We start from the raw sequence: 140,563 nt of genomic DNA, 5'->3' as shown, positions 1-140,563 counted from the left end.
TCCAACTGTTGTCTCAAGGACAACTCCAGAAGGCCCTGTGAAATATCTGTGTGCCTCCCAGAGGGAAAAGATGACGCCCTTAGCAGCATGCGAATCGGACAAGACACCTGTTCCTGAGCGAGACCTTGAGGGATGGGACAGGAGACACACATGTTTTGAATAGGGTGGAGATCGTTCTGAATAAGGGTGTTTACGTCTGGGCCTGTCCTTACGTTCCAGAAAACACCGAGTTTAATAGAGAGGGTCACCTCAGCGGAAAATGTTCTCTCGTGTGCATCTCTTTTCAACCTTTGGTGCTGGCCGTCACGTGCCTGCTACCTAGATTGTGGGTGGCTGACTAGAAACCACAATAATACACACAGTGGCCTGCGTCCGAGCCCCGGCTCTTGGAGGTCATGTGACTTCAGTTCCCTCACCTGAAAAGTGGAAGCTCACTCAATAGATGAGGTACAGACATTCAGGAGGGGCTCTATAAACAGACCCCTTTCTGGGTTTCTGTGTCCCAAGGAGTTAGGGGCATGCTGATTTGCAAAGGTGCAGGATGGTGTCGCCCACCCCTCCTTCCCCCCCCCCCCCCCCGCCCCGCAGGGATGGGACAGAAGACCTTGTGTCACCGAGGAGTGGAGGCAGCTTTATGAAAATAACAAAAGGGAAAACAGAGTCTATTATTTTCCCCAATAAAAGGAGTTTGAAGTGGCAGTCGAGCCTGGGATGACCATTCCTCAAAGTCATCAGGCACCCCAGCATGGTCACTCTTTTTTTTTTTTTTAATTTATTTTTTTTGGAGGGGAGGGGCAGAGAGAGAGGGAAACACAGAATCTGAAGCAGGCTCCAGGCTCTGAGCTGTCAGCACAGCGCCTGACATGGGGCTCGGTCGAACTCATGGACCTGGTCATGAGTTGAGATCATGACCTGAGCTGAGGTCGGGCACTCAACCAGCCAAGCCACCCGGGCACTCCTCACGGTCACTTTTTCTGACCCAGACGGTCCCCTCATCCAGCTGGCAGTTCATGCTCAACTGTCACGTTGGCATTCCAAGTGGCAGGAAGGAGGAAAGACAGAGGAGAGTTTCTTCATCTCTCTGCCCCATTCAAGGAGACTTTCTGGAAGTCCTAGTTAACCACTGCTCTTCAGCCTCATTGGCCAGCACTAGTCACCTGGCCACCTGGAGCTGCGGGGGACACTAGCTCCCATAACCCTGCCTCTTCTTCCCTATCAGAAGCTGTCCTTCCTCAGAAAAAAGGGTGTTGGGGCGCCCGAGTGGCTCAGTCGGTTAGGCGTCCGACTTCAGCTCAGGTCATGATCTCACAGGTCCGAGAGTTCAAGCCCCGCATCGGGCTCTGTGCTAATATCTCAGAGCCTGGAGCCTGCTTTGGATTGTGTCTCCCTCTCTCTCAGCCCTTCCTCCACTCACTCTGTCTCTGTCTCTGTCTCTGTCTCAAAAATAAATAAACATTAGAAAAAAAAAGTTTTAAAAGAAAAAGGCGTTAAGGAAGAACAGTTACATAAAATACAGGGCGCCCAGTTAAGTATGTTCCCTGCAACCCTGGGGACATCCTTAGGCTAAAAATTAGTTGCTGCTTATCTGAAATTCAAATTTAACTGGGCGTCCTTCCCGTGCCCCTTCTCCACCCCACCCAAACCTGGCAACCCTCCTCTAAGGCCAGACCCATCTTTGGGCTGGAGGAGGCTCTGGCCGCACCTTCTGAGCCAAGATATTTGCTCTTTGACAGAGGGCCCTGGAAGGAGCTCTACAGGGAGCATTGCAGGGGGAGGCGAGGCAGTCGGGTAGGTCTGCCTTTGACTGTGGCCATCTAGTTGCTGGAGGAGCCCAGGGCCCCCCTCCCCCCCCCCAAGGGTCTCCCTTGGAGGCCTTTTGAGTGAGACAAAGCAGAAGGGAGGAGGAAGGGCATCCAGGTGGAGGGAGTGAGGACGAAGGTGAGCGCCCCTGGGCAGGAAGTGCTGAAAGAGAGAAGGAGGGAGGCCTCTGCGCAGGGCAGGGCGCCAGCCCGGGAGACTCCAGAGCGGCCCGCGCTTCCCGGGACGCACTTTTCCAGCCCTTGCTTGCGAAGGCAGCAGTGCTGTTATTCGGGGGGGAAACCAGCTAACCAGATAGGACAGCAAACTGGGGATTTATGTGGTGTGGGAACAGCTCGGGTTTCCCTCACTGTTTATCCAGCAGTATTTTTTAAAACAGAAATCAGCGCGCGGGTAACCACAGCTGTGAGTTACTGGCTCTGGCTTCGAGGGCCGTGTGCGTGGGGGGGGGGGGGGGGGGTCCTCTCCGCAGCGCTTTGCTCTGCATGGGCTGGAAGTTGCTCAAGGAATGTGTCTCTCCCCGGCCAGGGTCCAGGTGGGAAGGTGGTTCTGGGTAGGTCCCTGATGGATTTCCCTTCCCTGGGATGAAGGCCAGCATCCCTGGGGCAGGTGGGATGGGTCAAGGCCCAAAGCCTTGCAGTTCACGCAGTCTCGGGGTCACGAACCCACTTGGGGCCAGGCAAGAAAACACAAGCCGGGGAAGCCAGCCGAGGGGAGGGGGGAGAGAAAGGGGTGCAGTAAGAAATAGAAGGGCCTCAACAGCTACTTGGCACTGACCATTTTGCCCTGCGAGAACGTTGCCCCGTGTTTACCATTTAAACAAAGAGCCATGACGCTAGGTTTGCACAGGCAATGTCTCCGTTTTTAAATGTTGCGAATGAATTTAAAACACTACTGGTCAATTAAGACAGGCCTCTGGGCATGATGTGTTTCTCGAACTACTGATTCCCAATCTCCGGTCTTCCCCAAGTCTGCTGGCTCCCCATTCTACAGATGATAAAGCTGAGGTCCAGGAGGCCTAGTGGGTCCCCCAAAGGCTGCACAGGTTGCTGTTGGGAAAACCGTGGAAACCTATCCAGTGATCTTTGCTCAAGCTCAAAGTTTCGCTGCCAAGCCCTCAGTCTTACGGAGCAGTTTTCAAGTGCTTTCTGAACATCTCTCATGTGTCCAGACATGCCATTGACAAACGCACCCATGACCTACCCGATCCTGGCAATGACCCTGGGGGAGCGGGACTGGCATTAATTCCATTTGTCACAGGTATGGAAACCGAGTTAGTCTTCAGAAGGGTCGGATCCAGGGCCTCCAATTACAGATCTACGATTTTCCACCCCCAAACTTTGTCGTCCTTGGGGGATACAGCCCGAGACAGATAACAAACTCCTCCTACCAGGGACAGAAAATGGATGGGGTACTTGGGTAAACTGAATATTCTTCGTAACTTAAAGTTAATTGAAAATCCATAGGTTATCAATTTTCCAAGCAAGAGAATAGGAGGTATTTCAAAGAGCAATTATACTAGGCACGGTTTAATCTTTCTTTGATGATTCTGACGGAATGTAATACCTCCGGGCATCATTATGAACACCAATAATTACTGCGTAGGCCTGGGAGACAAGCTCTCATCAATCCCCCCTGGCTGTTTGGGGCTGTTCGAGAAGACTGCAGTACAAGGGCCGAGAGCACATGTCTGTGTTCCACGCGGCTCCGCTCGCCCCGTCTTTGTTCCAGGGCCGTGTGGCGGCAACAACATTCCCCTTCTTCTCCTGTGAAATGGGGCTAAGGCCCCATTCTGTACTCACTGGACAAGCTTCTACTTAACAAACGGCCTCAGATCTCACAGCATCAGGGCAGGAAGGAGCTTCAGATCAAAGTAGGTAGTAGCTGTATCTTACCACGGAGGAGTCTGAGACCCAGAGAGGTTAGGGCCCTCGTCCAAGCTCACGCAGCCAGGGAAGGCTGCTAGAATCTGGGTTTTCTGCTTCTTAGACTTTCCTGAACACCACACTGAGGCCGAAGAGACTTAGGAGAACTGAAAGATTAACCTGGCGACAGCCGCACACACAGACGCCAGGGAGCTCTCTGGCCACAGAGAAGCAAAGGTCAGAGCTCCCCAGTGTCGGGAGAGGAGCTGCTCGAGTCCGGAGAGGAGGCGAACCCACCATGAGGTTTATGGTTTCATGAATGTCAGAGCACTTTAAAATGTGGTAATTTCGAGTGCACAGCCTCCCAGGGCCTTTCTTCTTTTAATTGAAGAAATAAACAATCTCCCCTAAGGCATGCTTGGCCGAGGAGAAAGGCAGGTGCAATGTTCACCAAGGAGAGCAGCAGCCTGGCAGGACTCTGTGTCACGGAGAAGTAAAATGTCCGAGGAAACAGAGCAAGCTAGCTCTGCCTGAGCCCCGGGAGAAGCGGGTCACAAGGGGTACACCACACACATAAGCGTGTGAACGTATGTGCACCCCTCCTGTCTGAGCCCTGTGAGGCCCTACACAGAGCCCAGATATTTGGGCCACGGGTCACACGAAGTCAAACACAGAGAGGCTCAGGGCACCAGCACCCACAGGTACGTCCATGACAGATGCTCTCAGAGATGCTACTACAGGTACTTACCTTAATGGCAGTGCCCACGTCATCTGGGCGGGAATACCAAAGCTGGGGCAGGCACAGCCACACGTGCCCGATCAAGGGACTCCCAACCACATGCACGCACAGCTAGACGCGCTAGGAGGCACCCCAGGACAGAAGTGTCCCCACATCCTTCTCTCTCTACGCAAGCGAACGTTTGCGTTCACCAGGCGCAGCGAGGTATCGTTTTATCAGTCCCAACGCTCAGATGGTGGGGCACAGAGATGAGCTCTGAAACTCTGCTGTGCGTGGGCTCTCCGGTTTCTCACACCCGCAGCCACACCCACGCATGCACACACCCACGCATGTCCTCAGCCTCGGCTTAGTTGGGGCGCCCAACGTGCGGTTACATTTTCCAGGAGCAACAAACAGTATTCCCCTCCCCTGGCCGCTTAACCCGCGTCGCAGCTCCCCACACTTGGTGTCCGCCGTCAATGTCCCAGTTCTTGGACCTTCAAAGCTTCTCACACCCTGGTCAAAGGGTCTTGCCTTACAGCCTCTGGGGGTGCTTTCACCTACACTGAGAGGATGACAGAAGAAAAACTCGTCCCAGGGTTTCAGGCTGGGACATTTTTGCACTAGAACAGAACAATGGGCCCCGGGGTGCCATCTGGTGGTCAGAAGCAGAATGGCAGCGCATTCTACAAAGACCTGGGGTCGGTCCACTCTTCCAGAGTGTCAGGACCTGCTTGACCCTAGAATGGTGAGGGAGGGATGGGAGGTGTCAAGCTTCTGTGACTCCTGTGGCCTCACAGCTGCATGAAGTCATGGATGGCGGGGAGAGAGCTGCAGGTTACTGAACCACTCTCCTCCAAGACAGCCCCAGACTTCGTCTGCCCCAACTTCTATTTTCTGAATTTTAAATGGAAGACAAGTGAAAGCCAGTGGACTGGACTGGCTGTCCTCACGCCAGTCCTGTGCTGTCCCCTGCCAGTGAGACTCAGTGGCACAGCTGGAAGGCAGATGTTATCAGTGCCTGCATTGCCTTGTTGGAGCCCACGTAAGCCCAAGAAATCACCTGCAACAGTACTTACCGTAAGTGGGCGACTCTAATACGGAAAAAGGAATTCCTGCCCCACTAAATTCAAGGACCGGGTTTGAGAATTAAACACAACGATGCATTTTTCTGTTGTAAAATGCTGCAATGTGACCCAAGGAGCTTGGGGGGTAATCTCTGCTTTCTTAGGTAGACCACGACGGGTGGCCACAGGTTCCTTCCCATCAGATCTCGCGGTGATAGTGGCAAGGGCAGACCCTTGGACTGGAAGAAGTCCTGGTCTTCGCTGGGCACAGGGTTGGCTTGGCCAACGAGCCCCCAGGCAATGAAGACAGTTTGATGCCTCAATCCTTGATTCCACAGCCGCTGACTGGGAGCCTTCTTCATGGCAGGCATGCAATGAATGAGGCATGCTGTGGCCTCATGGGGTGTGGAGGTGGGGATGGGGAAAAGGGCAGACAGGGCCTGGGCCGTAAGGAGCTCCTGGAGGGCCGTCAGGGTGGGAGTGGCGTGATCAGATCTCCGCGCTGGAAAAATCTAGTCGTATTGCCAAGAACGTTTCCATGCTAGCAAGTTGATAATGACCATCATGCTGCTGAGGGCCAGCAGGGTCCAACTCAACTCAGAGTCTGAAAGGCTCCAACAGCTGCTTTCCCTGGACAGGGCTGGCCTGGGAAGATCCAGAGAGGGTGGGGCTGGAGCAGGGAGGGGAAGGAGGGGTAGGACTCCGGAGGCCCAGAGGAGGGAGGAAAATATGTGAGCTCTACCTAGGTGGTAGTGACGAGGGAGCATAACGCAAGCTGAGACCAAAGTACAAGCTGGTACACAACCCCCCTCCCCAGGTGGGATGTGTGTGATAGCCCTCGGACTATCCTGGCTACCCAAGAACAAAGGAAAGAGGTTTAAGTGTTTGCTATGGTGACGCAGGAGACTAAGGCAAATGAAAAATTAAATTTTCTTACTGCCTACAGCCCCTGACGAGTCCTTGAAACAGGCAGAGAGACCTCCCTCTAGGAGCTCAGCTGCCTCAATGATGACGCTTTGCTGCGGGCAAAAGGGAATCTTGGCTTAACATCATCCTGACCCCCTAGGATCCTGTAATCTACTTTAACATATAAAAACTCCTTTGGAGGGGCACCCGGGTGGCTCTGTCGGTTGGGCGTCTGACTTCGGGTCAGGTCATGATCTCGCCCGTTCCTGAGTAACAGCCCCGAGCTGGGCTCCGTGCTGACGGCTCCGAGCCTGGAGCCTGTTTTGGATTCTGTTTCCCTCTCTCTGTCTGCCCCTCCCTCCCTCATGCTCGGTCTCTCTCTCTCTCTCAAAAATAAATAAACATTAAAAAAAATCCTTTGGAAATTTCCTTCCTCTCAACTCTCCCAAGATAGATGCTGGCAATCATACTCCAAGCTTATGGCGCTCTGATCTACGTCTGAAGGGTCTCATGACTGAGGTTTTACTGAACGGTAACAAATGGCATTTCCCTAACACAGCTAGCCCCTCAAGGTCCTGGAGACTTTGCTTCTAAAATTCCTTCGAGACTTAAGCTCTTCCTAACCCCACCCAACCTGAGGGTATAAAAACAGCCACGCCTCACAACCCCAGTGCAGCCCTTTCTGCCCTCGATTCTTTTCCCCGTGCTTTAATAAAATCACCTTTTTTGCACCAAAGACATCTGCAAGGATTCTTTCTTGGCTGTCGGCTCCAAATCCCACCATCACCCCAAGACCCCCATCAGTAGGGGTGTGCGTCAGGAGGGATGGAAAAGAACAAAGCAAGAATGCGCACACGGGGGAGCCTAATCGGCAGTGGAAAACAGGAAAAAACCGGAAGGGAAGGTTCAGGGTCCCCGAGAACCAGAGTGCAGAATGGAGAATGTGGATAAGGAGTCCAGAGGGCAACGGAAGGGGCTGAGGTTGTAGGGGGCAGGGGATGGGAGGGGAGTGTTTGTACAAGGGCGCTGGACGGTGGGCTAGGGGAGGCAGGGCTTGCAGGGGGCAGGGGAAGCGAGGCAGGAGGTCCGGTGGGGAATCAGGGAGAGAAATGGCCTGAGGTGAGCTGTTGCAGGTGGGGGCATGGAAGACAGTGGGGCTGCAAGGGGCTCAGACAGAAGGCTCTGAAGGGGGCTGGGAGCACTCGCCCTCTCTTCCTGCTCCCTGGGGAAGCAACCATGGGGTTTGACAGGTCTCTAGGATTTGGCACTGGAATGCCCCTGGGTTGGCAGAAAGCTCCTTGAATTACTACTGCCAGGTTCTCTGGGTCTGGGGGTCTCGTATACAGTCAAGGGTGGGGGGAGCACCTATATTTGGACCAGCCCAGCCCAGCCTGCCCTGAACAGAATCACTGAACAGGACCCTGAACTTGCAGAGCAATCAAATCCTGGGCAGAAGGAGGGGCTGGAGGACAGAGTCAACTCTCCACACCCCCCACGTGAAATGGAAGATTCTCAGCGGAGCAGCTCGGGCTGCTCTGGCCTCTGACACGTCTTGTTTTTCTTTTTTCACTGTCTCCCTCCCTCCCTCACTCTTTCTTTCTTTCTTTCTTTCTTGTTTATTTCTTTATTTTGAGATAGAGAAAGAGAGAGAGAGAATCCCAAGCAGGGACTCCGGGCTTGACCCAGTGACTGGGAGATCCCAGCAACACCCTGGGACCCCTAACTCCCGTGAGCCTTGCTGACTGGGGCTGGAAGAGGAAGCCGAATGAGCTGCACAAATCCCAGAGGGCTGTTTAAAAGCCTTTTCTCCTCTGACAGAGACCTTCATCCTCGTGCTTCTGTGCTTACTCTCACCTCGGAGGGGTCGGGCCACACGAAAGGTCAAGGTGAAAGGTCGTAACAGCCAAGCTGCCGCTGTTTCCCTGGGGTGAGCAAGATTCCCCAGGCAGCTCCCATGAAGCTGTGAAGCCCCTGGGCGGCCCCTGCAGAGGCTGTCCCAGGGTCTGGGGGAGGGGGTGGGGGGGGCGGCAGGCGCTTGGGGTGACCAGGGGTCTGCATCTTTCTTCTGCTAAAGGAGGGTATTCTGGTGACTGCTTCGGGGTCCCAGGCTGCATCAAGTCCCTCTAGTTCCCCACTTCTGCCCACGCGGCTGGAAGAGGCCTGGGTCATCTGTCCCTGCACTGGAGAAGAGTTTGCACTGTCAGTCCCTCAGCTGTCCCCGGGGAGGCTGGTGGAAGTCAGTGCCTGGGGGCCCCTCGCTGGCGCATCCCAAACATCCTGATTTTCCTCCAGTGGAGGCCAGATCTGAGCGACCTCACCCTCCAGCCCCATTTTGTTCTTCTTAGAACAAAGCCCTGTTTCCAGTAATAAGTTGTGATGGCTTAAGCAGTGGGGAGGACACAACACCCAGGCTGAGGAGACTCATGACAATTCCTCCTCAGGGAAGAGAGAAGACAGCTGGGACGAAAGACTGGCAGGGCTGGGGGAGCTGGAAAGGCTCATCACCTCAACTGACCACCAACCTCAACTCCCACGGACCCCGTGACTTGATATTCTTATTTTCCAAAGAAGCTGCATATACTTGCATTTAATTTCTTCACCCATATTGGTCACCTGGGACATTTCTTAGTTTTGGATCAGAGCCCGCCAGGGGGGTCTGCAGGCTGGTCAGCCTTTTGGCACCCGGTCCCTCCGGGCAGACTTCTAGAGGGTAGAGGTGCCCCTTCCCTTGGGTTTTCTGAAACGGCAAAGGATGACCCGTCCTTTTCTCCACACACACTGCCTTCAGGGACTCAGGGGTCTGGGGCACGCTAATCCTGCGATTTCGACAGAGGCACAGAGAAATCCTCGGCCTCTCCATCGCCAACCGGGACCAGAACCTGGGAGGCACCTCCGGTGTGCTGCAGCTGGCCTGAGTATGCCCAGGGGGTGCCTGCGGCACTGTCCAGGGCACTTTCAGTTTCTGGATGCCAGAGAAACGCCCTGGCAGTGTTTGGCCCCCACCTGCCCGCAGACTCCGAGAGAGGAGCCGCGGGCCCCAGCGATCGGGGCTCTGGGCGCTGAAAATCAAGGCCAAGGGGCGGACTGCCCACAGCGCCCCCCCCATCGCCCTCTGTCGGCCGAGCCCGGAACTACAGCCCTGCCGTGCCTCGGTCTGTGGGCAAACACCAGAAGCCCCTGCATCACGCAAGTGAGGATGCACCCGGATTCCTTCTCCATTTTAGCTGCATGACCTTGGGCAAGCGAATTGACCTCCCAGAGTCCTACCTGTGAAGTGGGAATAACAGTTTCACCTTTCAAGGGCAACATGAGGATTACGTAGAACACATGGAAAGCACAGTAGGTGATTTTTAACGGTAGCGATTACTAATAATGTCCATCTCACGTGTTGGCTGTGAAAGAGAGGAGGTTCCAGAAGCCTCCTTATAAAGGTAAAATAAGCAAATGTTGATATAAGGCAGCTGGTGTGTTACTGATACTTCCTGAGGCGGTGGGCCCTCTGGGGGCTGGAGGGAGACATCCTCTGTTTTATTATGGACACTGGCCTGTTCTTGTGTTCTTCCTTTTATTTACTGCTTGTTCTGGGGGTGGAGGGGGCGGGGAGGGTATGACTCCAACAGGATCAGATACAAATGCAGCTCACCTCCCGGGGAGGGTTTGAAGACCAGCCCTCCCAGCTTTCAGGGAAGAGCAACTGTCTTTCGCTAATGATTTGGATGTGGCTTTTGCTGGGCCATCGCCATACCGAGAAAGAATAGTGAAGGAGCTTGTTCTGTAGAGGGCCGAGAGGGTGTGGGGTGGGAACGCTGGGGGAGAATAAAGGGAGGATGAGTAAGCGAGGGGTTGCTGGTGAGATGCTGGGCTTAGAGACAGTTGTGGGGAGGTGGTTCGTGAGGCCCCTTCCTGTGTCAGGAAGGGCTAGTGAGCTGATGGTGAGGAGAGCCAATGAGGACACTTTCGCCAGAGTCATCACCAGCCAACGCCCACAGCTGAGACCGTCCCACGGTCTGTGCCCAGGACCCTGCATTGGACTGTCCAGTCTGCACCCAGGATGGGAAGTTTGCTCTAGCTCCGCCCAGTACCCGGACCCCTGGAGCCCTAAAGCAGGCTGCAGGTCTGGAGAGGAGTTCCCACACTTGTCCTTGGGACGAGGGCTCTGGGGAACACAGGGAACCCTCTTATACATGGCTCTTCTGGAGGGTCTTACTCAAGCACTGAGCCCCCTGGGAGGAAGGGTCACGCCTTCATCTGAACTGCTCCAAAAGCAGTCCCACCGCAGGGGAGGGCTAGAGGGTGATGGGGGGAGGGGGCAGCTGGGTGAGGCTGGGAGAGGGAGGAGGGAGGAGAGGGGGAGAAGAGAGGAGGGAGGTGATGAGAGAGAGAGGGAGGGTGTTTATGTTAATCCTCAGAGAGCGTGGGGAGAGGCCAGGCCAATTTGCTCGCCTTCACCATTTGCCCAGCTCTGTTGGGGTGGGCAGATGGTCCCAAGTTGGGCCACACGAGTGGCCTTCCTGCCCCTCCTGTGCGTTCCCGGGAGAACTGGCCCGGAGAGCCTTTCCTTCAGAGAAGAAAATGGCTGGCTTACGGGGAAAGACACTGCAGAGGGAAGGAAGCTCAAGCCTGCTGCCCTGATGATTAACGTGATTTAGGAGATACACAGGTCACCCTCTCATGACTGAGAGCCATCCTGAAATGAAGGTTTGCAGCTATTTCTAGGCAGAATGTATGATGAGATAAAATAGCTCAACTCCTGACCATTAAGTCACGAAGGCCATGGCCATCGTAAATCTCAGTCGCTGCAGCCCTCTCTGTCCCGTGTGGAAGTGCAGCCCGGCCAGTGCCAGCTCCTTCCCGGGGGGACCCTTATCCATCCTGGCGGCGCCTCTGAGGACCCGGCAGGCTTTCCGTGCCGAGGATTCGAAGGGCACTTGCGAGCCATCCTGCACATTGATTATTTTTTTCCCTGGGTGATCTAGAAGTCTTCCTCATCTGTACCAGCTCAAATCCTCCACAACTCACATGAGACAAGCTGGCCTTGCCACTTCAGTTATCTGATCACTTTGGGTAGGTAAGCCTATCTTCCCAAATCTTAATTTCTTCGTATTGGAGCATGAGCAGAAAAAGCACCCTGGCAAGGTTGTTTATGAGGATGGAATGAAATAACAATCCTAGAGAGCATCCTGGTACAAAATGTGCCGTGTGTCCCCCCCCCCCCTTTTTTTTTTTTGCAAAGCCTGGCTCAAATTCTGTCCCCTCTTCCTGTGTGTCCTCCCTCTATTGTCTCCCTGGCCAATTCCTGCCTGTCCACAAGGACCTCTTCCCCGGAGGGGGGTGGGGGAGGAGAGGGGGGAAGAGGTCTTCCTAATTCACCCAAGTACAGCTAATCTCCCGCTTCTTTCCGTGATGGCATTTAGGATCCTTTGATATGGTGGCTTCAAGATTTCGAGGCAAGGTGACGCTGAAGAATAGAAATGGCTGAGTTTGCTTTGTGTTTGAGGAGCTAAGAAAGGGAGATGGAGTTAGAGAAGTTAGGGGCAATTTCAGACTGAGAGATTTGGGATCAGGGGAAAATGGATTATTGGGATGGGGATATAGCTCCTCTTCCTGGTCCTGGCCAGGTGGGGGGAAGCTCCTGCCTGGCACCTCCTGGACACTAGGTCTGCAATTTCACCGATGGCCACTAGGTGTCAGTGGTGTCCCCAAGGCAGCTGCCCTGAGAGAGGAAGACGCCCAGGAAACAGAAATCATTGTTTAAAAAAAAAAAAAATCCGTGGTGATCCAATCCCATATTAATGAGGTTAGACCTGCAGTTCTTGCCTCTACTGCGCTGCCACACCTTGTGACGATATTCACTGGCACCCCACTGGGAGTAATAATAGTCCTATGTCATAGGGTCATTGGGAGGATTAAATGACTTAGTACAACGTTGCCTGGCACGTGGGGAGGGAGGGCTACAGGAGCATTAATTACTCTTATTGCTACCAGAAAAGGCCCCAATCTACCCACTTGTTCACTTGCATCAGATGCTAGGCTCAGAGTATTGTTAAGATCAGACATAAAGAGATGGGTGGGAAGGAGCTAGTCAAAATAGACCTCTCATCCAAGCAAACAGGGCTGGCTTCATGGGTGGGGACGTGTGCAGGCATACGAGGCCCGGTCTTAGAAGGGCCTCACACTTAGTTTTAGTGCTCTGCTGTTGCCATCTTGATATTGTTTTGTTTTTAAGTTTATTTATCTATTTTTGAGAGGGACAGAGCAGGGGAGGGGTCGGAGGGAGGGAGAGAGAGAGAATCCCAAGCAGGCTCTGCACGGTCATCGAGGAGCCGGATGCGGGGCTCGAACTCACGAACTGTGAGACGACCACCTGAGCTGAAATCAAGAGTCAGATGCTTAACCGACCGAGCCACCCAGGTGCCCCACCATCTTGATATTCTCAATAACGAAGAAGGAACCCTGCATCTTCATTTTGCGCTTGGGCCCGCAAACAATGCAGCCGTTCCTGCAAGCAGGTTCCTCTGGATGCGGAAGGCCCCTGGCCTTCCTCCTCCTCTGCTCATGCCAGTTCCTTGCCGCCATCACCGGCAGGCCCCCACGTGCGAGATTTGCCCCGGCCTTTTCCCCCCACGCCGGTATTTTAACTAAAAAGTTCAAACACGTGGCAACGTTGGAAGAATTTTCGACCGCACACCGCGTAACTCTGCCACCCGCCGTGAACCCACCGAGAACATCTCCTGGACTTGTTTCACTGCATAGCTAGGGTAAGGCTCTTGCCTTATCTGCGCTCACTCTGGACTGTCCTCAGGTACTGGACTCCTCTCTGGCTGGCAGCTGTAAAGCTTCTGACCCGGCTGTCTGGCCCAAGAAAGGCCTCCCGGGCTTCTGGGCCAGACGGTGGCCTGCAGGAAGGGGCGCTGTGGAGGCGGAGGGAAGCCTGCCGGAGGGTCTGGAGCACCTGCTGGGGAAAGGCTGGGACCAAAGTTCCCGCCAACCTTGTGGAGTGGAACAGATTAGGATAGCTCTAGAATAGCAAGGAAGGTGTCATTCCGGAGTCTGTGGACGGGGATTCCTGCTTGTGGCCATAGTTCCTGCGAGTTCCCTCTACAGTTTCTTCCAAGCATTTCTCACAAACGGGGTCTGGTGGGCAGACCCGGGCAGCCCTGTGAGGGGCGCAGGGAGGACATTCTTCTCCCCGCCTTGCAGCTAGGGAAGATTAACCTCAGAGGTTCCTTCATTGACCTGCCCAAGGTCACAGGGCTCAAAGGGACAGACCAAGGAACCACGCGGAGGTCCTCGGACCCCCCAAACAAGCCTCTTTCTTTTGATCTCGTGGGGGGAGGGCAACAGTGTCACATTCCCCTGGGTAATTTGAGAAAACCCGAACCAAATCGCCACCACCAACAAAAACCCCGTCTCTCTAGGAAAAGAGAGGGTATCTGCACTGTGATTTACGTCTGAGAGCGGCGTTGATCACATTTCAAAGGGCCGGAAGTCTACTTTTCCAGCTTGGGCCCAGAGCTCAGAACTGAGCTGGCTTCTCCCTGCCCCGCCCACTTCCCCGCCCCCTCCTGAGTGCGGCAGGCAGGTGACACCTGTAATATTGCTCAGGGTTAAAAAGCCCCCGAATCAATAAAACCCATTAATGAGTGTTGGTACCTCGAAGGCTACAGATAAACCCCTTCTCCTCAGTGAGTTCAATCCCATAAAACAGCTCTCCTTTTTCGATCCTGCCATTCATTTGATAGAAAATGTGGAGAAATTTTTAAAAGGTGACTTACTAATTGCCTGTAAAATAAAAGGCAGATGGAGGCTTTATTACAGTTGAAGGAAGTCGGGAATATTAAGGTAAAATGTCAAATAACAATTGATTTTCCTCAGACATAAAGGGGCGATTTATGGCTTCCTAGTTACTACAAATGAGAAATTATTTGAAGTTCTCAAAAGTATGAGGCGAAATAAAGATTAAATAGAAGATGAAATCATAGGGATTTCTCTGGGAGGTGACTTCAGCGCCCCTGGGGGTTTGAATTCATGTGGCTGAGGGCCCAGGCAGCTGGGGCTTGGTGGGGCACTCTCAAGATTTAGAGGCGAGGTGTCTCTACGGAGTGTTTGCTTTGTTGGAGGAAGTAGGGAGGGGAGACGGGGTGAGAGATGGTAACAGTCGGGGTGATTTCAGGCAGAGGGACTCAGGGGGAGGGCAAGATGGGCTTATTTGAGCTGGGATACAGCGCTGCCCACCTCGCTAGCAGGGACTGGGTATGTGGGAGAGGAAAGGGCCAGTTGGCTTCCCCGGGCCCATGATGGCCATCTTCCAGTCAGGTGGGGGCCCGGCCTTGCTGATCCCTGGCCAGCAGTGAGCGCACACTCCCCTCCAGGCGGCGGCACTAGCCAAGGCCCTGTGGTGACTTCCTGGTCTGGGCCAACCTGGTCTCCAGCCCGAGAATCAAAGAGGACTCACTTTCTGGTTGTCAGACCCTGTGTGAAGGCTTGTCTTAGCCTGGGGTGGGGGGGGGGGTCTCCCAGAAGCCTACCCAAGACCAGGATTTAAGGGCGAGCTGTTTATCCAAGAGGCGCTCACAGTAAACTCCAGGAGGAGGGCGGGAAGTGGGGCAGGGCAGAGAAGACGTCTTACGAAGAAGGCTTGGTATGAGGCTTCCTGTCCCCGTGGGTAACTCATTAGGGCTTCATCTTGCAAGGGGGCTCGGGGAGCCAGTGTGGGAGCCATGGCCCAGAGTTATCCCGCCTGAGGGCTGAAGGAGCTGGGGTATTTATACACCCGCTCCCCTCTGTCACTAGGTGAGCCTGTGGGGTGGGATGGGGGCCTTCATTCTCGGGCACTTCCAGGCCCTCAGGGGGTCAGACATTCGGTCTTCTGGGCTCCAACACGATGGGACCCGGGGGACAGAGCCTCTGCCTCTGTGCTTAAAGTATTTGTGTTAATCCTTACAATTCCCGGCCCGTGCACATCAAAGCCCCTGCTTTATGGGAGAGACTCTGGGGATTGGGGTGTTGAATAACTTCCCCACACTAGGAGGGCTCGGCCCAGCCAGGAGGGTGCTGACTCCAGGGCACTATCTGCTCCACGATATCTGTGGAGTGAGACGCACCTGGGGAGCGTGTCAAGCTGCACGTTCCCGGCCCCCCCCCCCCCCCCCCCCCAGTCTCCAGTCTGGCAAGGCATTTCTGGAGCAAGAGGGGCATCCAGGCATATGCACTTTAATGAGCTGCCAGCCAGGGTAGGCAGGCCACCTGCCAGACTTCCAGAATGACTATGCCACAGCCACTGCTGGCCTCTTTTTCACAAGTTTCCACCTTCCCTCCTCCCCTCCATTTGGGTCGTTCCCCAGACGCTCCCCCTGGACACTCACATGTCCGTCCCTGAGGCATCCAGACCCCCAAAGCTCAACTGAGGATGACTGGTCCCACTCTCTGGCTCCCGAGATCACGAGGGGCTGCGGGGACAGTGGTTGAGAAAAGGATGGGGGTGGGGTGGGGAAGTGCCCTTGGACAAGGTCACTGTTTCTGTAGTTTCTCAGAGGTAAGAGGGGCCTTGGGAAGAAGTAGGAGAACTGAGGGTGTCGTGATAACCTTTGGGGGTTGTGGCTTCCTCTCCCGAGACTGCGGTGGGTCAGGCTGCAGAAAAGCTGCAAAGAACCAAGGAAATGGGAGAAGAGTCCCATCGCAGCCCAGCATGAAAGGGGGGAGTCACAAACCAGGGGGCAGCAGGCGGCAGCCAATGGTCCCGTGCCCCCCCGACCCCTGCACGGGAGGTGCCACTCTCGCCAGGGATGACGTGGGGTGACCTTTGGGGTAGGGCGTCCCCCCCTCTAGCACTGTCTGCAGACGTGGCCAGGTGCCCTTTGCCGCGACAAACACAGAGTTAATACCTTGTGGTTCTGGGGGTAAGCAGTCCTAAAATCCAGGCGTCCGCCGCTGGGCTGCATTCCTTCTGGAGGCTCTAGGGGAGAATCTATTCCCTTGCCTCTTCCGGCAGCCAGAGGCCCTCGAAGTCCTGGGCTCGTGGCGCCTTATCATTCTGGCCTCTGTCCTAGTGTCCCTGCTCGGTTGCCTCGCTCTTTCCTCTGCAAGGATGCTTTTGATTATATCGGATGCATCCAGGATAGCCTCCCATCTTAATATCCTTAATTTAATCACCCCAGGAAAAGTCTCCTTTGCCACACAAGGGTAACATATTCGTACCAGGGAATTTAGGGGATCCGGATGTGGTCATCTTTGGGGGTGGGAATAAGGACCAAGGGCTCTTGTCTCACACTGGCCTCAATCCGGTGAGCATGAGTGAGGACATCCCTTTCCGGGGCCTTGGTTTCCCCACCTGTGCAGTGACGGTGGGCCCCTCTAGATCCTTCCATGGTTTTTCATGGAGGAGCGTTGGGGGGAGGGTGTATGGTCATTCCATTTCGGGGCCCGCCAAAATCTCACAGTGGTGTCTCACAGTGGGGCGTGTGTGTGTGTGTGTGTGTGTGTGTGTGTGTGTGTGTTTAATTCTCTACATTTGGATGTGGTCCTAATCCAATAAATGCTTAGGAGATTTCTCTAGAATAGATTAATTTTTACTAGAAAAAAATATAATTGGCTGATGTTAAGGCCACTGCCCTGACAAATCTGCCTGGGCCATATATCTGAGAAAGTAAAAGGCCCCATACACTCACACATAAATATGCCATCCTCCCCACAGGCCCTGGCGAAGCACTCCGGGGAGGGTTCCCTCTGTGATTTATTCTTCATTAATAAGCTCTATGCTATATTAGGATCAGATTTATGACTCTGCCTTTCCAATATTTCTGACATTTCATCTGCAAAGAATTACAAATGATATCTTGAAACTTTGCTGCCTCTCCCGGCTGGTGCCTGGGCATTGTATGACCAAGGGGGGACTGGCAGGATGGAGGGGCCCTGGAGAGCTGGGCACAGAGGCGCATTTCCAGGGGAAAGGAACATTCAGCTTGATTTTGGGTGGCCTTGGGGTTTTGAACAGCTCGGGAAGTGAATAGTTCAGGTCTGATGGCTGCGGAATACAACCGCGGTAGCTGTGATATCAGTAACGTTTCGTTCTTTCTTTCTTCTCCTTCTCCGTCTTCTTCTTCTTCGATGTTTATTTATTTTTGAGAGAGACGGAGAGAGAGCGCAAGTCGGGGAGAGAGGATCCCTAGTGTGCTCTGCGCTGACAGCAGCAAGCCCGACGCGGGGCTCGAACCCACCAGCCGTGAGATCATGACCTGAGTTGAAGTCAGACACTTAACCGACTTAACGCTCAACTAGTCAGGCGCCCCTCTATACTTTTTAAACGGAGCTCTGATAGCAACATTTCTTAGAGGCCTGCTGTGGTGCTAGGCGTGGTGATTCATTCACTCATTCGATTCATTCATTCGTTAGTTCAACAAATATTTATTGAGTACGTACTATGTGCCAATGGCTGTGCGTGTTGCTTGGTGATCCGGATACAGCAAAAAAACCCAAAATGAAGCAAAGACCAAGATCTTGGCCCTCACGTGGATGATGTTCTAGCAAGGGTAGGGGGGCTGCCAAGGAGGAAAGCATGAACATCACAAAAAAGGAAAATAATAGAGTATGTTTGCAGGCGAGAAGGGCCTTGGCAAAAGGGGCAGGGTAAAGGGAGCTGAAGCGCAGCAATGTTAATTAAGGAGGCACTTGAACTCAGCAACTCGAGGAAATGCAACCCTTCCCAGTTCACAGATGAGGGAAGAGGGTCAGGGCAGGTGAGAAGCTACACGGGGACACTGTGACAGGAAGGGATGGTTTGCAAAACGCTGTCTCAGCCCTCAGTGTGCTTTCTTCCCTGTGCTGCAAACCAGAATCTCCTGGGGACCTCGGAAATTCTGTCGCCTGGGTCCCCGTCCCCCCACAGAGGGTCCGGGTGCCGCCTGGGACTTGGGGTGTTTAAAGCTCTCCACCACCCTCCCCCCACCGTAAGTCTATTGTGTTGCCGGGGCTGAGAACCCCTGGCCTCAGGGCCAAGTTCAGGCATTAAAAGCAGGGAGAGCTGCCTGTAAATTTCAGCACTGCCTCCAGGTTCTCACCTGTAAGGTGTGGGTAAAAACTTTTGTCCCTTTTCTTTGAGAGGATGGCACGAGAGTGGCACGTGGTGACGCTCTGGGTTCCTCAGTCCCTCCCCCCCAGCCCCTCGCTCCCAGCTGGCCCCCCCTGACCCCAGGGCGGCTCTGATTATTTCACTCCCATGTCACCTCTTGGAGGCTGCTTGCTCGGAGACACAGAGCTCCCACATGGCAGGTGGGGACGCAGGTCGGAGGCCTCCAGTGCGACCAGAACTAGCTGTCTCTGGAGAACAGAGCTTTCAATTCGAGCTCGTGAATCACATCTAGTCCATGACCCCCGACATTGGACACAGTGGAGCCAGCCACCATCCCTGGTGTCTACCTGTGTGTGACACTGAGCTTGTGTGTGTCACACCGTGTGGGACCATGGGGCTGAGGGAGGATTCAAAGGGGGCATGATAGGGACCTGCTTGGAGATTCACAGTTTACCCAGGGAAACCGCTGGCCACAAGGAAGAGCCGGGAAGTGCTCTTGGGTCACTCTAGTGCTGACAAGTGCCCCTTGAGGTCCCAATAGCCAGCGGTGATTTCTGCCAATGCCCTGGCAGGTAGGGTGGCAGGAGGGTGGGACTCTGTCATTCACCCCCATCCCGTTCATGGACTCGCCTGGGGGGAGGGACGTGGGACTCTGTCTCCACCCACTCCCTTATTTCACAGACGGGAAAATTGAAATAACTCAAAAAAAATTAAGGTGCTGGGCAGAAAGGGCAAATGGCAGGTGTATGTGGGAGGTGTGCGTGTGGGGTGGGGGGCAGATAGAGGCCCAGAGAGGCTGTGGTTGCCCTGCTGAGCAGTGGATATTCAACCAAGGCAGGGAGGCTTCCCGGAGGAGGAGGGGTTAGTAGAGGCCGAAGAAGTGAGGCCTGACATGGAGGTTTGGAGGGTGTTATGAAGGGGACCCACAGCCGGTCCTCACCGCCTGCAGAGGACCGCCTCCATTCCTCCCCCGCATTATATCTTCTGTCCGGGGGATACTCTTCAGAGGAATACGAGCAGGGAAGATGAGATAGACGGAGAGGGGTGAGGGGAAAGGCCAGGACATACAGGTGGAGGGGGAAGGTGGTCCCAGACACCAGGCCTATGCACTTGGACTTGATCCCTGGGGAGCCAGAAGAGCTTCCTGAGCAAGGGAAGGGTGGGGTGAGGATCCAACTAGGGCTTGAGGGAGGAGCCAAGAGGCTGCAGGTCACGTGGGAAATCTGCCACAGGTGCTCCTGTTAACGCGCTCTGGGGTTTGGGACACTCACCACTGCCCCAAGCTCAGACTCGGGCTTATTGGTTTAAGGGGGATCACGGCGCTGCTGCTTCAGGACAATTGGGAAGAATCAGGTATAAGTCGGTGAAAAGTGGTTTGAAAGCTATAAACCACAGTGCGGGTTCTGTTGTTGCTGCCGTCCGAAGGACTCACCGAGGCACAGGGAGGAGAGTTGGGGAGGCCCGTGAGGAGGCCAGGGGGTGATAAATACACCCACCTGGGACCGGTGGGAGCTGAGAGAAAGGACGAATCCCAGGAAATGCTGGGACCAGGAGACAGGCCTTGTACGGAAGATAAAGGTGGAAATTGGCAAGAGTCAGAGCTAGAGAAGGGAGGGGCAGCGGCCAACTACTGAATCCTACTGGTGGCTACAAATAGTGCTGGGCCCTCACGGGGGGAAACTGAGGCGCAGAGAGGTGGAGTAACTTGCCCAAGATCACCCAGCCAGTAAGGAGCAGAGCCTGGATCGGAACCCAGGTAGCCTCATTCCAAAGTCTTTCGAAAGCCAGATTGCCCAAACGCGCCCAACCGTAAGAATCTCCTGGGAGTTTATTACAAATGTATATTCCCAGGCCCCTCCTGCAGAGGGTCTGAATCAGTGACCCGCATTTGTCAGCAATGCTGCGCTATTACTCATGTGGGTGATAGCTTGTCTCTGGCAGTGGCCACACACAACCAAGTCCAGACATGAGTAATAGTAACACCAATAATAGCTTAACCTTTAATGAGCCCTTACGGGGTCAGGCTCTGGGCTAAGGATTTTATGAAATGATGCCATTTAACCCTCACCACAACCTGTGAGGGGGGTGTGTTGGCCTTATTTTACAGAAGGCTAAGGCCCAGAGAAGTTGTGCGACTTGCCCAAGGTCACACAGCTTAGAGAACCTGAGATTAAACCCATTTTATCCCAGGTCAGAACTTTCCTTATCACCCCACTCTACCCCATTTCCCAGGTGATATTTGTGCGCCGCCCCTTGGGGAATGAGATTTTTTCAGCTTTAGGAAGCCTGTGTCATGTAGAAATGCACCCAGAATGGTCTGCACGTTAAGGAGGTTTGCAAATGTATCCACATCAAATACTTTTGCTCCCTGTGTACTGAGAGCCTGCCCCTTGCCAGGTCCTGGTGGGGAGGAGGAAGGAGTCAGAATCCCTACCCTCAGGGAAGCCCTTTGTGCTCACTAAAGAAAGACGCTGAGCCTCAGTAGAACTGACATTGTTTTGTTTTGTTTTGTTTTGTTTTGTCTTTTTAAGTAGGTCTCTTGCCCTCACAGAGCCCAATGCAGGGTTGGAACTCACAACCCTGAGATCAAGACCTGAGCTGAGATCAAGAGTCAGATGCTTAACTGACTGAGGCACCCCAGTGCCCCAATACTGACATTTTGGACCAGATAATTCTTTCTCGTGGGGGCTACCCTGTGCATTGTGAGATGTTCAACAGCGTCCCTCACCTCTGCTCACTAGACGTCAGTGGGATGCCCATGTTTTGACAAGCAAAAAATGCCTTCAGATATAGGCAAGTGTCCCCTGGGAGCAAAATCACACCCAGAAGTCGAGACTTCTGTATCTTCCACTCACGGACTAAACTTCATTGACATTGATCTCAAATGACCAATTCCATTTCCATATTGACATATTTTTTACAAGCTGCCACTTTATTTCCTAATAAAGCATCGATCAAACCGAAGGTGCAGCTAGATTTCCTTTTGTAAGTAATGCCCAAAGGATATACTTTTGTTGGTTGCCTAGGAAGTTCTGGTAGCTCGGACAGATGTGAAGCACCAGTCAGTGGCATTGCAGCCGATGCCAGCACTCTGGCACCCCCGTTAAAAGCCATCTGTATTTGGGATTCTCAGGCTGCCTATACCTGAAAAACAGATTCCTCCCTTCCTGTCTTTGAGGTTCTGTTTCTCTAGGTCAGGGATGAGGCCCTGTAACCTGTGTATTTTTGAAACTCTACAAATACTTTAGATGACCATCTGAGTCCATAGTATTTATAATAGAATATTCCTCCCCCATTTCTCATTGTCCTGAGTCAAGCTAGAGAGGAAGCCAGGCGTTCTGCTAGGTACAGTTCCGCCAACGGCCACGAGATGTCGCTTTCCAGCCATGATTCCTGCCAGATGGCCTACGGACTGGCAGGGAGACAGGTGCTTGGCCTTCCATGATAGACCTTGGCTGATGGGTCAACTCCGTGGCATCCTGGCTCCTTCTAGATGTAAGGCCTCTCCACGGTTGTGAACTGTCCCCGCTCCCTGCCTGCTTCTGTCTCAAACCAAGCCTCTCTGCAGACTTGAGCTGACAGCTACCAACTGGGCTAATAATTGTTCCTTTTGTGTTTGGAACCACCAAAGGCAGAATTACTAGAGTCGAAAGGGACCTCAGAACACCTGGTGCAGTGAGCTGCAAACTTTTAAAAGCATAGTGCGATCTTGGACAAGTGTTCTGTCCTCTGCCTCAATGTCTTTCATCTGTAAAATGGCATATGAATTTATCTTGTGCGGACGGTTGCTAGGAGGGCAGAGAACGAGTACATGCAAAGCACATGGTTATGTCCTCCCTCCATAAATGGCAGCTTTTGTTGTTATCATGGTTTCACATATGGGTAAACTGAGGCCCTGTGAAGGGAAGTGAGTTGCCCGAGTTCACCTCGTGAGATCCTGTTGGATCTGGGGATCCGTCTCAGAATTCCTCATTCCCAGTGTACTTCCATTTTCAATGTTCTGATTCTTCCTTTAGGCAAAAGGCAAAACCTCAGAAGACAGTGCGAAGAACAATAAAAGTTGGGTTTTGAGGCAGTGAGTTCCACTGGAAAGTCAGGAAAAGCTCCGATCCTGGCTTGGGGACAGAGTGGTGAGTTCCACTTTCTCTGGTGTGTGGGAGAGGATAAGTCTATCCCTGGGGCCATGAGGAGAACAATGGCTGAGCCTCTAGGGGCGCAGTGAGGCTCTGACAGACGACCTGACAGGTATCAGCGCTCGGTGTGATTGGAAACCCCGGGGACCCTTCCCCAGTCCCCAAGAGAGGTGGCCCTTACAGGGGGCTGTGGGTCCAGGACTTGGCACCATATTCAGAGCCCAGGGACCTAGGCCTAAATCTGGTTCTACTGCAATTTGCTGTTGGGCCTTTGTCAAATCACTTTCTCATTTGCAAACTCGGGGAGTTGGATGAAATTATTTGGCAGCTTCCTTCTGGCTCTCGTCATCCTTCCATGGTCACTCCAACCTCTTTGATTTGGCCAGCGTGGTCCCAGAAAGGGTTAAGCAACGCTCAGCCCCTTCCCAGAGGCGGCAGCCCCTCTCCTTCTTCAGACAGGAAGGTCAGGGGTGAGGCCAATATGGGACGTGGCCGCTGTCGGTGGAAACCATAATATTTACTTCCTCGACTACTTTCGTTCCCTCTCCCCGAAGCCTTGCCTGCAGTGCCTTCGTAAGGATGTTGGCATGGAGCAGGAGAGCGGCTCAGCCCCCCTCTGAAATGGATACGGTCACACCCCCTCAAGGCTGGTCTCATTTGCCTTCTTCATTTTTAGACACATTCCAAACTTTTCAGCAAATTACAGTGTTTGCCAACTGGCCGTCTGGGGCCCAGGAGAGACGCTATTTATAGCGAGGCTGGGACGCTGCCATCCCGGAGCAGCCTGTAAGAAACGGGTCCAGGGTGGCCAGGAGTGGCGTCCTGTGCCCTGGGGAGAGGCTGGTGCTCCTGGAGCAGGGTGGCGAAGCTGTGCAGCCCGCCGGCACACCCCCACACCTGGGCCCTGGGGTCTGCCCTCCATGCCCTGCACCCCGGGGGGCTCCTTGGAGATTCCCAAGAGCCCCGGGAGACACAGCTGTGCTCTGTGGCCACTGGGCAGAATCGAGGTGAAGACTCACCAGAGATTAGCTGTTGATCATGCTGACTGCCGCCCCATTTCATTTCATTTATTCCCTCATTCCTTGGGGTCTGAGTGCTAGCCCCATCACCAGCTGGGAGGGTCAAGTCACCTGAGCCTTGATTTTTCCCGTCCTGTAGAGGGCGGGTCTGAGCTCCAAGCTTCCTTTTAGCCTTAAGAGTGAGACACCCCCCCCCCCCCACCACCACCAACAGGGTCTCTAACATACAGTAGGTGCATAATAAATGTGTTTGTATTGCCACCCTGCCCAGTGCTGGGCACTAGAGTGCAGAAGGGAGAAATATGAATAAATGTGGTCCTTGTCCTCAAAGAGGCTCAGTCCCCAGGCCAAATGTGGGACACAGAGCGGGGCCTTGTACAGGAGAGCAGCACACTCTCCCATTTGTGCTGGGCTTTATAGTTTCCAAAGGGTTCTTGAGGTGGCTGCTGTTCCCTACGAAGTGTGGTGACGCCCATTCTCGTGGGGAAACATGGCAACTCGGTGAGGCCAAGAGACTTGCTCAGGCTCACGCAGTCCATAAGCGAAGAAAGAGCTGGGGCCTCCTGGGGCCTTTTCAGGGCTCTGCTCTTCATTTTAACCTGCTCTCTTGGACTTCCCGGACTCTGGGTCTCCTCTCCGTGGGACCCCCCCCCCACCACCACTTTCCATTAAGAACTCAATTCTCTTGTTTGTTCTTCCCTCCTCCCATCCCTAAAAACTCTTCCCACTCCAGAAAAAGCTTTGTCTCAGTCGTAGCCCACACCCAAACTACTGTGGGGTCCCTAATGCCAGCCTCATCTCCCACTGGAGAAATCAAGGCCGCTGTGCCCTCCTCTGCTAGGAAGGGGTATGGAGGGCCAGCGGCTGAAACGCCTTTTTTAAAGAGAAGCCATAAATGTTCTTAGTCAGATTATGCATGGTTTTTCTCTTCCTTTTTTGTATTTTCCATATTTCCACAATAAGCATGCATTACTTCTACAGTTAAAAAAAAAAAGTAAACCATCCTCTTAAAGAATAATCAGACACAAGGCAAGATATGCACAACTGCTAAATGGCGGGAGAGGCATTGGTCCCCGAGGCCCTGAGTGGCCCAGCCTTGAGGGAGGGGCAGGAAGGGGAAGAGCAGGGAGGGTAGTGGAGGCACCCTAGGGGGCTCTAGAGTCTGTAGATTCCGTGAGGACAGAGGTCTGCTGGGTGTCCCTCTGCTCCTCAGCACCCTGGACAGTGCCTTGCACACAGTAGGCCCTCGGTAGATACCTATTAATTTCAAGGCAAGGCAAAGACCTAGATGCAAAGTACCTTGCCGCCAGGGCAGGGCGGTGGGGGACCCAGCTAGGCTGGAGGAAAGGTTTACTCAGAGAGCAAAGGCGAGCTGAAACCCAACTGGAGAAGCCCAGGAGGGCTCCTTCATCCCATGGAGAAAAGCAGCCACCCAAGGTAGGAGGCGAGGAGTGACATTTTGAAATCAGCATTTTAAGAAAATGGAGCTGGTGGCCCAGCCAGTGCTGACCTGTGAACTGAATGGACTCTGGGAAGAGTCTACAAAGCTGCCAGGTTTCACACAGTCCTTGGAGAGCCCCTCACCTGCTGATGGGCTCAATTTAAACCGAGTCCAGTGTGAGAGGACCACAGGCCACGCCAGGGATATGTCCAAGCAGGGAGCTGTTGACAGAAAGCCCAGAGTTCCAGAGACAGGGTGGGGCTCGAGAGCTGGGAGCTGTCCCCACCTCGAGAGCCCAGCTAGGGCTGGCTCGGAACAGTGGGAAGCTAAGGGCTGGGTGTCGGGGAAGGTCCAGTTAGGGGTAATGGGGAGCAGAAAAAGTGGCAGGGACCATTGGAGTAGACGAGAGGGGAATAAGGGTAGGGAAGGGCATTGAGACAAGGCGAGGAGAACCTCAAGGAAAAGCAGGGGAATGAGGACTGGGAAAGGCCCTGGACACTGGCTGGAATGTGGCTTACACTGGTCCTGTCCTTACAGATCCCAAACCAGGGGGGGTTCAGCAGTGACCCCACCCCACTCTGCCTTTTCACATATTCTCAGGCTCTTTCATCAGACAGCTAGAAACAAATTATACTAGATGATGTTAATAAAATTCCATGTCCTTCCCACAGGATCTGGGCCCCCGAGCCATCCCCCAGCACCCACACCCTGCCCCTGCTGGCTCCTTCTGCTCCAGCCACACAGGCTTGCTCCTATACAAAGCTCGTTCCTGCCTCAGGACCTTTGCACTTGCTATCACCTCTGCCTGAAATTCTCTGCTCTAGGTAACCACATGACTCATTCCCCAACTTCCTCCAGCTCTCTGCTCCCTTATCCGACAGCCTTTCCTGGCTGCCCAGCTACAGTAGCCCTCGCCATTCTCTTCCCCTTCTCCAGCTTTCTGTGCATGCCTGTCCCCGTCACTACCTGACATCATACATTTCATTTACTAGCTGGCTTGTTTAGTTTTTGCTTCCTGCCCCTCTTAGTCAGCTGTTGCTGAAATAATGCTGTGTAACAAACCACCCCAATACTCGGGGGCTTAAAACAACGAGCATTTATTTGTCTTATTTATGAGTCCGTCAGTCAGCTGGGGTTCTTCTCATGGAGAATGGCAGGGACTTAAAAGCCACAGCACCTTTCAGGGTGCTTATGACAGGTTGCTAACATTCTACTGGCCAAAGAAGCATCATGGCCAAGTCTAATACCAGGGAAATGGGAAGTATACTCCCCCCACAACAGGTGTGTGAATGGGTGGATGGGGGCAGGTGGGGCGAGTTGGGGAGTGACTGTTTTCATAACAACAGTCCAAACTGTCACATCCTCAGTAGAGCATCAACTGCACGGGGCTGGGGCTGCGGCTGTATCCAATTCTACCCCGGCACCTAGAATAGTTCTCCTTCCGTAGCCGGGATGCAATGAACACTTGCTAATATACAGATCAACCACTCAGCATTCCAATGACAGGGCTGTCCCTCTCTTCTCAGCTTCTGGGATGAAAGGTGGATTGTCTCCCCATCTCCCTAACCCAGCTCTCCTGTCCCTACCTGTGCTGCCTAGGGGTTAGCTGCTAGCTAGGAGCCCCTAGCTCCTAGGGGTTAGGAGCCTCCTGTCTGCGTCGAGTTCCTAGTGCCTTGGATAAACTTTGGGCCCCTCTCCCTGCTCACCTGGACTTCCATCCCTCGTGACCTTTTGGAAGAAGCTTCCAGGTCTTCCCAAGCCCAGCCAGCTCTTACATCCAGCCCCTCTTGTTATCCCAAGCTTGGACTTGTTTTCTGACCAAAACACAGCTTCATTCCTCCTACCTGACTTCAGAGTCCTGGCCAGCAGTTTTGGGGGGGAGGCAAGGGAGCCAAGTCCCTGGGGACCCTGACTATTGAAGAGTTTGTCAGGTAGGATTGGAGAAAAAAAAAAAAAAAGCTACTTAGACCATCATTGGGATTCAAAAATGGACTGTGTAGGGGCGCCTGGGTGGCTTAGTTGGTTAAGCGTCCGACTTCAGCTCAGGTTATGATTTCACAGTTTGTGAGTTCGAGCCCCATGTCGGGATCTATGCTGACAGCTCAGAGCCTGGAGCCTGCTTTGGATTTTGTGTCCCTGTGTCTCTGCCTCTTCCCTGCTTGTGCGCTGTCTCTCAAAAATAAATAAGTAAATATTTTAAAAAATGGACTATGTTAGATCATAGTATTGTGCTGATAGTCCATTTCCTGATGTTGATCATTCTCCTGTAGGTATATAAAATAATGTCTTGGAAATATTTAGGGAAGAAGGTTGTGATCTCTGCAACTTACGCTAATGGTTCAGTAAAACAAAACGCTAAGAAAAATACTGTGTCTGTTATTATAGTGGATATACATATGTGTAGAGAGAAAGAACTTAAAGCAAATGTGGCGAAATGTTAAGAATGAGTGGATCTAGGTGACAGGTATGTATCTAGGTAGGTTTAGGGAGTTTATAATATTCTTGCAACCTTTCTGTAGGACTGAAATTTTTCCAGATAAGTTTAAAAATAAAAACAAAAGCTGACAGGGAGGGTCTTTTAAGCACCGTCCGAGGGAGCTGGGCCCCCCTTTTTCTGTCCCCTTGTTTTCTGCCAAGCATCCCTGCCCCCACTCAAGGGTCCAGGTTTTGTTTACTAAACAATGAGCTCTCACCGCCTGATTTCATCAATTATAAACGTGGTCGCTACTCGCCACAGGCCAATTTGTGACGGACTGTGGCTTGTGGTGAGAATAGCACCATCCAAGTTCACCGCAGCCGTGAGCAGAGACGAGGATTAGGGCCAGACACAGGGCTGTGGGGGCGGCAGGGGCACCCAGGCAGCCCTACCACCTTCCTGTTTGTCAGCCAAGTTGGGCTGTGGAGGGCAGCGGGCAAGGGGGTCACTGCTCAGGCAGGCGACTGCTGCCAGGCCAGCCTGGTCAGATCTTGGGCAGCCAGAGTTGGAGGCACCCCCGGATCGGAGGTGTCCCAACTCCTGGGAACTGAAGCAAACATTCTGGCTAGCCTTGCTTTAAGTACCTTATCTATATAAATTCATTAAAAACAACAACAACAAAACAAAACAGGGGTGCCTGGGTGTCGGCTAAGCGGCTGATTCTTGATTTCGGCTCAGGTCACGATCTCACCGTTTGTGAGCTCGAGCCCCACGTCAGGCTCTGCGCTGACGGCTCAGAGCCTGCTTGGGATTCTCTGTCTCCCTCTCTCTCTGCCCCTCCCCCCCTCTTGCTCTCTCAAAAATAACTAAATAAGGAAGCATTTAAAACAACAGACCTAGGAATAGCTACTGTTATTCTATCTATTTTGCAGATGAGGAAACTGAGGCACAGAGAAGTAACTTCCTCGAAGTCACTGGTAAGTGACAGAAGCAGATTTTACTCGCAATTATGATGCCATATTACTACGTAATTCACACTAGTAGATCCCAACAGACATCTAAGGATTAAAAATCACCAGCAACAATTTCACTGCTCCCTTATTCACCTCCCTAAACACCGTGTGGATAACCTCTTTTCTCTGTGTAAGAGTGTCCGTTAGCTTTTGCTGCCAATCTATCAAGTACAAATCCTTAATCTGTATACAGTCCCCTTTCCTACCTAAGTTCCTCTGTCCTGGCCCCCTTTCTTCTGGTAATAGCCCTTTCCCTACCTGCAACACACCTAGTTCAGGGGGAACTGACTCCACCTTGCCTCACTCCAGACTGATCACATGACCCAGATCTGCCCAATCAGGTCACTGACCCGCCCCACTTCATAGTGATTGGCTTATGGAGAGACACGTGACCCATCAGGGCCAATGAAGCTGTATTCTGGGACTTCTCTCTGAACTCATGGGAAAAGAAAATCTCTCCTAAAGTTGAGGTGGCTGAGAGAGTGTATGTGAGTCAGGGGCTGTTGGCAACCGTCATGCTGTTCCCCCTCAACTTCCAAGTTATCACTCATAATCATTCCAAATCTTCCCTCCCCGCCCCCCCTCCCCCTGCCCCACGTTCTTCCTCCCACCAATAATACCACAGCACTCCAGGGTTTATGTGGTTTCTCAAATTTTTGGAGTTAAAAGCTGCCTTTTGCCTTGTGGCTTCCCTGGCCACAGTGAGGGTCTGAGTCCTGGCTGCTTTCTGCTGATCATGGGGAAGGCTTAGGCTGCCTGCCCTTCCTTTCTGGTTAGTTCTCAGAGTGCAGATTCCCTGCCTCGCTCTTCTCCCACACAGGAAACAAGAGAGTCAGGCGGTGGCCCTAAATGCAGAAGAGACTGGTGATGGAGCAGAGAGAGCTCCAGAGTTGGGGCTAGAAGACTTTGGTTAGAATCTAAACTTTGCCATTTACTAACCCAGCATCATCAGGCATGTTAGTTAATCTCTCTGAGGCTCAGCTTCCCCATCACTGCTGATGGCTACATGAGATGTAGTCTTTAGAAGCGTTCTCTAGACTGCAGAGCACCATGCTTCCTGACTATTGTCTAAACAGAGACAGAAGTGAGTTTCCCCTCACGGAGCTTCCGGTCACCGTGAGGTGGGTGACTGGGTGTGGGTCTTTGAACACCCAGATGTGACTGGTTCTCTATCTGTGGGGCTCTCCCAGCCAGCATCAGCAACATGGGTACCCGTCATCAGAGTTTGCAGAACGGGTGAGTCAATGCGAATTGTGTCAGAATACCAATGTAGACACTGTCTTGTTTTCGTTATTGTTACTCAAAGGGACCGTTCTTGCCACGGTAATAGCGCACAGACTCCAGAAATTCCAGTGTCTGAACGGAGATGGTGTTAGGGACGTAAAGTGACTTGGGACTCTCTCCTACCTCAGAGTGGGCAGAAAAGTCATGGGCCTGTGGGAGTTGTCATCGAGAAACAGGAGATCACTCTTACCAAAGGAAATTTAAAGGAAGGGGGAGACAAAAATAAAGTTGCATTTTGATGGTACGAGCTGTGTTTGTTCAGCGTACCGGTGATAACCTGCCATCACGGAAGTTACGAGTTAGAGAACCCGGCAGTCTAAAATTACATCCAAAAGGCCTCTGAGGGCATGGGAACAGGGGGGCCCCCTGGTTAAAAGTGTGAATTAAACCCCAAGAGTTTTCTCAGCCTGTCAGCCCCCGTTTCTAGGGACTCTGTCCTTGACTCTCGCTGCTCCCCCCATAGGCTGTTAGAAGTCTGAAAGCTTCCCCCAACCCCCCTCCTCCAGCTCCAGTCGTGGGAAGGGGAGCCCTTCAGTAGCAAGCCAAACCCTGTTGGATGTGGACCCAGATTCCCATCCAAGGGGTGGTCTGGGCAGTGGCCAGCCAAAGAGCGGTAATTACTTCGAGGTGCGGGGAGCTCAGGTGGGGCCCCCCCATGCCCCCACGTCCGTGTAGGCAGTGAATGGCCTTGGAAGAGATGGTGTCAGCAGGCGCCCGCCCACCCCTTGCTGGGTTCCCAGGCCCCTGGAGCCCTCTCATAATAGGAGCCATTTGCCCCATAACCAGTGGGTGACCAGGTTTTTAATCTCAGAGCCCCCTCGGATCTCAGCTGGGAAGTGGGATTTGTCAAGTGGGGAGGGGAGGGCCTGTCTGGGAATGCCAGAGGGCCTCTCAGCAGAAGGAGGTCGTCCTGGGGCAGTACGTCTGTGTTCCAGACCAGCCCCCCATCTTATCCCTCCAACCTCCCCTAACCCCAGAAGATGGTTTTGCCCCTCCAGGATGCCAGCAGCTGAAAGCAAATGTGTGGCTGAATTCGAAATCGGGATGGCTTATTTTGTACTAACTCAGAGGCATCCAATTGGGGTGCCTCTTTGCTTGAACCTCCTCCCTCGTCCTTTGAAACGTCCTCACTGTCTTGGTCCCTATCAGCGACTGCCCTGTAAAGACCTTCTAACTGGTCACGGAAGAAGTTGCCTCCTGGCTGTCAGGAGGGATGAGAAGAACATTGGGCCCAAACCTGCCTGCTCTCTGCCACAACTTGCTGTGTGACCCGGGGCGAGTCACTTCTCCTCTTTGGTCCTCGGTTTCAGCAGGGGGACAGACTTGGGACTTCTTGAGTGCCCCGTAGGTACCATGTTCCCGATGTGCATGATCCATGACCCTTGCCAATGACCCTGTGACACAAGGTTCCCTCAGGTTACAGGGAAGCAGACACCGCCTGGGAGAGGGGGACCAGTTGTCTCAGGCCTCACAGTAAGTTGGTCCAAGGCCAGGCTCTGAAGCCAGGATCCTACTCCACTGCCTGAGCAACCTCTCCGCTGAGACCTCCAGGTGAGCCTTCCAGACTAAAGGTAGGGAGCTGAGATTTTAGCGCCCAACCTCTCATGGCTTCCCCGTGGCTTCTGCCGCCTGACCACTTAGCATCTTTCCACCGAAATTATTCCTCCGGTGTCCTCTTTCCCCAACTTCTTTTCCCCCAATTTCACTGAAAAATAATTGACCAAGTTCATCGCTATAGAAGTTAAGGTGTGATCATTTGATTTACATATATCGTTAAACAATGACCTCAACAGATCCAGCTAACATAGGTCTTCTCACAGGGACCCAATAAAAAGAAAAGAAAAAAAGGAAAAATAAATTTTCTCCTCGTGATGAGAATTCCCAGGGTCTACTCCCTTAACAACTTTCCGGGCTGCCCGACAGCAGTGTTAGCTGTAGCCATCACGTTGTATGTTCCGTCCCTGGTACTTCTTCATCTGATAACTGGAACTTTGTACATTTTGACCACATTCCACTATTCCCCCTCCCACAACCCTCCACCTCTGGTAATCACAAGTCCGACCTCTTTTGCTACGAGGGCTTTCTCTTTTTTCAGATTCCACGTATGAGCGAGATCGTACAGTATTTGCCTTTCTCTCTCTGGCTTATTTCACTTAGTAGACTGCCTTCAGGGTCCGTCCGTGTCGTCACAATGGAAGGCTTTCCTCATTTTTTATGGCTGAATAATATTTCATTGTATGTATTCTTTATCCATTCACCCATCGATGGACACTTTGGTGGTTTCCATGTCTCAGCTATTATAAATAACGCCGCTCTGACCATGGGGTGCAGATATCTTTTCGAGTTAGCGTTTTCATTACCTTTGGATATAGACCCAGAAGTCGGGTTGCGGGGTCATATGGTAGTTCTGTTTTGAATTTTTTGAGGAACCTCCATACTGTTTTCCATAGCAGCTGCACTAATGTACATTCCCACCAGCAGCGCACGGGGATTACCTTCTCACCACATGCTCGACAACATTTGTTATTTCTTGGCTTTCTGATGCTGGCCATTCTAACAGGCATGAGGTGATAGGCCATCGTGGTTTTAATTTGCATTTCCCTAATGGCTAATGACATTGAACATCTTTTCACGGACCTTTGGCCTTGTGTGTATCTTCTTGGGAGAAGTTTCTGTTCGGTTCCTCTGCCCATTTTTTTTTTTAACTGGGCTATCTGGTGTTTTCTTTTTCTGCCAGCAGAGAGAGTTATATGAGTTCTCTCTCTATTTTGGATATTAACCCTCTTTTTTTTTTTTTTTTTTAACTCTATTTTTTTTTTCAACGTTTATTTATTTTGGGGACAGAGAGAGACAGAGCATGAACGGGGGAGGGGCAGAGAGAGAGAGGGAGACACAGAATCGGAAACAGGCTCCAGGCTCTGAGCCATCAGCCCAGAGCCTGACGCGGGGCTCGAACTCACGGACTGCGAGATCGTGACCTGGCTGAAGTCGGTCGCTTAACCGACTGCGCCACCCAGGCGCCCCTGGATATTAACCCTCTTATCAGCTCTGTGGTTCGCAAATATTTTTTTCCCCATTCTGTAGGTACCCGAGCTTTTATGGCATGCACAAGCCGCCCTAACCTTGACCTTCGAACCTCAGTTTCCTTATCTGTGAAGCAGCCTCCTCAGGTACCACTTCCTTAGAGAAGTCTTCCCAGACCACACCTCGTGAGCCAGAACCTGTCACCCTCCCAAGGGGTCAGATCGTTTTGCATTTTCATTTGTTTATCGTCACCCGTCTCCCCACTAGAATGGAAGCTAGGTAGGGGTTCTATCTGGCACTTTTGCCATTTAAAAAAAAAATTTTTTTTCAACGTTTATTTATTTTTGGGACAGAGAGAGACAGAGCATGAACGGGCAAGGGGCAGAGAGAGAGGGAGACACAGAATCGGAAACAGGCTCCAGGCTCCGAGCCATCAGCCCAGAGCCCGAGGCGGGGCTCGAACTCACGGACCGCGAGATCGTGACCTGGCTGAAGTCGGACGCTTAACCGACTGAGCCACCCAGGCGCCCCTGGCACTTTTGCCATTTTATCCGCAGCCCCTGAAACCATGCGTGGTGAATGCAGCGCTCAGCGTGTATCTGTGTGTAGGTATTTGTTCCATGTGCTGTATGAACAAATAAAACGATTTATGAAGTGACACAGCTACCATTTCTGGAGTGTTTGCTGTGTGCCAGGGACCATGTCAGTCTTCACAACCACGCCACGGCCCCAAGGGAGGTCATTTATCATACCTGTTTTACAGCTAGGGAAATGGAGTCCTAGGGAGGCTGAATCACCTGCCCCCATCCCATGGTCTGGCCTTGAACCTCTGCGTGTCTTACTCTAGTGTCCATCGGAAGGCTTTGTCAGTTGAAGAGTGCCCCAAAACTCAAGGGATTTACATCAACAGAGCTTCTCCTGGCCTTGCTGAGAGCCAGACCCCAGACATCAGAGACGCCCCGTGCACATCTGGCCCTCTCCTCAGCCTCTCACTCTTGCCAAGGGGGAAAAGCATCAAGGCTCCACAGGAGCCCTGAGCCCAGAGCCCTGGATCCTTTCCCTCTCGCGGGCAATGGTCCAAAATTGAAAACAAACACTTTAAAATAAAAGCCATATTAAAAAACAAACCCAACTTTCTGCCTTAAAATATTGTGAGCCAGGGGGGCAATTAGCAATTATGCTGTATTTTATTATGAGAAGATGGAATTCTAATTGGACTGATTTGAATTCCACACACCTCCACAGATTGTTTTGGGAATTAAGGTATCAGTTGTATCGGTAATTATGGTTTACCATTAAATTACCCCCCCCCCCGAGAAAACTGTTAAATTGTCTGACGGTGCTTAAATTTAGCCCAGACCCATGTCCTATGAACACTGCGCAAGTCAATACAAGCCACCCGGAAACCACTGGGTGCCCTGTGCCAGGCGGTAATTAGGGGTTGAGGTTTCCAAAATTTCACCTGAGACAGCAGGGACAAGCCTTGGGCTGCAGGGTGCTCATGTGGAGGGTTTGGACGTCTCCTACCCCCCCCCCCAACACACACACACACCCCACCCCCTGCCCCCCGCCAGAGCAATGTTCTTAGATCTTGCCCTGCTTTGCTGAGCTGCAGAGCATTCTGGAAGGCTGTGTGCTTTCAGATGATAGGCGACACTTTGTGATACCGGCACAGCGGGAGCCCTGGGGCAAGGAGAGACAGCGTGTGGCTCAAGGGCATTGCAAGTACGCACATCTGGGAACCTCTCTTTGATGTTTCTGTGCGGGACACAACGACCGGACTAGACTAGTCGGGAGGGAAGGCTGGCTGTCCTAACGTTGAAGAGTTTTCGATAGGGACCGTCAGATGCTCGTGGGTTGCTTTGATGTGTGAAAGGCCTTCTCCCCCTCTTACCTCCATACGTTGGTTTCTGCTGTTTCTTCTACCCGGAATGAGGTCTCCCCATCGAGGTTTGATAATCCTACACATCCCTGAAAGCTGGATGGAAGTTCCATGTTATGGAAGAAGTTTTCCCGATTTCTCTACCACGACAGACCTCTCCTTCCTCTGGCCCTTACAGGGTTTGCCCTCGTGGTCCCGGCCACGCAGAGCGTGGGCTTGTTGTCACAGCTGCCGACCTGGCCAAAACCCTGAGCTGTCCCACCTATCCCAGCCTGTCGCATGGTGCTGGATCCCGGTGACAATCACAGGGTGGGTATTAAATGGAACACAACTGCTCTTCCCCGCTAACACAGTGTTTTTCCTTTTTTCAATATTCGCTACATGCCAGATACTTTATAAACCCATATTCTGTGTTCCCCCCAATCCCTATGAGGGGTTATTCTCTGTTTTAGAAATGAGAAAACTGGGGCACAGAGGAGGTTAGCTAACCTGCCCACAGTCATACGACTCATGAAGCAGGGCGGCTGGGATTCAAACCGGGGCAGCTTAGCGACATAGCCCCAAACATGAAACGGCCGTGACAGATCCCTCTGCAGCTGTCCCTCTGTCTGGTAGGGCCTTGAAAGGATCCAGCCAAAGCGGGAGGCTGTATTCTCTATTTCAGTGATTCCCCCTTGAGTCCATCGACTTGTCTCTCAGACCCAGCTAGGCAGCAGCTTCTGTGTGATGCTGTCCTAACTCCTTGGCAGGCCTGCTGCTCCCTTGACCCTCAGCCCCTGTCGTCCAGCCCTGACCACCGTGAGGATTAAATGGGGTGATGTCTGAGAAAGCCTGTGGACAGTGCCTGGCATGGAGTGGGTGCCCGTAAGTGACCAATGGAGTTGAGAGTGCTTTCCCATCTGCCTCCCTGGCTGGCTGGCTGGGGCCTGGCTGCTTCCTTCTGCCTGCATTCCAGCACAGGGGGTGGGGAGCGGAGGGGTAAAGCCTGCCACACTCTCAGTAACTGTTAGACATTTGTCATGGGGGGGGAGGGTACTCAGCATCCCACACCGGGGAGTGGAATAGGCCTGGAGTGGGCCTGGCGGGAAGGGGATCCTACCACAGAAGTCGGGGAGGCCACATCCTCTACCTCTGTCTGGGGTTGGACATGTAACCCTGGCTTGGCCAATCGGACGCTCCCTCATCTTGCCCAGAATTCACACTCGGCAGTGATCTCACAGCAGAGGCCCTGGTGACCAGCAGGGGTGGTGCCTGGGCAGCCTCCTCACCCAACTTCCTGAGGTGTGACACCGGCTGGCTTCCTGTCCCCTGGCCCGTTCCATCCCAGTGCTCAGCCTTCCCGTGGACCCCTTGTGCTCACTAATATCCTTCCAGGTAACTCCTTTGCTGCTTTCTTTTTAAGTTCATTTTGAGAGAGAGAGAGAGAGATTGAGCAAGGGAGGGACAGAGAGAGGGGAGGACAGGGGATCCGAAGTGGACTGTGGGCTGACAGCAGAGAGCTCGATGCGGGGCTTGAACCCGTGAACTGTGAGATCATGACCCGAGCCGAAGTCGGACGCTTAACTGACTGAGCCACCCAGGCGGCCCCGCTCCTTTGCTGCTTCCTAGCCGCATTGCTTCCTGTCACTTGCAACCAAGAGCTCGTCTGCTAGTAGGCGGTGCTGGTGGGAAAACATGGCCCAAGGCAGGGAAGGACCGGCCTGAGAGAGCAGCCACATCCCCCAGTTTATTCCCAGTTTCACCCAATGGGGAGTCAGGCTGTAACCATTACCAGTCTAGGTAGCCTCTGTGTGTGGGCTTCCCTCTGTGTTCTCCGGCAGGGTAGCCAAGGGATCATGAACTTCACGGGAGCAGACGAACAGTCAGAGGCACAGCTGGCCCCCAGGGCCCGGCTGGCAGCTGGGGTGGAGGGGTGATTCTGAGGGTGCTGTCCTCCGGTGACAGCATGGTGGCTTTCCAGCGGTCCCGTGGGAAGCAGGCTCTGGAGGCAGGAGCTGTGGGTCTGAGGGGTCAGAGGAAAGCACGTGTTACCTGGGTCTGGACCCTCGTTGGCGGGTACCAGTTTATCCCAGTTTTCAGACACCCTGTCCTGCCCTCCACCTCCCCTGTCAGACGTTCAGACTTGTCACTCCCAAGGCCTCACTGTCCTCCCACCAGGGAGTCCCTCTTGACAGGGCCACCTTCTGTCCTCTTCTTTGCGGTGTAGCCAATGGGAGGACGGCTTGGGGGCCTTAAGCGAGACTCTGCCAAGGGCTCCCTGATCCCACTGACGTGGCTGACCCACCCGGAGCTTCATTGTGTTAGCAACGTTGGGACCCACATCCCGAGTGGCTTATCCCAAGAACACACGGGTTTCTACAGAAGAAGAGAAACCAAGTCTGTCTTCCCTTTGGCCAGCTGTCCCCTACAATTGTCCCCTCTCTGTGGGAGACACGGCATCACACCAGATGGTTGGAGTGTAGTAGATATTCCGTGCTCAGTTTCACCTTCCGGTCCTGGTCCTGGCAAATCCAAAAGATTCTGCCACCACCCAAGCTGGCGAGGACCTGGATGCACTGAGAGGGAGATGGTTTCTCCCAGAGCAAACTCCAGCTGCCCCTCCTTAGCCTGTCACTGAGGGGGTCAGCTGTGCTACAGAAGACAAAGATGACAAGAAGCTGAAGGCTTCTCCCGATTCATAAGCTGGCTCAGCAAATCCCGCTAAAGGGAACTCTGCGGGGTGGACGCGAAATGGGGGCTTGGGAGTGACAGGTGTGGACATCTGACAGAGGGAACAGAGACAGCAGGAGAGGGAGTCCGAAATCTAGGAAGCCCGCCCTTCCAGAAAGTACCGACACTGGGGGGGGAGGGCTCTCCCTTCCCCTGTGTCACCCATCCCCTGTCCCCACCTGGAGCGGCTCCCACGGACCTACCCTTTGGATCCCCAAGGTCGTACCCTCTGTGTGCGGGTAGGGTCGTGCAGTTTACACATTTGGCCAGCTCCTCCTTCCAAACCGTAAATCATCAGACACAACCCTTTTGGAAAGCAATTTAGCAATAATACCAAGTGACATAAAACTGTTCATAGCCTTTGGCCCAATAATCTTCCTCCCGGGAATTAATCCTAAGGAAATAATTCATCAGGAAGAGGGAACAATTCTATATCTACAAAGACATTTACTGCGATGTTATTTATGATAGGGAGGAACTGAAGGCCCCTTCCCCCCGCCAACACAGGGGCATGGTCCCGTAAGGGCGGCCCAGAGTACCAATGGCAAACTGGAAAATTCTGTGGCAACCAGAAACAGTATTTAGAAGTTAAAGGCATTGGGGGGGGGGGGGGGGGAGTGCACACGACTCTACATTTGCCACCATTATTACAGCGCCGACAGGCCTGTGCCTGTGGAGGGGTGAAGACCGGCCAGAAGCTGGAGGAGCTGCTGTGTCGCGTGTTGGGGATGGGGAAGGTGGGTGTCACCGCGCTTCGCATGGCCTCTTCCACGGCGGCTGGCTGCCGAGTCCTACTGGGAAATCATTTGTGTACCATCGGAATTTGTCACCTTTGGTTTTGGCTTTCTTCATCGCGGGGCGGGAGGGGGGAGGCAAGCAGCCCATCTCCGACCTAGCCTCGGTGGTTCCGCGTCCCCAAAGGAAGGTGCCACCCCCCCCCCCCCCCCCCCCCACCACGTCCCCGCTTTGCTCGGAGCTCCCGGTGGCAGACAGAGACTTGGGGCGCTTCTTCATGGTCATGATTCAAATTACGTGTTGAAGCCGAGCCGAGGCACGAAAAAATAGCAGCGCCGCCCGCACGCGGGCCTGCGGGGGCGCGGGGAGCGCCGGGGCGGCTGCAGCGCGCTCTCCGCGGCGGCCCGGCCCTGAGCTCATTTCCTGGGGCGCGCGCGCCGGGCTATTTCAGCCCCGGCGCTGTGCAAACAGGACAATTTACTGCGGCCGAAAGGCGCCCAAATTACAATCGTATCGCACACAAATATCCGCCACGCCAGGCCTCCGGAGGCCGGGGAGGGGGGCCTCTCTCCGGGCGCTGGGGGCCGCGCGGGGTCAGGCGGGTCCGCGGGGCTCAGCCCGGAGCGCCCTTCCTCCCGGGCTCCTGCCGGCCCCGCTGCCCCGCAGCAGGAAGGGGGACCCCCCCGCCCCTAGAGATCGTTCCTATCTGAGCTGTAGAGCTGTAGTACAAATAAACCTTGCCCTTCCCGGCGGTTCTGCCTTGACTCAGGGCTGCTTCTCTGCACCGAGGATTACCCACCCCCCCCCCCCCCATACCCCAGTCGGCCACCGTAGGGTTCAAAATCGTATCTGCTTGCTCAGAAACCTCACCCTTTCCAACACCCTTCGAGAAAAATCCTGAGTCTTTAGCCCGACAGAGAGAGCACCCGTGTCCTGGCCCAGATCCCTGGCCAGAGTTAGCCCCCCTGGTGCTCAAGGCACTGAGAACACGCGGGACCTTTTCACAATTTCATGGCTTGGCATTTGCCCTTTCCGCTTTGCCTGAAGATTTCCTGTTTTCGCTTCCTAGCAAACTCTTACACGTTCTTCAAGACCCAGCTCACGCATCTTCTCTACCACGAAGCTTCCCCTGCCCTCCAGGCAGGGGCGGACCCCTTCCCCTCCTAGCACCCTGCAGAAGTATGTGGTACTTCTCCCGTCCAGTAATGATTTGCTTGTAGGCCTGTGGCACGCCGTCCCTTTGTTCGCGAATATTCTCGCCTCCTCTCTGGAGAAGAATCCTGCTTCCCTGACCCAGGGGCCTCACTCAGCCTCGCAAGAAGTGTGAGAGACCAATGAACTTGGTGGTAGTTGAGGCCTCGGAGACCCTGGAATCATCTGTTACTGCAGCATAAACCAGCTGATCCTGGCTTTTACAACCTCTCCCTCCTTCCCAGGTTTTGCCATCACAAAATCAAGAATCTCCTCTGACTCATATTACAGGGTGGGCTCTCAGCCCAGGTTCTTGGAATGGCTGATAACACGCATAGCGAAGGTTTGTTGAGCGTTGGTTGTGTGCCAGGCCCTACAACAGCACCGGGTGGGGATACTCCCATATGAAAACTTGCAAAAGAGGGGTGCCTGGGTGGCTCAGTCGGTTAGGCATCCTACTGTTTCTTTCTTTTTTTCTTTTTTTTAGAGAGAGAGAGAGAGTGCAAATGGGGGAGAAGGGCTGAGGGAGAGAGAGAGAGAGAAAGAGAGAGGGAGAATCCAAAGCAAGCTCCATGCCCCATGTGGAGCCCAACTCAGGTCTCAATCCCGCGACGACCTGAGCCAAAACCAAGAATCACAAGCTCAACCGACTGAGCCACTCAGGCGCCCCAAGCATCCTACTCTTGATCTCAGCTCAGGTCTTCATCTCAGGGTTCAAGCTTCACGTTGGACTCCATGCTGGGTGTGAACGCCACTTAAAAAAAAAAAAAAATTCATAAAAGAGAAAGGGGCTCAGAGGAATGTTAGGGGCTTGCCTGAGATCTTAAAGTCAAGAGAGGTGGAGCTGGGTTTTGAGCTCGAATCTGTCTGATGCCAGAGATCTCGGACTTTCTGCCATTCAGTCGTGTGTGTGTGTGTGTGTGTGTGTGTGTGTGTCCTCACTCCCCCAGCACTTCCTGAAGGCACTTCCTGAAGAGGACTTGTGGAACTCGAGAGCTTAATCATCTCTGACTTCCCATTCATTCAGTCACTCAACAGAGATTTATTGAGTGCCTCCTCTGTGCCAGGCACCATCTTATGTGCTGGGGACACAGGAATAGAGCAGGTAGACATCTCTGTGATTAAACTAACTGATAGTGACAAAGGCAGATCAGGGTTGCCTGGGACGGGGGGGTAGGGTGGGAACGGGGAAAAATGGGGATGGCTGCAATTTTGGGGGGTACCGGAAAATGTTCAGTATCTTGGGGGTAGCGGTGCTTTCACGGGTATATACATCCAACGAGCCTCAGAAATGCACATTTGAAATGGATGCTTATTCTATGTAATGATACCTCAATTAAATTGTTTCTAAAAAATATTTTTTTAAAAATTTTTTAAATGTTCTATTTATTTTTGAGACAGAGAGAGACAGAGCATGAGCAGGGGAGGAGCAGAGAGAGAGGGAGACACAGAATCCGAAGCAGGCTCCAGGCTCCAAGCTGTCAGCACAGAGCCTGACATGGGGCTCGAACCCACGGACCGCGAGATCATGACCTGAGCCGAAGTTGGACGCTCAACCAACTGAGTGAGCCACCCAGGCGCCCCTGATTCTAAAAAATCTTTGCTCTTACGTAGAAACATTCCACTGGAAGAGACAAAAGATAAACACATGGATAAATGAAACATATATCAGAAGGAGGTAAGAGATGCTGGGAAAAATAAGTCAGGGTAAGGGGATCAGGAGTGCTAGGGGTTGCAATTTAAGATAAGGGGGTCCCGGGGCGCCTGGTGGCTTAGTCGGTTAGGTGTCTGACTCTTTTTTTTTTTTTTTTTTTTTTAATTTTTTTTTCAATGTTTATTTTTTGGGACAGAGAGAGACAGAGCATGAACGGGGGAGGGGCAGAGAGAGAGGGAGACACAGAATCGGAAACAGGCTCCAGGCTCTGAGCCATCAGCCCAGAGCCCGACGCGGGGCTCGAACTCACGGACCGCGAGATCGTGACCTGGCTGAAGTCGGACGCTTAACCGACTGCGCCACCCAGGCGCCCCCTAGGTGTCTGACTCTTGATTTCAGCTCAGGTCATGATCTCACGGTTCGTGTGATCGAGCCCTGAGTGGGGCTCTGACTGATAGCACAGAGGCTGCTTGGGATTTTCTCTCTCCCTCTCTCTTTGCCCACCCCCCTCAAAATAAATAAAGTTAAAAAAAAAAAAGATAAGGGAGTCCAGGGGAAGCCACCCTGAGAAGGGTGAATGCAACTACACCCTCATCTGGGGCACCCGCGCCCCCAGCCTGCAAGCCTTTTTGAAGCCACCTTTAGAGGAAAGACATGGAGAGATCCATGATCAGATTCTAGAAAAAGACAGTGTCCTTTACCCCCACAGTGAACAGCTTTGAACCCCAGGTCCTGCACGTTAAGCAAAATTGACCTGACTTCTTCTGGAAATCGGGCCCTCCCTTGGGCTCTGAAGAAACTTTGTAGCCAGTCTCTGCTCCCAGGGCTGGCACCACTTTCCGCACCTGGTAAATCCACTGCAAAAGTAGGTGGGACGAATACACTCTTCTTTGTCCACCCTCTTTGTCGCCCCGTCCACAGATCACGTGTCCGCACAGTCTGGCTATTTCTGACGCTCCCAGTGGGGGTTGCCTGCTCCTCCTACTTGAAATCACAGCTCGGGGACTCAGTGTCAGCTCCAGGCTGACTGGCCTGCTTACAACAGAATCAGAAAAAAAGTGAAAAACCTCAAACCCTCAGTTTTTCATTCAGAGGAAATCCTAAAGTCACCATAGCTCAAGGTTCAAGTGCTCCAAAAAGACAGGAGATTGCCAGTGTTGGCGAGGATGTGGAGAAAAGGGAATCCCTGACCCAGCAATCCCCTACTTCTGGATCTATCTCCAATGGAAATGCAATCACTACCTTGAAGAGATATCTTCACTCCCACGTTCACTAAAGAACCATTCGCAATAACCAAGATATAGCAAACACTCACGTCCGCAGAGCAAGATGGGAAATGTTAATATCAAAAGGAAAGAAAGCCCGTCGTATGTAATGACACAGATGGACCCTGAGGGCACCAGGCGAAGTGAGAGAAGTCAGACAGAGACAAATACCGGGTGATCTCATTTCTATGTGGAATCGGAAAAAACCGAACTCCTAGAAACAGAGAGTCGAGTGGTGGTTACCGGGGGTGGGGAAATGGGGAGATACTGGCCCAAGGCTAACCTTATTGTAGTATCATTTCACAATATATACGTGTATCAAATCATCACGTTGGACACCTTAAGCCTACACAATGTTATCTGTCAGTTATAAATTTGTCAATAAAGCTGGAAAAAAGATTGGAGATATATATATATACTTATATATATATATTTATATTATATATATATTTTTATATATAAATTGTTTAAAGTTTTAAGTAATCTCTACAGCCCATGTGGGGCTCAAGCTCACGACCCCGAGATTGAGTCTTATGCTCTCCCAACTGAGCCAGCCAGGTACCCTGAAACTGGATGTATACACGTCTATATTTTAAAGAGTTTCAACAAGTTTTCAATGCTTACTTATTTATTTTGAGAGAGAATCTCAAGCAGGCTCTGCACTGTCAGCAAAGAGCCCGACGCAAGGCCCAGTCTCACGAACCACGAGACCATGACCTGAGCCAAAATCCAGAGCTGGACGCTTAACCGAGCCACCCAAGGACCCCTGGATATACATTTTTGGAAAGAGAGGTTTTGGGGTGCCCAAGTAGCTCAGTCAGTACAGCATGTGACTCTTGATCTCACAGTCATGAGTTTAAGCCCCACATTGCTTACTTTAAAAAAATAAAAATTAAAAAAAAAAAAAGATTTCAAGTGCCCATAGAACATCCACGAGAGGGAACTAGAAGTTTAAGTTCATTTCCACACCCCAAAGTTAAAAATCTTTGACTTCTTCCTAACCTCATGGCCTAAGAATTCCACGGCATTGTGGGGGCTTTCTTTGAAGTAAACCCAGCCACAAAATCATCCATTCAGCCCTCACTGATTAAGTCCTGTGTCCCAAGCAGAGGGAAAGCAGAAATGGGTAGGGTCTGTCTTCAAGGGGCTCAAAGTCCGTGGGAAGCGAGGATCTGGAAACAAATTAGAGCACAACAGTGTGCTGAGTGCCATAATGGCCATGTGCATGGCTGGCTGAGAAAATACGAAGCAGGGAACCACCACCTCTTATGAGAAGCCCAGGAACGTACTCAAAGTTTGAGTTGGACTGAGCCTTGAAGGTTGAAGAGGAACTTCTCACGGAGAAGATGGAAGTGTCCTGAATACACTAGGAGTCAAAACGTCAAGTGCTTACCAAGCTCAGATAGGTAACATAAGTGAATGGGCCGGTGGGAGTAAGGCAGCAGGGACTGCTGGAGGTGGCGAACCGGAAGGCCCACCTTCTGCCTACAGGGCCTCTGCTGGGCACACAGCCTGGTCTGGGATTCGCTCCCATTTGCAGTGCACAACCCACACAACCCCACATGGCCGCCTTGACTGCCTAAGCTGGCCATCAGCTGCAGATTGCCCTGCAGAAGAAGAGAGCTTAGTTTTGCTACATCCTGCTTTTCCAAGAAAAGCCAGAAACCCAGATTTTCATGTAAAATGTTTCCAATTTGTCCAACACTGTCAAGGCCAAACAAAAATCTAACCTTAGACAGGATCTACCCTAGCGTTCCAGTTTGTAGCTCCGATGAGAACCAATCCCCAGGACACCTTTCACTCTCTCTCCTTCCCATTTGCACACACAACATAGTCCCTTTGCTGGGATTTGACAGGGAAAAACAGTTTGTTGGTGAACGCCCTACAGGTTTCTGCAAAGCCCCGACAGAAAGACCAGATTGGCCGCCGGACAGGAGAAAGCAACGTGGGGCTGCCCGACAGCGGCCACCCCATGAGATTAATGGGTAAAACTTTAATTTATCTAGGCGCTTTGCTTTGAGAGAGCCTCTCTGCCCTCTTGGCTGCCCCTACCCCAAACCCCTCCTGTTTCGCTAATGATAAATGACAAGCAGTGGACGTTATTAATGAAACTGCCCCCAGTTAGCCGGGGGTAAAAACCACGACCACCATCAGAGGAGGCATTCAAAACATTCCTGCTGTCCCCGTCCAGGGCATAGGCCCCAGGCTCCTTCCTGCCCTGGCTAGAGCAGGCCCCCGAGGCCACAGCCTAGCACAAAGGGCCTTCCTAGGAACCGTCTGGGCTCAGCTCTGTCAAATGGAAATCACCAATATGGGCCACACGGTAATTAAACTCCTGGCATTCTTTTGACGAAAAGTGTTCCTCTCGGGACATTCCCACAGGCCGCTGAAGGACTGTCTGGGCCCTACAAGCTCCCAGCTGATTACCAAGGGATTTTTGAAGTTGGCCTTGACTGTGGATCAAAAGGGGTTGGGAACTCAGGGCCTGAGGTTGGGGGGGTGAGGGGTGGGAAGTGCCTTCGAATGGAATTTATCATCTGGTCGTTGGGCCTGAAGCATCAACACCTGCTTCTCCAGGACCGAGATGGGCAGAGATAAAAACAGATGGTCAAGGCCCATTTATTTATACATATGTACATATGTACATATACATACATATATACATATGTTTATACATATGTATAAATGCTTATATATATGCATACATACACATATAGATCATATACATATATATATATATATATATATACTTCTATTGTTTGTTCACCGATGTGTCTCAAACACCCAACACAGAGCCTGTCATATAGTAGGTGTTCAATAAATAATTTGTTGCCTGATCACCTGGAGATGCACTGTTGCCGATTCTTAACAAGCGGCAGTGAGGAACAATTCCTAATTAAGGTCCTAGAACCAGTGGCTTCTAATTGCCGCCACGAGGTTGTGATAAGGATGAGGTCAATGTCTTATTCAACTGACCGTGCCCGGAACCAGGCACAATGCCCAGCCCAGGGCCTGCGCGCAGTGGTTTCTCGACGGTGTCTGTTGCCTGAATGACTCAGGGCCAAGCCACACGCCAGGGCTGGTCCGGCCGAGCCCCACCGGGACCTGACCCGTGTGTACGTCCCTTGAGCTGCGGCGGCAGTCGCAGCAGCTGCTGTGGCAGCGACAAGGTCAAAAAGCTGAGGAATCAGACCCACGATAGATGTCACAGCTAGAAAGGCCTGAGAGCCCAGCCGGCCCCTGACCGGACGGCAAGAAGCAACAAATTAGCTACGATTAGCTACTGAACTTGGTTTTCCTCTGTCTCCCTTTGAGACCCTCATTCTGCCCAGAAGCAGAGAACAATGGCATCGATGTCAGCTGAACTCAGTAATTTCAGGTTTAAGTTCAGTCTCTTCAAGGTTTTCTCATGTGCCTCCCCAGGTCGGCTCCTTAGTTCCAGGGGCTTCTGTGGCATAGGAGGGGAGTGCTGAGCCACGGTCTGTGGCATCTGTCTCAGTCTCTTGGGTGTGGTCACTCTACCTCCCTGGTGTCTTTTCAACCCATGTCCTTTCTTCGGTGGCCGTCAGTCCACACACTCTGTACCCTCCCCATCCTGTGCAAGAGGCCCTCCAGGACTACTCATCCTCGCCCAGCACCTTCCATGGCCTCCTCGAGAGTGTGGGGAAGCCAGCTGACCCCTCAGTACGCGAGGGGCCAGGGAAGCCCTCATTGCCCCTGGATGTAGTGACAGAGCAGGGCTATTACCCACTCAGGGCTCTGCGGGGACGGCGGGGACACAGGGCCCTCCGCTCTGGTACACTTCCCAAACCGGTGAGGAGGAAGGGGTTGGTGCTCCCCTCCCCCCACTTGACTGTTGTCTTCATTGTGACCTATGGATGGCCATGAAGGGGAGTGTCACCGGCAACAAGGACATGCAGGGGAGGGAACAGAGGTGACCGTGCAGCACCGAATCCCCTGAATGTCACATGGGGATATGGAGAAATGGAGGTCAAGAAAGCGGAAAGGCTCACGGCAGGCCATAAATCGTGAGTCAATGGCCGCATCAGGTCAAGAGCCTGGGACTTGGTAAATCACCCCTGAGCCTCCCTCTGAACCAGGCCCTCCCTGTCCCGGGTTCTATCGCGTCCAGCTGCAACAAGCAGGGTGTGTATAACGGCTTTAAACCACGGCTCCAAATTCTCTGACACTCTTCCTCTTGAAATCCACGGTCTTGGCCTCCTTTCCTTGAATATTGTGACTGCTTCGATCATCAGAGGATAGTGAGGTGATGCTCTGTGACTTCCAAGTCGAGGCCATCCCGGGCCACCAGCTCCTGCCTTGTTACCTGGAACACGAATCCTTAAAACGTGAGCTTCTGTGCAAAAAGTCTAATTGCACCGAGGCTGCCGGGCTGTGAGGAAGCCCAAACCCGGAAAACAGGTCAAAATGCTTGGCTCCCACCTTGAGAGATTTGGCTTCGGTCAGTCTAGAGCGGAGCCCGGGCCCCTATATTTTTACGTTCCTCCCGGGGCTCTGACGCACCGCGGTCACGCTCCAGCATTTGAGGACCACTGCCTTAGAGCATCCTCTCTGGCGCCCTCAGCAGACAGAAGAGGAAAGTGAAGTCACAGAAGGACTGTGAACAGCACCCTTAGCCCTTGGCCCTTGAGAAGGCAGCCGGGTCTCTGCCCCTCACCTCCACCTGTTTTGGAATCCAGGGGAAATTCTGTCTTCCTGTTCTCACTGAAGGGGGCGGAGGCACAAAGCCATGGGCAGGGGAAGCAGATGGGTTGGATGTGACACCCCACTCTGCTACTCACTAGCACTGGGACCCGGCAGCGTTGGCAAAGAATCGGCAGACCATTTTTTAAAGCACATTTCTTAAATTTTATAAGCTGTATTAAGTCCTTAGAATAACCAAAAGAAGAGAGAAAGCTAGAACGCTGAAAGAGACAGATAGGTGATTGGGCAAATACATCATTAGGTAAATTGGCTTCGGGCTGACGGTTTGGTTGCCATGACATTGGGCAAGTTGCTTGTCCGTTCCAAGCCTCGGTCTCCCCATCTGTAAAATGAGGCTGATAAGGCCCATTTCATGGCGTTGTTGTAAGGACGCCGTATGGCGGCGTGGGTGACACGCCAGGCAGACGGTAAGCATCCAAGAGATTCGACCTCCCTCCCTTCCTGAGCTTTCGGACCACACAGAGGCCGCCCTGCTCTTGGCTTTGGCTTTAAGGAGCTTGTGGTCACTGAGAGGATATTTCACACTGGAAGTACATGCATTCCAAATTGATACCTAACTGTATATTTTTTGGTGTAGACTATATGTCGACTCTAACTTTAGCCCGCGGGGAGCTTTGTTATTTGTTTCCCTCTCATGAAAGCTATAATAGAGGAAGCGAAAAACTTGCCCTGTGCGTTCCAACTCCTAAATACACAATTTCCAATTTCCTGGGATATTATTTAAGTTTATTTTAGTTCTGGAGTCTCACCGTCCCCATGAGTAGCTCATTGAAGTTCCGGGTGGGCTCTAGAAAGGCCCGGAACAAGGTCTCAAAGGGAGGGGAGGATAATCTTCACGTTCATTAAATAGCAGGGCCTGGGATCTTTGCTGGTTCTAGGGCCTGGAAGCTTCCCTGACACGAGCTGAGGGATCTCAGTAAGAGGGCCGAGCTCACACCAAGCGGTATTTCTCTTGGCTTCTTTCTGACTTTTCCATTCTCTGCTCATACTGAGGCCAACGAGGGACATGCTGGATCGTGGTCTGGCTGGGGGTTCACTTTCTTCTCTTCTTTCTGGAGTTGATCATTGGCCTCACTGCCCGTGACTGTGCCCCATGTGTGAGAAAAGACCTGTGAGATTCTTCAGGTTCTCGGAGGGGTCGGGGGACTCCAGAAGAATAAATGGCACAGGCCATGTGGTCAATGTCTACCTCTCTCCCACCCACTTCGTGTCCCAAGCGCTGTTCTTGGGACAAGGCCTTCTCTGGCACTCAATGGTAACAAGAGAAGCGGCCAAGGCCACGGTAGCACCATTGTGTTCTAGGTGCTGTTCTAAGTGCTTACAAACCACAGCCCCATGAAAGAGGCGCTGTGCACGTTTTCACTTGCCAGATAAGGAAACAGGCACAGAGAGGTTGAGTGGGGTTTACCCTGGGGCTTCAACATGAGGGGCGCCTGGGTGGTGCAGTTGGGTAAGCGTCTGACTCTTGACTTCAGCTCAGGTCATGATCTCACAGTTTGTGGGATCAAGCTCCGTGTCAGGCTCTGTGCTGACAGCACAGACCCTGCTTGGGAGTCTCTCTCTCTCTCTCTCTCTCTCTCTCTCTCACTCTCTGCCCCTCCCCCACTCAGGCACACCCTTTCAAAATTAATAACTAGCCTTAAAGGAAAGAGTCTCAGGGAGATACAGCTCAGCCCACAGCAGGAACTGAGCTGGGGAAAGTACGTGTAGAAAACAGCAAGGAGAGGGGCGCTTGGGTGGCTCAGTCGGTTAAGCGTCTGACCCAGGTCACGATCTCACGGTTTGTGAGTTCGAGCCCCACATCAAGCGCTGTGCTGTCAGCAGATCCTGCTTCAGATCCCCTGTGTCCCTCTCTCTCTGGTAAAGGTAGTTTGGCCCTTGTTGTATAATAAAGAATTTGTCTGGTCTTTGCCCTGGATTTATGGGAAGGAGCTTCTAAACCCTTGGAATTTCCCTATAGTGACAGGAGGGTTTGTTATTCACGGTAGGTCCCTGAGATCACCCTGAGTGTATGCTAACAAGGTGACTCATGTGAACCCTAGATGGTTTCAGGCTAGGGGCTGGTCATCTGGAAGCATTGGGGCTCCGAACCACGTGATGTCAGCCTGACCTCTGGTGAGGGAAGGGGGCTGGAGATCGAGTCCAATCATGGGGCCGATGATCCAGTCACTAATGCCTATGTAACGAACCCCCAGCAAAATCTCTGGGGATGTGATGAATATATGAAAGTGACAAATCTTGATTTGGCGGGAGAGCACGTGGAAGGTCCGTGTGTCCCTGGTGAAATAAAACTGTAATTGTAAGTATAGTGCTTTCCTGAGGTCTGTGAGTCATTCTAGCAGATTATCAACCGTGAGGGGGTCGTGGGAAACTCCAAATTTATAGCCAGTTGGTCTGAAGTTCAGGTGGCCTGAAGACCCCCAAACTTGTGGCTGTTGTCTGAAGTGAGGGCAGTCTTCTTGGAGCCCTTACCCTGCAGAGTCTATACTAATTCCTGGTAGTGTTGAATTGCATTGCAGTAGGGGCGCCTGGGTGGCTCAGTCGGTTAAGCGTCCGACTTCGGCTCAGGTCATGATCTCACGGTCCGTGAGTTCAAGCCCCGCATCGGGCTCTGTGCTGACAGCTCAGAGCCTGGAGCCTGCTTCTGACTCTGTGTCTCCCTTTCTCTGACCCTCCCCCATTCATGCTCTGTCTCTCTCTGTCTCAAAAATAAATAAACATTAAAAAAAATTAAAAAAAAAAAAGAAAAAGAATTGCATTGCAGTATTGTAATGCTAGATGCATGAATGCCCGATTCAAGAATTGGACTTTATTTGCCTGGGTGGCTGGGAGTCATAGGTTTGCGAGAAGATGGTTATCAGGATTAGTAACTGGGGTTCTGGAAGAATAATCTGGCAGAGAATGAGGACGGCCAGAGCTCTCCCTGAGTCCCAGGCACCCTTGGTCATGCATTCTCCACATTGACATGCAATGCTGGTTACCAAAGATGCTTCCTTTCAGAAAATAAGGAACAGCCCACATATATTGGTAGAGTTGGAGCCACTCGAGGTAGGCCAGCCAGGAAGCTGCAGAAAACACTCACTTCCGGGAGGAGAAGCGCATTTCTTTCCGGTTCACGCTCTGCAGATACTAAAGCTCATGTAAGAGTCCTGGATCCAGACCGGGCCCAAGCCTTCTCTTTTTTTTTTTTTTTTTTCAATTTTTTTTTTTTCAACGTTTATTTATTTTGGGGACAGAGAGAGACAGAGCATGAACGGGGGAGGGGCAGAGAGAGAGGGAGACACAGAATCGGAAGCAGGCTCCAGGCTCTGAGCCATCAGCCCAGAGCCTGACACGGGGCTCGAACTCACGGACCGCAAGATCGTGACCTGGCTGCAGTCGGACGCTTAACCGACTGTGCCACCCAGGCGCCCCCCAAGCCTTCTCTTTAAACGTAAGGGGAACATGGGAATGCAAACTGGTGTAGCCACTCTGGAAAACAGTATGGAGATTCCTCAAAAAACTAAAACTAGAACTACCCTACGACCCAGCAATTGCACTACTAGGTATTTATCCAAGGGATACAGGTGGGCTGTTTCGAAGGGACACATGCTCCCCCATGTTGATAGCAGCACTATCAACCATAGCCAAAGTATGGAAAGAGCCCAAGTGTCCATCGACGGGTGAATGGATAAAGAAGATGTGGTATATATATACAATGGAGTATTACTCGGCAATCAAAAAGAATGAAATCTTGCCATTTGCAACTACGTGGATGGAACTGGAGGGTATCATGCGAAGTGAACTTAGGCGGAGAAAGACAAATATATGACTTCACTCACATGAGGACTTTAAGAGACAAAACAGATGAACATAAGGGAAGGGAAGCAAAAATAATGTAAAAACAGGGAGGGGGGCAAAACATAAGAGACTCTTAAATATGGAGAATAAACAGAGGGTTGCGGCAGGCGTTGTGGGAAGGGGGATGGGCTAAACGGGTAAGGGGCATTAAGACATCTACTCCTGAAATCACTGTTGCACTATATGCTAACTAACTTGGACGTAAATTAAAAAATAAATAATTTATTCTAAAAAACCATAAGGGGCAGAGCAGCAGAAGCAGGGTACAGCTTCCCCCTGGGTATTTGGGAAACCTGGGGCCCCTTTTCTTAAGCTTCCTGCGCCCTCCAGCCTGCTTCTCTCCAGCGACAGCTAAGCGCAGGGAGCTTGTATTCCGACATTTCTAGAATATTCCCTGCAAGCGAGGCACTGCGCCGCAGGCTCCCCCCTCACTGGATCTGATTCAACCTTCACTGAAACCCTACCCGAGGAGATGACTTAATCTCTGGGCCGAGTGAGTGGAGCCACGAAGTTCAGACGGATTTTGCAAGACAAAAACCTAAATCTATTTTGTGGCTGCCGGTACACATTCCGACTTCGCCACATCCGCGGTCATTCCCACCACAAACACAAAAGGTGCTATAAATTCATTTCCATGCAGGATTCATTGTTTCTGGCATTGTTCATTTCTTGATAAGTCGGCCAGTCCAAATAGCCAGTTCGGGTCCGTCACTGATCCCAAGAGCGCCATCGTGGTGTCCTGGATTTACTGACGGTGTTTGGCCTTAATCGCTTACAGCTGTTTCTTTTCACGAGCTGTATTTTCTCATCGCCTTTGATGAGAAAAAATTTCAAGAGAGACGCTGGTCAAGAAGTTTAACTGCACATACGGAAGCAGGAGACTTGGCCATTTTTTATTTATTATTTGTATAAAATCATGGCCATCAGAGAAAACTCGAAAAATCGGGATGTATAAAGAAGAAAACAGTCGGGGCGCCTGGGTGGCGCAGTCGGTTAAGCGCCGACTTGAGCCAGGTCACGATCTCGCGGTCCGGGAGTTCGAGCCCCGCGTCAGGCTCTGGGCTGATGGCTCAGAGCCTGGAGCCTGCTTCCGATTCTGTGTCTCCCTCTCTCTCTGCCCCTCCCCCATTCATGCTCTGTCTCTCTCTGTCCCAAAAAATAAATGAACGTTGAAAAAAAAAAATTAAAAAAAAAAAAAAAAGAAGAAGAAAACAGAGCACCCATAACTTCATGGCCTGGAGATAACTGATGTTCACATTTTGGTGTGTTTTCTCCGTCTTTTTTCTATGCACGTGCCTGTGCTTGCTCATAGCTGGGATTACCCAGCTATGATTTTGTCCTTGGTCCCAGCAAGCAGCAGAGGAAATCACCTGCGAGCTTGGCAATGCGGGATCTCAGGCCTTGCCCCACTCCTACTGAATTAGAATCTGCATCTTACCAAGGGATTTCTCCGCGTAGTAAAGGTTGATGAGTGCTGGTTTATCCCATGCTTTTTGTGCTCTGATTATATTGTAAGCATTTCCACATGTCATCAAAACATTGTCCCGTAAGATGATTTCTAATTGCGTAATTGCATAATATTCCATCGTGCGTGTGAACCACAATTTGCGTACCGCTTCCCCTCTCGTCCTCCATGTTATAAGGAACACTCCAGGGAACACCCTTGAATCTGCTTTGCTCCCTACCTCGGATGATTTCCCTGGAGCAATTCCTAGGAAGGAAATTACAGAGGCAAAGGCTATGGTGTTATACAGTGTTTTTCACGCTTTGGGGCTGCTCAGTACCTTTTGAATACACTTCTTATATCTGATAAATTTCCCACCACGTGAGTTCCATATGACCCTGGTAGAAGCCCAGGGGCGCCTGCATGGTTCGGTCGGTTATGTGTCTGACTTCGGCTCCGGTCACGATCTCACGGTCCGTGAGTTCGAGCCCCGCGTCGGGCTCTGGGCTGATGGCTCAGAGCCTGGAGCCTGCTTCCGATTCTGGGTCTCCCTCTCTCTGACCCTCCCCCGTTCATGCTCTGTCTCTCTCTGTCTCAAAAATAAATAAAAACGTTAAAAAAAATTTTTTTAAATAAATAAATAAACAGTAAAAAAACAAAAGAAATTTAATAGAACATTGACACAAGGGCCGAACTTAACCAAAAAGTAAAGTATAAAACCTTAGGAACAGGGCTCCTGGGTGGTTCAGGTAAGCATCTGACCCTTGATTTTGGCTCAGGTCACAATCCCACGGTTCGTGGGTTCAAGCCCTGCATCAGGCTCTGCATTGACAGTGCAGAGCCTGCTTGGGATTCTCTCTCTCCCTCTGCCCTTCACCTGCTCGTGTGCTCTCTCTCTCTCTCTTTCTCTCAAAATAATAAATAAATAAATAAATAAATAAATAAACAAACTTAAAATGAATAAACTCTCAAAATAAATAAACTTTAAAAAACCACCTTAGGAACATGGCCCACCAGACATGTACAAGGGTTCTAATCTCCTTACACCCTGGACAACACTCACCATTTTCCATTTTCTTTTAAATTTTACATTAGAGCCCATCCCTAGTATGTGCGACATGGCATCTCATTGTGGTCTTGATTTGTATTTCCCTAATGTTTCATGATTTCAAGGTTCTTTTCATGTGCTTACTGGCCATTTGTCTATCTTCTTTGGGAAAATATCTGTTCAAATCCTTAGCTCATTTTAAAACTCGGTTATTTGTCTTTCCATTGTTGAATTTCCAACGTTTGTTATATATTCTTGATGCTAACCCTGTAAAATATATGGTTTGCAAATATTTTCCTTGTGGTTTGCTTCTTCGCTTTCTTGATAGTATTCTTTGATGCACAGTTTTTCATTTTGACGAAGCACAATTTACCTATTTTTTCTTTTGTTGCTTGTGTTTTGGTGTCATATCTAAGAAACTGTTGTCTAATCCAAGGTCATTGAGATATACAACTATGCTTTCTTCTAAGAATTTTATACTTTTAACTCTTACATTTAGGTCCTGGATCCATTTTCTTTTTCTTTTCTTTTCTTTTTTCTTTCTTTCTTTCGTTTATGTTTATTTACTTTTGAGAGAGAGAGAGAAACAGAGCATGAGCGGGGGAGAGGCAGACAGAGAGGGAGACACAGAATCCGAAGTAGGCTCCAGGCTCTGAGCTGTCAGCACAGAGCCTGATGTGGGACTTGAACTCACCAACTGTGAGATCATGACCTGAGCTGAAGTCGGACGCCCAATTGACTGAGCCACCCAAACACCCACCACCCTCCCCTTTTTTTTGAGAGAAAGACAGTGAGAACATGTGTGAGCAAGGGAGGGGCAGAGAGAGAATCTTAAGCAGGCTCCACACTGGGCGGGGCTCAGTTTCACAACCATGAGATCATGACCTGAGCCGAAATTAAGAGTTGGACGCTCAACCCACTGAACCACCCAGGCACCCCACCCCCCTTTTCTGGATCCACTTTTTAGTCAATTTTTGTATGTGGTATGAGGTAGGACTCCAACTTCATTCTTCTGCATATGGCTATCTAGTTGTCCCTGCATCATTTTGTTGAAAAAACTATTCTTTTCCCATGAAAATGGTCTTGATACCCTTCTCAAAATTCAACTGATGCAATAGCATCAAAGAAATAAAATACTTGAGAATAAACTCAACTAAAGAGGCGAAAGCCTGTACACTGAAAACTGCACATTGCTTAAAGAAATTAAAGAAGACACCAATAAAAAGACATCTTATATTCATAGATCACAAGACTTAATGTTATTAAGATGTCAATACTACCCAAAGCAAATCTACAGATTTGATGCAATCCCTAAGAAAATTCCAATGCCTTTTTTTTTTTTGCAGAAATAGAAAAACCCATCTTAAAATTCATACAGGATCTCCCAAATGATATTTTTTTTTTCAACGTTTATTTATTTTTGGGACAGAGAGAGACAGAGCATGAACGGGGGAGGGGCAGAGAGAGAGGGAGACACAGAATCGGAAACAGGCTCCAGGCTCCGAGCCATCAGCCCAGAGCCCGACGCGGGGCTCGAACTCACGGACCGCGAGATCGTGACCTGGCTGAAGTCGGACGCTTAACCGACTGCGCCACCCAGGCGCCCCTCCCAAATGATATTGAATAGCCAAAATACTTTTGAGAAAGACGAGCAAAGTTGGGGGTTTTACCCTTTGTGATTTCCAAAGTTACTACAAAGCAACAGCAATCCAACAATGCGGTACTGGGATAAGGCAGACATCTAGACTGAATAGGGAGCCCAGAAATAGACTCTCATATACGTGGTCAAATGATTTTTGATGAGGGAGCCGGGACCATTCAGTGAGGAAAGAACAATCTTTTCAACAAATGGTTTTGGGAAAATTGGATATCCACATGCAAAAGATGGGAGTTTGACCCTCACGTTATACCATATACAAAGATTAACTCAAAGCGGATAAAAGACCCAAGCCACAGTTTAATAAGAACTAACACTATAAAACTCTCAGAAGAAAACCTTCATGACATTGAATTTGGCAGTGAGTTTTTAGGATATGACACCAAAGACACACATGACAAAAGAAAAATGGTAAATCGGACTACGTCAAGATTAAAAACTTAATGTGAGGGGCGCCTGGGTGGCTCAGTCGGTTAAGCGGCCGACTTCAGCTCAGGTCATGATCTCGCGGTCCGTGAGTTCGAGCCCCGCGTCAGGCTCTGTGCTGACGGCTCAGAGCCTGGAGCCTGTTTTGGATTCTGTGTCTCCCTCTCTCTGACCCTCCCCCGTTCATGCTCTGTCTCTCTCTGTCTCAAAAATAAATAAACGTTAACAAACAAACAAACAAACTTAATGTGAATCAAAGGAGGTGATCAACAGGGTAAAAAAGGCAATCCACAGGATGGGGACGCAAAATAAATGGACAAGCAAAATGAATGACAGATAAAGGGGTAAACAAAATGTGGTAAACAATACCGTTCAGCCTTGAAAAGGAAGGAAATCCTCTCACGTACTACAATATGCCTGAACCTTGAGGGCATTACATTAAGTGAAATAAGCCACAAAAAGACAAATACTGTATGATTCCAGTTACATGAGGTCCCTAGAGTAGCTGAATTCATAGAAAGCAGAATGATGGTTGCCAGGGGCTGGGGGCATGCGGATGTGGGAAGTTATTGTTTAATAGGTAGAGAGCTTCAGTGTTGCAAGATGCAAAAAGTTCTGGAGACGAACAGGAAGTATGGCCACACAACAACGTGAGTGTATTTAATACCTTTGAACCGTACATTTAAAAATGGTTAAGATGGGGGGCACCCGGGTGGCTTAGTCGGTTAAGCGTCTGACTTTGGCTCAGGTCGTGATCTCGAGGTTTGTGAGTTCGAGCCCCGCGTCGGGCTCTGTGATGTCAGTGTGGAGTCTGCTTCCGATCCTCTGTTCCCCTCTCTGCCCCTCCCCCACTTGCGCTCACTCTCTCTCTCTCTCTCAAAATAAATAAATAAACTTTAAAAAGACGGTTAAGATGGTGAATTTTATGTTGTATGTGATTTACTACAATTAAAAAATATATTTAGGGGCGCCTGGGTGGCTCAGTCGGTTAAGCATCCGACTTCGGCTCAGGTCATGATCTCACAGTCCGTGAGTTCAAGCCCTGTGCTGACAGCTCAGAGCCTGGAGCCTGCTTCAGATTCTGTGTCTCGCTTGCTCTCTGCCCCTCCCCCACTTGTGCTCTGTCTCTCTCTATCAAAAATAAATAAACGTATAATTTTTTTTTAATATTTAAATCAATTCACCATACATGTATGGGTTTGAGAAACTTTTTTTTTTAAGGACATTTTTCAAATGCTCAAAGAGTATACCGTTCTTTGTTCCAATAAGTGGCCATACCTTGCCAACCCGTCTTAGGATGTGGTGACCTCCAACATTTTAGCAGCTTGGCTAGCCACAAGAATTACCTCTCTCCCATTCCACGCGGTCCCAATGCCACACTGTCAGTTATGGGACACCGACCTCCCACCCCTGTCCCAGCTAGAGCAATCGGGCTTAATCCACAGGCATTTGGATCTGGAGGGAGTCATCAATGCGAAAGAGCAGGGATTCATGCTGTGAGAACCACACTGCAATGTCAAGGCCTTGTGGGATTTCTGAGAACCACACCCCATCTGCCAGCTCTTAGACCGGCAGAAAGCCTTTGGGATATTCGCTTACGGGTTCGTAGTAGTCCAGCAACATCTACTAATGACCCTTAAATCCTGTGCAAATGCATTTGAAGTGGTCCCGGGGGTTAAGAATCTGACCATTGTCTCTGCAGCAACAGCACTTCTGCCCCACAGCCTGAGGGATTTTCCGTTCTGCTTGCTATTCAATATTTGGTTATCGCATATTAATATACATCAGAAAGGACACCCTCTTTCAGCCTGTTTGGGTCACAGCATTGCAAAGTGGTACCTATCTTCTGAAAACGATCAGACAAAATACGTCAGGAGACACAGAAATATCCCCCCTTCTGGGAAAATAGATAATCCTAAATACAGAAAAGTCGATTGGGGCAGGATGTTCAATGTCCACGGTGACACAACCGTCTGCCTTGTATCCCTCCAACCTCTGACTGGGGGACTCGTGACATAATCAGCCTCTTTCTGCTTAGGGTGGATCCTCAATGTGCCGCTCTAAAGATTTAGGATGCTAACAGATTCCCTCTCCTAGGGATGAGGATAGAGAAGGGAAAGAAGCTGACAGGGCCGGAGAATCCCATCCACCATCCTGACAATAGTGAAAACATTATAAACCATCAGATGTTTCAAATGCCCTCTTGCATAGCCAGAGCAGGGTCGGAGGAGCTGGGGCTAGACAGGGGAGTTACTCTAAGCAACAAAGCATCAGATCTAAGCAGGGCAGGCCAAGGCCAAGGTCCAGTTGTAGAGAAGCATTCTGGATTGCCTGTTTGTTTCAATTGGGTATGGGTGTGGGGACACAGTGTGCTAACGGCGGGGCGGGAGTGGTGGTCAGAAGGCAATAGTCGACCCTTAAGGAAGCCATGGCCCATCATCTCAATGGCCCTGGCAGCCACTGGGAATAATGGCTACGAAGGTCCCTGTAGCACCGTGAAAAATGCTTATGTTATCACGGAGAATACATAACTTTGTGGGCCTATATCACACACATACTCATGCAAAGGAAGCAAGACTAGGGCTTGTGCTGACTGGGACGGGTGGGACTGTGGGTGGGTTCATTTGTCCTGTATTTTAAAATAAAATCATGGCACAAATCAGGAGATAACTGAGTCACTATGTCATCCAGCAGCCCTCAGACCCCTTGGGAGAAGCCCACGGCAAGCCGAATTCCCACACCACGGCCGAGAAGGTCTGGGATGGCTGAGAGTCTCTCTCTCTCCCTCTCCCGGGACCCTGAGCCCCACTCTTTGGGGGACCGGGCGGGGATTAGGGGCAGATGTTGAAGCTGGCAAGGCCCGGCTGTGTGGAAGCCAGCATGCTGTGGCTCCTGTCCTGGTTCCAGCTCCCTGGCTGTCCGTCTAAAGCAGCCCTGAGGCCGGTCGGCCCTGCCCCACACATGCCCACATCCCCGGCCAATCAGGCCCAAGGGACCTCCAGGACAGCATCTTCCTCACCGATGTGCTGGAGAAAGAATCTGCTTCCTGTTCCAGCTCCTCGGGAGACCCGCGTGGGAGGTCCTCAGAGCACGGGCTGCGGTGGCACCCCACCCATGGATGGCCCTGAGCCCACCCACCATCCACTCATTTCTTCCCAGCTGCTTCCTTCTCAGAGTTCTCAGCATTCCCGGGACGGCAAGGACCAAGGCGTCGCTGGGCCTCCGTGTCCAGGCCAGGCCCCTGGCAGGGCTCCACACCTAACCTCTGAGCTTACCCCCGCTGCCGTTCCCCCGGTGCTCCCCCGGTAGCCCTTTAGGAAATGTGGGAACATTTAAATCCCATTCAGGGCTTTCAGTGAAAGCAATATATGATCTCTAGGGACTTATAAATAGTTTGACAGTAATTATCGTTAATAAACTAGGTAAAAGTCATTAATTTTTCGGTTAGAAAAAACAAGAAGTTTCCTCTATTAAAGAATCCAACTCAGGGGCACGCGGGTGGCTCCTCCCATTAAGCGTTGGACTCTTGGTTTCGGCTCAGGTCGTGATTTCACAGTTCGTGAGTTCAAGTCTCACGTCAGGCTCCGAGCTAACAGTGTGGAGCCTGCTTGGGATTCTCTTTCTCTTCCTTTGCCCCTATTCGTGCTGTCTCTCTCTCTCTCAAAATAAACACTAAAAAAAAAAAAAAATGATAAAGAATCCAACTTAAACTATAAAAAACACATTCAGCCCCCTCAGAGTCAACCCAGTGTGGTCAACTGCCTACATCAGAACCACTCATGGCGTTTGGTAAAAATTGCAGATTCCTGGGCTCAGCTCCAGAATCAGAATCTTAGGGAGGTGAGGGCTGGGAACCTGAATTTTTAAAAAATGTTTATTTATTTATTTTTTTTTTAATTTTTTTTTTAACGTTTATTTATTTTTGGGACAGAGAGAGACAGAGCATGAACGGGGGAGGGGCAGAGAGAGAGGGAGACACAGAATCGGAAACAGGCTCCAGGCTCTGAGCCATCAGCCCAGAGCCCGACGCGGGGCTCGAACTCCCGGACCGTGAGATCGTGACCTGGCTGAAGTCGGACGCTTAACCGACTGCGCCACCCAGGCGCCCCTATTTTAAGAGAGAGAGAGAGAGCGTGAGCAGGGGTGGGGCAAAGAGAGAGGGAGACACCAATCCGAAGCAGGCTCCAGGCTCCGAGCTGTCAGCACAGAGACCTACACAGGGCTCGAACCCATGAACCCTGAGATCATGACCTGAGCAGAAGTCAGAAGCTTAACCAACTGAGCCACCCAGGCACCCAGGGAACCTGAATCTTTAACAAGCTCCTGTGGTCATTCTGGAGGACAGCAAAATGAGTAGCTGAGTGGCTTCCCTGCTGAGGGAGTCTGGCTCCCTCCCCTAAACCCCACACCCTGAGCTGGGCACTGGCCGGCCCGCACGCACCTCGGGGTCCCCAAGAGACCCTGAGAACCTGGGGGTGTGGACGACGCAGCAGGCAGTGGGAGCTGTATTCCGGGTTTATACCAAGTTCTCTAGGAGCACAGGAGAGAGCGGGACTCCGAGAGAAGAAAGACGTCTAGGAGAAAAGGTCTCCAGGGCCACATCACGAAGTGGCCGTAGATCTGACCAGGGAGCAAGGCTGTTCCAGATCAAGGGCGCAGCGTGAACGGTTCGGGGCCAGGGCCCAGGGAGGGGGTGGGGTGAAGCAGGGGCAGCTGGGCAGCTGCAGGGGGGCAGGAGAGGGGTGGTTGGGGGGGTGGGGGAGGGCAGCTCCACGCGTTGGTTTGGCTAAGCTGAGAACCCCCTTCCCCATGGGGTCTGGGGCAGAGTTACTCCAAAGAGGAACTTCCAGGAGATTTGGAAAAGAGAAGCAGCATCACGGCTTTCAGAGGGTTGTCTCCACCGCTGTCTCCAGAGGCAGGGGCCTCCCCCCACCGGAGCCAGCTAGTTTGTCCTCGAGCTTTTCTGCTCCCTGTCCCGCCCGAGGGCCTTGCTGGGCAACGGCCCCCACAGGCCTCTCCATCGGCTCCCTGCACGCCTCCGCCTCGGGCAGCTGGACACGCTTGGCGTCTCACATTTCCCTGCAAGCTCCAGCTTGTCACCCGGGCAGGACTTTCTCTGATTGGCCAACTCTCCTTGCTGAACGTTATTCAGCCCGTCCCACGTTTGGGTAAGGTCTAATGCCTATAATAATTCCCTTATTCCCATATAGGCTGCTTCCCTGGCTGGACCCTTTCCAAACAGTCCTTGTCATGAATCTTTTTAAGAGCAGGAAAACCCTTCTGTGTAAGCATCTTACACACACACACACACACACACACACACAGATGCACACAGCTCATCTGGGGTAGATCTCTTACTATCCAGGGCTGAAGAAGGAGAGGTCCCTCTCACCCTCACATGGTAGGAGATCTGTGCCCTCTTTCCCGCCACCTGCCGGGGACAGGAGGGTGGGGAGGTCTGGGTGGTCCAGTCCTTCACTGGCGGGCCATCCTCAGCTTCAGATCCTCTCCAGAAGCTTGGAGGGCTGTCCTCTGATGTGTCCTTCTGAAACGCAGTCATGGCTGCTTGAAGACAAGATCAGACCACAGGTTGCCTAGGGCCCCTCTTTTCCCAGAAGCCTCTAAATTCAAATCAGTTTCCCTCCCGGGAGATCAGATCTTCCTCGCCGGGATTTCGAGGTAAAGATGGTCTAATTCTATCCTTCAAGGCTGACTCCTCCTGCAAGTTAAGTCACAGGATTTTCACATCAGGGGCTTCTCTGCAGTCCTGAGCATGACAGCCAGCCCCTGTCCTCGCCACCTGGCGATTCAAGAGCACTGTACCAAGAGCGATATGGGAGAAACTACATCGTGCCATGAGAATACGGGGGAGGGCCCTCACCTAGGCAGGGAAGCCGAGGGGGGCTTCCGGGAGGAAGTGATGTAAGCCGAGGCAGGAGCAGCAGGTGGGGCCGGAAAGGCTTTCAGGTGGGGAGTGAGCCGCATGAAGGCAGGAGGTATGGGAGAGGAGGGGCTGCGGGGAACTAAGTGGTGCCCAGTGAGGCACCTGGGAGGCGATGGGAAGAGAAGGAGCTGGAAAGCTGGGAGATCTGATCAGGTTGAGCTGAGGGCTCTCTATTCTGGGGCCACAGTCAGCAGAGGAGGGGCAGGGTCAGATTCTGCTCCTTTGGGAAGACGGGCTTGGAGAGGTGTGTCCAGAGGCCAGAAAACCTCAGAAGCCAGGACAAGGGAAAAGTGGCTGAATCAGGGGGCAGCCCTGGAGAGAGAGAAATGGATTCGAGGGTCATACGGCCGCTGGAAGGTGGGGGAAAACCATGCACGTGGTGGTCGGTGGGTTGGATGCAGGGGATGAAGGGGGAGCAGGAGGAGCCGTGGGGGATCCCAGGTGTCTGGCTGGAGCCCCTTGAAGGGCTGGAGGCACCCAGCTGGTCGGCCGAGCGGAAGCTACAGTGTGAACAGTATTGTTGGTAAGGTGAAGTCTCTAATGAAGGCGTGACTATCAGGAAAAAAAAAAAAGGAAAATAAGATGATTGAGGGGAGGGAAGCATTTCGCGCCTGAAGAGACTAAGAATGAGAACTAGAAAAGCTGAAAACGTGTTTCCGGGTCTGGGGTCTCTCACCCCTGCGCCAGAAAGAGGGCCACGTGGACCGACGGAGGCGCGACAGCGTTTGGGGTGTGGTATTTAAGTGATGGCTGCAGTGGTGGGCTAACAGTGGCAGCAAGGCCCACGGCCACTTCCCCTTGCTGGTTCACTAACTCGGCAAACACCTACAAAGCACCTGCTTGCCACGTGCCTGGCCCCGTGGTCTCAGCACAGGGCACACGGCCCTCAGGCCCTGCCTGATAGAGCTTCTGATTGGGTGCGGGAAGCAGACATGAGGCGACACTGATACGAAATGACAAATCGTGATGAGCGTCGGTAAAGAGAAGAGTGGCGTCCTGTGTCAGATGGGGACAGGCCTCCAAGGAGGTGACATCTGAGCTGAGATTGGAAGGCACAGGACTCAGGAAGAGCATTCCAGGCGGTGGGAACAGTGTCTCCCTCCCAGTGCTTTCGAGGAATGAAAACAGAGGCAGTGTGGGTGGAGGGGGGCCAGAGCTGGGTGAGGGTTGGGGACGCCGATGGGAGATCGGCTGGAGAGGCGGCGGGCGCTGGCTGCGCTGTTTGGAATATTTTAGCCAAGTCCGGGCCAAGTGATTCCTCAGGGCCCTCGTTACCCCAAGTTTCAAGGACATTTTTTCAGAGTCATCCTGATCCCTTCTGTCATAACAGGCTCTGGAGTCTGTTTCCATCACCAGCTCTCCTCTGAGAAGAGGGGGCACTCAGGCTCTCACGAAACAGGTGACCCGGAAGATGCCCCTTGGTGCCCTGCCAACCGCCGGGCAACATTTTTAGAAAAGTTCCCTTTTAAACTCAACTTCTCTTAGCCAAATTGACCGGGGAAAGATAAGTCCCTACGAATAGCGATGGCCAGTGCATAAGGAGAGTCATTATCTTAAATTGAGGCTGGCTTCTAAGAAAAAAAGAAAAAAACCCGCACGCCACTGGCCAAAACCTCACCCCCACCCACCCCCGGCACAGACGTGAGCGCGGTGGCTCCATCACCCTCCTTGCAAGGACAGGGCTCGACATGGGCCTCTGTGTAAAGGGAAGGAAACAGGCAGAGGAAGGAAGGCCAGAGATTAGAGAAGTTGACAGATGTAAATAGCCTCAGAGGAGCCACACTGTCCCAGCGTTGCTCCCCAGGGAGCCTTTTGTACCAAGGAATCTGGTTGCCTGAATGAAAAATGATATCATTTATTTCTTTAGTCAGAGCTGAGCTGTTTTCTTCAGACACAGAAATAACTCAACACCGCAACACCAAATTGTTGGCCAAGTGCTAGAGGTATCTGTAATTTGGGCGCTTGGTAACATCCTAGGTAAAGGGCCAAGGACTTGGTTTCTTGGGAGGGGCCCTGCTCCCCGCAACAATGTTGCAAAGCTCAGAGGGACGGGAATGAAAGAAAAGCTTTTGCAAAAGTCCCAGAGCTCTAGCGTGCTGTGGAGCTGGAAGGGAGCTGGACTTTTCATCACTGCTGCTCAAACCATGCTCCGCCGACCAAACCTCCATTCATTCAACAAATATCTACTGAGCACTGACTGGTCCAGCCTGTGCAAAGGCACGGGGGCTACAAATGTGCAAAAGCTGGGGCCCTGCCCTGGAGAGACCCAACCCAGAGGGGAGGCAGCCAAGTTCAGCCCGTGTGGCAGTCCCTGGGATGCAGTGGTCTGCCCCCACGGAGGAGGCAGCATTCGAGTTGACTGGAAGACAAAGAGGACTTTCCAGACCAGTGGAAAGAGAGTGTCCTAGATGGAACGAACAGCATGTGCGAAAGCACAGAGGTTTTGAAATTACACCCGACTCTTTGGCAACTAAAAGAAATACAATATTGCAGGGAATAAAGTGTTAAGGAGGCCAGTGGTTGACGATGTGACTGGACAGGTAGGCAGGAACCGGATCCTATCTTTGTGAGCTAAGGAATTCAGAGTTTATCTTTTCGGTAAAGGAGGCCAAGGAGGAATCTTCAGCAGGGAAGTGATACGATTAGATTTTTGTGTTAGAGCACTCACTCCTTTCTGTCTTGAAACTCTACCATACATCACATCGGAAAACTAACGCAGGCAACTTCTTGGCGGCATTGTTTGTAAGAGTGAGAACACTGGAAACAAAATAGATGTCCAGGAGTAGAAAAATGGAAAAACAAATACTGGTGGAATTATAAAATGTCATAGGGCTCAATAGTTAAGATGACCCAGCATGGCTCGCTCTGAAAAGCATGATTTTGAGTAAAAAAGAGGTGAGTTTCAGATTATGTATGGTGTGGTAAAATGTGTGTAAAATTGAAAACCACACACGTTTGTATATCGTTATGAAGAATATATATGTAGAAAAGCATAGAAACATGGATTGGTGCTTCTGGAGAGTGAGGGAAAGGCATGAAGAAGGGGAGAAAGACCAAGAGGCATTTATCTAGAATGTTCTATTTGTTTTTATGTACAAAAGAAACAAGGGAGCAAAAGCAGTAAATTCCCTGCATTTAAAAAACTTTGAGGGGCGCCTGGGTGGCGCAGTCGGTTAAGCGTCCGACTTCAGCCAGGTCACGATCTCGCGGTCCGTGAGTTCGAGCCCCGCGTCAGGCTCTGGGCTGATGGCTCGGAGCCTGGAGCCTGCTTCCGATTCTGTGTCTCCCTCTCTCTCTGCTCCTCCCCCGTTCATGCTCTGTCTCTCTCTGTCCCAAAAATAAATAAACGTTGAAAAAAAATTAAAAAAAAAACGTTTTTCAACGTTTATTTATTTTTGGAACAGAGAGAGACAGAGCATGAACAGGGGAGGGGCAGAGAGAGAGGGAGACACAGAATCGGAAGCAGGCTCCAGGCTCCGAGCCATCAGCCCAGAGCCTGACGCGGGGCTCGAACTCACGGGCCGCGAGATCGTGACCTGGCTGAAGTCGGACGCTTAACCGACTGCGCCACCCAGGCGCCCCTGTTTTTTAAAAAACCAAAGATCCATCTGGTGGTCCTGTAGAGGATGATACGGGAGAGGCTGAGAGAAGGGAGCCCAGGCTGGCCTCGCTGCCTCCATACGACTCCTCCTGGTTGGGGGCGAGCTGGGGGCAGATCCGAGGACCCCCGGAGGGCAATGCACAAGGAAACACCCCACCTTCTTGGGCTGCTTTCAGCCTCTGGACAGAGCTGATATGCAATTCTGGCATCTTGGCTGGTGTCCCTGGAAGACACGGCCACTGCTCGTCCCGTCCAGCTCACTGACAGGAATGTTCTTCAACAGTTCAAAGAAGTAAGAATGAATCCTTCCAGAAGGAATTCATTTTTAGACAACTACTTACCACTCAGATCTCCACCCCCTGACCTAGTGGGAGCAGGAGGAGAATGTGTACATCTACATATGTTTATATGTCTGGGCTAGAGCCATGGCAGAAAAGAACAATCAATGCATTTACGTTTGTGCTTTCCTGGGCCAAGCTAACCCTTGCTTCCATCGGAGCCTGGATTTTGTGAGCATCCAGTAAGGGAAAACTGACTTTTCTGCAATTACATACAAATCTCATAACTTAGGTGTATCCTAGAAGGAATACATCTGCCCAAAGCCCACAGCCTTACTTAAACAAACCTATCATGCTTTTTTTTTTTTTAAGTTTATTTATTTATTTTGAGAGGGAAAGAGAAACAGCACCAGCTGGGGGGTGGGGGGCAGAGAGAGAAGGAGACAGAGAATCCCAAGCCGGATCCGTACCTTCAGCGCAGAGCCCGACACAGGGCTCGATCTCACAAGCCATGAGATCACATGACCTGAGCCGAGATCAAGAGTCAGATGCTTAACTGACTGAGCCACCCCGGTGCCTCTATCATGCTTTTTAAGAACAGAGGCATCCATAGCTACCTAATTAATAATATGCAAATTATTCTTCTTGGGAGGGGAGGGAGGGCACCCCTTGGTCTTTAATATATAGAACCAGGAGAACATACCAAAGAGAGACTCACTCTCTTTTACACACACACACACACACACACACACACACACACACACACCTCCCCACTATAATTATAATTACCATGCTGGTTTCCAGATCAGGGGTTAATAGCCTTGGCATGGAGACGCCTGAAAGGCACCCAAGACAATTAGTGGTGTCCCTTCACCACCCCCCTACATGCTGTCAGAGCCTTTGCATCCCCCAGGTCCCTGTGTGGCTCACTCCCTTGCTGCACTTAAGTCTCGGCTCCAATGCCACCTCCTCAGAGAGGCCTGACCCGGCCACCTGGCTCTCTATCTGCTTACCGAGCTTTATTATTTTTTTTTACAGAACTTTTCATTGCTGGGCATTATGCGGTGCATTTCTTTGTTTTCCAGCATCCGTCTCCCTGCCCTAGACCGTGAGCTTCATGAGACTTCATCATCACAATAACACGTCCGGAGCCTGGGGCGGTGCCTGGCACACAGCTGGCATTCTGTCCATCATAGTGGGATGAATGAATGATCATCCCTCTTTTTCTCTCCATGCCTACTTCTTTCCCCGACTTCCTCTCCTGCCCCATCTCTCCTGCCTCCGTCTTAAATCTGCTGGCAGGATCAGCCCTCAGGAAGTTGTGAGGCAGGTGAGGTTCTTGGCTCCTCTCCTCATGTCCCTTGCCCAGCCTCCCTCATGAGTACCTGTCTCCCACCTGACAGCTCCGGCCTTCTCGGTGGGCAGGACTCAAGCTCAGGCACGCCCGATGATTGTGGGAAGTTGGGGAGTGGGGCTGGAGGGAAGAGTGTAAGAAACGTAGGGCTCAGTCTCCAAAGCAGCCCTGCCGGGTCACAGAGAACAGAAGATCATCCGGGGCACCCGTTAGCACCCAGGACCCAGCTTCTTGCCTTTCGCCAGGGAGTCAGCACTGCCATCGTAGGGACTCAGCCCCTTCCTCCTTGCCCCTGGGTGCGTCCTCTCTCCTGCCCCGATAGACAGTATCTGACTCTGCCCCACCCCCACACCGCTGTCCCTTCTGGCTTCTGCTGCTTTGTGTAATAAGCTGGGATAGAGAGATCTAGCTGTGTGCCTGGTTCCACGCCAGCATCACCCCCCACGCCTGGTGTGTGTGCACCCCCCAACCCCGGCTCTTTTTCTTCCACTGCCTCTCCTCTCTGCCCCTCCTCGTCCTGGCAGCCTGCAAAGCTCAGCTCGGCTGGACCCCACCACTACCTTGCTCCCACACCCCCTCGGGTCTCTACCACTCTGGCAGCAAATGATCACATACTCCATGGCGGTATTTTCCACTTGATTCCCCAGCAAGATTACAAACTGCTTGAGAGTCAGGGCTGGGTCTTAACCTCAGAGACCTAATCTGCAAGGACGGACTCAAGCTACTTCTTTTCCCCAGAAGCCAGATACCCTCCTCCCTCTTCCCAGCATCATCCATACATCCCAGGCTGTTCTATCCAACCTGATCTCACAGGAGAAGAAATCCTGGATAAACTGAACAACTGTGTAACCACAAGGCACACAGGCGCCTACTGTATGCTGGGTCCCGGCGGTGCTCTGGTGAGCAGCAACAGACCAAGAATCCTTGCTTTCCTGGGTCCTCCAGTCGGGGCGAGGGGAGAAATTAATCAAACACTTACATGATTAAATCTATCATTGTGTGACTACTAAGGTGAGTCCTTTGAAGGAAGGAAGCGTTGCTCATGAAAGATGAAGCATGGTTTCGTTGGTCAGGGGAAGTGACACTTGTCTGAGGCCTGCGGGACAGACAGGCCTTGAGGAGGTACGCAAGGGACTTTCCAGAGGGGCCAGCATTTGAAAAAAGGCATCTGAGCCCCAGCCTTTCCACAGAAAGCTGTATCTCTTATACTTGCGTCTATCATAGCCATGTAATTTATTGCTCGAACAGGATATTTCTGAGGGTAAATGTGGGAGCTATTAATAATTTCACTGGGCCAATAGGTGTCAGTGCCTGGGCAAATCGGACGCATGGTTCCATTAGTTAAGAGTGGCAATCCCACCGCCTCCTGCCCCTCTAGCAATGAAAGGAACTTCCAACTATCGGGGTGGAAGCCGCCAGAAGCCTGAGGTTCACCTGCCGGTGGACAAGGGAGACGACAGAGGGTGCACTCTAGGAACATTGGGGGGGGGTGGGGGGCAGGGAAGTTTACACAGGCCCCAGAGCTAGAACCAACGATCAGGAACTAGGGCAGACCCGCGTCAGGGGACAGGTGGGAGGTGGGCGGTGACACCAGTTTCCAAGGGCAATGACTCCAAGCTTGGCGTGTGAGCTCTCCGCCCTCTCCAACTGCCCAGGTCCCGCCTGCTTCAAGGAAAATGGGGAAGTTTGGGTTCCTGTGGCTTCTTTGAGTTTCTTTTCCTTTACCTCCTTGTGCAAAGGTGGCCTGATTTGTACTTGGAGTGCAGATAGAGGCTGATGGATTGTGTGTGTGTGTGTGTGTGTGTGTGTGTGTGTGTGAGAGAGAGAGAGAGAGAGAGAGAGAGACCTGTTTCCCTCTGCCCCTCTGTCTGACTCTCAAGACTATTAATACAAACCCCATGTCTGGCTGTACCGCCAGAACATGTGCTCCCCACGGCAGAACGCCACCCCCACCCCCACCCCCCCCCCAGCTGAGCCTGTTGTCTGTTCTGTTTCTGATCGGCGCCAGGCTCATAGACCCCATGTAGGTAGAATATAACTTTCCATAAATAACCCCTAGCCCGACCTACAATTTAGGCTTTGGGGTTTTTTTTTTCCCCCTCGTGGTAATGAGATTATAGCCTGGGCTGATCCCTCCTGGTCCTGGGGTCCCAGAAAGCGGACCCTAGGTCTATCTGGGGTTGGACATTGCTTGAAATTCCCCGGCTCCCCCACGCTGCCTGGCACATGGTGAGGACTCAGTGCATGTTGAGGAATGTGGTGGACCGAGTCTCATGCCCCCTCGCACGGCCACGCACCTTCAGCCTCAGTGCCTTTGTTTGGGCCAATGCCCTCTGCTTAGAATGCCTGTGCCTCCTTCCCCACCGGGCAAACTTCTAGGCAGCACCCACCTCTGCGACAGCTTCCCTGAGCTTTCCTCCTCATTCCTACCACAAAGTGAGTCCTCCTGCGCTCTGTCCCATAACGCTTTGTACAGACAGTGTGACCTGATGGCTTGCCCACGTGCCTGCCAGGCTCCCAGTGGCTTAAGTGAGTGTCAGAGCAGGAACCGAGCCCACATCTGGCCGCGGGCAGACATTTAACCCCTTGGTGCCCCCACTTTCCTTCGAATCAAACACAAGCCTGGCTCCAGAGCCTGTGTCCCCATCCACTGTAGCACATGGCCTCGGGGGCTGGACCATGTGTCTGTTTCCTACCTGCTCTCATTCCCCAACTCTGAGACATTCCTCACGGTGCATGGATTCCCTGCAGGCTCTCGCTGGGGCCTCCTCGGGGCCTGGAGGCAGATACTGACAATTATCAAAAACTTGCTGCTGCTCATAAGGAATTTAGGAGGGTTCATTGGGAGTTAAAGTGAAAAATCGGCGGGGCTGGGGAGGGCTTTGGGGTGGGGTTACCCCGAGAGGGGCTGGACTGGATTCAAAGCTTTGAGTCATCCCTCCTTGTGGCGATTGAAGGATATTTCCTGAGTGTCAGCCAGCGTCCAGCGCTGTGAGGCGCCTTGGTGAGGCCACGCTGAGAGAAGGGCAAGACGTCGGCCCTGCTGGTGAAGATCACCAGGGGGGCGTGAGATTCACGTTTGGAAAAACGCCTGAATGAGCCCCCTGTGAGCTGGAAGCCAGTTGTACTTGGCTTTGCGTCTGTCCCAGGACTCCGCAGGGCTTGACCAGGTGAGACACACGTCCACGAATGAGTATCGCACGGAAGACAGAATCAGGAAGCAAAGCAGTGGCATGGACAAAAGGCCTGGGGCACATGAGGAGAGATCAGTGGGGATTGCAACATCTCTGGAAGGTGCAGGCTCGGAAGCGACAAGGAACATGAACTCCGAAGTAAGAGCAGGCGTCATTGGGGGTGGTCTGAGGCTGGGGGCTGGGGAGGATCAACTAAAAAGGCAGGGGCGAGTATAGTTCGGCCTCTTGGAGTCAGGAAGGAAGTTTGATAGAGGGGGGATGGGAACCCAGCGGGGGAAGGCTTCACGTGTCAGGCTGAGAAGCCCCAACTTGATCTTGGGCAAGGAGGAGCTATGGAAGGATTTTGAGCAGGGGTGAGGCACAATGAGAACAGTGTTTCTGGATGACAGTGCGGAGGGCAGCCTGCTTCAGGGAGACCAGGCTGAAGTTATTACAATGGCCACGGGGAACGAATGAGGTTTAGGTTTGGAAAGGAAGGGACAAACACGACTTCTCAAAGGGAGGACATAATTGCCACAAGGGCCACCACAGCCCAGGCAAAGGTGCCTCCAAGGTTGCAGCCCTAGCGCCGAAGAAAAGGATGTCAACTTTGACGGGAATGGCTGTGTGTGGTTGACGAACATGAGACCACATCCTCTCGGAAATGATTCATTGTCTTTATTAACAATGCCTCTGGAAAGAACAGACTGGTATTTCATAAAGCAATATTAACGTTGTCATTTCCCTACAAGAAAAACTTTTGCATAAATAACTTAAGTGAGAAAATAAATATGTAACTTAACTCTTTGTAAAAACCACGACTTTCATTCTTGTGGACAAATCCCACCTGGAAGGATTGTGGAAAGGACCAGCCTGGCGGGATTTCACACGGCATGTGCTTCTGGTTTGGGGGGGGGGGGGGGGGGTGTGTTACACAATTAGAAACTACACAGAAAGTAAGAGGTGTCTGGAAATGACTTTCGAAAAGATCTTTGGATGACATCTATCAGGCTTTGTGGTTTCTCGGCATATGTACAGCACTTGTCATTTTTTTCCCCAAGTAATATTATTTCAGTGTAAGATATGACATCACAGGTAACAGCACTAAGAAGCTAGGTTCTAGACAGAATCGTGTCTGTGAGTGGTAGGCAGGAGGATGTCTGCAGAGGGGTTTGCTGGTCTTTGCATGGGTGGTGGCTGCTCCCTTGGGCCCGCAAGTCCAGTGTCCCGGGACCTTCTCCTTCTCGACCCCAATCAATGGCATTGTTTCTGCATCCTTTGGGATGGAGGGGTGAAGACAGGCAAACATCCGGGGAGGGCCAGGCCGGGAGAGAACACAGCTTCTTCCAGGAGTTTGTCAGCCCTAAAAACGACGCCAACCCCGCACCCCACCCCCACGGCCACACTTGCTTTTCATCTTTGGCTGTCAGATCCGGGCATCACAACTCTGAAGTCCGGACGTGACCATGGCAGCATTTCAACCCAACCTCTCTCTCTCTCCTTTGCCCATTCAAAAGACACGCAAGGCCTTGGAATCAGGTGACCGTAGACTCCTCCACCCCCACCTCCATTTTCCGAATAGGAAATTGAGGACAAGAAAGAGAAGAGTGTGGTCCAAGGTCATCCAGCACGTGAGCGGCAGAGACCGGACTAGAAACCAGACCTACGGACCCCGGTCCTGTGTTCTTGGCACAACAAGGCACTAAAGGCTTTTTGAGGGGCAGAGAAGTGGAGAGGGAATCTTATCACACTTTCTTAACCAGTCCCGGGACTTTCCTCCTCCCCCACTGCTCCCTTAGAACCCCTGGGCGGTGAAATGCTTGCTTTTCTGCCTCCTCGGAAGTGGGACCAGCAAAGGTGGGCGGCCCCTGTAGGCGGGGCTGCGTGGCTCAGTGTCTGTGACTCTCAGCGCCCTCTCCTGCCCTGCGGGACCCCCTCGGAGACGAGGGAGTGGGGGCTCTGCTGGCGCCCGGGATCCGCAGGGCCTGGCTACCTCCTGCCGAAGCCCAGAAGGTCTCAGCCCCCTGCCCTGGGTCGCAGGCATTTACAATGAGATACAAACAATCAAACCGCGCGCCGAGGGCAGAAACCCGGGCGCCTGGGCCGGGGCGCGGGTTGTGGGGGGAGGCGCGGCGCGGCGGGCGGCCTCTAATAGGCGTTCTCCAGCTCGGCCTGGTTGGCTTTGGCGCCCCGGGCGCGGGGGCGCGGCTTTCGGCCCTTCTGCGGCCGCGCGGCCTCGGGCCCGAAGTCTTTGAGCTCGGACTGATTGTGGAAGCGGGTGAGGCGCTTGCACTTGCACGAGGCCACCAGGCGCACTTTGCGCGCGCGCGGCGCCGCGTCACCGGGGCACAGCAGCTGCACCCGCTGCGCGCGGTAGCGGTCGGGGATGCAGCGGAAGTCGGGTCCGCTCGGGCGCCACCACTTGCCGCGGCCGATGGCGTTGGGCAGCAGGCGCGCCGGGCCGCACTGGCCGGAGCACACCAGCTCGGTGACCGGCTTGGCGCTGCGGCAGGGCCCGTCCGTCACGTAGCGGGTGAAGTGCAGCTCGCGGCAGCTGTACTCGGACACGTCTGCGGGAGAGACGGCTTGTGAGGCCAGCCCGGCTCCCTCCGCGCCACCAACCCCCCCCAGCCCCCAGCCCAGGTCTTTTCCAAACCTGCGGGCTCTCCAGATGGGCATCTATTACTGGGAGGGAGGGAGGGGGTGGCGGCTGGTGGAAAGAACGCTGGCCCACCCTTTCCCCCTAAAACTTTGGAGCCAAGCTTCGAATACCAGCCCCATCGCTGTGTGATCTTGGGCAAGTCACTTAGCCTCTCTGTGCTCCTTATCAGAAAAACGGGTTGTCCTAAGGAGTTAGTTGCGTATATAATGCAGGGGACACTGTGAGCACACAGTAAGAGCTGGAAGCGTTGGCCGTGGCTGTGTGTTCTTCTTCTTCTTCTCCAAGGGGGCCCTTTTCTCCAGATGGAAGTCACATCTGTGCCACAGAGGGCCTGGTCGAGGCAGAGTAGGTATTAGCCACACCCTTTACATGGTCTTGGCTTCTCCTAAATTCTTTTTCCAGCCACTTGGGAGGGATGGTGAGGGGATAGAGAAAGGAGTAGGGGTTAATTGGAGGTAATAAATCAGGGCAACTGCCGCCAAGGACAGGGATGGAAGGGGAGGTGGGGAGGAGAAGTCATTAGACGCGAAGAGAGCCAAAGGCAGCTTGTCCAAGCCTCTCATCGTCGCTGAGGACACGGAGGCCTCGAGAGGGAATAACACTTGCCCAAAAGGCAGAGTTGGGTCTCCTCACCCCAGTTCCCTGGGGCCCCAGCACCTCTGGGGTCCCACAAAGGCAGAAGCTATGTGCCTGAGCGCCCAGGTGGGAGGCTGGGCTGGGGGTGGGGGCAAAGGGCTGCCTTTTACTGCAGTTACTTCCTGCCCCAGGGGACAGAGCTCTGACTGAAAACCTACAGGTTCGCCTGCCACAAACATTTATTAAGCACCTGCTGTGTACCAAGCACTCTGCCGGGGACATCGCTTGTTTTGTGCCATTTAGATGGATCTCCGAGGGTGACACAGGCTTGTTCCTGGGTTGGGGGGTGGGGGAGGGGGGACTGGGCTCTGTGGCCTGGCTTCGTGCCCTGAAGGCACCTTGATCAACTCTCCTACTGTGGGCTTAGACAGATGGCAGCCTGTCCACCACCCGAGGGTCTCATGGGGACAGTTCCCATGTGACACAAGGGATGAAAAACAACCCACGACCAAAACCAGAGAGAAGCAGAGAAGGCTCCACTCCCCAGGCCCTGCAGAACAAGCATGGCAGGGGAGATGTGGGGTCCGCCTTCCTCCCGTGGCTGACCTGGTTTCTGCACTGGCTTGGCATTCTCGCCACTGTTCCCGGGCTGCAGGGGTAGCGTGTGGGGGTGGCCTGTTTGCCCAGGGAAGGAGGTGTTTTGGACTTTCCAAGAATAGTGCCCCTGGGTCAGGCACTTCCTCTGCAGAGGGTGACTTTGTTTTGAGCTCACAGCCTCCTCGGGGCCTGTGGCCTCTTATAGGAGCCCGGGGAAGTGGATGGTTTGTACTTGGGACCCAAACAGCGGCATGAAGCAGTCGCTTGAGCTTAATCGACCTTGCTCGGCAGGTGGGGGCGGGGGGAAGGGGGTGATGTGCTGCCGCCCTCCTCTTGTGAAGACTTGAGGCCCCAGGCCTCCTGTGGGGTTCCCCAGCCTTCACAATTGTGGGGCAAGGACGGATGGGTCAAGAGGGGCCTGGGCAGTGGATTCCTCACCAGCCCGCCCAACGACCGGAGGGCAGTGAGGCCCTCCCTCTGAAGTGTCATTCCGGCCCCCGCCCCCAGCCATTCCTGCCAGCTGCAGAGCCAGCTGTCACCCCCGCCCTCCCCGGGCTTCTCTGCGCAGACCTGACCAGGAACCCAGATGTGCCTTCCAGTGGGGCTGTTGCCTTGTCACTGGGGTCAGGCTCCCTCCCTAGGAACGAGACAAGGCCTGGTCTGGGGGCAGAAGATGGGGGCACCTGTGTCCGCTCCCTGCACAGAGGATGCCACCTCCCCTCCAGGGCCCGGCCCCAGCTGCCACCCAGGTCCGGGGCTAAGACTGTCCCTGCAGCTTGCATTCCTTCAAGTGCCAGCTGGCTGGGCAGACCGGGGGCAGGGGGAATGTCCCTTTCTCACGGCTCTGTGTGGGGTTTTCTCTGGCTCTCAGTTCCCCACCCCCCCCCACCCACGATCCCCCTCCAGGGCTGTCTTGGAATGGGATCAAACTGGGGTCAAACCCGAGCTCTTCTCACTACCAAGTTACTTAGCTTCTGGAGACCTCATTTCTTTACTTGCCAGCTGAGAGGTCACCTCATGGGGCTCCCGCGCGCCGTGGATCCCCGGGGTAAGGTTCAGGTATGGCCTGTGTAAAGGATCTGCATCCGGCAGGTGCTCACAGCTGTGAGGCTCCCTTGCCTTGTCCCCTCTCCCGAGGTGCCAGCTGGGGGACCTATCTCCTGTGATCTCCGGAGGGGATTCTTTGAAACTGTCTCCGTTCTGAGGCTCTGAGCCTGTCTCAGAATTGGGCTCTCGCCACCTCTGCCTCCTTCCTGCCCCGGGCTCCCGCGGCCAGCCCCCTGCCAGCCCCGGGCCCCTGAACCTCAATGCCAAGGCTACTACGTTAGGCATGCTGTCCTCCCCTGCTTCCAGGCAAGACTGTCCCTCCTGGAGCGCCGGCAGCGGGGGACTGTCTACCCCAGTCTTCAAAACCTCCCAGAGAGAACCCTCTCAGGCCCCTTGTGCTAAACATGCCCTCCTCTACCCCATACCTTTGGTCTCAAAGGGATGGTGAGGGGGTCTCCCTCCGTTCTCCGCTCGGTTCATGGTCTTGTTCTCCAGCTCTGGCGGAGGCTCGGGGTACTCGCCCAGCTCAGGGATGATCTCCGTGGCATCGTTCTTGAAGGCCTGCCAGCCCTGGCCCTCCACCACACGGAAGGCTGCGTGCACCAGCAGGCAGACAAGACACAGGGCGAGAGAGAGCTGCATGGCGCCAGCCAGAGGAGGGCACCCAGCCTGGGACACGTTTGCCTTTTTAAAGCCCCCTCTGCCTCGTGCCAACCAATGAGGACAGGCTGGGGCAGGGCTGGTCCCACGTTTCTCTCAGCCCAGGGGGAGGGAACGGGTGTGCTCAGAGCAAGCCCTCCCCAAAGACTTCTCAGGCACAGCAAACTCCCTGGGAGCCGGTGCTCCCAGGTGACCTAGAGAGAGGGGGGCGTGTGAGGCGAGCCTGCCCTCCAGCACCTCCCACGTGCAGGCGGCTGTGGTTTTCGGATATCAAGATGAGCTCCAGCTCACAATCTTTACCTCCTTGGGCCCCTCAGGCTTTCTCAAAACAAGCTTTGGGCCAGCTTCACAAAGAAAACTACAGCCCGGAGCCCTCCACAGGGCTAAGCCCAGCCAAGTGCCTTTCTCAGGCCAAGTTCGTTTGTCACCCCACTGACAAGTGGCCCGAGGGGTATATCTTTGGCCCCCACAGACCCAGGCAGGGGCAGAAGGATACTTTTTAAGAAACCCCATTGGTCCCGGTTCCATGAGGCTGAGCATCGATTACGCTGATCAAGAAAGCCCCCGTTGGCACCCTCTGGAAGGCAAGAGAGAAAACTGGAGGGCCGCGGGGAGAGTATCTGCTTGGGCGAGGGGGCGGGGATTCTGGGTCCAAGGCCAGGATGAGTAAGTCAACGGACAGTGGTGATGGAGCGCGAGGAGGAAACCGTGGGGATTCTGCGCGTGGTGACAGGCACTTCTTGGCCAAGACACCCACTGCTGCTTGCGGACTGATGTGCCCAAGGCAGTCATTTCCCTGGCCAGGCTGTGGGTAGGAACGGAGAGCACAAAAGTCCCTTTTTGTAGCAAAGACCGAGGCCGGCATTTTCAGTGCTGACATCCTTTTTTTCTTCTGCATCATCTTTCTGTTTGGTTGGTTGGTTGGTTTCTCAGACGATTATATTTTTCAAAAACAGCTTTGAGTCCTATATGGAAAACCTTGTTGGTCCATGCTATGGGGTGCATTCCATGAAGCCATCCCAGGTCCAGCTAGCCACAAAGAAATCAAAAGGAATTGCTACCTTAGCCCTGGAGCGGAACCAGGGGCCTGGGAGGGGTAGAGGCACCGGGGAGGAAGGTTCACACCTGAGGTGCAGGAAAAGAAAGGAGAGCCAGCGGAAGCTTTCACTGCAGATGGATTGTTCCAGGAGGCTGGGAAGAGGGCTGTGGCCCGCATCCCCTTGGTATTTTCACTGGGCAATGAATCAGTATGCCCCACCTGCAGAGCCTCCGCGAGGCCTTTGCCACCTGCCTTGACTTGCAAGCCGCTGTGTCCATCTGAAGCCGTCTGTCCCTCCTTTCCACCATCCATCACTCGACACATGAATGCAGCTGCCCTGACAGTTTTACAAGCCAGACAGAAGCCCCTGCAGGAAGGGCCCTCTCTGATACCTGCTTCCTAAGTCAGTTTCCTTCGGGGCAGACGAAAACAGCTGTGGCCATTGTTGGAGGTGATCTATCTCTCCCAACAGAGCCGGTGGGTGTTGTGAGAAGCCGGCCCTCTGTGCCCCCTCCCCCTGTCTGTGACCCTCCAGCCTCCTTTTCCCTTGCTCTGGAATGTAGACCATTAACCCTATCGTGGCCGGACAGCCGCCTTCTTGCCCTGGATTTGGGAGAGGGCAGTTCCGATGCCCGGATTCCTGAAACTTGGCGCTGTCTGCGCGGGAGCCCCACCTGCTGTCCGGAGCTACAGACCCATCCGCCTGAACCGGAGCCCGTGGGGGGCCCATCCTTGGGACACTCCTGCCACCTGCTGGAGACCGAAGGGGGAGCCAGCGGCCCGAGGATGGCGAAGGATTTCATTTGGCTTCAGGGTTTTATTTGAAACTGAAGTGAGGTGAAAAGAAACAAGAGAAGAATCCAGTGGATTTGAACCGATGAAGTGTGTCCATCCTTTCGAATTCTTCTCTGCCAAGGTATAGCCGTGCTCTCCACGGAACGGCTCACAGATGCCATCGATGCTATGATGCTCATCTGCTTCACTTCCTGCTTATCCAGCTTTATATGTACTCAGTTCAGGAGTGTGTCCTTCTTCAGAGTTAAACCCCTAGGGTTTTCGCTCACTTCTGTTGTGGATACTTTAGGCTATTTCAATGCTCCCCTATCCTCAGTAGGGATGCTATGAATTTCCTCGCCCAAAGCAATTTTTTGAGTTAAACTTTTTGAGATCATTGTAAATGCACATGTACTTATAGGGAATAATACGGAGAAAATTCCATGTACCCTTCAGCCAGTTTCTCTCTGTGGCAACATCTCGCAAAGCTATAGTACAATATCATAACCAGGATACCGACATTGATACAATCCACCAATTTAGTTCAGATTTCCCATTTTACTTGCCTTCTTGTGCGCATGCACACGTGTGCGTGTTTCGGTCCATGTAAATTTATCACACGTGTAAGTTCAAGTATCCATCACAGCTAAGATAATGAATCACTCTGATCACAAAGATCCCTCTCACTGCCTTTTTATAATCACACCTACCTTCTTCCCACGCCCTCCCTCTTCACCCCTAACCCATGGCACCACTAATCTGTTCTCCATTTCTATAATATTGTCATTTCAGAAGCGTTACCTAAATGGAACCAAACAGTATAGAGCCTTTTAGGATTGGCTTTTTTCGCTCCACATAATTCCCTGGAGATTCATCCTGGTTGTTGCATGCTTGTATCAATGCTACATTGCTGGATAATAGTCCACACAGTAATTGAACAGACAAACAAACAAAACTTTGGGGTTATTTCCAGAAGCGAACGCTGGGTCTGAGAGGGTGAGCAGTTGGCTGTGTATTGCAGGGTTGTTCTCCAGAAAACTCAGCCAGGTCCCCGCTCCCACAAGTGACATACCAGTAGGCCTGTGCGTAGGTCAGCCAGGGCTGCTGAAACAAAGTACCACGAAGTGGGTGATACAAACAACACAAATGCATTGTCTCCGGGCGCCTGGGTGGCTCAGTCGGCTAAGCTCTTGATTTCGGCTCAGGTCATGATCTCTCGGTTGGTAGGATTGAGCCCCGAGTCAGGCTCTGTGCTGACCCTGCAGAGCCTGCTTGGGATTCTCTCTTTCTGCTCCTCCCCTGCTCACGCGTGTGCACACGTGCCCTCTTTCTCTTTCTCAAAATTAAAAAACGAAAGAAAAGAAGAAATGCCTTGTCTCACAGTTCTGGAGACTGAAACTGTGAGACCAGTGTTGGAAGGGTTGGTTTCCTTGTGATGGCTGTGATGGGAGAGTCTGCTGCATGCCTTTGCTCTAGCTTCTGGAGCCTCTCCTGGCAATCTTTGGTGTTCCTTGTTCCTTGACTTCTAGAAGCTTCACCCCGATCTCTGTTGTCACCTTCACATGGCGTTCCCCGTGTGTGCTTGTCTGTGTCCTAATTTCCCCCTTTTTTTTAAAAATTTTTTTTTAACATTTAGCCCAGAGCCTGATGCGGGGCTCGAACTCACGGACCGCGAGATCGTGACCTGAGCCGAAGTCGGACACTCAACCGACTGAGCCACCCAGGCGCCCCCTAATTTCCCCTTTTTCATAAGGACATCAGTCATATTAAATTAGGGCCCACCCTAATGACCTCATCTTCTCTAATTACATCTGCAACAAACCTGCTTCCAAATAAAGGTCACGTTCTGATGCACCAGGGGTTAGGATTCACGATATGAAGTTTAGAGGGGGCACAATTCAGCGCATAACAGCATGTGTCTCCACAAGGTGGCCAACACTGGGTTTGGGCTAAACAATTTTTAATTGCATTTAGTAATTTACTCGTTGTAACTAAATTTCTAGCAAGGCTGTTTTTCTTTTTCAAATTTTTTTTTAGTGTTTATTTCTGAGACAGAGAGAGACAGAGCATGAGTGGGGGAGGGGCAGAGAGAGAAGGGGTACACAGAATCTGAAGCAGGCTCCAGGCTCTGAGCTGTCAGCACAGAGCCCGACGCAGGGCTCGAACTCACGGACCGCGAGATCATGACCCGAGCCGAAGCCGGACGCTCAACCGACTGAGCCACCCAGGTGCTCCGCAAGGCTGTTTTCCTATGTGATGATTTGCTGGTTTTCATTTCCACCGAGCTGCCTGTTCATATGCCCACTTGCCAAACATTTAACGAAGCAAGACCTCATCTCCTGCTAGGAGGTGTGGACTGATTCGTGCCCCCCTCCAGGAGCTCCTGTACCAGGGAAAAAAAGAGTTCTTCCGCAAAGAAAGCGGTTAGTGCCACTGAGGAAAGGTGCAGATGCTTTATTTTTTTCTTTAAAGGGACAAAGTGTTATGAGCTTTCAGAGGGGAGAAGAGTCTCTCCCACGTGGGATGGATCAGGGATCCTCACAGGAAGACGAGGCGTTTGGACCACGCTCTGAAGGACAGGCCAAGTTTGGAAAGTAAGCTATGCTCCTTTGAATCCTCAGGATTACAGGATCTTTGATCTGAAAAAACGCTCCAAAGGCATCTAACTCTTTACTTGGTACTCAAGCCACCTGTCTATAATTCATGGGACCTGAGACTTCTTGTTGGCTGCATTTTTACACAGACTTTGCTCCCACAGGTCGGGGTAACATGGGGTCTCTGGCTTCGGAGGGCAATCTGTTTATAGGCAGCTGCCTGCATTGAGGGACGTCCACACCAGCCTGTCTTTATTCACAGCTGAGAGATTGTTTCCTGGAGAGCACAGGGTCTCGGCACAGGTGGAAAGTGGAACCCTTTGACTTGTTCAGTCAGCAGCTTCTGAGGGACAAAGAGGAGAGGGGTCCCAAAGACCATTGTCACTTACCCCCACCCCCTACTCCATGCTTAGAATGGGCCAATGGTTCCCCCAGCCCTTACAGGATGGAACCACCGTGTTCTTTCTGGAAACCAGGACAACCAATTCCAGAACCTCCCCAACGGCCATCCAAACTACCACCCTCTGCCTGGAGGGCCCCTGTCTGAAAACCCTAAAGAAACAAGTATTCGTGACACTTGTTAAAAATGGTAAAGTCAGGGGTGCCAGGCTGGCTCAGTCAGTTAAGCGTCGGACTCCTGATTTCGGCTCAGGTCATGATCTCACGGTTCAGAAGTTCGAGCCCTGCATCAGGCTCTGTGCTGACAGTGCAGAGGCTGCTTGGGATTTTCTCTCTCTCCTTCTCTCTCTGCCTGCCTCTCCCACCCCACTCATGCTCGCCTGGATGGCTCGGTCAGTCGAGCGTCTGACTTTCCGCTCAGGTCATGATCTCGCGGTTCGTGGGTTCGAGCCCCGCGCCGGGCTCTGTGCTGCTAGTTCAGAGCCTGGAGCCTGTTTCGGATTCTGTGTCTCCCTCTCTTTTTGCCCCTCCCTGTTCACACTCATCTCTCTCTCTCTCTCTCTCTCAAAAATAAACAAACATTTTAAAAGGTTAAAAAAAAAAGAGTTCAGGAGAAAATGAGTAAACTCTGGCCAAAGAGAGGTTCTGTCACCCCATGTGTTTGGAGACCGATGTCCCTCTTCCAAGCCCAGCTGCACCTGTCCTCTGCTCTCCATTCTCTTTTCGACTCTTCCCTTCCTCTTCTTTCTGTCCTCCTGCCTCTCAGGGCGGCTGCCCCAGTGCTCCAGTGCATGGAGAACGTTCCACTGGAAGGCCGTTTAGCTCATGGGCTTGCAGACCAGATCTCTCAAAACCTCGCATTTCCATAGGGATGTCTTAACGTTTTAGTGTATGTGCTGCCGAAGAGAGCACTTAAGGTTTTAAAAATATGTACATTTCAATTATTTAAAAATATAATAAAGGCATATTGATCATACATGGTGTGTATCTGCTTTTAATGAACTGGAGACGCCCCCCCCCATTCATTGTGTTGCTCTAGGTTAACTCATTCTAGTGTAGACTGCCAAAATCGAATCTTTGCGTTTGAACTTCTTATGAGTCATCAATTCAGAAGGCCATGACTCAGAGACTGCCTTTCTAAAAATTAGGCTTGGGCTGCCACCCCCATAAAATAATCTTTTTTTAGGGGTGTCTGGGTGACTCATTCAGTTGGTTAAGCATCCGACTTCAGCTCAGGTCATGATCTCGCAGTCCGTGAGTTCGAGCCCCGCGTCAGGCTCTGTGCCGACAGCTCAGAGCCTGGAGCCTGTTTCAGATTCTGTGTCTCCCTCTTTCTCTCTGACCCTCCCCCGTTCATGCTGTCTCTCCCTGTCTCAAAAATAAATAAATGCTAAAAAAAATTAAAAACAAATAATAATCTTGGGGCGCCTGAGTGGCGCAGTCGGTTAAGCGTCCGACTTCAGCCAGGTCATGATCTCGCGGTCCGTGAGTTCGAGCCCCGAATCGGGCTCTGGGCTGATGGCTCAGAGCCTGGAGCCTGTTTCCGATTCTGTGTCTCCCTCTCTCTCTGCCCCTCCCCCGTTCATGCTCTGTCTCTCTCTGTCCCAAAAATAAATAAACTTTGAAAAAAAAAATTGAAAAAAAAAAAATAATAATCTTTTTTTAAAAAGAAGTAATCTTGGGACGCCTGGGTGGCTCAGTCGGTTAAGTGTCCGACTTCAGCTCAGGTCATGATCTCGCAGTCTGTGGGTTCGAGCCCCGCGTCGGGCTCTGTGCTGACAGCTCAGAGCCTGGAACCTGCTTCAGATTCTGTGTCTCCCTCTTTCTCTGACCCTCCCCTGTTCATGCTGTCTCAAAAATAAATAAAATGTTAAAAAAAAAAATTTAAAAAAAAAGTTATCTCTACATTCAACATGGGGCTTGAACTCGTGACCCTGAGACCAAGAGTCCCATGCTCCACCGATTGAACCAGCCAGGCATCCCCTCGGGCCCCCATGAAATTGTACGGGCAAGTACAGAACAATCCTCCTTAGCTCTGAGTATGGGGATGTGCTTGACACTGTGCCACCACGAGAGATGACAGAAATTAACAGGATATAAAGCAGATAAATTGCAACTGCCACTCACCTCATTTCGACATTCTGTGCTCCTTAAAGCAGCCTGGACCTTTAAAATAAGAGTACAGAGGGGCGCCTGGGTGGCGCAGTCGGTTAAGCGTCCTACTTCAGCCAGGTCACGATCTCGTGGTCCGTGAGTTCAAGCCCCGCGTCGGGCTCTGTGCTGACAGCTCAGAGCCTGGAGCCTGTTTTGGATTCTGTGTCTCCCTCTCTCTCTGCCCCTCCCCCGTTCATGCTCTGTCTCTGTCTCAAAAATAAATAAACGTTAAAAAAATTTTTTTTTAAATAAAATAAAATAAGAGTACAGAAACCACCGTATACCATACACAGTGGAATGCTATGTAGCAGTAAAATGAATGCTACTGTAAGAAACAATTGTCCGTTAAGCAAAAAAAGCCAAGTGCAGAACATTTTCTATGGAATCTCTCCGTACACACACATGTGCCTGGGATTTTCCTAGCAGGATATACTTCTTAAGAGTGGCTTCCTCGGAGAGGAGGGATTAAAAGTTTGGGGGTAGGAGACACTTTCTGTGATAAGCCTTTTGTATTGCTTGAATTTATACCATGTATATATAGCATTAGCTTTTCAATGAAAAGGTGTTTTTTTTTTTAATTTTTTTTTTCAACGTTTATTTATTTTTGGGACAGAGAGAGACAGAGCATGAACGGGGGAGGTGCAGAGAGAGAGGGAGACACAGAATCGGAAACAGGCTCCAGGCTCTGAGCCATCAGCCCAGAGCCCGACGCGGGGCTCGAACTCACGGACCGCGAGATCGTGACCTGGCTGAAGTCGGACGCTCAACCGACTGCGCCACCCAGGCGCCCCAATGAAAAGGTTTTTAAACTTATATTTTAAGAAACACTTTTCCCAGTCTCCTAGATTAGTGTTTGGCCCTAAAATCCTATGTAAAGATATAAAGATTATACTTGTCCAAAGAGACTGGACAAATAACGAGCTGGTCTAGGTTGCCTCTGCTACGGGGAACGAGAGATGAAAAAGGTTTTTTTCTGTCATGGAGAAAAGGCACCCAACTCTTGAGGTTTTTATTCGGAGAAAAAGAAAAAAAGCCAATGTTTATCATAAGGGAGATAAAAGCTAATGGTGGAGTCCAAGGCGTCTGAGGGCGGGGCCAGGTTTGGGGACTGCCCATTTGCAGGACCCCCCAAACCCTAAAAATGCCACCCAGTCATCTTCACGTGAGGCTACCTAGAGACTGTCACCCCCAGTCTCCTACTGTCTTGGGAACATAGATCTACCACCCTCATTTGGGATGGGCCACTCTAGTCAAGAATATTCCAGTCAATTATCCCTCACAACAGCTGCAATTTTTAGAAATTAAATAAATAAAAAGATTATTCCTATCACAGGAAATTTCTGGTACAGGGAAGATGTTTAATAAATATCTACTGCATAGGGCACCTGGGTGGCTCAGTCAGTTGAGTGTGCAACTCTTTTTTTTTTTTTTTTTTTAATTTTTTTTTTTCCAACGTTTATTTATTTTTGGGACAGAGAGAGACAGAGCATGAACGGGGGAGGGGCAGAGAGAGAGGGAGACACAGAATCGGAAACAGGCTCCAGGCTCTGAGCCATCAGCCCAGAGCCTGACACGGGGCTCGAACTCACGGACTGTGAGATCGTGACCTGGCTGAAGTCGGACACTTAACCGACTGCGCCACCCAGGCACCCCTTTTTTTTTTTTTAATTTTTTTTTTTTGTGCAACTCTTTTTTTATGTTTATTTATTTTTGAGAGAGACAGTAAGAGCACAAGCGGGGGGGTGGGGGGCAGAGAGACAGGGAGACGCAGAATCCGAAGCAGGCTCCAGGCTCTGAGCTGTCAGCACAGAGACCCACGCAGGGCTCAAACCCACGAACCGTGAGATCTTGACCTGAGCCGAAGTCAGACGCTTAACTGACTGAGCCACCAGGTGCCCTGGAGTGTCCAACTCTTGATTTCAGCTCAGGTCATGATCTCGAGGCGATTTGGGCTCTTTGCTGACAGTGCGGAACCTGCTTGGGATTCTTTCTCTCCCTCTCTCTCTCTCTGCCCCTCCACCCTGCTCGTTCTCTCTCTCTCTCTCTCTCTCTCTCTCAAAATAAATAAATAAACATTTAAAAATAACGAAATAAATACCTACTGCATAAATACAATCATGGAAATGAGAACTAGTTCAGGAGGGCTAATTTTTAGATGATGCTTATTTTGAAAAGTTAGAAAAAGCAAACAGAAGAGCAGGGAAGAAAATCAGCTGTGGTAAGAAGGACAAAAAGACCATTTCTATGTAATGTAAGACATTTATTTTGGTTACAGTTAGTGTTTTAACACTGATTTGTGATACAACAGACGTTAAGCTTACTTTCCTTTAAAACCGATTTAATACCTTCCCCTTTTCTGCCCAGAAAATTCACGCTTTCACAATCAAATCACCCTAACAGCTGGCAGGAGGTAAGTTAAGCTTCCGACGGATCTGCTCTCTCAACCGGAGAGGGTTTCTATTTCCAATCAGGATAAAACCTTGACTTGGAAAGACCAACACTGTTTGTTGGCTCTTCGGTGATTCCTGACACCGGTTTTACGACAGAAAATTTCCTGCGAGGAAAGTTCGTATCTTCATATTATAAGATCAGTGCTTATTTTAATTAAAACATTAGCATCTTAACATTAACTTGTGACACAAAAGGCACCAACTTTCCTTTTCAAACCATCCATCACCATGGGTGGAGCACAGTGCCACCTGCTGGTCATGTTATTACATACCCTATAATTTCCAGGTGGTGGTAAATTCCAGGTGGGGGTTCTCAGAGAACCCTACAGTGTCAGGGCCAAAGGGACCTTAGAGGTCTTCTAGATGGGCCCCCTTCTTTGACAGATGGGTGGTTTCTGCTCTCCAGATAACTCAGAGTGGCAGGGAAACAGACCAGCCTGTGGAAAGCGTACTGCTTTAGATTTGAGAAGAAAGCCATTTGGTGCTCTAATTCGACCTATGTGAGGGTCTGCTAGTCAAAGAAGGGATCAGGTCAGGGGAGGGGGTAAGGGCACCCTGAGTTCCTATTCCACCATTTCCCAGGGGTAGAGAGCTGTCCAGAAACAGCTTCCACTCACAGCTGGGCATATGCTGGCTCTTACACAAATAAGAGTTTTATTTTACTCAAAAATTAGGAGCTAAATCTCATGAAGTAAATACGGGGTTTCTGGGACTAAAGACTACCAAGAAATCCCAAATTATCAGCATAAAAGTAGCCCCAGAGTAAAGGCAGTAATTTTCTCAATGGCCTTTTCTCCCTCATGCCCCCACAAAAAGGCCTTCGAGAGGTCTGGTTAACTAGCCTAAGTAGCTGTGGCCGTCCTGTGGGGTGACCACTGCCTAAGTGTGGGAGGGGGAACCCTGGCCCCCCAGCCCCAGAGCCTCTTCTGGAAGCAGAGCAGAAAGCTCCAACTTAGGGGTGCTACATGTTTCCTGGAGGAAGAGCCACACATTCTAACCGAATCGGGGACCCACGTTTTACTTCCGTTTCCTGGAGCAGGGATGGGTTTGTACCGACTCCCTCCCGCCCGCGTGCAGACCCCCCTGGGCAGTACAGCTTGAACCACCGTGCTCCATCCAGAGCACCGACTGGCTCTTGTGCACACAGGCTGGGTCAAGGGCATGGTCAGGGCACCTGGGCACTCCCAGGGAGCTCCTGTCTTGGGGGAGGAGGGTAGCAGGAGACAAAGAATTCAGCTTCAGGGAGCAGCAAACGTCCAAGTCTTGCCTTGGCTCTGCCTTAAGAGGCCGGGACAGCCTGGGGGCCATGCCCTCCCCCAGTGTGAACCCCAGCTCCTTTTTCTTAAAAAAGGTAACCATACATGAAGAAGCTCTACCAACTTGATCGGGTTACTGAAAGGATCAAGTTAGATTACGTGGGACAGTGCTCTGGAAACCGTGAGGTGAGGTACACAGGTTAGAGAGGATGGCCGTTTCACTTAGGTGGGTCTACGTGGGCAGTCCGGTATCTGGAAAAAACGACAGACCCTAGTTTGTCCAGGGTGACTGTGGTCACAGAGAAAAGGGACCATGCAGCAACAGAGGTCACGACACCCATGAGGCCCTGCGGCACCCTGCTTCTCCTTGTCTGGCCGGACGTTCCGGACGTTCCCGGTCAACTCTTGAAAAAGGCGCATTCCCCGCCTCGACAGGTCAATGCTGCCAGAATTCAAATTTAAAACGGAATTTTTAACTACTCAACAAAAGTCCTGGATTTTTCCCTTCAGGCCTTCTGGGAGCTTGATACACCCACCAGAACAACACCCTGCACACGTCTGGTGCTCAAAAAAAAAAAAAAAAACAAGTTTAATTCCACCAACTTTTATAGACCTCTACGTGCTAGGACCTGGGGGTGTGGCTGAGGGCCACCTCTCTGCTGGCAGGGAACCTGGAGAGACAGGAACGCCTCACTTTCCACGGTGACGGTCATGGAAAGTCCTAACAAGACCGTGTTCGAAACACGGTGACGGTCATGGAAAGTCCTAACAAGACCGTGTTCGAAACAAAACTCCTATATTCTGACAAGCGTGTGCACGCGTGTGCTAGTGCGTTCCGACATCATCCTTACAAAGTCCTAAAAAAGGCTGTTCCTGTTTGTGGTTTGCTCTACCAGCAGTGAAGGCTCCATTTGGACGCGCCGCCGTGTTTCATTTCTGCCTGGCTGAGTCATTTTTGCTCCCGGGGCCCCAGGCTCGCTCCTGGCATCACAGAGCCGTTAAGAACTACCTACAAGCGGGCACGGTGAGGAGCCACTCGTCCATCCTCTGCCTGTGTTTCTGAGACACACACCCCCCGACACACCCACACACCCACACTGTAATTGGCCAACTTCCTCCCGTCCTTGGAATAGCAACCGAGACAAGAAAGCAGTTAGCACGAGAGGCTGGCGCTGGCCAACACGGTCATTCAGGACAAACCCTTTGTAATTCTTCAAATGGTGGGGTTTTTAAATAGGCTGGAACTTCAACACTCTGTTTTCTAAAAAAATAAAAATAAAAAAAATAAAAATAAAAATAAAAATAAAAATAAAAATAAAATAAAACCATGCCCAAGGCATCGCGCTTCTAACAGACCAAGCGACCTGAGAGCAGTCCAAGGGGAACATTTCAAAGCAGGGGATTCTGAACGCAAGCCTTCCAACGATTCGCATCTTAAAAACTATTGACTTAGGGGAGTCCTCCAGGGGGAATCTGTTTGCCCCTCCGAGGGCCTCTTCGTTTAGGTATCTTTAATCCTAAGGAAATAATTACAATGCAGTCTCTTCATGGGAATTTCCACCCGCTAACAACTGATGGCTTCTCCAGGCCAGTTCAGACCTCACGATGGGCCTCTGCCTCTGACCAAGGTGCGGACAGCTAGGAGGAGCAGGGGGAGACAGGCATGGTGGAGGGAGAGGAGCCTGCGTTTGCATAGTTCCCTTACAGGGCTCGAGGTGCGGGGGTCCCCGCTCAGGAGAGGCCCCGGGGGTGGATGGTAGGGAGCAGGGGGGAGGGAGGCGGGGGGCAACGGAGGTCAGGAGGGACCCCTGTGGGCATCTCGAGCCTTACACTTGCAGGGACCTCCTGCCTTTGGTCATCGGGGAGAAGGACACATGCCACACGCCTTCCCCCTCTGCGCCCCCACCTCAGGGAGGGGACATCATAAACTGCAGGCACAGGACACACACCAGGGAGCAAGAACGCCCTCCTTAGCAAGCTTCTTTATATGCTCCCCAGGGGGAAAGTGGCCCAGGGCTGTGTTGGGACAGACTTGTGGGCGAGTGCCTGGTGATGCTAGGAGCAGGGTGCACTGTGTTTCCTAAACATGGTGGCTTGGGACACCTCAACCGGGGGCTCCCCTGTCTGCCTCTAGAGAAGAGGCGGCGGGAGTGCCCTAGAGTTTCAATTTCCCCTCCTTGACCAGTCTGTCATTGAGCTGGCAGAGCTGAGCCAGGAAACCATCGTTGGGGCCGATCTCACGGTTCTGCCTCACGACGCTCAGCGCAGACTTGACATCCATTTTCTGGCGCAACATGAGGTACGCGATGACTAGGGTTGGGGAGCGGCTGTAACCTTCCCGGCAGTGGACAAGCACCCGGCCTGTAAGAAACAGGGACACGTGAGCTGGAGCTGGGGCCATCCAATCACAGAAGACCCTAGTCAAAACTCTCCTGGGGGCACCTGGGTGGCTCAGTGGGTTAAAGGGTCTGACTCTGGATTTCGGCTCAGGTTATGATCTCAAGATTCTTTTTTTTTTTTTTTTTAACGTCTATTTAATCTTGAGAGAGAGAGAGAGAGAGAGAGACAGAGCGTGAGTGGAGGAGGGGCAGAGAGGGAGACAGAATCCAAATCGGGACGTGGGGCCCAAACTCATGAAGCATGAGAGTATGACCTGAGCCAAAGTCAGACGCTTAACCGACTGAGCCACCCAGGCACCCCTGATCTCACGATTCTCGAGATTGAGCCCCGCATCAGGCCCTGTGCGGACAGCACGGAGCCTGCTTGGGATTCTCGCCCTCCCCCTCTCTCTGCCCCCTCCCCTGCTTGTGCTCTCTCTGAAAATAAATAAATAAACATTTTAAAAAGTGAAAACCAAAACCAAAAAAAAAAAAAAAAAAAAACCCTTCCGGGGAAATGCAAACGAAAAGTAGAGTAAGAAGCCATTGTGTACCCACCAGAATGACTCAGTGAAAAAGACGGAAAACACAAGGCGTCAGTCAGGCTGGGGAGCAGCAGGACTTCTATCTGTGGCTGCGGAGGGGGCTGTGCGTTAGCACAGCACGCCAGCAAACTGTGGGGCAGTATGTGCTCAGCCTGGACACACGCGGCCCCTACGGCCGGGCGGGAACGTGCGCACACGTCCACCAAAAGACACCAGAACATTCACAAGGCAGCGCCCGTCACCATAATCCCCGCTGGCAACTCCCAAAGGCCCACCAACGGTAGAAGAGATAAAGTACTGAGAACGAACACCAGAAACAACACAGATGAAACACACACAGGGCATCTGGGACCCCATGGAGCAGGGGAGCGGGCAAACTGCTCTGTGCTATCAGAAGTCTGGATGGTAGTGATGGGGGGACTGGGAGGGAACACGTGGCGGGCTTTCTAGGGTGCTGGCGGTGCCCTGTTTTCGGATCCGGGGGCTGATACGTGGGTGTGCGCGGCGCACTGATCCACACGCCTGTGATACGGGCGCTTCTCCACATGAAACTGCTATTTCAATCAAGGGCAGAACACGGAAACAACCCAAATGCCCGTCAACAGGTGAATGGACAAACCGGTACATCCATATGTTGGAAGACTACTCGGCATCAACAAGGAGCGAATTGTTGATACTTGCAGCAAGAGGGATGGAATACCCAACAATTACGCTGAGTGAAAAAGGCCAGGCCAAAAGAGCGTACATGTAATTCCATTTATACGGAAGTCTACGAAACGTATACTCAAGTCTGGTGACAAAAAGCAGACCAGTGGTTGGAAGGTGGAGAGGGGCAGAGCGGAGAGGTCACGAGGGCATATGAGGAAACTCCAGGCAGCGGGGGAGGGGATGGATGTGCTCACGATCTTGTTTGTGGTGATGGTTTCACAAGTGCATCCGTATGTCAAAACTTCAAATGGTAGGTTTTAAATATGTGTGATTTACCGAATGTCAATTATACCTCGACAGAATGGTTTAAAAGATAAAAGAAACATGCATGTCAACTACAAACACAAAGACAAAAATATCAAAACACACCCAGGGCACTTGGGTGGCTCAGGGGTTGAGCATCTAACTCTTGATTTTTGGCTCTGGTCACGATTTCACGGTTTGGTTTGTGAGTTCGAGCCCCACGTCCATCCGGCTCTGCACTGACAGTACAGAGCCTGCTTGGGATTCTCTCTCTCTCTCCCTCTCTCTCTCTCTGCCCCTCCTCAGCTCGTGCATGCGTGTGCACGCGCTCTCCCTCTCTCAACATAAATAAACCTAAAAATAATAATAATAATAAACCACACCAACAAAAAACACCCTCTCATGGCCCTTCAAATGGCCCACGAGGCCCTACTAAAGCTGGCCCCCCACGCCCAACGCCGTCTCCCCCTATCCCGTTATTACCGTGATTAACGCTATTAACGCTATGACCTATCTAACCCCACGACGCCTCAATTTCCTCATCTGGGTTAAGAGCACCCATTGCATGATGTTGTTAGGGGACTGAAGGAAATGACATATAAAGCCCTTAGGCTAGAGGGGCGCCTGGGTGGCTCGGCCGGTTAGGTGTCCGACTTTGGCTCAGGTCATGATCTCGAGACTCGTGGGTTCGAGTCCCACACCGGGCTCTGTGCTGACAGCTCAGAGCCTGGAGCCTGCTTCAGATCCTGGCTCTCCCTCTCTCCCACTCACACTCTGTCTCTGTTTCTCAAAAATGAATAAACATTAAAAAAAAAAAATATTTTAAGCCCTTAGGCTAGAGCCTGGCACCTGTAAACACCCAATAAATAACTATCATCTGGCATCAGGAGTCCTCTAGTGGTACCTAGTATCTTCCACTATGGCAGCCCAGCTCTATGTCACTGTTGGCCTTGCACAGATCTACCCCTCCTCTGCCAGACTGTGAGTTCCTTGAGGGCAAGGCCTATGGGGTATTGGTTTCTGGATGCCCAACCATCCCTAGTATGCACTGGTGTTCGATGAGTATTTGCTGACTAGCCAAGTAAATGATTAGCCACTAATACATGTAGACTGCCATTACTTTGAAGGAAAGCGGCTGGTCCAGAGTCAAACATAGTCTCTTCTGTTCCCATCACCCCACCCCCAAAACATGACTCTATTTCCCCAGTGCCTCCCAAGCAGGAAGGGGGAGGCCTCCACTTTCCTGTCCATTCACTCTCCGGCCAGTGTACCCAAAGTCCGCAGAGTGGGGGAACTCCCATCCATGCCCCGACCCTGGCAAGGGGACCATCTGCACAGAGGCTTCTTCACCACCTGGAACAGACTCAGAAGCCCAAGACGCACAGAACCAATGGGGAAGAGGAGGGCTCGACTCCCATCCTTCCAGGCCCCACCCAGACGCCATCCTCCTCCTCCGTAAAGCCTCCTTTGATCTTCCTGGCTGGAAACGACGGCTTCCTCCTCTGAGCACTCCTGGCTGTTCCCACTTCTCCAAAGTGATGGACACCTGGTTCCCCTGAGCCCTGCACACTGTTGGAGGCCAGTGCATTTCTGTTGACTCACTCGGCCAATCAACCCCAGAAGCATTTACACTTGGCATTAGAGTCCTTGGAATTCGTTTTTGTCACTCACTCGGTAATTATTTACAGCGTTGTCTGCTATGTGCCGCATACTACACCAGGGGCTGGGGAGACAGACAGGGGGACCCAGTGACCCAGCCTGAGGGCAGGCTTCATGGAAGAGAGAACACTGTGCCCAGCGCTAAAACGCAAGGTGGAGTTTGCCAGAGGACAGGGTAGGGAGAGGCAGAGAGAAATTTCCAGACTCAGCCCACGTGGGCTCCTGCCAAGGCAGGAGGTCACAAGAAGTCAAGCTATGTTCCTAGTTGTATGGAAAGAGGAAACAAAGTCAGAAAGCTCTAAGCTCCCCGAGTGGATGACCAATCCATATACAAGATGAGCAAAACGCACTCCCTTACCTGTGCCCCTTGTTGTCATCTACACAAGAACTCAGTACAGCCGAAGCCGGGGTTGGGGGACACAGGAGACCACGAAGGGCCTGACAGTGAAGTCTGCAGATTCCCTGCGTGATAACACTTCCCTCCTCAGCCCCAGATACGCCCTAATCAGCATCTGGTACAAACTGGTCATTGGAAATCGTTCCGGGGCGGAGGCCAGGCACAAGAAGCATTATGTAGTAGAGACAGCCTAGAATCAGGGGGACGAGGCTGACCGTGCCTTAATGGGGGAGGGGGGGGCACTTCTCCTGAGAAGGTTGTGGGGAGGGGAGGAAGAGGCTGGGGGAAGCAGCTTGAAGGTAAAGGCAGCTGCTGAGAGAAGTAAGCTAAAAGCAGAAAGGGCAAGAGGCCCAGCCTGCTCAGCTGACGTCTGCCTTCTGCCTTCTAGGATTTCCCCCAGGGACACCTTCCCTGACTGCCAGTTCCTCACCAGTTCTGCTTCAGTCTAAGGTTTGGGAGCATTTAGAAAGTAGCTGGAAGACGTGGCCCATGGGCCACAGCTTGCTGAGCACCAGCCTAAGCCAGTCACGGCTGCCCCCATTCCTCTGGCCAGGCATTCACGTAAGCCAAGTCCAGCCAGCGAGATGTGAGGGGAACCCTACCGAGGAGTTTCTGAGGACCATTGACCATTCTACTTGCTCTTAAAAAAGGGAAGGGGAGGGGAGGGGAGGGGACGGGAGGGGAGGGGAGGGGAGGGGAGGGGAGGAGAGGGGAGGGGAGGGAAAAGAAAACACATGAGAAAGAGATGGCTGCCTCGTCTTTCGCTGCACTTTGTCCTGCTGGGATGTGGTGACTGGGTCTGCCACTGCCGTGGTGGGACCACTAGGGGACTGTCCAGCACGGAGGGCGGCAGGAGAGAGAGAGGAGAAACACCTTGTCCTGATGCCACCACTGAGCTGCTGAATCAACCGGCCCCAGAGCTCCTTCACCTCAGGACTTCTTACCACGGAAGATAAACTGTTATTACTGAAGCTATTTGAATTGGGGGCATGTGGGGAGTGGCTGGAAATGAACTCTCAGCCAAAGTCAACTCAAACACAAGGACCCCAGGGCTGCCACCCGGTGAAAGGTTTGTACATCTTGTGTAATGTAGCGCCACTTGATAGGTTCCAAGAGGAAGCCCACTGCGGGCCTCTTTTCCAGAAAAAAATCCAGTCAACGTTGCCTTGCACTGTTTCCTGGGAGGCAGGTGCCTTACCGTTCTTTTGAGCCAAGGCCTGGTCAATGAAGTCTGCAGCCCTTTCAAAGTAGGCGCTGAGGTTGAACTCCTGCGTGTCATTGGCTTTGATGCCCAGGTAGGTGATGCCGGAGTCCTTGTAGAAGTTGGCGTTGGTGTTGACGTGCATGAAGGACCTGCCCTCAGCAGCGTTCAGAACATGGGTGATGCCTAGTTTCTGCAGCTTGGGGATGTCTTGAGCCACCGACCTGGACAGAAGAGAGTAGCAGGGAATGATTAACTGACCCAGTGGCAGCCCCAGGGGGAGGAAGACAGAGAAGATTCTAAGTCTCTTGGCAAAGCAAGGAACCCTCCACGCTCGGCCCCTGCCAGCTTCTCCCCATCTTATGACCCACCTCCCTCACGCCAGCCGTATCTAATTACCGGCAGCTTCCCCAAATAGACTGGGTGGTTTCATACCCGTGTTGTTCCCGCTCTGGAATGCCGTCCTCTAGCTTCTCCATGGACACACACCCTCTCATTTTTCACCACCCTCTGCAGTATGTCCCGGTCACCCCTCCATTCCATCTGGCATCGTGTTCCCTATGCTGAGGCGGTGGTAGAGCCCAGTGGCTAAAAATGGGCTCCAGAGCCGGGCTGCCTGGGCTGAGTCCAGCTCTGAGACTCACCAGCCAGGTTAACCTTGAGCAAGTCCCTTAACCTTTTTGGGACTCCAGCTTCCCCGTCTGTAAAATGGGGATATGGGGATGGTAACGGCAGCTACCCCCGGGGGGTTGTCATTGAGTGTTAAATGTGCTATTGTGTAGACAGAGCCTGACGCTGAGGACAGTGCTATTCTAACGCCTGATGGTGCTTATTTGTTTTGACGGGCAGGCTGTGAGCTCCTGGAGGGAATGACCACGTCTGCTTCGGGTCTGCATGCCTCTCACCTGCTATGGCACCTGGCACATAGTAGGTGCCGAATAACTATGCAGTGAATCAGTGAAAAAGAAGGAAATCGGCACCACCTAGGCAGCCGGATCCCTCCTTGGATTATAAATCCAATCCCTCCTTGGATTATAAAGCACGGCAGCCCCGCCAGTCCCCCAGAGGGACCCTTTCCGCCACAGACCACCAACCACGGTTCTGAAGCTCTCTCGGGTGAGGAAGCACTTGGGGACCAAGTGGCGCCAACAGAACTCTGGGGGTTACAAAACATTTGATCTGAATAGTCAAAGGGCTCCTTTATTTCATCTCACAACAACATCCCAATTCAGACAGCAGTGTATACTTTACAGAAATGCCTTCTCCTACAGGATCCTGTTTGCCTATCACAGCAGCCTGTTAGGAAGCAAGGACTCGGCTTAGACTCGGGCCCAACAGGACAGCGGAAGGATGTGCTTGCGCTCACATGGGCTGCTTGGAGGCAGAGCCGGGAGGAGACCTGACGCCAGCTCTGTTCTGTCTTCCCCTCACTCTGCCTGTCATGTCCACATCAACTGCAACTCCTGAGTTCTAGAAAACAAGGCTCATACAGGATCCTCTCTGCCCTGTGAACCCTGATTTGGTTAAGGGGCTCCCACCATGCGGGAGCACCCCCCCTCCCTCACACACACACACACCCGTGGCCAAGTCGAAGCCAGATTCACTAACTGGGCAGGGGATGTGTTTTCTACAGTGGCCGTCAGCACTTGCCAGTCTGGCTACCACCAGACATCCACAACCTAGGTTTTCACTTGATAAGTGGTGGCAGCCGAATGTGCCAAACTGCCCAAGACAGCGGGTCCCAAGGGTGCCAAGGCCACTTGCTGCTTGGGTTGACTGGACAGGGGGCTGGCTTTCCTCAGAACTCTGCAATTACTGAGCCCTCTGGCTGAGGCTCTGGGACTGTTTTAGCTTGTCCCTGCTCACCATACTGCACACGGTTGTATTGTAAGGCAGTGGTTGATGAAAACAAACAACTCTGAAGGTGAACTCCCATTCACCTCCCTTCTCTATTACTTGACATTCAACAAATTTACCATTATCATTAACATCCCTATGAATGCGCATTATACAGTGCCTGACACACAGTAAGTGCTCAATATGGTGAATGAATAAATGCAATGGAGGAGACGGTCCCCCATGAAGGTGGGACCTGCCTTATGGACCCCTTTTGGCCCCGCGATGATCCCCGTTTTTGTGGCACTCCTTAGGGTAAGCAGCAGTCCTGTAGTACAGGACAGGGGGTACAGACATGAACAAGACTTTGACCCTGTCCTCACAATCCCTCAACCACTCTGGGCCACCACTTCCCCCTGGGTAAAAGGAGAGAAGAGAGTTAGTTCTGGGTTTCCAACACGCAGACCCTGGCCCACAGAGCTCAGGGCGTTGGTTAATCAAACCCTATGGGCAAGGCAGGAAAAGGAGCGAGGAAACCCCGGCCCCGCTCTCCGGATCCCACATTCCTTGATCAGGCCTGCCCAGCCGGGAAACTTCCACGCCCGATTTGTGACGTCAGCCCGTTGCCATGGCAGCGAAGGCAGACATTCCGCGGTGACCTCACTGCAGAGCCAGGCAGCTGTCACATGACGCGCGGGCTGGAGACCGGCCGGGTGACTGAGGGCCACCTGTTAAGTGATCACGGTAGCCCGACCCCGCCCAAAGCCGAGCCCCTAGCGGGTAACGGCTGCGGGCCGGACGCCGCGCTGGCCGAGCGCCCCGGGCTCCGTGCCCCCCGCGAGGGGGAGGACCTCGTGGGGCCGGGGCGGGGTCTAGCCCCTCCGCCCCCACGCACGGGGGCGGGCGGCGACTCCAGCCCCCTCTGTGTTCCCGGACGGCGACCACGCCCCGAACCCCCCCGTCCCCACGCCCGCGACGCCCCCACCCCGGCTTTCGGGTGGGCGGGGCGCCCCAGCGGCGACTCACGCGTTGCCCACGTAGATCCTGGGGGTGACCTCGTTGCAAGGCTGGCTCGGCAGGCTGTAGCAGCCGCTGCCGTCCGAGAGCAGGTCGTTGAGATCCTGCACCGAGAGCTCGAACGGGCCCGACATGGCGGCGGCCGGGCCCAGCACGCCCGGGCAGCAGCCTGCGAGGGGAGAGCCGCCGGGTCAGCTGGGCGGGGGCTCGCGAGCCGGGACCCGCCCCGTCCCGCCCCGGAGGCGGGCCCGCCGGGCGCGGGAAAAGGCGGAGCGCGGGCGGCCGACGCGCCCCGCTCCCCGCGAGAAGGCGCACCGCTGGGGTCGCGCGGACGCTCGGAGGCCCCTAGGCACGTGCCCCGGCGGAAATGGCGCCGCCCGTGTGGGGGGGGGGGGAAGGGGTCTTCGGCCCACCCGCGGCCTTTTCTGTACCATTATCCACTGGGAAGTGCAGTGGCTTCATTGGACTAAACTCGGGACGCAATAAATGTTCCTATTGACCAGGCTCCGCTTGACACCGCAGGTGTCGCTTAGTTTTGCAGGATTACCGGGACACCAGGGTTGGGCTTGTGACCTCTGACTGCCTGGTGCGGGACCAGCAGCCCAGACCTCGCCCCGGGAGCTGGTCCGAAAGGCAGAATCTGCGCCCCAGCCCAGACTTGCCGAATAAGAATGTGCCTTTTACAGCACACACTCCCTTCCCCCGCCGCGATTCCTACAAAGGTTAGAGTTTGAGCAGCACAACCCTGAGGCACGTTTCTTCCAACAGTTATGGAGACCCAGCATCGTGCCCAAAAGCTTGGGTTCTGCGCAGCCAGACTTGGCATTCTGGCGCTGGTCTCTCTGAACCTGTTGGCTATTTAAAAAAAAAAAAAAAAAAAAAAAAAAAAGGATACTATTGATGTGGGAAACAAAGACAAAAGGAAAAGTTAAATTTCCCTGCTACTCACAGCCCATTGATCAGTCCTTGAAACAGGCAGAGTGACCTTCCTCTGGGAGCTCAGCTGTCTCCACGTTGATACTTTGCTAAGGGCAAAAGGGAATCTTAGCTTAACGTTACCCCCCCCCCCTCCTGCCAGGATCTTGTGAGTCTACTTTAAGCATATAGAAATTCCTTTGGAAACTTCCTTTACCTGTACCCCCCAAGATGTATGTTAGCAATCATCCTCCAAGCATATGGCCCCAGGATATACATCTGAAAGGGCTCCTGACTTTTTACGAACAGTAATAAATGACTTTTTCGTAACAATAGCTAGCCTCCTCAGGGTCCTGGAAATCTTGTTTCCAAAATTCCTTACAGGCTTTCTCTGTCCCTAACCCCCTCCCGACTTGAAAGTATATATTCAACTTTCCACAACCCCAGTGCTCTTTCTCCCCACTGGTCCTGCCCTCATGCTTTAAGAAAACCACCGATGGGGCGCCTGGGTGGCTCAGTCGGTTGAGCATCCAGCTTCGGCTCAGGTCATGATCTCGAGGTTTGTGGGTTCAAGCCTCGTGTCGGGCTCTGTGCTGACAGCTCAGAGCCTGGATCCTGTTTTGGATTCTGTGTCTCCTCCTCTCTCTGCCCCTCCCTCATGTGTGCTCTGTCTCTGTCTCTCAAAAATAAATCAATGTAAAAAAAGAAAACCACTGTTTTGCCCCAAAGATGTCTCAAGAATTCTTTCTTGATCGTTTGCCCCAACACTTCCACATCATTTGTGCCTCGTTCCTAGGGTTGTTGGAAAGATTAAATGTGACGCTCAAGGAAAGCGCCCAACAATGTGTAATGAGCACTCACTAGGTGCTACTACACCTGTGCTACTGTGGAGGTGAATCAGGCTCCTTTGCAGCCGGTCCAAGAGCAGCTGCCAGCCCAGGGTTGGCTGCTCCTCATTTGCTGAGATCCCACTAAGAGCGGACGACCGTCTCTGTTCTCCCCCACTGCCGACGGCAGATTACCCACACCCACCCTTGCCCCTCCCAAAACCAGATGTCCTGGGAGTTCAGGAAACCTCATCCCGAGTCCAGCCCTGCCACTAACTCGGTTCTTGAGCAGCAAATCAGGCTGTGACTCTGGACTTCAGTTTCCTCATCTGCAAAAGGAAGAAACCGGATGAGATTATCCTTCAGGCCATCTTTCACCTTCCCCCCAAAGCTGGTGGTCTCACGGCTCCAGGGGATCCATCACGGTGGAGACTAGTTAGCTTAGAGCCCAAGGTGTATAACCAAGGCTGGACTCCTCCACCCCAGCCTCCACCCGGAGCCTTCCCACCCCTCCCAGCGCACCACGCCTTTTCCCGTAGTGCTGGCGGCATCTGCCTGCAAGGCAGGTGGGAGAGCGAGCTTCTGAGTCTCGCCCCTCATCTTGACTTGGACCTAGATTAGCTTTCAAGCAGAAGCCCAGGGGTGGCCAGGCATGCTCCGCCACTCCTCTTCCTTCCCCAAGACCCGTCCCTGATGTCATAACTGGGTAACTATGACAACATGTCACGGGGACCGCTAAGGACCTCACAGAGGAGCCTGGGTGCCTCATTTCTGAAGTGAGACTAGGAAGAGAAGATGAACAATTGCCTGGATTATCTCGCCTACCCTGTAATCGTCTCTAATCACAGGCAGAGCACGACCTTCAGGAAGAAACTGGACTTTGGCCACTACATATTTCACAAGAATAGGATACAAATAGGTATGTGGGCCATTGGGGCAGGACACTGTGATTAGGGGTTCTGGAAGGGTCCACCTTAGAGAGATTGACGGTAAACCAGACCAGGACAGGGCTTTGCAGTGATGTGGCCTTATCTGCTGGGTTGGGTCAAGAGAACAGCGTCAGTGACAAAATTTATCTTCCACCCGGAGTCCAGTGGACGGAAATGCTCATTTAAATTTTTTTTTCAACGTTTTATTTATTTTTGGGACAGAGAGAGACAGAGCGTGAACGGGGGAGGTGCAGAGAGAGAGGGAGACACAGAATCGGAAACAGGCTCCAGGCTCTGAGCCATCAGCCCAGAGCCTGACGCGGGGCTCGAACTCACGGACCGCGAGATCGTGACCTGGCTGAAGTCGGACGCTTAACCGGCTGCGCCACCCAGGCGCCCCGGGAAATGCTCATTTAAACTCGTTAAAGCCAAAGAAAACTAGAGAGGCTCCCAACAGGCTAGTCCTATTGTGGAGGATGAGAGAGGCTCTTTTTTATTTTTTTAATGTTTATTTATTTTTGAGAGAGAGAGAGAGCATGGGCAGGGGAGGAGCAGAGAGAGAGGGAGACACAGAATCCGAAGCGGGCTCCAGACTCTGAGCTGTCAGCACAGAGCCTGATGTGGGGCTTGAACTCCCGAACCGTGAGATCAGGACCTGAGCTGAAGTCAGACACTTAACCAACTGAGCCACCCAGGCACCCCGGGAGAGGCTCTTTCACTGGGTGCAAAGAACATTGATCTCTACGTTTTACTTGTTCCCGCCCTCACGTTCTTTCACTGTCTGCTAAAAAACTCATCAAAGATGTCAGCTTGGGACAGTTAAACTTCCCGAACTAGAGTAACGTCGGAATTCAAAATCGTAATGTGTATTAGTCGGACGGTCATTTAGAATGAGTGGGTTTTCCGAGGTGGCTGAGGGGACTCCTGTGTCGTAACGTGGCTCTCTTTTATCCTTCTCTAGTGAAGCCTACTGTCGATACCAAACCTCCGGTGGCACACACGCATCACATTTTAAAACTGAGCAAACTACAGGTATTTGTTCTTGCCATTTGCAGATGTACTTGACTGATCTCTATCTATGTCCTGAAGGGGGTCCAGCTTCCCAGAGCCTCATAAATACCCACCTAACCCGGAGATTTGTCACTCCTCCCCTCCCCTTGCACACCAGCCATTTCCTGTGCTCTGCTCCCCGTCTCCATGGTGGCCCCCAATTTGCCCCTACCCCCGCCATCCCAGAGGACGGTGATCCTGAGCCGTTGGGTGTTGGACGATGTCACCATGCTGGGGTGTGGTTTCTTACCAGGGTGAACAAAAGCGAATCGACAAAATCGAATATGAAAACAAGCAACTGTGTCAGAAAATCGCAAACGCCCATCGCGGCCCTGCCAGGGTGGATTGTTGGAACGAATATTTTTCCAAGAGGTAGTGTTCTTTCTCCCCTTTTCATTTTTGGAAAGTCAGAATTGACTTGCCCCTCGTTGAATTTTAGTGCGAGTTTCCCTTGAGCAGGAGGACTCGAAGGAAGGTATCTTGACGGGTAAGCGGGAGAGACCAGATTAAGGAGAATAAAACTACTCAAAAGGGGGGCCTTCCTCTAGCGTTAAAGACTCCTAACTTTTATTGCATCTAAGAGACTTTTTGGAGTCCTATTCAGAGTTTGTCACGGGAAAATACCGCATAGTTTTGTCAAATGGTGACCAGAGGTGGGACTCTGAAGCACAGCGTTCTTAAGGATCGGTTCCTCAAATATTTCCTGAGCAACTACTATGTGCTAAGTGCTATGAATAGAGATGAAATATATATATATATATATATATATGATGAAATATATATAGATGAAATATATATAGATGAAATATATATATATATATATATATATATATATATTTCCTTGTATATCTGAAATAGTTGAAAGCTGAAAAGAAGCAAAGCAGAACTTGTCCCTGGCCCTTTGTGATGTATCCATAGGCAAGCCCCTTCCCCCATGACATAAACCAGACATTCTCAGTCCTGGTTTCATATAACCATTCCTGGGGTGCTGCTACCAAATGCCAATGTCCAAGCTGCACCCCAGACCAAAAAAGTAGAATCTTCTAGCGGACATCAGGGTTGAAAAACCACTGATACAAACCTACCAATGCTGTGCACGTTCGCCAGAGTGTAGTCGATTTCAACAGGTATATGGGGCCTCAGGGATCAGCAGGACAGTGTGTTCCCTGCGCTTAGGCAGCCTGGGTTTATGACATCACGACTTCATCCGAGAGGGGTGTTTTATTCTTCAACCATCTCAGGGTTTTGTGTTTTTCAGCTTGAACAGAGAAACAAGAAACCGGGAGCTAGTGAGAATCTCCGTGGAAAACCAGGGCATTCTGAAGAGGCTTGGCGATCGAAAACCGCACTATGACCGCAGATCATCCGAGATAGATTGGCAGGCACGTGGATACTCCGCCCTATTCCCTCGCACACACAGAGTTCGTCTGTGTTCAGAGTAGAGTCGGTCTCAGAAGAGACCCCTGAGTGGCTGAGGGAGCGATCATGAGAAATGCAACAATCGATAAAAGGGAAGCTACCCAGAGCAAACAAAGCTAACGACAGGAGCAAGCCACCCTCCTTGGTAGCAAAGCTGCTATGCGTCAGTTTCAGAAAAAAAATACCTCCTAGCGTCTTCCTTCAGGCTTTAATTCATTGAGGAAAGCCAAACGTACAAGCAGAGAGGAGGAAGGGTATACCATTCAGTGTGCGGTTGATTTCCTTCATTTAGGAATGACCCTTCAAGAAGGAAAAAAAGAAAAAAGGCATCTGCGGTGTTTTTAAAAACCCTCCACTCCCTGGCTTTGGTCTGTAAGCCTTTTCTAAGCCAGCCTTAGGAGATAGACTTTCAAGTTAAAAAAAAAAAATTTTTTTTAACGTTTATTTATTATTGAGAGACAGACAGAGAGAGCAGGAGCAGGGGAGGGGCAGAGAGAGGAGGAGACACAGAATTGGAAGCAGGCCCCAGACTCCGAGCTGTCAGCACCGAGCCCGACGCGGGGCTCGAAATCACAAATCCTGAGATCATGACCTGAGCGGAAGTCGGACGCTTAACCCACTGAGCCACCCAGGCGCCCCTAGACCTTCCACTTTAGCACCAGCCCCCTGGCACTGACATAATTCTCTCTGATTTTTTTCTTTCAAGAATTCAAGGCGCTATATCAGAAATACAACAAAATATCTTCTCTCCCGAGATGAATAGGTATGTCTCCCCATGGCTGCTTCTTACTGTGAAATAACAGTGATCACAGTTGCTATCAAAGCCCTAAGAACTGTGTAGATGAAGAACAAGGGGCCCAGTTAAAGGGATGGATTTTGCTCTTCTGTTAGTATAAGGGAACTTAGGGCTGTGTCTTCTCTCCCTTTGAGTAGGAAATGACTGGCTTTTGTCATCAGCTTTTGAGTCTTCATGTGAGTCTTAAGGGGAAGTGATTTGTTCCAATAAAACATAAACAGGAGGTCTCGTGGCTTTACTGTTGTGCCAAAAGTTGAATTATATGTCTCTGTCACTGTTCAAAAGTACCGTTGGGTTGGCATTTTGTATTATTTAACTTTATTAGTAATGGCCAAGTTTGGGATTTTTTTTTTTTTTTTTTATCCCTGGGGAGAAGGATAAATGGACACGCAGGCTTTCCAAGGAATGGGTCTGTGTAATTAATGTGTCTCTATTTCTCTCCCTCTCTTTTCCCCTGAATACAAGGTCACTCACAGTGGAAAAGATACAAGAGAAAGCCCTAGGATTTCTTAGCTGCTTAGACTCTCAAAACACTCCTAAGTGGCTGAATGCTCAATCCTAGGATGCTACAATAAAGCTTGGAACATAAAATGAGTAAGTTACATTTAAGGTACCTGAAGGCTTTAAGTCCCATCCCAAAATGGAGACAGAGTGGGGCAGGCAGAAGGAAGGATACAACCATTTTTATTTGGGGCTATGAAAAGAAGTGTCCATGAGAGAGAAAGCAAGAGAAGCATACACCATCACCACCATCGTAGAGGGGAGGAAGGCGGGGTAAGATGACCCAGCCACAAACACAGCTCTGTCAAAATGGAAAACAGAAGCACGTGATAAGATTAAGGTCCTGACAACACAGAGAACAAATGCCATTTCTCTGTGAATACACAGAATTGGAAAAGAATGCTTCATTGAAGTTTCCGTGTACTCTGTTCATTTATAAGGGGGCGGCCACAGTGAAAATCTCAAAACATATGGCAAGACAACATTCCCTGACTGCTGTGACTGGTCATGCTGGGGTTGAGCCTGACTTTATTTAAACTTTTTATTTTGAAAGAGAGTAGATCTCAAGTGTTGTCATCACAAATAAATCAACTGTTTGTTTTAAAATAGATTCACAGATGGGGCGCCTGGGTGGCTCAGTCGGTTAAGCGGCCGACTTCAGCTCAGGTCACGATCTCGCGGTCCGTGAGTTCGAGCCCCACGTCGGGCTCTGGGCTGATGGCTCAGAGCCTGGAGCCTGCTTCGGATTCTGTGTCTCCCTCTCTCTCTGCCCCTCCCCCGTTCATGCTCTGTCTCTGTCTCAAAAATAAATAAAACGTTAAAAAAAAAAATTTAAAATAGATTCACAGGAAGTTGCAAATAAAGCATGGGGTGGGAGTGGGGCACTCCCGCACCCTTCACCCAGCCTTCTCTGCAAGTTAGCATCCTTTTTTTTTTTTAATTTTTTTTTAGCATATTGCATAACTGACAAGATGTAGTTTCTAGCTTTTTGGACTATTACGAATAAAGCAGCTATGAATATTTGTTCCAAGGGTCTGCATGAAAATCAGTTTAACTTCCTTGGGATAAGCACCCAAGAATACAATTGCTGGGTTGTATGGTAAGTCTATTTTAAAAGGAACTCGGGGCGCCTGGGTGGCTCAGTCGGTTAAGCGTCCGACTTCGGCTCAGGTCATGATCTCACGGTCCGTGAGTTCGAGCCCCGCGTCGGGCTCTGTGCTGACAGCTCGGAGCCTGGAGCCTGCTTCGGATTCTGTGTCTCCCTCTCTCTCTGACCCTCCCCCGTTCATCCTCTGTCTCTCTCTGTCTCAAAAATAAATAAACATTAAAAAAAATTAAAAAATAAAATAAAATAAATAAAAAATAAAATAAAAAGGAACTACATCAGGGCACCTGGGTGGCTCAGTCGTTTGGGCATCTGACCTTGGCCCAGATCATGATCCCGCACTTTGTGGGTTCAAGCCCTGCGTCGGGCTCTGTGCTTCAGCTCAAAGCCTGGAGCCTGCTTCGGATTCTGTGTCTCCCTCTCTCTCCCCTCCCCTGCTCGCCCTCTCTCTGTCTCCCAAAAAACATTTTTTAAAGGAACTACAAAACTATTTCCAGAGTGGCTGTACCATTTACCTTTCTACCAGCAATGGATGAGTGCTGCAGTTTCTCTATGTCCTCATCAGCGTTGGATATTATTCTTCATTTTAGCCATTCTGATATGTGTGCAGTCACATCTCATGTGGTCTTCTCATCTGCATTTCTGTAGTGATTAGTGACGTTGAACGTCTTTCACATGTTTGTCATCTGTATATCCTCTTGCATAAAATGCCTGTGAATATCTTTTGCCCATTTTCTAACTGGGCCGTTCATTTTTTTAATATTGCATTTTGAGAGTTCTTTATATATTCTAGACCAAATCCTTCGTTGGATCTGTGATCTGCAAAATATTTTCTCCCAGTCTGTCATTTGTCTTTTTGTCCTCTTAACAGGGTCTCTCATAGAGCAAAGTATTTTATTTTAATTTTTTTATTGTTTATTATTTATTTTTGAGAGAGAGACACAGAGAGAGAGAGAGAGAGAGAGAGAGAGAGAGAGAGAGAATGAGCAGGGGAGGGGCAGAGAGACAAAGGAGACACAGAATCTGAAGCAGGCTCCAGGCTCTGAGCTGTCAGCACAGAGCCCGATGCGGGGCTTGAACCCACGAACCCCGAGATCATGACCCGAGCTGAAGACGGACGCTTAACTGACTGAGCCACCCAGGCGCCCCAAGAGCAAAGTATTTTAATGTTGATGGCATCCAATTTATCAATGATGCAAGTGTTCTGTGTTTTGACTATGTCGATGTCAATATCCTGGTTGTGATATTGTGCCATAGTAATGTGCTACCCCTGGGGAAAATGGGTAAAGGGCAGACAGCATCTCTCTGTTATTTCTCACACCCACGTAAAATCTACAATTATCTCAAAATAAAAAGTTTAAAGAATAAATCCACATACCCAAATATAAATTAACTGGGTCCAGTTTATCTCAGTTTGAGGAATTACCTCAATCTAGATTCTTCTCAACATCCAGGTTAGAAACCCGGGGTCATCCTTTACTTTGTACCTCTTTCTCCCTCCCCTGACTACATATTTTATTATTTTTTTAATGTTTATTTTATTTTTGAGACAGAGAGAGAGCGTGAGCATGAGTGGGTGAGGGGCAGAGAGAGAGAGAGAGACACACACACACACACAGAATCCGAAGCAGGCTCCAGGCTCTGAGCCGTCAGCACGGAGCCTGATCCGAGGCTCGAACCCACGAACTGTGAGATCATGACCTGAGCCAAAGTCAGAGGTTCAACGGACTGAGCCACCAGGCGCCCCTAACTAGGTATTTTAAATCGAGCACTCCTATCGCTTTGTCTCTGTGTGTGCTGTTAGTTTCCCCTCATCTGAGAATGTCACTTCCCTTTCATTCCTTAAGGATAATTTCATCACATATAGAATTCAAGATTGACAGTTCTTTGCTTTCAGCACTTTATAAATGTTGTGTGACTTCTTTCTGCCTCCATAGTTTCCTTTATAGGCAATACTAAAATAGAACTTGAATTGGTATCCCTTCCTGGTTGTTTCCCCCTGTTTTTCATACTTTAGCTAAGTGTTCAGCTTTCAGAAGATTAATTATGATCTGTCTAGTGGATTTCTTTGGTCTCAACCTACTTGGAGTATATCAGCTTCTTGAACCCACAGGTTTCTAACTTTCACCAACTTTGGGGAGTTTTCAGCCATTATTTCTTTGAATACCTTTCAGCCCCACATTTCTCCCCTCCTAGGATTCTGATGACACAAATGTTAGCTCTTTTGTTATTGTCCCATGGGTCCCTTATCCTTTTTCTTTGTTGTTGGGATTGAGTAAATTTCATTGATCTGTCCTTAAATACCCTGATCTGATCTTTTGTCATTTCCATGCCACTACTGAGTTCATCCAAGTTTTAACTTTCATAGTAATGTCTCATTTCTATCATTTCCATGTGGTTCTTTCTCATAGCTTCTATTTCTTTGCTAAGATTTTCCAATTCAAGAGAATTTGCAGTTGATTGTTGCAGCATTTTTATTACAACTGCTTTAAAATCCTTGTCAGATAAATCCTAACATCTGAATCATATCAGTATTGGTATCAGTTGATTGCCTTTTATTTACATTGTTGTTTTCCTGGTTTGGGGTATGATGAGTGATTTTCTATTGTATCCTGGACATTTAGGTCATTACGTTAGGGATCTTTTAATTCTATTTACATCTTCTATTTTAGCAGGTGGGAGTCCTGTTCAGGTGTAGTATATTGGTTCTTTTATGGGTTTTACTTCCAACGACCGTTGTTTCTTTCTTTTCCTTTTCTTTCTTTTCTTTTTCTTTTTTCTTCCTTCCTTCCTTCCTTCCTTCCTTCCTTCCTTCCTTCCTGTTTTTCTGACTTTTCTTTCCAGTTTTATGTTTTATTAACACGAAATATGACATGTACATAAGCTGTCTATTCATTTTCTTCTCTGAGCAGCCTCGCATTGGGGTTGGTGACTCCGATGGCCAGCTGGGCTCCTCTTTCCACAAGGGCTTTGTGGTTCTTGGAGGAGATGCTGTAAACGATCTCTGCACAGTAAGGTTTGCTGCTCTTCAGCGGTACTTCCAGCTCCTTGGCATTGTCGACTAGGAACTTCCAGAAGCCACTGGGCAGCATGGACTTTGTTTTCTTGTCACTCCCATAACCAATGTTGGGCATCAAGATCTGGCCCTTGAGGGGCGCCTGGGTGGCTCAGTCGGTTAAGCGTCCGACTTCAGCTCAGGTCACGATCTCATGGTCCGTGAGTTCGAGCCCCGCGTCGGGCTCTGGGCTGATGATGGCCCAGAGCCTGGAGCCTGCTTCCGATTCTGTGTCTCCCTCTCTCTCTGCCCCTCCCCCGCTCATGCTCTCTCTCTGTCTCAAAAATAAATAAACGTTAAAAAAAAAAAAATTTTTTAAAATAAAAATAAAAAAATAAAAAAAATTAAAAAAAAGATCTGGCCCTTGAATCTTCTGTGCACCCTATTGTCCGCGCCTCTGGGTTGCCACCATTTGCACTTAACTTTGACATATCAGTCTGACTGGTGCCAGATGAACTTCTGGGTCCTCTTTTTCACGATCTTGGGCTTCCCCAGGGGTCTGAGGGCAGCCAGGATGCCGAGTAAGAGCTGGCTGCCACCTCCACAGGCAGCGCCGAGGAAGAGATGGCAGTTCGGTTTGTTTTTTGAGCCCTTGCAGAATACTATTCTGGTCTGCGTTGTTTTTTTGGTGCAGCTGGGGTTCCTGCTCAACCCCTGCCGGTGTCTTCTGTGGTGTCAGAAGGTGCTTCCCTGGGTCGCATGGTGTTGCTGGGCCTTCTGCAGAGGGACAGGCAGGGAGACACAGGGCTTTGCAGCTGCTGTGAACAATTCGGGCCACCTGCTGGCACGCTGGCCTGAAACTAGGGCTGGGGTTCCCCGTAAGTCTCTACTGGGCTCCCCCTTTCTTGTCCTTTGGCTGAGAAAGCAAGCTTTCCACTTTTTTCTTCTTCCTCCTCTTTCTGTTGGTGGCTCTGGGTTGCAGGCCCCTTCAGAGCTTAGTCCAGGGTATATGGGAAAGGAAAAGAAAACCCAGGGAGATTCACCACTTTGTTGTTCCTCGACTCTCAAGGGCCCAAGCCGGCCCACCATCTTCTTTCTAGCTTTCAAGGTTTCTAGCTATCATGGTTTTTAAGCTTTCAAGGTTTTTAGTCGTACTTAGAGAAGGAAAAACTGATTCTGCACCATCTGGTTCTAAAACCACAAGCCTGCCTTTTAAAGGAAGCAGTGGTTGGAGACTATATTCAAAGGGCAGGAAAAAATAAAATAAATAAAGAAATTGACCCACATCAACTCCCCCAGTTGGTTCCTTGGTTCTGAACTGTATGACTCAAAATTGGGCCTTGTGCTTGGTCTGGGCTGTTGTCATTAAATAAGTCATCAAGGGCTATCATTTTGGTATGCATGATTCCGGGGACTGGTGGCACAAATGGTGTGACGCTGGGTAAGTGGATGTAAAACTGTGATGGGCTACGTGTCTTTATGTGCGTATTCAAGCACACAATGGTTTTAAAAGCACAATTGGCTGAGGTTTATCATAGCTGAGCACTGCCTGAAGGACGGATGGTTGTAACTTTCTTAAACCCCTCTCCTGCAGAGAGTGGAGGGGGGTGGCAGGCATGGTTACAAATTACTGGATCAGGGATGGCAAACAGGATGAACTCATTTGCTAATTCTGCTGAATTGACTCCGGATACTTTGTCCTGAAAGATCCAAAAGCAGGGCTTAGATTCAGGGTCATGTTCCATGAGTTCTGTGTGCCGCGGATATAGGAATGGGCGGTGGCAGCACATATGCCTCACCCGTTTAACATCCCCGATCTAGAAAAGTCCTCCAGAGCTCACATTCTTCCCATAGACACAGGCAGGGCTTACCTGAGTTTGAAGGCCCAAGGGTGGAAAAAAAAAAAAAAGCGATCTATCTTGAAGAGTATGTAATAAAGAGATTTTTTGGCGTGGGGGCCCAGAGCGATGGGCTTTTGCAAAGATTTTGCCCAGTGGTTCAGCACGTAAATAGTTCTAGTTGGAATGAGACTTGGCCTGATATTTACACAAGTCCTACCAACATCTATTTGTAAACAAGTGCGTGTTTTGTCTTGTTTTGTTTTTTAGCAAGACTTTTCTGCTTTTTACAAAGAGTAGAAACACTTTCCAAATGACCTCTGACTCTGGGGCCCTACCTGTTCTACTCCCAGACTCAGTAGCAGACAAACAGCTGTAGACACAGCTCATCTCAGGGGCCAGGAGGGGATTCGGATGGGAAATAAAGCAGGAATCACATTTCCACGCCTTGCTTCATCATATACAAGAAGAGAATTACTACCATTTTATCTGACAGTTGTGTAAGAATACTAAGAAGCCAGACACGCCTGTTGTGTAAGTGAAATATAAAAAAAGAAAAAAGAAAAGAAAGGGAAGAAGAAAAAGAAAAGAAGGCTTTAGGTGCTCAACCACTGTTCATATACTGGAGGAAAAACCACCAGAGGGGACTTGGCTAAGAGTTGGTCATTGTCTCTCAAGGGTCCTTTTGACCTCTGCGTTTTCTGCCGCGGTGCTGACTTTAGATCCTGGCTCTCCTGTGTAACGACACAACTTTGTACGTGTCATTCACACGTCAAGGGCCAGCTGCCTCCCTGCCCTGCTGCCTTGTGGAAGAGGTCAAGACTCATTTCACTTGTGAGGAATCTAGCGCCTGGTCAGTGCAAAGAAGTCTGCGTCCTTTTGCTTTTTTCGAATGTGATCCTGGCAGGTGGACCTACCAGGTTAGTGAGCTACAAAGGTGTCTTTGTAGGAGAAGGCAAAAATGGAAATTTCGACACGGGCAGCAAATCTCACGAGGGATAGAACTTGCAATGGGTAAGCAGCCTCCTCACAATCTTAACAGTTACACCCCCCCCCCACCCCTGCATTTTGTTGTAAATTCTAGCTGGAAACACAGCCCTCACATATAAGTCAATTCTTTAACGGGTAGCCTCAATTATGGGACCACAAAAGGACGAGGCAGCAGAAGATACGGATTAATGACCATCTCTGGTAGGGAGACTTGAGTTCAAATCCTATGGCTCTGCCATTTCTTTAGAACTATGTGAGCTTGGACACGTTGCTGAAACTTTCTAGGCCTGTTTTCCTCATTCGGATAATGGGGTGATAGGCCCACGTCATAGGCTTGGTGTATCTGTCAAAGTAATGTATATAGCGGCCTTAGCATAGCTCCTGGCACAAAATCAAGACTTATACACACTGGCTATTAACAAGAAATCAAATTCTCTGAGCAGCTAAGATATATCACAAATCCTGTGACGTTGAGCACTTTTGTTCAAGGACAACCCATTAGGCCCGCACTGAATCTTTATACTTTGATTTTGACAGTCAGGACTGATCTGTCTTTGACAGGGGATATCATTTGGTTTCCCACGACCTAGCATGGCAAAAGCCTCTATAATCTGAAGGTGGGGGCAGGGGAGAAGCAGGGAAATTGTCAGGGACAAGAAGCACAAGTGATGGAACAGAACAGAGCAAAGCCAGGGCTCCATTCTAGGAATCTTGAGGGTATTTAGAAAAGGTACAAGCAGGCTTGTATTCCTCCCGAGTCCCTGAAAACACCACTGTGTCGTCCAACAGCCCAGTGATTCATGACGACGGTGAAGTGTGCCTTAGGCTTCAGATAAAGTTTGTGCTCGATATTTAAGAAGGCAGAGAGCCAAGTTTTCCACTGCCAAGCAAACACTGTCAGGGAGGTCAAAATCAACACGTTAGTGCTTGATGACAGGGGAGTCTCAGTTGCATGGGACATCTCGGTGGGCAAAACAACTCAATTCCCAACAAAGCTGAATAAATGAAGCGTCACTCTGTTTATAAAGCTTAAACATCTCTGGGGCACCTGGGTGGCTCAGCTGGTTAAGCAGCCGATGTCGGCTCAGGTCACGATCTCACTGGTTGGTGGGTTCGAGCCCCGCGTCAGGCTCTGTGCTGATGGCTCGGAGCCTGGAGCCTGCTTTGGATTCTGTGTCTCCCTCTCTCTCTGCTCCTCCCCCACTCATGCTCTGTCTCTGTCTCTCAAAAACAAATAAACGTTAAGAAAAAAAAATTGTTGAAAGCTTAAACATCTCTGCAAATCGGCACTGCATAAATTCACCCCCGCCTCCCCCAAAAGACAGTGGCCACTTCACTTTCGTGCAAAGAATCAGGGTCAACTTGCCCGTGACACTTTTAATGAATGGAATGTGTTCTTTTGTGATACGCCCCCTCTCAATTCGTGTTTTCCACTCCGAAGGGGCTCAGTGAAAACCAGCAGACAAAATCCAGTAACAAACAAGACCTCACGCACGTACTCTTCTCGCCAATGGAGTTTATGGAAAATTCTGCTCCTCTCCACACTTGAGGTTGCTTGATGGTTGGCCCGGGGGAGGCCGGACTAGGTGGTGTTCCAGGTCCCCTCCGACCCGGCCGTTCTAGGATACAGTTACCTGACCCAACTAACAGGTACCCAGTGAGTGTCCTTGGTCAGCTTCTCTAGGAGCGCTCTGAGCTGGCTGTGTGCGCTCTGGAGGTCCTCCTTCACCAACACAGAGTCCACCAGGTGCCCGTAGTGCTGGTCTATGAAGGCGGCGGAAGCGGCCATCTCCCGCTGCTGTTCATCCTGCAAGGAAGAGAGGCGGTTACGGAGCAACTGGGTGGTTCTCGCTCAAAATGAGACACCTCCAGTCTTCTTGTCGGGCAGTGTTCCAGCCTCTCATTTTCCAGCGATGAGCGGGCGACTGTGGCCCGTGAGTAACTGACGGCGCGCACAAGAACAGGGTGTAGTGGTGACAACCCATCACGGCCCCAGAAATCTCGCCAGGCGGTAGACCTCATCATCGTTCGTCCTCTCGAAATACCTACTACGCATCTGTTCACCTCCAGCCATGGCATGTGCTCTGGGGGGGAGGCCGATTCTCTACCCGTGCGTACATCTATGTCAGTATCGCACTTCCTGTTGGAAGAGATTTCCAAAGAAGCGGTACTGTTGTGCTGCACGTCCACTTGGTTGCATAGTTACAGCAAAGCACTACAAACACTACTAACTAGAAGCAAAGCAAGCATTTCCGGAATCGACGAAGGGGAGAAAGGAGAACGAGTAACTCTAATGCCTTCTCAAAACTCCTAACTTCAGCACCTAGAACTGAATTCTTCTGGTCATTTCCTCAGACGCAGAGCCAAACACTAGCACAGCAGCTAGAGTTTTTTACGCAAGGGCTGGGATAATCCCGACCAAATGCCCCATTTCCTTTCATCAGACTGCTTTCTTGACACGTAACGGTAAGGGACAGGTAGCCAGGGACCCCTCCTTTGCTCAGCCTGCTCAGGGTTTGCTTCTTCATTCAAAAACACTTGGAATATAAGCAGAAGCTCAAGCGGGTAGCTGACTGACAATGAGCTTGATTTGGGCGGGGAAAGGCCAGCGGCAGATCCTACTGTAAGTAACACTGCAAAATGAAAACGGGCCTCTGGCACTCACCCACCTCCCTTTCTATCTCTTTCCAGTCTTTTTTTTTTTTTTTTTTGAGTTTTATTTATTTTGAGAGAGAGAGAGAGAGAGAGAGAGAGAGACAGCATGAGCAGGGGAGGAGCAGAGAGAAGGGAAGAGAGAATCCCAAGCCCGACGCGGGGCTCAAACTCACGACCTGTGAGATCATGACCTGAGCCTAAATCAGGAGTCAGACACTTAAACCTGACCGAGCCCCCTAGGCGCCCCCACCGCTCTCCAGTCTTGGGCTTACAGAGACTCGGTGCTTTTACAGAGCAGGGCGAGCTGTCCTCCCCCAAAGAGACCCACATTCCAAAATTCTCTCTCCTCCTCTTCTCTCTGTTGCCAATCAGCCCCAGACTCCTATTTTGGTTTAGAAGATATGTTCTAAAGGTCTAGGAAACAGGTTGGCATGCTACCACAAAAACGATAGAGACACGAGAGAAGGCTGAGGCTCCTTCTTCTCCTTACTTCTTTCTCCCAAGAGGGGAAAAAGTAGATGACATTGGGAGAATCTTTCCTTTTTTTTTAATTAAAAAAAATTTTTTTTTTAAGTTTATTTTTGAGAGACAGAGCACGAGCAGGGGAGGGGCAGAGAGAGCGGGAGACACAGAATCCAAAGCAGCTCCAGGCTCTGAGCTGTCAGCACAGAGCCTGACGTGGGGCTCAAACTCATGAACCATGAGTTCATGACCCGAGCCAAAGTCAGATGCTTAACTGACTGAGCCACCCAGGCACCACTTTAATTAAAAAAAAAAAAAAAAAAAAAAAAAAAAAAAAATTAATGTTAATTTATTTCTGAGAGAGAGAGAGAGAGAGAGGCAGAGAGAAAGGGAGACACAGAATCCAAAGCAGGCTCCAGGCTCTGAGCTGTCCGCACAGAGCCTGATGCGGAGCCTGAACTCACGAACTGCAAGATCATGAACTGAGCCGAAGTTGGACGCTTTAACTGAGTCACCCAGGCACCCCCTTTTTTAAAAAAATTTTTAAAGTTTATTTATTTATTTTGAGAGAGAGAGAGTGAGCAGGGGAGGGGCAGAGAGAATTCCTAGCAGGTTCCACACGGTTAGTGCCTAAATCAGGAGTTGGACGCTTAACCGACTGAGCCACCCAGGCGTCCCCAGGAAAAGCTTTCTAAATAAATACTCTCTCCCACAGGGCTCCTCCCCTACTCAAAAGCACTCTTCAGTAAGCCAGCGCTGTCCCTGGATCTTCAACCCCACCTCCCCATCCACCCCACATACACACCTGTGCACCTGTCCCCCGCTTCTGGAGTTTCTCCACCTCCAGGCACCCTCACTGTTCATCTTGGAAGCATTTAGCTCTTTAAGAAATCATAGAAGGAACATTTTTGCCAGTAAGTACCTCAATCCTCCTAATGTTTGCATCTTGAGGGAACTCAAGTAAATCTCTCATGGAGTAAAATGGATGACATTTGTTTTACAGCCATAAATCCCCTGAACCCTTTTCCTGGCCTGTAAAGGTGGAACTCAACCACCCGTGGCTTTAGCAAGAAAGTCACAGGGGCACCTGGTGACTCAGTTGGTGAAGCGTTTGACTTCACCTCAGGTCATGATCTCAGAGTTTGTAGGTTTGAGCCCTGTGTCGGGCTCTGTGCTGACAGCTCAGAGCCTGGAGCCTGCTTCAGATTCTGTGTCTCCCTCTCTCTCCGTCCCTTCCCCACTCACACTCTGCCTCTGTTTCTCAAAAATGAATAAACATGAAAAAAAAAAATTTTTTTTAAAGACCGTCACAGTCCTGAACAGCAGACAGGACGGATTCCTGCCGTGCTGTCGCTTGCCCCATGTTGGATTCACTTGCTGGACCCAAGTCGGTATTTTAATTAAAAACTACTTGGGTTTGGCTTGGGAATTTAACAGATTCGTGTGCTCAAGTTCTTGACAGATGTCCTTGATTTTCTGGGAGGGTGCTTATGGGAAAGAGGGAAGCGTGGGGAGCCCAGGCAAAGTCATTGCTGTCTGAAAAATGGGAGGAACTTTCAGATGCCCCGTTTTGTGCCTTCTGGTGACGTGACCATCTAAGTCTGGCCAACAGGCAAATGGAAAGACGGTCCTGTCCAGAAGGTACAAGCACCCTTATGCAGCTGGAACAGGCCTTTTTAGGCCTTCAGAAATGATCAACTTTAAACTTACAAGTGGGGCTGCTGTGTCCTCACAAGCTGGGGATGTAGGTGGCGTCTTCCTTTTTTCCTGTATTGCAGGCTTTACAAATATAACATAGGGCTTGAACGCTGAGGTCCTCAGTTGTTGCAGTGCCTGTGAAAGAAAGTTCAAGAATAGTATGCGTTTCGGAAACACGTTACTGTGAAAACGCTTTTCGAATGCTCAGTAATGGTGTGCTTCATCACATAACCTCGGCGGCAAACGTCCCGAGCACACGGTCCTATGACACTGGACTTCAGCTGGGCAGACCAGCTGCTCCTTTTCCCGTCCTCCACTTTGACACTGGACTTGGCTAGGCCCCAAAGGCCCACTTGCTGAGAACGAACGTTCCAAAGCTCCAAGAGTTGCCATTTCTTTACGCCCTGACCCCACAAGCTCTGATTAACCTTCTTATGCCCTTCTCCACCTGCCCAGTCCTGACAGAAGAGGCAGCAAGATTCAACGTGCTTCTATTTAGTCAACTGTCGTCAATTTGGACTAATCCAAAATATGTGTTATCACACAGGCCTCCTTATGATATTCAAAGAAGAAAAGGTTTGCTAAGCGAATGAGGAGACGAAGAAATCATTTGAAACAAACCCTAAAGACTTTAGAAGATGTTCAATATGCAAACCATCCTGTTCATTAGCACATATGACCTATAACATTAGGGCGTCAATTTGGAAATACTACTGCTAAATGTACAGTCTGTACCCCGGCCCCCAAAATCAATAAAATCACTTTTCAAAGAAAATGCTGAAATCCAGACTTTTAATTTCGATTACCAACCCCCAGTAAGTCCAAATGAGAGAGGGTTTTCCTCCCTAGACATAATGTGCTTGCTGGAATCTGTTTCAAGCCAACTTCTGTAAAATAAAGCCTTACAGCTTATAGCGTAAGCTGTGTCTATAGAGGAAGAAAAATCCCCAGATTGGGTTCATAGCTTAGAAGTTTTTCTCAAAGACAAGGTTAAAAAAGATGGTTAGGTCCCCGTCAAACACACAGCATGCAGCGTGTGCAGAACTGGAAATGTTTTTGAAGCACTTCACGGGGTCAGGTCTCCCTCTCTTTTCCCTTTCAAACTGCTCTCCTGATCGCCTCCTTTGGTGATTCCCTAAGTCACTGTTTCACTTGTCTGGGGAGGCGGGGGTGGGGGGGGGGGAAGGAGGCACTAGGGATACGGGAGGGGGGCGGTGTCCTGATACCGAGAGCTGAGCCCCAGCCTCCACCTGCGCATGGACATCTAATTCCCGGTCACGTCACGGGTGACCACTCGGTGCCGCCATCTACTCCATGATTTACTCCATGCAGAGGCTACTGTCCGAGGCCTGCAGGCCCGCAGAGGGTCCACGAGCGCCCTTCAATTAATGCGGCTTCGTGTATAGATGGGCACAGTCGGGGGTACAAGAAGGCTTCCGTTAGATTCTCAAAGGGAGACTGAAGGACATGCAGCACTCTGGACTAGAAAACCCTAAAACTGAAGTTCAAATGTTCTGTGAAATACACAGTCCCCTCGTTTACATATTCCGTCAACAGAAAATGCCCAACTGGCCCAGAAACTCACGTCCGGCTCCACGTCCACCAAACACACTTTGTTTCTGGCCATCACGGCCTGAATGGCGTCCAGGCTGGTTCCATAGAGATTTTCCTTATATTCACCATGCTCCAGGAACCTAAAACACCACCAACGGGGATCAGGCCTTCAGTTCCCAAGCTTGTCTGAGTGAGTGTGGAAAGACGGGCGGACTTTGCACCGCAAATTCTCTCCCGCTTCCCCCATCTCTTCCGAGAGCCCTCCCACGAGGTCAAGTGGACCACTGGACACGCGCAAAGAGCCCCAGCCGCACCGAGGCCAGCCGGGCCGGCAAGTCCCCGTACTTGTTATGATGTAAGTCGGCCTCGAATGCTTGCTTAGAGACGAAGTGATATTCCACGCCCTCCTGCTCGTGGCTCTTTCGGGGCCTGGTGGTATCTTTTGAAGAAAGGAAAAGGGAAACTGGGCAAAGAAATGTCACCTCACAGTGAGCGAGAACAGCGGCAAGCCCGTGGCCGCCTTCCTCTCCGGAACCCACTGCTGCTTTGTGGATAAACGATTTGTCTGTGTCCCTGTGGGGCAGGCACAACCTGTGATGTAGGAAAAGGAGGCCTCCCACTTTGCAGGTGAGGACACTGAGGTGCAGGCTGTGGCATTTATTTAGTTATTTATTTATTTAATGTTTATTGATTTTTAAGAGAGAGAGAGAGAGAGAGAGACAGAGAGACAGAGAGAGAGCATAAGCAGGGGAGAGGCAGAGAGAGAGGGAGACATAGAATCCAAAGCAGGCTCCAGGCTCTGAGCTGTCAGCCCAGAGCCCGACACGGGGCTCGAACCCACGAACCGCGAGATCATGACCTGAGCTGAAGTCTGACACTCAACCAACTCAGCCACCCAGGCGCCCCAAGACCGTGGCTTTTAATGAATCACAGAAGGGATCCCTAATCCTAACCTTTGATGTCCAAATTGTTTTTCTTTTTGAGAGCAATGGGGCCCCAAATAGAGATGACGCTGCTGTATGCTTTTAATTCCTTATTCGGCTAGTTCTCATTTTGCAAGAAAAGGCATGAAGACAGTCCCGTTATGGACTAGATGTGCCTCAGCCAAGCTGGCTCTCACGCTAATAACTTAAAAACACACAGCGTTTCCCCACTGATTTCTCTAGCAGACTTGAGATGCACACTCTGGGGAAAAATCCAGTCCTTCACAGAACAAGAGCACTCATGAAGTAACACACCGTTTTCCGGAGCATTCCAAAAGAAAAGATGGGATCTTGAGGGACGTTTTCGTGCCCTTGAGAACTACCCGGGGATGCTCTGTGCTCCATATGTGGCATCTCTGTCCAACCTCTGGCAGAGCTGCGGGGTCACTTTTCTGACCATGCCATTCACTTGCTTAAATGCTTTTTATTCACCGCCCGTTACACTCTAAAGACCTTAGATGAGTCTCTCCTCCCACATCACCCACACTAACTTCCCCAGTCCCTAATGCTGCTACCCTGGGTCACACCTCCATCCCCGTGGATGCACAAAGGGAACTATTCCTTTCTTCTCTGCCTGGAAAACTCCTATTTATGCTTCAAAACCCAGGCTAAGAGTCACTGCCTGTCTAAAGTGGGAAGAATCGGGAAGCCTTCCTCGACTCTCCTAGTTCCTAAAAGCACGGGGGAAAGTCACCTACCTGTGGTGTGCCTGGAAGCAGGTAGGCCAGACCATCCATATACCCCTGCCCCGGGGGCTGGATCTGGGGGTCTCCAAAGGACCAGAAGCAGTAGGCCGCAGGTGAGAGGCCTTTTGTGTGGCCTCATTAAGGACATGACTGGGCAGGCTGCCTGGTTTGAAACTTGGCTCCACTACTTACCAACTGTGTGATGCTGGGCAAGTTCCTTAACCTTTCTGAGCCCCATGTCTTCCTCTGCAGGACAGGGTGGTGATAATCCTTCTCCTCAAGGGTACTGGGAGGGCTGTCCAAGCTACCACACATAAAAGCTCTTGCTACAGGTCCTAGACTCTTGATTCTCCTCTTCCTTATCACATCCGGAACCAGGACCTCCTGCCTACTGGCTCTCAGCATCCACAGCTGCTTCTAGACTCAGGAACTGGCAGGGGCGTTAGCACCTAGGAGGACGCCCAGCCCCTCCGAGGGGCTAGCATCCAGCTACAAGGGCTCTCTGGCTTCTCTGAACTGCTCTCTTACCCAAGCAGAGGGCAGCGGCCATCGGGGTCGGAGTCATTGTGAAGAGGAAGCTGGAATGCCCCCTGAGGTTTCCACTTTGCCTGCAATGTGCTCTAGACTCACCTCCCACCCCAGGAAGGAACTGGGCAAGTGGACTGGACTGAGAGTGGGCAGAAGTGGCCTCCTGCCTCAAAGGGTCCTAGTGGACCACTGAGAGTGGGTTTCTTATCATGTCTAGGTCTCATGAGCTCCATATAGCAGGCAGTGTGTCCATCGGTCCCTCAGACCCAAAGTAAGGATTAGGAGGGATATGGGGAGTCAAGCCCCCATGAAATATCCATGCATGTGCGCGTGCGCGCACACACGCACCACACCCCGCCCCCCCACCGCCATGTGGGCCCTCTTCTCTTACGTGGAACAGCAACACCAAAGTGCTGTGGGTTCTCTGCCACCACCTTCTGCTTCAGCTCGTGCAGTCGGGCTCCCAGAGATCCTGGGAAACAAAGGGAAGGTGACCAGGGTCCCTGCTGAGCAACCTCCCCATCCTTCCGGGAGGAAACCAGGGAGGAAATCCTGCATTTTTCCCCGGAAATGCAGGACATCACCTACCAATCAGAACCACCAGGCGGGGCCGCTCACCAGGCTGGTGCTGGTACCTGGTCACCTCCTCATAGGTCAGCAGCTCTGGAGACTCGGCTACTGCGGACACCTTTCCCTCCTGGGGGCTTCCCAGTCTCTCCCTTCGGCCCAGCCGGAAGCTTCTCCGAAGACCAGCTTTGGGGGAAGGGCAAGGGGAACCGCGGCATTAGTCCCAGGATCTCCCGGTAAAGACTTTCTCCCCCTGGCCGGACCTTGGAAGGGGGGCTGAGTCCCACCGGCCTGCATCCCTTCCCTCCCAGGGCTCTGCTCCCAATGTCTGCACCCCAAAGCCCGGGCAGGTCAGCCCCTCTTCTGGCTGACAAGAAACTGAAGGGAAATGTGAGCCCCCCAGGCTCAGCTGTTCCTCAAGGATTCCTGGGGATGAGATCACCCTGCCTGGTTTGGGAGCCCACGGCCAGCTGTGCACGGGCAGGGCAGCGTCCCCACTACTTACCCACATAGTGCCCTTTGAGGTACCCCTCACAGTCAGACGTCTCTGGGAACCAAACAGAGAAAGGGCGGCCAGTGAGCCATGCTGGATACATCCTCTGACCCAAAGGTTCCCGGTCCCTGGGGGCCAGGCGGAACCCACTGGGATGGTGTCTCAGGGGGGTCAGGAAGAGACGCCATATCCTGGCCCCCCAGGAAAACAAGCTCTTCTGTTTCACTCAATGCTCCATGCTGAGGCCCCAAACAGCCTTTCCAGGCCCTGGCAGGGGTTTCTGGGCCAGCAAGCCCCTCTGGGCTAGGATCAGTATGCATCAGGAGGGGACATTCACTCGCCCCGTCCACCCCCTGCAGTCTCCTGCCTCCCACCAGCACCGGCAGCCCAGCCCAGCCGGCGGGGGCCCGTGTGCTAGGCGGGCAGGGAGGAGCTCTGTCCCCAGCAGCTCTTCACACCTCAGGGCACAGGGAGAAGGCAACAAGCCCTTCCAGACATTTCTACAAAAAAAGGGAGTCTCATCCGGGTGCACAGGGGATAGATACCAGCCTACCTTTGTCACAAGGCTGATCATCTGCGGTTTGCACAAAAGACAGATGGAAGAGCGTTAGCGGAGGGGAACCAGGAGGCCCTGAGGCTGACAGGCAGCCGTGGCCTCGTGTGCGGAAGGAGCCCTCCATCTGTCCCCTCTTTCTTTCCTCCGACAAACCTGTGATCCGAGCTGCGGTGCACTATTAAACTGAGACTAGCTCTAATTAGTCTTCCTGTGTGTGTCTCATTAGCGGCCCCAAGCAAGCCAGCTCATCACCGGCGTTAGCAGCCTCAAGGCCAATTTACTCAGCAGTCCTTCTGACTTGAGAGCAAGTCTGGACGAGTGGCCGTGGGCGGTGGCCCGGAGCCAGCAGAGCGGCTCACTCCAGGATGCCTGCCGGCAGCGGGCTGGAACCTGCTCTCTCTTTTCCGGGGCTTGAGACCTGCCTGGGCAAAGGCAGGTGCCAGAGGATGGAGTGGCACCGAGCAGGGCTGCGGGCCAGCTGTCCCCCGGTCACCTGACACCCCTTTGGCCCCCTTGCTTGGTTCCGAGCCCCCCTGAATCCGAAAGGCCATACCACGGGGAAGCTTCCTGTCTATACGCGGCTCTAACCTGGACACTCTGGCCACGGGCCCTCTGAAAACCTGACACCAGCCCCCACGCCATTCTCCCATGTTGGAAAAGAGGATGTCCTGACTCCCCTACCTCACACTGTGATGATTAAAAGGCAAGGTGAGTGTGTTTTCGAGAAGGCAGGTGCTACACAGAGTAAGCTGCCAGATAAAAATACAGGACACTCAGTTAAGCCTGAACTTCAGATAAACAACAATTTCTTAGCATAAGTATATCCCAAATATTGCATGGGTTACACTTATATCCAAAACTCATTCGTTGTTTATCTGAAATTCAAATTTAACTAGTCATCCTTTGTTTTTACTTGCCAAATTTGGGTCACCCACAGCCTTCTCCACTCCTCCACCATCAGTGGCTCTTGAATTGTCAGGGTCAGAGAGCCCCTTGGGAATCTAATGAAGGCCGTGGACACTCTCCCAGACAACACAAACACACAAACACAGACACACACAATTTGCACACAATTTTGGGAGAGATGTTTAACATGTCCCCCAGTATCATCTATGGGCCCCAAATATAGTAGCTTCTCTCCAGGGACTAGCCCCCCTGACCTACCCCATTGCCCTCCACATCCCTCTCCCCATCCCCTCCTTCCTCTGGAGGCCTGGGAGCTCAGACAAGACCCATCGTGCCCTCTCCAGTCCAGTGCTTGCTTCTTCGGGGCACAAACCCCCTGAGTCCCAACCCCGGCCCCTCCCTGAAGTGCTTCCCTGCCCATCTACTCACAGGGGGGCTTCCTGAGGCTCTGTGGGCTCGGCAGGGTGCCTGTGGCTCTCCGGTAGCTTAGCCGCCTATGAGAACACAAGGAGATGGGCAGGCCCATGAGCTGGGCCACAAAACCAGTCAGAGGGACTGTAAAACTTCTGTAAAACTCAGGGAAACTAAGGCCTGGATTGCACAAGTAGGAACAGCCTGGCACTCCAAGGGCCTCCCAGCTTCACAGTCAGTTTCCATAAAGAGAGACACTTTCACGGGAGCTCAGTGGTTCACGAGGAGGAAGAAACCAAGTCTTTTGCTCTGGGAGAAGCAAGACAGTCCAGCCCAGGACAGTCAAGCGATCAGTCGGTACTTTCCTATGACTGATTCTCAAGGAAAGGAGGTCTTTTCCTCACTCTCCCCTGGCCTCCCCATCTCCAAGAAAGCTAGGAAGCAGCAGAACAACTCCCAGGAGAGGTCAAGGGCAAAAGTGACTCTAATTTAACAGCCTTTCCCCCCCAAATCAGAGAGCTCAGCCAGGCACGTTGCCCAGTTTGGCCATCAGTGGAGAGACCGTCACCAAGGCCTCATCTCTGATCTGAGAAAACACTCAGGGCTCTTAGAGGTGTCTTGAGTTCCATATTTAAATGCAGCTGAAGACCTCTCCCCCAAGACCTGTGAAACCAAAGACGCATATGGGTCTGAGGTTCCCCTGAGGGAATAGGGCAAAGGTTCGCAAACTTCGCCACCTCAGAATCACCTGGAATGTCTGTTGGGACACAGAGCTCAAGTCTGCCCCTAGAGCTCCTGATGCAGCAGGTCTGGCGCAGGGCCCAGGGGTCTGCATTTCTAACACGCTCCCAGGGGATGGTTCCCAGGGGATGCTAATGCGCCTGGCCGAAGACCACACGCAGGGGCACCGAAACAGCTGAAGCCTGAAGTCTGTCCCTAGAGCATTCCACACCCCAAAAGATGGAGGTGGGCTACAGGCCTCAGAAGAGGTGACACGGTCATTACTGCCACACCCTCTGAGGCACGATTTACACTTTTGGAAATCTATCCTAAGGAAATAATTTGAAGCATGAGGAAGAGTCTAACGTGCAGGGTGATTCCTGCAGTCTCGTAGCACTGAAACAGTGCAGACACCTGAAAAGTACAACCCCAGGGAGGCAGTGAAGTCACCCAGGTATGATCCTTCCCCAGAGACACCTCCCTGCACGCCCCGATGAGGGGCGACCCTCCTACGATGTGACCTTGCAGAGCACTGGTCCTCCTCCCCAGCACCCGCCACATTTATATAAAGTGTTCGTCTGAACCCTGTGTGACTTGCCTGCTAAACTGTCAGCTCCTCGGGGGCAGAAACCGTACTTGCTGCCCATGAGTGAACGGTCTATTTTCTGATGCGATATTATACAGCCATTAAAATCACACAGTGAAGAAGAGGCAATAATGTGGGAAATGCTGACGTCAAACTATTGAGTTATATACACACAAAAAGCAGGACTTCCGGGGCGCCTGGGTGGATCGGTCTGTTAAGCGTCCGACTCTTTGATTTCGGCTCAGATCATCGTCTCGAGGTTCGTGAGATCGAGCCCCGTGTCGGACTCTGCACTGGCAGTGTGGAGCCTGCCTAGGATTCTCTTTCTCTCCCTCTCTCTCTGCCCCTCTCCCTCTCGTTCTCTCTCAAAATAAATAAACATTAAAAGAAAAGTAAGACTTCCAATGCTACGTGCATCACTTACATAAAAAAGCACAGGAAGGAAATAAATGATGCTGTCTCAATAGGGGCAAGACTTTGGGCAATTTTCTTTTCCTCGCCCTTCCCTTCTGTATGTTTATGCCTTATTTTTCAACTTTCTTTAGGTGTGTGTTATAAAATATACGTTAATTTAGGAACATAGATTTCCAGATGTTTGTTTAAATCTCCAACAGCCATCACCACCGGTTAGGGCACAGAAGACAAAACACACAAACAACCAGTACTTACCTCAGGAGCAACACACAGTGCGCCCCTCCGGCCATGGTGGCAGAGATTTGGGGCTCTGCCAGCTACCTGTGCCTCTAGCCACTCCAGAGCGCCCCCCCTTACAACATACCCCAGACCCACCTTTCCTGGAACTGCTTGGAGGGGATGAGACCGGCCCGGAGGTTGGTGTCCCCTACTCGCTTGGCCTGCCACCACGTGGGATCATCCTGGCTCACCACCTCCAGGACCTGCCTGCGCTGGAAAGGCAGGCCTGCCTCCTGGCAGGGAATGGCCCGGTCCTCCCGAGGGTTGTAGTGGAAAAGAGCCCGCATGAACACCTGAAGAGGGCGTGATCACAGACAGGTCTATGCTGCATCGAGGGCCAAATGACAACTATCGCCCACGGTCAGGACAAGCAAGGAGCCTCGAGAGCAGAAAGCTACTTGGAAACACGCTGCACGTATTTTCCTATCGCTCTTCAGCCATTTCGAATATTACAGTCAGGAAACCCATCAAGGTTCAGAAAATTCATAGATGGGCTCTATATCTGAATTTCTCGTTCCAAAACTAAGTATTTCCTTATTTACCGGATCTGCTGTCCTTATAACAACCTCTTAGCGTAGACAAAGCGGCGATTAGTCCTGGGAACAAAAAGTAAAGGCAAGCACGATTTTAACTAAAATGTTATTTTTGATATGCTAACTGCCCCTGATGAAGTCAGCGGCCATCTGCTAAATAAGTAATCCAGATATTTTGGTAAGAACCCAAATACTAACAAAACTACTGTTACTGACTCCTCACCATCCCCTTTCAGTGGGTAATTGACATCCACATTTTTTACAGCTCAGTCCTGCCTCCTCTGTCACATACTTGGCCAACCTTCAACTCTCCCCTTTACCCTGAAGTCACCCTCTAGAGAAGATGATGGGAAAACAATAGCATTTTGTCACACTTCCCTGTTCTATAACTTAGTGGATAGATTTTTTTTATTTCTATTTTCAGACCATTGAGGCCCAATTACATTAACAGCAAACAGGAGGAAAAAAAAAAAAAAAAAAAAAAGCCAGGGGGCTTCCTTAAACAGATCAAGTCATATTCCTTTATGCACCAGTCAGAAAAGATCCAGTTAGACAACAGTAAGAACTTTCTGGCCAGATATTGCAAGGACAGACACCCTCAACCAGCCACAGATGTCACCAAGGTCCCAGGTACCCGTAAGTGAGTATAATCTTAAATGCCCAGCCCAGATCAAGCTTCTGGATCAAGAATATTTAGGAAAGATGGGCTAAGGCACAGGCTACCCATTTTATCCTCCAGGAAAACCAAGTTTTCTCCCTGTATCGAGTTAGAACCTGCAAAAGCTGCTTACGGAGATCACATCAGCATGTCCAAGAAAGAACCACCTTCCATCAGATAAGAGTCTATATTAGGTAAGCCCTGGGATTTAATCAAAGTGTGCAAATAAGAAACAGTCGCGGAAAGACTATGTGTTCATTTGCTGTGAAACACGGACATCAAAGACGTTGTCCATTACTGATCCCCATTCACCAAAATGTTTATTGACAGCTACTCTGTGCCAAGTGTTGTAATGTCCCTTCTTTCATACACTTAGTGCTGGGAGGCAGGAGCTGGGAATCACCTTTCTTGAAAAACTGGCATGCTTCCTTCCACCTACTAATGAAAAGTATGTTGTGCATTTCATCTCCTTTCTGCCTTGGCTGCCAGGAAGACCAGATCCAAATTTATTTGAAATCAGAGCAACGCCCTCTTTTCCGCTCTACCCACCACCTCAGCTCGGGTCATAATAATCTCCCACCGAGGCTTTTACAACAGCCTCCCCACCAGGTCTCCTTGCCCCCAGTCTCTACCCACTCTAGCCTCCCCCACGGAGCTGCCTGGGAGCTCCCACATCCCCCGGGGCCTTACCATTCCAGCGCACGCCAGGCAGACTTCCAGCAGCCAGCCCCGGCATCTCTTTGTCCAAGGGCTTTCTCTGGCCACTGCTCTACTCTAATCCAGCCAGCAGGGATTGCTGGGAATTAATTCCCGGGTGCAGCCTGGTGCGAGTTGGTGCCCTGATCTCCCAGCTGCCCTGGTGCCCTGGTGCCCAGATCTCCCAGCTGCCCTGGCTCTTGGGTGGGAAGACGGAGGGTGTGTGTCTATAGGGCAGCCCTGAGTTTGTCCCAGCAGGATTACACCCACAGTGGTAACTTCCTCCTCTCCACACCCTTGAGCCTCCGTCTAACGCAGACCCCTCTGCCTGAACCTCCCTCCTCCTCATCTTCACCGGGGAAGTCCAACCAGTCCTCACCTTCCTCCAGCCCCACTTCTAACACCCTTGCTACATGACACCTTCCAGGGCACCTGTAACTCTGCTCGGGATCCTTCTGAAGCACCAATCGTCCAGCAGTGAAACACTTGGTCCCCCGTCCCTTCTGAACTCGGAATCCTCAGAGCTACTAACTGTCCCTGTCTCCAGCACCTGGCAGAGCGCCCGGCACAGAGGAGGTGCCCAAAAAAGGGTGCCTCACCGAAGAATTAAACAAATGGCAGTTACTTAATTGGTCCCGAATCCAGCACATTTGGTACCTTCTCCTCTTCGTGGCCCTGATTTTCTATTTCAATTAAAATAACCTTGTCTTTTATTAGTAAGCTACGTCAAATCCTGTTTAGAAACAGACAGGTACAAATACATGAATCACACTGTGACTGAATCACAGTTCTCCACTGAGCGTGCGGTCCAAGGACCAGACACGTGATCTCTTCCGGAATGACTGCTTCAAAGCCCTCCCCCACTTCCAACCCCGCCATACCTTGCTGTCCTTTAACCGGCCCTCCTCCTGGGTGGCTGGGATGATTTTCAGGGTAATGGATCCCTGGGACTGCGCCTGAAAGGGGAGAGGGCGAAGCTTACCACCTCCCACGTCCAAACCTCCGTGAGTTCAAGTCTTACTGTCCAGATCTGGAAACTTGCGTTCAGAAGGAAGTCAGACTCGCCACCACCCCTGTGGCCCACGGTCCCATGGTGGCACCCCGTTGGATTAACTAAAGGAAAACTCAAAACCAAGTACCATTTGCATTTTCATGGGACAAAGGGACAAAGGAGCACCAAGGACAGCGTATGCAATGAATTCCACTTTCCCATCCCTCCTGACCTCCGGTGCCCCAAAGGGCTGACCTCTCATGCCTCAAAGAGCCGCCCTTCTTTCCATTCTCTCAGGTTATTTTAATAACCAAGTGCAGTTTCCTTTCCCTCCCTCGCTTCCATTTTCCCCACACGGGTTCTCCAATCTCAAGCTACTCCTCCTACCTTTCCAAGGGTTCCCCCTTCCCTCTACCCGACACAGACTCTGCACCCCCACGTGGGGGCCCACGAGGCAGAATGCTGGCAGCCCACGAGAGCACGTCTCGCCCAACGGTCTCCCGGGCCCAGCACCACCCTAGAACACAAGGAGGCCAGTGCCCAGAACCAGGGAAAGGGCAGTGGCGGCAGGAACACCAAAGGAGCCTGCCCGCTCCCTACAGCGGGGCCTCCTCTCTTCGGATCTTCCCATTTCTGCCCCTTCCCGAACCATCAGAAGTTAGAAAAGAGGGTCATGTTCGGGGAGGATGCCTTAGGGTAGAGAAGACAAAACTGTGATTGGGGCTTTTTACAACTGCAGCTTGACTTGAACTTCCAGTATGGGCTCTGGAGGTGGTTTGCGTCCCAGCACGTAACACCCTCTAGAATCCCCTTACAGATGGGAAGTGCTGTAGCCTTTCCCAGATGTTTGCATCCTAATCATAACCGCACACTGGATGAGAAGCCACCCCTGCTCCGACTTTACAGGAAAGTGAAACGCAAATTGAACTAATGACCTGCCCGAGGCTGCACAGCTAGAAAGTAGTGCAGGCAGGATTCAAACCCAGGACCGGCTGACCCCAAAGCCCTTGCTCTTGGTCCTCCCTGTGCTGCAGCTTCTTGTTCCATATTCCTCAGCCCTTCAGAAGAGGGGACCCTTTTGAGGGGATCTCCCAGAAGGGTCCTCGGGAAAGGGACAGGGGGAGGAGGAGGGCTGTGCTGAACGGACGGTCTGAGAGGCAGGAGGCCCGGAAGCGCCATTCTTCCTGTTCCCCCCCCACCCCCGCCCCTGGGCACGCTGCAAGGCCACTTTGCCTGCAGCCTCCAAAGATCCCCCCCCACCGCAACCTCCTGCCCCCCCCACCCCCCCACCCCGCCCCGCCCCCAGCATGCGTGCGGTACAGACCAGAATCTGGCTGATCTCGTCCGGGCGCTTATGCAGGACTGTGATCCCGTTCACTTCTCGGAGCTCATCTCCAACGTGGACCAGACCTAAGAGACACAGGGGCTGCCCCTCAGCACAGGAAGGGGCCTCAGCCCCAGGGCCCCACTGGCGCCCACCCAAGGAACCCGCCGCACGCACGGCAGACCCAAGGTGTAAAGGCAGCGGGTGGGCCCGGGACTGGCTGAGCCCTACTGCGCGCGGGGTCCCTCACTCGGCACCGCGGCCTCAAAACCACCCAGGGAAATCCCCGGTTTACAAGGGCGCAGCTGAGACCCAGAAAAATAACGCAGCTTGCCCAAGGCCGCTCTGCCAAGAAATAAAGGAGCCTGTGTTCGAACACATTTATTTTGACATAGAAGGCCTGTCTGTGTTCTCTCACTTACAACCTTTGCTTCTTTAAAAACATTAACTCTTCACCTTCCCAGATTAACAGACACACTCTAAGAATGTCTTTCTCCAGTCTTAACAAGAAAAACCGAAGGGCCCCGGGAAAGATGGCATCAAGGGTGTCACACACACACCTGTCCACTGGCCTCTGCTTGAATGACAAGAGTCTCTACACACTGGGCCCTCTTTGCTAATCAAAATGAGGCAGGCAGCAATGGCCGCCAGAAGGCAGGCAGGAGTGCGGAATCTTGGGCCTGCCCTCGACCTGCTGAATCAGAACTGCATTTTAACAAGATGCTCGGGGGGGGGGGGGGGGGGGGGGGGGCTTCTGTGCTTGTTAATGTTTGAGAAATCACTGGACTTCACAACAGCGATCCCCAGACTTCTGGGTTAACACCTCTCTACACCAGAAGGTTTGCCTCCCAACGGAGTAGCTCTTTCACACAAATGATTCTCAACCTGTTTCCCACCCAAACAAATCTGGGGCGTGAACACCCTTCCCTCTGTAATAGTGACAACCGGGGTGGTGGGGAAGGGTGTCCCGGCTCCTCAGTTAGAAATTACCCGTCAAGCCCGTGCCGTAGGCTGAGCTACCAACCATAGCCCTCGGCTAGGCCACGGGGCAAGACCCCGACATTCTCCAGGCCCAAGGTATTTTCAGACGATCGAAATTTCTACCAGGCTTGGGAAGAAGAGAAATCCATCCACACTTCCCGAAAGCAAAGCACATCCCAAACAGGGGCCGGAGAGGAGGAAAGGAGACTTGTGGGCCAAAGGGAGAAGGCTGGGGCACGCTGGCCATCACCTCGGCCAGGCCAGCACTGACGCCACTCACCGCTCCGGTCTGCTGCGCCCCCTCGCATGATCCGGGCCACCACAACAGCCCCTGAGTGCTCATCCCGCCGGATGGTGGCACCCTGCATCAGAGACAGAGCGGGCGGGATCCTAAGAGGCAGCCCCAAACCTCACACCCCAACTCTCTGGACCCAACAGTGTCCCCATCTCTCCTTTTGTCACCCCAGAGGGCAGATCAATGGGGCTCTTTCCAGTGCTGAGGACATCATAAAACCGGCATCTCCCATTAACACAGCACAGCAATTCACACCTTACAAAGCACAATAACACTGGGGCGCCTGGGTGGCTCAGTCGGTTAAGCGTCGGACTTCGGCTCAGGTCATGATCTCACGGTTCGTGGGTTCGAGCCCCACCTCGGGCTCTGCGCTGCCAATCACAGGGTACTGGGCCTCCTGTGGTTGCCGAGGGGAACCAGTTATGCACCAGCCAGAGCTTCCGGACCAGGACTTGGCCCGTGGACCACAGCAGAGATGATGTCTAGGGTGAGAGGCGCTAACAAGCCCTCAGTTTCGTGCACCATGCAGGCGGGACTGTGGCAGGCAGGGCAGTGTCAGGTGAAGGGCTGGAGTTGGATGACCCTGGATTTGAATCCTCTCTGCCATTCACTGAAAGCATGCAGCCTTAGCAAGGAAGCTCCTTATCTTCTCTGAGTCTGTTTCCTCTAGGGTGTGGGATAGCACTTAACTCCGGGGGTTAGTACAAGGGTTCTATCAGGTAATGCAAGCAAGCCACGTAGCATACAGTAAGCACTCAATAAATGTTAACCTTTTATTATTGGCTGTTCCTGCAAACGCACTGGCACACCCATTAGTAACTTCATTCAAGCCGCCTATTTGAAGCCCATAGGACAGATACTGCCAGAAACCATCAGCCAAGAACCCCATGGCTTCTTGCTCCCTAGACCTTCAAACTTTCCAGCATCTCTGTCCATCCTTTCCTCCTTTCCCCCCCCTCAGAGGAGGGGCGCCTTCCGTCTGGGCTGGTCCTTCTGTCCCCTCCCTTTCTCTGCCGCAGTCTCAACGCCCCATCTCTGCTGGCTCCTTCTCCTGGCTCCAAAAATATCACATCCCCTTCATCAATAAAAAGCCCAGGGGCGCCTGGGTGGCGCAGTCGGTTAAGCCTCCGACTTCAGCCAGGTCAAGATCTCGCGGTCCGGGAGTTCGAGCCCCGCATCAGGCTCTGGGCTGATGGCTCAGAGCCTGGAGCCTGTTTCTGATTCTGTGTCTCCCTCTCTCTCTGCCCCTCCCCCGTTCATGCTCTGTCTCTCTCTGTCCCAAAAATAAATAAACGTTGAAAAAAAAAAATTAAAAAAAAAAAAAAAAAAAAGCCTGTCCCCCTCCCCCCATCCAGCAGCCACCGGTCTCTTCCTTTGGAGCAAATATCTTTTTTTTTTTTTTAATTTTTAAATGCTTATTTATTTATTTATTGAGAGAGAGAGAGAGAGAGAGAGAGAGAGAGAGAATCCCAAGCAGGCTCTGTGCTGTAAGTGCAGAGCCCAACACAGGGCTTGAACTCACAAAATGTGAGATCATGATCTAAGCCCAAACCAAGAGTTGGATGCTTCACAGACGGAGCCCCCCAGGCGCTCCTGGAGCAAGCTTCTTAAAGAAGCAGTCGCATCTGCTCTCTCCACTTCCTGCCCCCCGAGTCCCACCGGCTGCCAGCTCCCACATTCCATCTTCTCTCCTCTCTCTCCCATCTGACTTTGGTGCCCGCTCTCCCTTCGGGATCTTCTCTTAGCCTGGGCCCTGGTGATACCCCTCTCTCCTGGGTCTTCCCGGTGACCACTTGTCCTCCTCAATCTGTCTTTCAAATGGTGATTAAAAGGCCAGGATCTGGCCCTGGCCCCCTTCTTGCTTCACTGTCTACTCTCTACCCAAGCGGTCTCCATCTCTCAGGTGTGATTTTCACCTGTCCGGGATGCTGGCGGCTGCCCACTTTGCATCTCTGAACAAATAATCCTTCCACTTCCTGGGTGCCTCCACTTTTGAATTCAATGGGACCTAAGCTCCCTATTCCTCCCTTGAATGATGGCCCCAGTGCCCACCCGGCCATCCCAGCTGGATACCTGGGCACTATCCCAGGGATCCCCCCCCTGACTCCTGCCCAAAGCGGTGCAGCCACAAAGTGACATTAATTTTTTTCTGAAATACTTCTTGGCTTTCTCTTCCCCGTTCCCACAGGCCTAAGTCAAGCCCTCTTTCTGAACCTCCACCTATCTGGTCCCCACCTTCAAATCAGTCCTCTGCTTCTGGCCTCCTCCTCCTCCAGGCCACTTTCTACCTGGCAACCAAGATGATCTTTTTTTTTTTTTTTTTTAAATAATTTTTTTTAATGTTTATTTATTTTTGAGAGAGACAGAGTGTGAGTGGGGGAGGGGCAGAGAGAGAGGGAGACACAGAATCCGAAGCAGGCTCAGGCTCTGAGCTGCCGGCGCAGAGCCCGATGCGAGGCTCAAACTCACAAACCTTGAGATCATGACCTGAGCCGAAGTCGGACGCTCAATCGACTGTGCCACCCAGGCGCCCCTGGGATGATCTTTCTAAACTGCAAATCTGACCATGTTATTTCTTACCTAAAACCTTACAATAGCTCCCCACTGCTTTCAGGATCAAGCTATGACACGCTGCAGGGACAAACAGCATCTCCCTCCGATCCGGCCCCACCTCTGTCTCTCCTAACCACAACTTAGCATTCTACATCCACACTGGGAAGCCCAGAGCTCCCTGAATATGACAGAGCGGGCAACTAGCTAGATATAAGCAGGGAACAAGTGCTTTCTGACTGATAAAATAGCGGAGGCCAAGTTCCAAACAGCCAGGACAGACCCTAGGGGATATGCCTGAGTTCCTCCCTCTGATCACTTCCCTACAGTAACCATGGCTTCATTGTAATGCACTTACATTGTGGTTTTTAACCCCTTGCCCCCGCCCTCCCCCATTGTTGCCCTGACAGGTCAGACAAGGACCATATGGGGCTAAAAACTCCCCCTCCCAACTGACAGGAGTCCCTTGGATGCCTGGCTGCAGCCTTGGTCAGGAACCGCCCTATCTCTGACCCATAACCTATCCAAACAGAAAAATGAAAAGACAACCCTGACCCACAGTGCAGCTGTCACTTCTGGGCCTGCCAGCTCTCCAACAGTGGAGAGTGTACTTTCACTTAAACTGCTATGAAACCCTTGCTTGCGGGGCGCGTGGGTGGCTCAGTCGGTTAAGCGTCCGACTTCGGCTCAGGTCACGATCTCACGGTTCATGGGTTCGAGCTCCGCGTTGGGCTCGGTGCTGACAGCTCAGAGCCTAGAGCCTGCTTTGGATTCTGTGTGTGTGTCTCTCTCTTTCGGCCCCTCCCCTGCTCATTCTCCTGCCTCCCCCTCTCTCTCAAAAAAATATATTAATTAACAGTTTAAATAAATAAAAATAGACTAAAATAAACCCTTGCTTGCTTTAGAGTTTGGTTCTAAATTCTTTCTTGGCCAAACTCAGGAACCAAGGCCGGAGAACAGGACTGCCCGTTGACAAATACACCATGCTGTTTCCCTCACCGTGATTTTGCTCAGGTAACTCTGTGCGGAGTGCCCTTCCTCTCCCTTTTCCTTCTGCGAAATTTGTTCCCTCTCTTGGAATTCAGCCCCGGCATCACCTCCTCCGGGACCACCCCCCCACCCCGCCCCGTCACTCTCCTGTGACCTCCCAGAGGGCAAGGACGACTAAGTCTTAGTCGTCTCTGAGCCTCCGGTGCCCAACACGGTGCCTGGCACACGGTATGCTCACTGCATCAGTGGATGCCTGCCCCATTTTGCAGGTGGGGAAACAGAGGAGCACTCCTCTTCCGTTTGCAGAAGTGGTTTAGCTGGGGGTCCTTGGTGAGAGTGGAATGGGGGTCCCTGGAATGCCAGCTGCCGTAATTATCCGGGGCAAACACTCAATTCTCTGGACTTCCTCCACTTCCCTCCATCTAATAAACACCCCTGTCCCTTTGCTCGGTAAATCGGTGCTGAACTAGGACCAGAATGATGACAATGTGTCAGCTGGGGAGGAGAATGGCTGCTGCCCCGTGCTTCCTCAGTATTCAGAGCAGGATTTGGCCAACTTTTTCTGTAAAGGGCCAAATGCAAATATCTTAGGCTTTGCAGGCCACACCATCTCCGTGGTAACCACTTAGCACCGCTGTCACGCTGTCACGGGGAGAGGCGGCCACAGACAATGCGGAAGTGAAAGGGCATGGCCGTGTGCCAGTAAAACTTTATTTACAAAAACTGGCAGTGGGCTGGGTGCGGCCTTCGGACTATAGTTTGCCAACCTCTGATTCGGAGCAGGATGATCGGGGTGGCCCTGTACAGCTGCGAAGGTTATTTACTGCACAAAGGAGCTCGGCCACAGTTGAATGAGGCCGTATACACCCACAGAAAGAGGTACCCTGTACACAGTGGTGCCACGGGGACTCGTGGCAGCCGTGATGAAGCTGCCGTCCGTCACTCACTCCAAAGACTTCGGGGCTGGGGAGGGGGGGGTCTCTTCCCAGTTTTCTGGGTGGGTGAGGGACGGGTACAGCGACAGGGTGGGGGGGGGGGAGGTGTCACATACCAGGGGCTCCTTGTTCTTCACCAGGCGGACAATCTTCACTGATTCTTCGTCAAAATCCTCATCAATATTCTCGGGCAGAGGGGGAAGAACAGGGTCGAAGTTCTTTTGGGCAACCGTATCGTGCACCATGAGCATGGCCTGTCAGGAAAGCAAGAGAAATGAAGGGCTCCAGCCCCGAAGCTCACAGGGGCCCGGGGGGGGGGGGGGTGCCCTGACTGAGCAATGATTTGGAGGTCCCCGATCTCAGGCCAGAGAGACCACCGCCCCCCAGACACCGGCACTGAGGACCCCTCCGCTCAGAATTCTCCTTCCTTCCTCAGCCTCCTGGCCGAGCGCTCCCTCCCGCCCCCAGCCCAGGAGATGCACGCTGCGGGGACAGGCAGGGACTGTGGCGTGACTACCTTGAGGTGGGGGGTGGACAGCAGCTGGAGCAGCTCCCTCTCCTCACTGTGCACGGAGGCGGCCTGCAGCTCTTCTATCACCTGTAGAGGAAGGCCCAAGACAGAATGCACCTGCCGGAAGTCGCCCAGGGAAAGACGCCGCTCCCTGAGCTTCAGACCCAAGGGCCCTCGCAGGAACCGTGACAGCACCCAGGAGTTCACTGGCCCCTCAGCCACCCCAGGACGGTCGCTCCCAGGGAACTCACAGCAGGGATCAGAAGCGCCTCGGTAGCTCCGTAAGGTATTCCTAACGGGAGCTAACTTCTTAAGCCCTTCCTACGAGCTCTTCTGCTTTATGCGGAGCTCCTCGCCTAACCGGCACAGTGAACGGAACACAGAAGGTGCTGTTGTTTCGCCGTTTGACAGGCGAGGATCAAGTAAGAGAGATGAAATATCTTGCACGAGGTCAAAAAGCCAGGATTTGAACCTGAGCTTAGCTGGCTCTATTATCCGTGTCCTCGCCACTGTGCTATTTCATAGATGAAGCAGCTGGGGCTCCGAGAGGTTGACTGACTTGTTGAAGGCCACAGAGCTAGTAGGAGAGGTAGTGCTGACAACCTAACGTGCTCTCAGTCACGTCACAGGAGCGAGGGAAGGTCTGCACCCACAGGCTGCAGCCGGGCCTCGCCAGGCCGTCTCCTGAGGTTAGGTGAGTTTATTCAGGAGCTGGTCTTGGCAACCAACTGGGACAGCTTTTCCCAAGCCATGCAACACAGAGGACAGGCTTAGAAGAGATTAGGAAGCATTCCTTTTTTTTTTTTTTTTTAATTTTTGTTAATGTTTATTTATTCTTAAGAGAGCGACAGAGCGTGAGCTGGGGAAGGGCAGAGAGAGTCAGAGGGCAACAGAGAATCTGGAGCAGGCTCCAGGCTCTGAGCTGTCAGCACAGAGCCTAATGTGGGGCTCGAACTCATGAACCGAGAGATCATGACCTGAGCCGAAGTCAGATGCTTAACTGACTGAGCCACCTAGGCACCCCTAGAAGCATTCCTGTAAAACACAAGAACGCTGGGGCGCCTGGGTGGCTCAGTCGGTTAAGTGGCTCTTGGTTTTGGCTCAGGTCATGATCTCGCAGTTTGTGGGTTTGAACCCTGCTGGTAACGCAGAAACTGCTTGGGACCCTCTTGTCTCCCTCCCTCTCTCCCCCTCCCCTGCTCGCCTTCTCTCTCTCTGCCTCTCTAAACAAACAAACAAACAACAAATAAATAAATAACAAGAACCCCGAACCAGTAAGCAGGGACGCACTGCAAGTCTTTGGATCCTAGGGCTTTACAAGGGGCCTCCCCAAAGCACAGAACAAGGTGATTGTTTGACCTTCATATCGCCAGTCCTCAACAATGTGAGAACTGCTGATCTGATCCAAATGCTCTCATTTCACAGCTGGGGGAAGAGACTTTCTCGGGAACACACAGTAAGTGGGCGTCATCGTGTCCCCGTGTCCCCTGGCCTCGTGCAAGGCTCACAGGTTCTTTCCTGCCCGTTAGGAGGCCCAAGGAGGAGCAAGAAGAGAAGGGAAGGAGATGCCTCTTCACCCCTGGGCTCCGAGCCCCTCTGCCCCCTAGGCTAAGCGATGGTGACAGGCAATGTGAAGGAGCCCTATGGGGTAGGGAGCAGGGCTAACACCGTAAGGAAAAACCTGGCTTACATCCTCAGCAAGGGCCACAGCGCTGTGCAGAACTGGGGTTGGACTTTGCCTCTCGTAATAGCGCAGCTTCTCGTGAATCTGCAAAGACAGCCGATTTCAGGCTGGGGCCTCCCAAGTCAGCTGCCCCGGTGTGCCCCGGATACCACACAGCCTGCCCATGACTGTGGGGCTGCACGGGGCTGCACCCGTGGGGTCACCGGTGGGGCAGCAGAAGAGAAAGCCATTCACAGTGGGCTAATGAAGACCTTCCTGGGGGAGGGAAAAGGTTGAGATGAAGTGCATGGGCCCCGGCTAGGAAAACCGCTAGAAACCCTCACGAAATGGGATGAAATGAGGCTTTACCTTCATTAAGTAACTGAGGCTTTTTTCACTGAACACATCCCTCAAGAAGCCCATCTCTTCCTTGTGGTTGGAGTCAGGTCTGAGCTGAGAAGTCAACAGTGCCAGGGTTTCGTGCAAACCTGAGGAGAGTGGAAGAAACACAAAGCAGAGCCAATGCAATGGGTACTTCCTGGGGACCCCAGGGGACCCGAAGTGGACCCTGCCATATGGACATGTTCTCTCCCCAGGCTCTGGTTCCCAGGGTTCACAGGTAAGGCCGCTCCCGTGAGCCAGGGCTGGGTCCACCTGCTTTTTGTCCAGCCTCGGGCTGCTGAGCAGGCTCTTGTCCTTCAGGGCTATGGCAGCCCAGCCAGGGGTCACACTCACCGGAATCCTCAGACAACACTGGCATGTCTGTGCTGGTCAGCTCCTGAGCTCCGCCTGGGGATCCTGGGAGAAGGAAGGTAAGCGCTGTAGCTCCGTCAAGCATGTTCATTCAACGAACAGTGATTACACGTCTGCTGTGTCTGTCCGTGATCAATCTGGGGACAGAGGGGTTGGGAACAAGTAACTGCTCCCTTTTGTCAGAGAGCAAAGGAAGACTAAGAGTTGCTAGTACCCCCGATGTGCCAAGCATTATGCTGGGTGGTTTCATATGACATTTTTCTTAATCTGCACAAAGCTCTGAGAAATGGATACTAATATCCCCGTTTTAGCCTGATGAAGCCTGATCAAGAAACAGGCTTGGAGGAGTTCAGCAGCTTGCCGGTCAGAATCCATGCTCTGGTGGCCCTTCCAGGCTGGTCTCAAAGGTACAAAGTGGCCTCTGCCCGACAGTGGGTGCTCTCCTCTGCAGCATCCCCTGTGCCCTGTTACCTTCTAAGAGGTCGTGGTCCGGTCCCTTGGCCTTCACAAGTCCCTCGTTCACCTCCAAGTCCCTTGTCACACCTTCAACAAGTACCTGGCTGGGCCTACGAGCTCCCTCCTTCCCCACCACCCCCAAGTCCCAAACTGAAGGGAGCCTCCCCCAGAATGGAGTGTTAGAGAGGAGCTGGAGAAACGGGAGTCGGGTTTCTACTACGCAGGACTGGGGAGCCCTAGTTCAGGAGCCACCCCCCCCCCCCAACGTGCTCTGCAGCACGTGGACCTCAAAAAGTCCTCCTTCAGAAGGGGACAAGGAGAGTAATGATTCATTCATTCCGCAAACATGGAGCACCGGTGACACCAAGATGCCAAAGAATGATCCTGGGCTCTCCAGCCACCGCACCCCCCCCCCCACCTCCATCCAGACTCACCCTCCGGTTCCTTCTAGCCGTGCCCCCCCACCCCCCACTCCCCGAGGCGGCCAGCCACGCACTCCAGCTCGCTTTCGGAAGGAACCTGTGGGACGAACAAGGAGCGCGGCTGGCCGAAGGGGAGGCGAGCCCCAGGGGCCGCTCGGAAGCGGTCGGGAGAATGCCGAGCGGCGGGAAAGGAGCGCGGCGCACCGCCGGGAAGGTGGGGGGGGGGTGGCGAGCGCGGGGAGTGGGCCGGGGGCCGAGGGGCGGGACGCGGCGCCCCCTCCCCCAGGCGGGGAGCTCGGGGGGGCCGCGAGGCAGTCGCGCGCACGAGGGGCGGGGCTCGGCCCAGCCTCCCCGCCCCCCGCCGCGCCCCTCCCGCCGCAGCCCCGCTCCCGGGTCCGTTCCCCGCGGGGGTTCCTACCTGGGCGCGCCGGGATCTCCGCTCCACCGCCGGGAGCCGCGCGGGTGCCCGGAGCCTCGGCCGCGGCTGGCTCCGCCTCCCCGGCCCCTCCCTGCCGCGGCCGCGCGGGGCGGGGGTGGCGGAGCCGGAGCGGGCGGGGCGCGGGAGGAGGCGGGGGAAGGGGGCGCGGGAGGGGGCGGGGGGAGGAGCTCGGGGAGCCCGGGCGCCCGGCCCCGCCGGTCCTCTGCGGACTCGGGCTCCGCTCTCGGGCCTCGTATACCCCCACCGGGTGCCCACCCACCGAGCCCCGAGGAGCCCGCGCCTGTGTCCTTCTACCCGGCACGCGGCCAGCTCTCCCTTCTGCCCCCACCGCCCGCACATCCCCCACCGCCGCGAGTTGAGGGCTGGACGCTTGCTTCACGTATTATTCAATATCGCAAACATTTATGGAGTGCTCTCCAAGTACCAGGCACTGTGCGGGGAGGCTGGGGGTTCAAAGACGACCAAGACACACAACCTGGATTTAAGGAACTCCTAGGCCGGACCGGGGACAGTCAGACGCGAGGGCAAGTGGCTGTAACAATGCAGCGTGCTGGGAAAGATTTATCGGTGCACCGTGCCCAGGGGGCGCGGAGAAGGGAGGGAGGAGAAGTCGAGCTGGGAAGACAGCCAGGCTCAATTCTGCCCCGGTGTAGGGGGTGGGGCTGCGGGGCGGTGGGGGCGGGGGGCGCGGAGGCAGCTTGTATGCTGGGACTTCTGGGCGACAGGCACTGTGAAATGGCCGTGAAGATCACTGACTTTTATTGTGCTGTCTCTATGCCCAGGTGCTCCTTAGATCGCTTTGCATCATATCAGCCCCTGAGATAGACACCATTATTATCTGGGCTCTGTAACGGAAGAAACTGAGGTTTAAGGGTGGAAGGATGTGTATGGAGGAGGGGGCAGAAGCTGTTGGGTGAGTGAGCAGGTGGCTGTGGGTATTAAGAGGGTGAGGAGTAGGCGAGTGAGTTCCCTCCCCTGTCTCCCAGCAGCAAAGAACGCGCCGCAGCACTTGTCGGGAGTGGTGGACCCTGAGATTGCTTCTGAGAGTAAGCCTAGCGTCTAAGAAGAGGAAATGAGTTCCCAGGACCCCGCAGCCTGCAGTAGGATATAGGGAGGCTGTCCGCGGTGGAGTGTCATGATGACATTTCCCCCACCTTCATCAAAAATGATCTACACCAGTGCTTCTTTCTCAAAATGTAATGTGCCTGTGAATCATCTGGAGGTTGTATAGGACTGGAATGGGGCTGGAGTCTGCATTTCTAACAAGCTCCTAGGTGGTGTGATGCTCCTTGTGCTGGGTATTCACTTTGAGTACAGAAAGACTGCACAGACACATTTTTACCAGAGAGCTGTGTTGGAGAGATACCAAGGGCCATCCGATATAGAGTCAAATGATTTTTTATGAGCACACCAACAAATGATGCTGGTACAACTGGGTATTCATGTGTGTACGTGTGTGTGTGTGTGTCCGGAGGGGGGAGGGGGTACTGCAATCCTTACTTCACACCGCAAAGTTCAATTTAAGATGGACCATAGTCCTAAGCATAAACTGCATTGATAAATCTTCCAGAAGAAAACATAGGAGACTATCTTCTCCATCTTTTGGTAGATCAAGATTTCTTAGAAAGGACATAAACAAGAGAGACACTAAAAAAAAAAAAAATTGATAAATGGACCCCATGTGAATTTAAAACTTCTGTTTATCAAAAAGCACTATCAAGCCACGGACTGAGAGGAACTATTCAGAGCAGATATATCTGACAAAGGACCTGTACCTGGAATAAAGAACCCCTGCAACTCAGTAATAAAAAGGCAAACCACACAGCCAACACACACACACACACACACACACACACAAGCAAAAATGTGAACGCACACTTCATGAAAGAAAATATATAAATAGCCAATAAGCATAAAAGAAAGTGCTCATCCCATATCATTTGTCAGAGGGAAATGCACCAGCCGCCAGCAGGTAGCACTATCCGTGCACTGGAGGGTGAAAGTGAAAAGTACGGGTAAGGCGGTGAGAACGCAGAGCACCTGGAACTCTCCAACTGCCATGTGAGTACAACATGGTACGACCACTTAGGAAAACTGGCAGCTTCGTTGAAAAATTGAACATGCATCTACCGTGTGATCCAGCAATTCTAGCCCTACGTGCTCATCCGAGAGATATAAAACCATGTGGCTACAACAGCTGCACAAGAATCCGATGCATCTTTATTCATAATAATAAAAAATGGAGAACAATCCAGATGTCCTTCAATAAGTGAATGGATAAATTGTGGTATATCCACATGGGAGTATCATCCTTAAAAAGAAACTCCTCTTCGAAGATTATCCTCACCATGCAACAACACAGGTGAATGTCAAAATACATTATGTCGAATGGAAGAAGGCAGACACAAAAATACATAACAGTATGATTCCTGGAGTGTTAGGATCTTTTTTAAAGATCTCAAAAGTGAGAGAGAGAGAGAGCAGTGCACACCAAGGGGAGGGGCAGAGAGGGAGAGAGAGAATCCCAAGAAGCACGGAGCCCAAGTTCATGTTCCCATGAACAGTGAGACCATGACCTGGGCTGAAACCAAGAGTTGGACACTCAACCGAATGAGCCACCCAGGTGCCCCATGGGGTATTAAGAGCTTGATGCTGTCACTGCACCCAGAGGACTTGATTGGTCCAGAAACCCAGTTTATTATTATCATTATGCAAATTACCTAAATTATCCCAGAGGAGAGAGAGCTATTAACAGACCCATTTCAATAGAGTGGAGTTGTTGGGGCACGTGGCTGACGCAGTCGGTAGAGCTTGCGACTCTCGCTCTCAATCTCAGGGTCATGAGTTCAAACCCCGCATTTGGGCGTGGAGCCTAGTTAAAGTTAAAAAAAAAATAGAGTGGAGTTGTCAAAAAATTGCTCCTTCAAAAAGCACCAGATAGTGCTGCAGAATTTAACCACGTAAACAGACACCTTAACCTCTTCTAAAACATAGAAACAGAAGGAAGTCTTCAGAATTCTTTTTATGAAGCAAACACAGCACTGAGATGAAAACCTGATGAAGAAAGCAAAAAACAAAGAAACCCAACCCCAGAAACCTATCTCACTTATTCCTGAAAACTGCATGAACTGACAATTTCACCAGAACACCAAAAGAATACATCTTTGTCAAGTACAGTATACTCTAAACGTGGCTTAATATTTGGAAATTAAGTGGCCTACCGTTTGTAAATCTATTACTGTAACCCCATGTAAAGTAATATATTAACGTAATAAAAAGTGAAAATTAATATGAAGTCCATAGATGCATCCGTACATGATTTTCTTAATATCTTTAAAAAATGAAGGTGAACAAAAGGTTAAAACTAAAGTTACCATATGAGCCAGCAACTCCACTCCTAGACATGTGCCTAACAGAGATGAAAATGAAAACACAGAATTTGTACAAGAATGTTCAAGCAGCATTATTTGTAATAGCCCCAAAGTGGAAAAAACCCAATGTCTATCAGTTGGTAAATGGGTAAATAAAAAGGGGCATCACCATGCAATGGAATTTTTTTTTGACTTTTTTCAATATTTATTTTCGAGAGGGGGGCAGAGGGGCAGAGAGAGAGG

The 140,563-nt window shown here is 51.7% G+C and overlaps 4 protein-coding genes and 1 pseudogene across 5 annotated transcripts; 1 reads left to right on the top strand and 4 right to left on the bottom strand.

Annotated features, from left to right (window-relative positions):
* Window positions 1-71,053: 71,053 nt before the first annotated feature.
* Window positions 71,054-75,221, bottom strand: SOST (sclerostin). Its single transcript, XM_047845902.1, has 2 exons — window positions 75,005-75,221; window positions 71,054-72,267 (listed from the first exon to the last, which is right to left on the bottom strand). Exons 1-2 carry the CDS (start codon window positions 75,219-75,221, stop codon window positions 71,846-71,848), a joined length of 639 nt encoding a protein of 212 aa, XP_047701858.1. The 3' UTR covers window positions 71,054-71,845.
* A 9,217-nt stretch (window positions 75,222-84,438) lies between these two features.
* Window positions 84,439-96,856, bottom strand: DUSP3 (dual specificity phosphatase 3). Its single transcript, XM_047845956.1, has 4 exons — window positions 96,839-96,856; window positions 95,899-96,058; window positions 93,034-93,260; window positions 84,439-88,266 (listed from the first exon to the last, which is right to left on the bottom strand). Exons 1-4 carry the CDS (start codon window positions 96,843-96,845, stop codon window positions 88,061-88,063), a joined length of 600 nt encoding a protein of 199 aa, XP_047701912.1. The 5' UTR covers window positions 96,846-96,856; the 3' UTR covers window positions 84,439-88,060.
* Window positions 96,857-98,355: 1,499 nt separating this feature from the next.
* On the top strand, window positions 98,356-114,635 carry CFAP97D1 (CFAP97 domain containing 1). Of its 2 annotated transcripts, XR_007149447.1 has the most exons (7): window positions 98,356-98,550; window positions 99,522-99,592; window positions 99,864-99,982; window positions 100,869-100,992; window positions 101,736-101,792; window positions 102,291-102,419; window positions 114,617-114,635. XR_007149447.1 is itself a non-coding variant. In XM_047845925.1 (6 exons), the coding sequence occupies exons 1-5, from the start codon at window positions 98,427-98,429 to the stop codon at window positions 101,790-101,792; spliced, it is 495 nt and encodes a 164-aa protein (XP_047701881.1). In that variant the 5' UTR covers window positions 98,356-98,426; the 3' UTR covers window positions 102,291-102,726. The 2 variants fall into 2 exon arrangements, 1 of the variants encoding a protein (XP_047701881.1); XM_047845925.1 differs by lacking the exon at window positions 114,617-114,635 and having other exon boundaries at window positions 102,291-102,726.
* LOC125158684 (60S ribosomal protein L32-like) lies at window positions 106,320-108,236 on the bottom strand (annotated as a pseudogene).
* On the bottom strand, window positions 110,754-136,483 carry MPP3 (MAGUK p55 scaffold protein 3). The gene is made up of 18 exons (XM_047845926.1): window positions 135,615-136,483; window positions 135,249-135,367; window positions 134,907-134,984; window positions 133,223-133,303; window positions 132,822-132,959; window positions 128,216-128,297; window positions 126,955-127,040; window positions 125,521-125,595; window positions 122,849-123,045; window positions 120,772-120,836; window positions 119,434-119,454; window positions 118,893-118,934; window positions 118,409-118,573; window positions 118,212-118,292; window positions 115,969-116,062; window positions 115,655-115,763; window positions 114,082-114,204; window positions 110,754-111,061 (listed from the first exon to the last, which is right to left on the bottom strand). The coding sequence occupies exons 1-18, from the start codon at window positions 135,721-135,723 to the stop codon at window positions 110,885-110,887; spliced, it is 1,842 nt and encodes a 613-aa protein (XP_047701882.1). The 5' UTR covers window positions 135,724-136,483; the 3' UTR covers window positions 110,754-110,884.
* Window positions 136,484-140,563: the final 4,080 nt, after the last annotated feature.

Source organism: Prionailurus viverrinus, unplaced genomic scaffold (assembly GCF_022837055.1).
Source record: "Prionailurus viverrinus isolate Anna unplaced genomic scaffold, UM_Priviv_1.0 scaffold_35, whole genome shotgun sequence".
Taxonomy (NCBI): Eukaryota; Metazoa; Chordata; class Mammalia; order Carnivora; family Felidae; genus Prionailurus; species Prionailurus viverrinus.
The sequence above is the reverse complement of the archived record's forward strand: the minus strand, read 5'-3'. Positions and strand labels throughout refer to the sequence as shown.

Coding starts and splice junctions, on each gene's coding strand:
- MPP3 (XM_047845926.1), bottom strand. CDS start 135,723: ATGAACATGCTTGACGGAGCTACAGCGCTTACCTTCCTTCTCCCAGGA. Junction 135,368..135,614: donor AGTGTTGTCTGAGGATTCCG/GTGAGTGTGACC, acceptor CACTCTCCTCAG/GTTTGCACGAAACCCTGGCA. Junction 115,764..115,968: donor GCCGACTTACATCATAACAA/GTACGGGGACTT, acceptor GTGGTGTTTTAG/GTTCCTGGAGCATGGTGAAT.
- CFAP97D1 (XM_047845925.1), top strand. CDS start 98,427: ATGAACAATTGCCTGGATTATCTCGCCTACCCTGTAATCGTCTCTAAT. Junction 98,551..99,521: donor CAAGAATAGGATACAAATAG/GTATGTGGGCCA, acceptor ATCCTTCTCTAG/TGAAGCCTACTGTCGATACC. Junction 100,993..101,735: donor CATCCGAGATAGATTGGCAG/GCACGTGGATAC, acceptor TTTTCTTTCAAG/AATTCAAGGCGCTATATCAG.
- SOST (XM_047845902.1), bottom strand. CDS start 75,221: ATGCAGCTCTCTCTCGCCCTGTGTCTTGTCTGCCTGCTGGTGCACGCA. Junction 72,268..75,004: donor CCATCCCTTTGAGACCAAAG/GTATGGGGTAGA, acceptor TCTCTCCCGCAG/ACGTGTCCGAGTACAGCTGC.
- DUSP3 (XM_047845956.1), bottom strand. Junction 93,261..95,898: donor AGGATCTACGTGGGCAACGC/GTGAGTCGCCGC, acceptor TCTTCTGTCCAG/GTCGGTGGCTCAAGACATCC. Junction 88,267..93,033: donor GGCCTTGGCTCAAAAGAACG/GTAAGGCACCTG, acceptor TGTTTCTTACAG/GCCGGGTGCTTGTCCACTGC.